Source organism: Centroberyx affinis, unplaced genomic scaffold, assembly GCF_046629955.1.
Source record: "Centroberyx affinis isolate AG114_WGS23_722 - 3 ecotype Tasmania unplaced genomic scaffold, CSIRO-AGI_Caff_v1 ptg001340l_1, whole genome shotgun sequence".
NCBI classification, from domain to species: domain Eukaryota; kingdom Metazoa; phylum Chordata; class Actinopteri; order Beryciformes; family Berycidae; genus Centroberyx; species Centroberyx affinis.
The window spans coordinates 322278-465316 of record NW_027279837.1 but is presented as its reverse complement, the minus strand read 5'-3'; the positions used below and the strand labels follow the sequence as shown (position 1 = coordinate 465316).

Genomic DNA, 143039 nt, shown 5'->3' with positions numbered 1-143039 from the left:
TTGACCTTCATCCTAAGACTACACATGACCTGACAAGTGGGTAACTGACTGCTAGTTTGCTACCGGCACCTGACTGTGGGTCAGTTTTTCAGGGACCAGGGAGATTTGGGGCCAAACAAACACACACCACAAAGAAGAACTTCAGTGGCCCCTAGTCTACTGCCGGGAGTGTATTATGGGGTTATCCATCCTAAAACTGTGTGCACAGGGTTCAAGAACTGCACTCCACAAACCACATGTCCCTTTTCCTCCCTCTCTCTCCCTCTCTCTCTCTCTCTCTTTTTCACACACATACCTATATACACTTACCCACATACACACACATGCTCAGCATAGCCATCCACCCGATACCAAACAGCGAAGACACCATTAGATACACCCCCACCCCCTCGCCCCCCTCCTCCCTCCTGCTGGAGGTACATGGGGTGACTCTGAGCGGGCCATTAGTGTGCATGACTGATAACAGACTCTCAACCCCAATAATCAGAAAGGGGATATTTGCGGTTATTTTGAATCCGTCAGAAATAATAAACGCAAAACTATATCCACTTCGGCTATTTAAGCAATTTCCCTGTGATAACGTCCCGGGGGGATTTCATGTGGATTCCAAATGACGACATAATAAAACTACGACGCCTGCACCCCCTTATCAGGGTGGATTAAAAGGGAATAATGAAACAGAGAGGGTTTGGAGCCTTGTGTGGTATGAATATGATTATCTAATGGACTCCAATGGAAAGGCATGTTAATTCCACTTTAACGCGAGACCTTTCCCAGACTATCTCCTGCCCCTGGCTCCTCCTAAGCCCTCCTCCACCACCACCACCCCACCCCCCCTCTCGACCCGTTTCTCTCCCTCTTTCTTTCCTTTAAGTTTAAATAATCATTGTTCTGCTTTTCCACAGAAGTCATTATGCGCGCCGTCTATCTCTGTGTATGAACGTGAGCATGGGAGAGTGATTAATCCCTCTCGTTTTTCACCCTCTTCCGTTCTTGAGGTCTGATTGGAGTGTGTTGGCCTCTAACTTTCTGACAAAAGCACTCGAGGCAGTTATCAATATTCAGATTTTTTTTTTTTCATGCATGGAGATCATTGTTGCTTGGAAGAATGTGGGTCACTTTCATACAAACTCAAATCAAACTTTTTGAGCACCCATTTGAAATCATATTACATGGTCCATGATACTGGGCTTAACAAGGCCTTAGTATTTGAATACTGGGTCAAAAAGTGTCGTTATCGCCTCGCTGTGAAGAATTCAATCACTTTAACCCTGCACAGCAAAATTTCCAATGTTAATGAGTGTTGATTTTTAAGTAACAGTTATTTTGAGTTGACAAGTGCTGATTGGAGACTTGTTTGTCTACTCATAGAGCTGATATGCCTCTGCTCAAAACTATCAAAAGTGTTCAATTAACAATGGGTGTTGACTGTATAAACACTAGCATAGTGTTTATTTTTACACTCTCAGAGGTAAATTAACACTGACGAATTTTCTGTGTGGGATTGTCTTGAATTAAATGTTCAAGTTAAAGCACACAACACGCATTTAATCCATTCTGATCACTTAGCTGCACCCTCGCATCAAGGGCGAATAATTATCTATCCAACACCAAATAAAGATTTAAGTCATGTGCTGGCTTTGCTGTCAAGATTCTGCTGTGATGTTGTCAAACTCACATCACTCATGCGTGTATTTAGTGATGGGTGTTGATTGAGTAAAAGTACCTCAAGCTGGCCTCTCTCCTTTTGATCGCGAAAAAAAAAATGGCTGACCAATTTTGGCCCGAAGTGGGGGGCCATCCAGCATCATTAGGACCATTACGGCCAATAAGACTCCTTGAGCCGGATAGTCAAGTCCATTCTCATCTAGTGAGGCACCAGCAGGATTGTGGATCAGCGCACACATCCTGAAAGCAGACTGAGCTCCCACAGGACACAGTTAAAAAAAAAAGCATCAATATTTCATCAAACTACTCTCTCTTTCTGGTCCAGATCAAAGCGTCGACTCCCACAGTCCTACAGGTAGAGATGGCTCTTTTGTTTTTGCTCCTCAGGTAGGGCAGCAGTCAGACTCTGTTCTCTTTTGGAAACCTTGCACCGCTCAGCTCATCCATCTCACGGCTCACTGCCTCACTTTTGGAAGAGGAGCTAAAAGGAAGAGTAGAGACTGTAAGGGTGAAAACATGATCTAGAGATGTCCAGAGATTGAACTTCTTGGCCTTGTAGTGCCGTATTATTTCCTATTTTTTCCTGGTTTGTCCTCAGTGAGAATAATGGTGGTGAAATGGTGAAAGAAAACTCAGTATGTCTGTAATTGGTGTTTGTACTATAAAGTTAGCTGAACTACAGAAGTTATCATCATCATCAACATCATCATCATCACCACCACCAGTATTTTTTTAATATCATCTCCTCCCATTGATTGGGCTTATTTGAGGGTCCTGCCATGGCTGTGTATGCTGATTAGCAGAGTTAAATATGACTACAGACATGACATTGGACACCGAGGAAATGTAATCCAAGAAAACAACCTCAGTTACTGTAACATAGTCATCTTTTCCATCGTTTGACTGTTCCTCAATAGACCTAAACAGGTTTTTGGATAATCTCTGCTCTCTTGCTTCATGTTCAAAATCAAAGAACACCAACAACAGCATATTTAAGTGGTGAAATTCAGTGCTATTCCCTTTTAAAGATTTTAAAACAAACACTATTTTCCATACATTGACCCCTCTGTCATTTTAATATATCACTAAATAAATATAGTAATTGTTCAGTATTAAACTACTGACCACCAGTAGTTTAATACTGAACAATTACTATATTTATTTAATATAATGGTGATATTGAACAAAGGGAGCAAAAATAGGGCCCAAGTGCCATTATTTCATCATAGTGCTGAGCAGTAACATATTGCTAATTGCATTGTATTGAAATTCTACACCACTAAAAGCATTCATATGATATTTAAGATGAATAAAATAGGACGCAGTAAATGGAGAGGCATGTGTTCCCTTATGTCCCTTTATTCTTTCTCTATAAAGAGCCTTTATAAAAATGATACAGTGTGTGTAGGGTGTTCAGGATGTTTGTGTAGGTATGCGTATATTGGTGTCTTTGTGTGTGCATGTGTGTGTTTGTGGGTGCACATGCGTGTAAATGTGCACATGTGTTTCCTTCCCCTGCATTAACCCCGTCTGCGTGTTGTGGCTGGCTGTTTGGAACGCGGCGCCTGTGCCTGAACACACCAGGCCTCCTCCTCTCCTCCTCCTCCTCCTCCTCCTCCTCCTCCTCTCATCATCAGCGTCAATCTGCGGCTGTCACTCCGAGCCGGACAGTGACTAACGACACTCCCAGTCAGTCAAACACTTATCACCACACAGGTAACACACAGGCCTGGAAATGACTGACATGAAATGGAAACGTCTCTCATTCTGTGGGCCGGGGAGCTGAAGTGAAATATTAGCTGTGGGAGAGATGGCGGATGATAAGAGGCTCCCTGTTTGGGCTGTGATTGTGGAGGTCCAAGTTCTATTACATTTCTTTTTACACGGAGGAGCGGTATGAAGATCCTGTTTGCTTGGATAAAGGATGATCTTCCCTTTCCATTTTGTTTCCTATATGCATCGTTTTAGCGTGTTCTACACAATGCGCTGCAACTTCACCAAAGGTCCAGGCCCCTAACTTTCATGATGAGCTATTTTGTGACAGCAAACTTTACTTGTTATAATAATAAATGGTGTTCAAAGCCAGCGGGTCATTGTTGATACATGAGCCATTGTCCCCCAGTCTCTCTCTGGTCCACAGAACCAGATCCGGCCCGTTGTAACCAGAATGCAGCCCGGTCAATGTCAATGGGTCACATATGCCTCCTCTGTCTCTCCTATTAGTCATAGACTCTCCCATGCTCTCCCTCTCTCTCTCTCTCTTTCTCTCTCTCTCATGTCTCCTCCATGCTCACACACACACACACCCACACACTCATGTACACACACACCCAAATCCCCTTGTGCGGAAAGATGGATGGGATGTTCCCAAACCACAGGTGCTGCTCTACTTGTGAGTCTTTCACATTCTTCACTATACAGTCGACCTGCTCAGTTTTTACTTTTTACTATTTTCCCCAGTGGCAATTACCACAGTACTTCTGAGTCGGGGAATAATAAAATAACAACATGGAATATTAGGAACGCTATATACGATCAATCTGCCTGTCAATTAGCAGGTCTTTTGAAAAGAGATTCTCTTTGCATTAATGTAGAACAAGACAAACCTCATGAACTTGAAACTTGATGTGTGGATCTGCTCCCACAGACCTGGCCTCCCCTCCAGGCTGCCACTAGATGGGGTTAGTTTCATTTCCAACTTGTGTGTTTACCAGTCACTCGCACTGATGGCTAAACTACAGGCTTACTCTGCTATGCTAGCTACGCCATCTTGTGGTAGACATTACCATTAACCTATACTAAAATAAAGGGTATTAAGACCCTGTACATCCACATTCAGATTTTATCCAAAGTGTCTTACAGTGCCATGAGTGTATATGTTATGTAGCATGGGAATGCATGAAACAAGCCTTTAACTCTGGTAATGCTGCACTGATTTAGATATATAGGACACACAGTCTTCTGATGATGCTTTTGACCTGGTTTACTCACACGTGGCAGATGCCCATATTGTCATACAAGCACCTGTAGACCACAGCTAAACTCGCTACATGTGGACTCGACTGGTTCGTGTGTTTCAGAGCAGAAGACAAATTGCATTTTGCAACAGGAAATGATTGCATTTTTTGCAATTTCTCCCTTTTAAAATCGGTCACACTCTTTTATGTGTGGTGCGCTTATGATGAATTGTGAAATATCATTGCAAGCCGTGTGACAGATTCACAAACGTCTGTTTTGTATTGTGTTGATAGCGACACTGTGGAGGGAATATCAATTCGAGGTCGGTAGATTAAATAACTTGGAATAATCAAAGTAATTCAGATTAAGATGATAGATGAGTAGTAATATTGACCTTAATAGTTGCCAGAAAAGACAAATTTGAGTCATCTGCCAGGGTCTCCATGGACACCCAGAGTGAGAGTCTTGGAAAGGCCTCGGCTCTACAGTTTAGAGGGAGCATGCTGTTGTTGACTTGACTGATGGTTTCCTGTCGTGAGAGAGGGAGAACCAGCGCAAAGGAGGAAAAAGAAAGCATGTGTCTGTGGTCTCACCTGAATTCAGCAGGTATTCTGCAGTTGTGTCGGCCCAACCTCAACAACCTCAATAACACCCCAGGGCTTGTTTTTACTATTGCTGTGGGATACAGCATGTCTTTCTCTCTGTCTATCTTTGTGTAAATAGATAGACAGGCAGATGCTTGAACCCCAGACGTAATCATTATGCCCTTAATATGCCATAGATAGAGGTGGTTATGAGCCTTTAATAGATATGCCAACTTAAACCAACTTTTCTATCAAATCAAATGCCTTCTGCAGTACTGAACCATATCAAATGAGCACAGAATCACACTCTGTTAAATGTGTATCACTGATCTTTTGAAGTGTAAATATGGAGCTGCATTTGTTTGTTTTGCTTCATGGATGGAACACAAGCAGAGCAAGCCATGATGCCAACCTCAGTCTCAGTCTATTTTGTCCAATTTCAGAATTAACACGTCGATACCAGCAGTTTCTGCATGTTTGGGGGTGTCATGAAACTGGGATTATGCGACACAGAGCTCACCGCCCACAGCTCGCTCTACCGTTCAGCGTATCGGGGCTGTATTGGAGAGAGGAATGATAAGCAGGCCTTTCCAGGATAACAGCCCACCATTTACAGTTAGATACCTTTGATGTTTTTCGGTGGCATGGGCCAAACAAGTAAAAAAAACAATTCAGATGGATTCTGCACTGCCTCTTGAGCAGATTTGTGTGGCTTTGAGTAAAAAAAAATTCCAATAATTCAATGTGCTGGTTTTGAATGTGTTGAAAATGAAATCGTGTGCTTTCGTCATCTTCAAAGTGATGTGGAGTTGTGGTCTGAACATTGAGCAAAGAGCTGACATGCAACTTGCCTGCCTGGTCTGAATTCTTTTACACTGAGTCACAGCCGTTGCGAGGTCATTGCACGTACGTCTTTCATGCCAGTTTGAATGGGCATCCCACAGCCTTCACTTGAAACTGCCAACTCATACCCAGACTGAGACGAGGTGCAACAGTTGAGAGCGTCTGCGGTAGACGAGGCACAGACAGAATGGCAAGTCATAGACAGTCAGAGTGAAAACATTGTGGACTGGACTAGCCACATTCACAACTGCGTTTCCCACCACAAAATGTACGTTACACCAGCAAAAGCACTTTCTTATATAAAGAAAGCCTATACCAGCATAATCATTCGTGTGCACAAACTGGTATTCTCCTTTTTATACCTTCTCCCTTCCTCTGTTTTGTTGAGTGAGACACTTTCTCTTGACAGACGCATGTTAGCAGCGACAAATAATTACAGAATCCTTCGGATTTCATCATTTTTTTAATCATTTTAATAGTTTTTTACCTGATAATCAAAAAATAAACAAACTACAGCAGCACACTGTAAGTACATAATGGAAAACAGTTACAGTCACAGTTATAAAAAAAAAACAAAAAAAAAAAACATTAGTACAATTCAGAATATTTACACGAATATACAGTTTATACAAGCGATTTAAGAATTAGGAATATTTGACCTTTGTTGACTGTTATGATATGGTGAATGTAAGCCTTGAAGAAGTTTTGCTTTAACAGTTGAAAATCCTATCTTTGATCTCCCAGCTACCTACTGTATATGGCATGGGGTGATATATGATGTTTGATAAGGTCTTTAGAGTGAGTTAGTTAATACATGATGAATATGTCGAAACATATAGGCTCAGGTCCCCAGTTTAGGAAAGGGGTTATTTATATGGAAAGGGCAGGGGTAGTCTCAGTGTCAGACATGACAGAGGGACGTTTGGGAACCGCCTGTATTTTAGTGAGACCTCCCTTGCCCAGACACATCTTGGCAATCCTCATGAGATCTTGTCGGAAGCGAACGCCAATGAAGACGTAGAGGAATGGGTTCAGGCAGGCGTGAGTGTACGCCAGACTCTTGGCTATCTGTCCGGCTACATCAAAGCGCATCACAATGTCACAGTCGGTGATGGTGGTGTTAGCTGCCTGCGAGGCCTCCATTACCAGCAGACTGTTGTACGGCAGCTGAGAGAGGACAAACACAGTCACCACAGCAAAGATGACCCGTAGGGCCTTATGTTTCTCAAAGCTCTTGGCCTGCAGCAGAGTGCGAATGATGACAGCGTAACACAGCACCATCACCAGTAAGGGCAGGCAGAAGCCCATGCAGATCTGCAGGGACAGCACCAGGATCTTGGTCCGGTTGTTCCAGTTGTTCCAGTAGACCATAACACAGGAGGACTGATCCTGTTGGTCAGTCTTGACCTGGGAAAAGATCAACTCGGGGAGGGCCAGGAGAGCGGAGATGAGCCACACGCCCAGGCAGGCCAGTTTGCTGTAGAAAAGCCTTTTCTTCTTCAGGTTCTGGGCTTTGGTGACCTGTACAATAGCAATGTAGCGGTCCACGCTAATGCAGGTGAGCAAGAGCATGCTGCTGAAGAAGTTGATCTTGTAGACTGCTGACACCATTTTGCAGAGGCTGAGGCCGAACTGCCAGCCCTGAGTGGCGTCAACAGACCAGAAGGGCAGCGTGCCCAGGAAGAGCAGGTCAGCCACAGCCAGATTTAGCAGGTACACATCGGTCATTGTTTTCAGGCGGTTGCGCACAGTGGTGTAGATCCAAACCACCATCAGGTTACCCAGGGCCCCCAGGATGAAGATGATCCAGAAGAGTGGCGGTTCATACTGCCCACGAAACTGCCTGACCCAGCTCTTGTCACACATGCCGTTTTCAATACTGTCACCATTATAGTCGTCCGTGAAACCAGAAGTATAAGTATAGTCCTGCAATCATAAAAGAAAAGGATCATCTCATGTGATATTTAAGAGTAGGTTTCATGCAACAGATACCACCGCCTGATTATTTTTCTCATCCTCTCTTGGTAACTACCTAAGACATTGTGACACAGTTTGCCATCATTTCCTGTCTGGCATGTTTTTTTCTGCTGTCAGGGTTTCATAACAGTGTTGCATCTCGAGGGGATAAAATGATATGACATCAAACGTTGCTGGTGACGTTCAGGCTAACCAGAGTGTACAAGAACTGCTGTCAGGTGCAGGTGTTGTGTCTGTGAGGGAGAAACCACACTACTGCACAACTTCCTGCTGCTATCCCGGGCTGAGGGGGGTAAACGATCCTGAGGGGCTCCAGAAAGGGGCCCGCAGCACAAGGCAGTAACCCAGCACCGTCGACTTTAACACAGATGTAGGACAGAGATAAACAGGGGGGCGAAGCGAGGGGCTCGGTTTTTCACAAACAATGGAAATTTTGATGCTGATACTGCTGCGACTTTGACTGCTGTATGTAATCATCCTATAGATGCATGCTTTAGATAAACATCTACCTGGCGCATCAAATGTATTGTGTAACATATTAAATAAAGACACATAACAGCAAATGAGGAATACAAAATATATCACATTTCGTAATGAGCATGTGTTGTTTTGCACACACTAATTTGGGCTTGTTGACGCAGTGCCATCAAACCATATGACATTCTTTAAGGTCATATGTACTGCACGATAAACAAACCTCAAGAACAGAGAAGAATGTGTAACAGACTAGTTGTGAAAGTTGTTACTCTGATTACATGATGAGTAGTCAGCACCCACACTGCCACCCTCTCTGCTCAGCCCCAGTTTCTTTTTTTTAACCTCCTCCTATTTATGTAAACAATCATACAGTATATCAGCAATGCTCAGGATAGACAGTCTTTCTTCAGGAGCATATAAATACATTGTTGTTGGTTCATTGTCTCTCTCTGGTGTCACAGATAAAGGTTATTATTTACAAATAATACTTACACTATCACCAAATGGATCATCAGTGGTCATATCAGTCATAAATTCATAGTCCATTTTATCTGCAAGGAAGCAGAAAAAGTAACAAAATAAGATATAAGAAGTTGCTTGTCTCTTATTCTTTGTATTATTTGTATTTTACAATAAAAAAAAAACAGACAGTGTGACAGGGATTAAATATGACATATGGTGCTAATATTATTCTTAAAGTCAAACAGCAAGTGCACTGTGGATTTTGTGCAATTTTCTAGCAATCCAACAAATCACTTACCCAGTCAGTAATGAGATGTCAGTAGTGAGGTGTTGAGAGCAATCTATTCGTCACTGTTCTGTTCCTCTGTCTGAGAAGCCTGCTGAATTTTTACAACCAGCCTCATCTCCACTTGCTTATATGGTTTCCCTTTAACCACAGCATCACGTGTTGACATATCTCTCTATCTGTCTAGCTGTTTCTTTTTTTTTTTTTTCAGTGTGGAAAGATATGACACTTTGTACACACTGCAGTAAATGACTATCTCCAATTATAAGATAGGCCAGTTGCAAACTATGTATCATCTTGAAAGACAACTGAACATACCTTTGAGGAACTGTTGGACAGCGACTGTATGAAAGTTGTAAGACTGTAAGGCGTTGTAAGGCTGTATCAGACTAAACCCAGTGAACCATGACCATCAGGCTGGAACCAAAACAATACTCTCACATCCCCTCCACAGTGTATTAAGTTTCTTCAAGTCATAGCCCATTTTTAGTACACTGTATACACAGGTGGAGCACTTAAGACCACGGATGACTGATACTTGAAACTGAAAACCGAGGCATGAGGTGTGATAAAACACCAAAACATGAGGAGGTAGTGGATGACGGGATGTTGTAGCCTCCACTGCGCATTTTCACACGTTTGGGCCAGCAGTGTTTCCAGGTGTCTGAGGTTCAGGATGGCCTAATGACTCTGGATGAGTGTCAGCTAAATGCCTAAAGTGTAAATGAAATGGTGAGTATGTCCACCAATTACAGGACATTATCAATGGTGTGAGGGAGGCCTGTTTTTGAGAGGCGTTATTTTCTTCTTGTTAAGTTAGGAATTCAGCTATTAAACAATGAGATAATCTAAGAGGGAAAAATGTAGCGTCTGTCAATTATAAATTAAGTGGAGTCATTAGGAAAGACCAAACATATTTCAAATTTGTTGGAAAAGCATCCTTGTTTATAAAAAGAGTGATATTGTTAAACTTAATTTAATGGGAGTCCCATTCATAGCATAAACATTGATTATTTATCTATATTTACATGATGATAACCAGGCCACCAAACCATACATTCTACTTTATTTGGCTCATTTTCCATGACCAAACAATTTCATGTGATATCAATATCACATGAAAAAAACAGGAACTTTCCTTTAAAGACAGGGAAGTGCAAGATTCATTGGTATTGCCAAGGATAAAATGGCAAAAGGTCACAAAGCTGACCACACTAATACAAAGAATCTCAAAGTAAAAAGTCCCTGTTATTCCACCTGTTTTGCTGAAACGCAAACAAAAACACTGATATCAAAAAATGAGCGCACTCATTTCCTAAACCTCGAAACCAGGGAAAGATTTAATTTCATGAGATATTTAACATTGTTACATTAGGACATAACCTACAAATGAAGTATACATTATCACCAACAAATCTGAGTTTACAAAGCCAAGTAAGGTGTGAAATCATAATCAAGAAAGTGTTTATGTCAGTTTTGTGTGTGCGTGTGTGTGTGTACGTGTGAGTGTTTCCTGTGAGTGGGTGTAAGAAAGAGTCCTGTCTCTCTCTTGTGTGGCTGTTTTGGCTCCTTTGAACGCTTTCTGTACGACAGAGAGTGAGGTGCCATCCTCTTTACAGTTTCAGTACCCAGCCTGATTTAACATTTGCAGTCTTGGCATACATGAGCGTCAGACACAGGAGAGTGGCTCTTCAACACCTCCGTTTTCACCAGTTGCTGGTTGCGTTTCTCGGTTTGGACCACAACGAGGCACAAGGAAACGGCTAAATCATGCTGGGCACTTTCAACGCACTGTTGAAAGTGACAGATTGAGAGGTTTCACTACAAACAGCACTACTAACTGACAAGGAAGTGTTTGTGTTGCTCTAATCTCCACACAATCTATATAAAACATGTGTAATGTGTGCAGACAAGAAAGTGGACCATACTCAGAGTCTCTCAAAATTAAACCTTATTCATCACTAGACAGAGACAGAAGGGAAGGCGTTGCATTGGGTTCTTAGTATAGAATGGACAGGTAATCTTTGGTCAGAATAGGCCGATGCATGGGAAGTTTTCGTAAATATACATTAAGATCCAGTCAAAAACAGTAGTCCCCAGCAAAAAAGAAATGTCCAAGACTCATTACAAAAATCAAAATGGCTTTATTTCACAGGGCAAGAATGTATCTTAATATATATTTACAAAGACTTTCCATGCATTGGCCTGTTCTGACTAAACCTCATTCATTGTTTACAGACACATTTCACATGATGTAGAGTCTAAAGGTGATTTCCTTTGCATCTTGTGGTGATGCACATTTTTGCTCTGACAGACAAAAGAAAAAAAAGAGAAACTACAGTGCCCTTAGTTTCATTCATTCATTTTCTTTACCTAATTATCCCAGCATGCATTAGTGGAAGGCAGGGAAACACCCTGGACAGGTCCCCAGTCCATCCCAGAGACAGATAGACAGACACTGACACTTGCATACCTTTGGACTGTGGGGGGAAACCCAGGCTAGCACAGAGCCAACCACTGAGCCACTGTGCTGACTGACGCAAATGAATAAGCATCGATAACCTCACTCTGAAAAATGCAGAAGGCTTTATTACAGTCAGCGGTTATGAACGGTCACACTGGGTTTTGACCAGACATATATGGAAGTGAAGCCTCAGATTTTGCATCAGACGTCACTGCGGGGCAAAAGTCCGGGGAACATAAATAGTCTATCAAACGGTTCATCTGGAATGACATTCAGGCGGATTAGTCACTAGTTTTGGATGACATAGGCTGTATGATGTTAGTTCATACGACATAACAGGCTGTAATGAGGTTCCACAGTCACGACAGGGGAAGCCCTTGCAGTTAGGTCTGATTGTTCTCATGTGAAAGGTGTATCAGTCAGTTGGCCACCAAACATCCAATAATATGCTTCATTCAATCAAATGATGCAGTTACAGTGACTCATCTGTAACCACTCAGTCACTGCTTGAGTCAGAGAAAAACTGCCAAACATGAAACTAATTTTATTCATATTGATCAGTGACTTACAAGGAATACAGTGATTCGCTGTAAAACAGGACATACAGTGAGTGGCATTGCAAAAGCTAGAGTATTTAAATTTTTTCATCAACACACTTTGCATATGAACTGTTGGCTCTAAGGTAAGATTATGCTGACTCATGCTCGAAACCAGTGAGGGTAACGTCATCTAAAGTGCTTATGTGAACTACTAGTACTTGAATGAGGCCGTTGATGGTGGTGATATTTTTGGTAAAATAGATAATAGTTGTGCCTTGTCCCACAACTCATTTAGTAGTGGTTTATCGGAACGGTAGGAGGTCTTGTTGTAGGACAGATTTGCAGATTTTCTGAAATGGTATTTATACAATATATATAGAGAGAGTATAGGCAACATTTATCTGAGACATATAGAAAGGGTATATCTGATGTTTTTCATGTATTGTTAACAGAAAAGAGAGTCGATAAAGCAATATGTAATAATGAAAAGTTCAAGATAAGCCAAAATTCAAGTTTGATCCAGGCCATATCTATATGTGAATCATATATCAGTACATAACTTCAGGTGGATTCTGGGGAGCAGATTTGTCCTCTGCCTTGACTTTGCCTCTGAAGAGTGAAGACGAGTCGTAGCTGGGAAGCAGAAGCGGCAGAGGTGCCAGCTCGCTTTCTGCTTCATCAGCTGTACTTACCATAGACGGTGCAGTTTCAAGGAAATAATTCTACATTGTCATATCAACAAGGTGAAAATGATGGTGTGAAACAATGAACAGACATTCTCAAAACTGGAAATGACTTGTGTTGGTCAGGTATCTGCTCCTCTCTAATCTTGATCTGTTTTGTAAATGGCAGATGGCAGATTACAGAGGCAGTTTGATGTTGAGCTGCTGGTGTATAGCTGAGATCTGCTTATACAGGTTATCTGTGGCAACCTCAGTCTCTGCCTCCAGGTCAGTGTACTGGCCTGGTGCTTGGCCATGCCCCCTGTGGAGAAAGTTGGGGAGTCAAACGGGGAGACGGAGAGAAGGGTGCTGAAAGAAAGATTTGTAGGAGAAAGGTGATCAGCAGAGATGATATCCAATGATGATAAACAGATGCACAGATGATAAACACTGGTAACTGGCAATACTGGGGTCACTCAAAAGTAACATTAACTTTGTGCTATGCACCTTTAGTTAACAACTGTTTATTTATAAATCACAACAAACAGTGTTTTTAAAAAAAATCAGACTCTGGACATTACCTAAAACCTCCCTGGAAATGCGCGCAAATTCTCACAAGCAAAACCTCACTCAATGATTCGGAAGAAAAACCAAACAACAGACACTTTTGCTTTGTGAGTGAAGTGGAGAAACCCCCTCTGATACCTTGACAGTGCTGCTGTGAATGCTTACACACCGCTCTGATGTATTAACAGTTGCCCCAACACATTCTGGGAAAGTTCTGTCGCTCTCGTTCTCTCAGCAGCAGTAGGGGAGTTTGAGTCTGCTGCTGCTGTGAGACACTAGTCACCACTTCCTGTGTACCCGCTTGCTGTGATTTATTTCATGCACTGATTGTCATTGTCTTGCCATCTGCATCCTATTTGAATTAATCGGCAGTTTTTACCCGTCAGTTACCGTTAATTGCTGCCCTGATACTGTAAAACAGACAGATGCACACACAATATTTGACGCATGCGTATTAAGACACAAACACCCCACACTTGTAGCTCCAGATGGTGCAGCTATAGTTCCTTTTTTTCCTTATATCTGCCCTGTTATCTGAGATCAGTGATGCTTCTTTTAGATCAAGCTAATTTAGAAGACAGCAGATCAAAGAGTTTTGGTGTTTTTCTATAGGTCCCTCGACGCCCCCCCCCCCCCCCCCCCCCCCCCCCTTCCTCTGCACCTATAGGAAGTTAGGTAGACCATGCATACAGTCACATGACGCAGAGCGCGCAGCACAAGTTTAAGTCAGGACAGACTGTGGCTTGAAGAGTTTCACTAAAAACAAGAGGCAGTGACGGTTGACTGGTGACAACTTTGTCTCTTACTCTGCTCAATCTTCTTTGGTTAACAACACACAGAAGTTGGTGTTAACAGCAGCTATTTTCTTAACATGAAATAGAAAAGGAGGTTGCGCTTCAACAATGGGATGTACATACACACATATATTGTCTTCTGAAACATCTACTGAATGCACCAAAGTACTTATTGAAATTGTATCCAGATTATTGCCAGATTGCCCAGACTATATCTGTTTTGACTTGCATAAATCAAACTTTACCTTGAGTTTGTAACAGGCATCTGCCTCTGTGTCTCTGTGTTGCTGGAATGACCTTTCATACTCCATTCTCATAATAAGGGTTAAAATAAGATGAATAAAATTAGAGACCCAAGTTTAAAGGGAAGGCACATATGAATCAGGACCCTAGAGGAAAGCAGAGAGGAACAGGTGAGTCTTAAGATTTGATTTAAAAACAGCAAGTGAGTCTGAGGCCCTAATCGTTCCTGGGAGCTGATTCCACAAGCGTGGCCCCAGCGACGAAAAGGCACGATCTCATGTTGTTCAGAGCTGCTGGAAGGTCGAAGGGTTTGTCTGTGTTGTCATAGTGATTGAGGTATTGGAGGCATCCCAGTGGCTCGGTTGGCTACCATGTAACTGCAATGTTCTGGGTTTGAATCTGGCCTGGGACCACTGTTGCATGTCACCCCCTTTCCTGTCTCTCTCTACTGTACTCTGTCCAATGAGGCAGAAATGCCATAAAAATATTAGACTATGAGCAGATCATCATAGCCTCCTCCCAAGACTTGGTGATATAGTCCAGATCCTCTTCAACACTGGTGAAATATTTTGCATCCAGTTCAGTATGTGCCAGAGTGTGATTATACATTTTTGTAATTAGTATTTTATTGAATTTTTGTATAAACATTGTCACATTCTGGTCAAAAAATCAAATGACTCCTATACATCTATAACATAATAATACAAATAATAATAATCATAATAATAATCATAATAATCATAATAAATACAAAAATAAATAAATGAAGAAAAAAAAAAAAAAACAACACACACAGATCAAATGTATATTCCTACATTAATATGCACCATAATCTCATCTAATTTACAAGCAACAGATTAATTCTCAGACATATAAAGAATGTGTAGTTGTGCTGTGTATGTGAGTATTATGTACATGGTATGTGCTTTACTTCAAGATCTGTCCACATTAACAATGTATTTAAGTAGTCTCCCCACTTCGCCACATATTTCTCAGTCCTGTCCTTAGACCTGAAAGAAATTTGTTCATATGATGCCACTTTTGCCAACTCCGAGAGTGTGATTATTCATTATATGTCATGTAGGTGCAGAGTTTCATGGTTTTTGAAGAAAGAGAGACATTGTATTTCATTAATTGGTGCATGCCCAATCCATAACTGCAGTGGCGCCCCCTTGTTGAAACACTGTCAGTTCTAGACAATGTGATTTTTTTCCAGTCTTTCATTCATTCATTCTCTCTACCTGTTTATTCTTTATCAGGGGTACAGCAGGCTGGAGTCTATCCCAGCATACATTGGATGAAAAAAGGAAGATCGCCAGTCCAACGCAGGGAACATTTATTGTCTGATATTTTGATAAGGCCAGACCATAGTAACAGCTAACACACTGGAGTAAAACAGGCCTGTATTTGAGTTATGATAGGTTTAAAAGTTCCAAAATATTCCCATTTACAAGAACTTAGGTTTAGATGATCAAATATATCCTGGACTTATGTGAAAAATGACATGATATGAGGATGACCAAATGTACTGTTTAAACTCAATAAAAAAGGACAACACATTTGTTTTGGTAACAGCTTTTATTACCCCAGACTTTGCACAATACAAACAAATTCACATCTAGTAATATACTGTAGATGTATCATACTCTACAAGAGCATTACATCATGAACAGAATCATATATAGTTTTTCTCTTACACTCCATCACCCAATGCAATAAGAAAAGTACGCAGTTAAAGATTTTAGACAAAAATATTCTATGCACACTGTGTAGGGAAATAGGGAAATATAATATATTTCTGGATCACAATTTTTTTCCACGTCATTCAATATGCAAGAGCAGAAAATATAAATGTAAGAAATTAGAGTAAACATGGAATATTTCCAATCATTATACTTCCATTCCTATTGCCCCAAATTTTCCTCCAAAATGCTATGAAATGTTTAGGTAAACAAGTTATAGTGAGAGTGACATCTGAAGGGTCAAGTACAATTATTTTGAATCTATTCGCCATCAACAAACACAATGACTTGGGGTTGGCTTGGAACTCTGAGTTCGTCTAACTGAATTTTGACTAAAGGGCAGTTTAAAGTAACACTGATGAATAGAATAGCCACAAGTAGAGGCAATAACTAATGACTGGGTGCCATAAAACTATGCATAACCTATACCTATCAGACAGATAAAACTGCAGAGCTTCAGGCAGAGTATCTGTCCAGTTCAACAAATGGACAAGGCCTCTTTAAACAGGGACATGATAGTACTTGCATAGAGCACTGAGGGAGGCCTGAAAATGAGCTCCGAATTGAGATGCAGAAAAAAAGCACAGCTGAAGAAGGCTACAATTTGTCACTACTTCAGTTGTGTGTCCATCTACCTCCAACCCCCCTCTCCTCCCCCCGGCCCTCTCTACTAAAGCCAATGACTACTTAAGATGCTGGATAAAGCATGAAACAACCAGATCTTCATGGAAGCGCCTCTTTCTGTCTCTCTAATGCTAGAGCAGTAGAACTGATGGTTTCTCGAAACCTCTTCCAAACCACAGGTATCAATTTTGGTCCCTTCTTACCCCCCTGGTCATCTGGGTGAGGCTCATTCATCGGACTCATATCTGCAAGAGACAGCACAGATATCATATTAAGAAAGCCAGTTATACTATTTCACAAAGGATTGGGCATTACATACAGAGTGTGAACAAAGTATTGTGGCCCCTACCAGTACAGAGCCACAAAAACTGTTTGATTCAATTCAAATTCAAACTTTACAGTCCCATAAGGGAAATTTGGGTTGCAGGCGGGGTTTAAAGAAAAAAACACACACAATAAAAATAAAAAAAACATTACATAAAAGCATGATAAAACATGTAAGTCCAGCCACGAAGTCAATAGCTCAATATAGTGCAGTAAAAGATGGCTGAAATTCAGCTAAAAAAATGTAAATTAAAAGAAAAAAATCTAAATCTAATAGCAACGGTGAAAAATTAGTTCCTGGTTCCTTAACTCTAAAGCGTCACCCAGAGGCCATCAGCTCAAACTGCAATCTAAGGGCTTGACAAGCCAGTGGAGAATGGCATACTATGGAACGACCTGATGCCTTTTCCATTGTTTTTGCTAAAATCTATAGTTACAGATTCCTTCACTCACCTCTGCAGTCGTTTTCTGATCTCTTTGATCTGCTCATTCTTCTTGGTCAGGATCTCCTTCATGTTGCGGTAGGCAGCAGTTTGCTGGAACTTCTTCTCCAACTCCTGCACACATATACACACATGCACATAAGCGCATGCAAGCTGAATGCAATAAGAGGACCAGATTGGTACAGAGTATGGAGGGTTGCTGGCGGTGTCCAAAATTCACTTTTCGGCTCACCTGTCAAGAGCTTGTAAACCAAAGGAATTTACCTGCTATTTTACTTTTTACCAGCCAAAATTATTAATATACCTTTTTCAAAGAAATATCTCACTCTAACTGTTTTCAATACTATTTAATGTATAGAATCGTGTCCTGTGTGACACATTCAATAAAGAGACAAGAGCAGATTTAGAGTTTTTATTTAAAACTTGCTCATTCACTTATGCAATGAATCAAGTTTGTAAGTCATCATGAAGTGACTCGCCACACGGGAATAATGTTAAGTTTCAATTAATGTCAGGCGAGTTAACCATCCAGGCAGCGGAGAAACAGATGGAAAAGCTTGCAGAAGTTTAGACGCTACCACTTTGTGTAAAGCCAGCACAGCAGGCAGCCAATCAGGATCCTGTTTGATACAGAGCCATTGTTTTGTTTTGATTGGCTCATGGTCAGAGCGTGTTAGTAGGGACAAAGTTTGACAACAGGCAAAGGCCAAAGACTACAGTATATCCAAGGCATTCAAATGTTATTGTCTCAATAAATTACTGGCCAGTGTGGTTTATTGAAGACAAATTGGTAGCATTTGGCTTGGCAGGTGTTTCAGACACTGGTTTGCTGGTCAGTTGGAGGCAAGGAAAACAGTGACATACCTTCTCTGCCAGGGCCAGCTGCTCCTGCACTCGCAGCAGGTCATGTTTGGCAGAAACCAGGTTCTCCTGCAGATCCTTCTGGGAGGCGGCGTTGGCGGTGAGAGACCTTTCATAGTCTGACTTCAGACATGCCACCGTGTCCTCTAGACTGTTGATCTCCTGGGAATGAGCAGCCAGCTTAAAGGAAAAGAAACATCACATCAGTTCAGATGGAAAGCATGGCGTTTATTTGACACTACCTATATCTTTATGTGACAGAATCTATATCTTCTATTTCTATTCACAATCACTGAAAAAGCAACACTTTGGTCAGTTGCATACATACCATCGCAGGTCCAAGTTAGCAGATAAAATTAAATGACAGCAATTGTTCAGACACAATGAAATGAAAAACAAAGGAGCAAAACATGAGAGCAGCACGATAAAGGAGCAAAATGTAGTTATAAACAAAGATTTAACTGATACTACTTGCAAGACAAACTCTAAACAGTACCTGCTGTTCACCTTGCACCTTCTGAAGGTCTTTCAGAGCACGCTCTGCCTTGGTTTTCTCATCTAGCGCACTCATGGCCTGAAAAGGGAAATCAAAACATAGAGTTAAGAGCAATATAAAGTAGCGGGCCGATTGTAAGGACAATGCTATCCACATCAAAAATGTGTGACTGAATTTTTATACCTGGGATTCTAAAGTCCGAAGCCTGGTTTTCAATTTATCATTTTCCTCCTGTAGTCTCGATATCTCCTGAAGAAGAAATGAGGAATAAAGTGTATATGGTTGTATGAATGTGATAATGAGGGTCCAATTTTTCACAGTCAACCTGTACATCTAACCCAGGTAACATATTTCTTTACCTTGTTTAGAAGCTCTGACACCCCGCCTTCATTCAGTGGTGCTAACTTGGGTTTGCCAGTTTCCTGGTTTACCTGAGAATAAAGTAAAAACATTGCAATTGAAATGAGAGAATATTTTCAAAACCTACTGAAATCATAAAACAAACAGAATACAGCATTTGCTATGTACATACAGAGAACGTATCAGTGAATACACAACCGTTCTTGATTTCTTAGTCAAAACATGTAGGCTATGCCCTGTTGCTGCACGCAGGTAAAAGCAAAGAAAGAATATATTTTGATATCCATGTAATCTTGCTTGTCTTAGAAATGTGACTGATGATGTTGTTGTTGTTGTTCAGCCATGTGGTGGTAAAACCACACGGCAACCTCTGTGATGTGTGACTTCTGAAATGTGTGAATAGGTGTGAAGGGCTGATGGCCTGAAATGAGAAGCTACTTCAAATGCCTTGGAACGCTGCGCTGCTGTCTAGTTACTGATTTCTATGTATGTGTGAAAACCCTTTGTGCACGATGAATGACTACTAGGGCTGCAACTAACGATTATTTTCATTGTCGATTAATCTGTCGATTATTTTCTCGATTAATCGATTAGTTGTTTGGTCTATAAAATGGCAGAAAATGGTGAAAAATGTGGATCAGTGTTTCCCAAAGCCCAAGATGACGTCCTCAAATGTCTTGTTTTGTCCACAACCCAAAGATATTCAGTTTACTGTCATAGAGGAGTAAATAAACCAGAAAATATTCACATTTAAGAAGCTGGAATCAGAGAATTTTGACTTCTTTTTCTTAAAAAATGACTCAAACCGATTAATCGATTATCAAAATAGTTGGCGATTAATTTAATAGTTGACAACTAATCGATTAATTGATTAATCGTTGCAGCTCTAATGACTACTCCTACGTTAATGGGGATGTTTCATGCTCTAAATGGGGTACAGCTGCACAAGATACTCACCTTATCAGTGGTTTTAAAGTCAGTCTTCTCAAACTCAGCCACTTGCTCTAACAGCTCCCTATAATGATAGAGGTATAAGCAAAGGATTGGACAAGGGAATGGTGAAGGAAATAGCAGAGAAAGGAAGATAGATAAGCTTAAAATCTTACAAATAGTGTAATGTGAACAACAACAACAACACTGAGTAGACAGTGAAATTAATCTGATAATCTATACTCATGGCCAACGCATTTAGCAACTGCAGCCATTTCTTTACCACAGTCTCTAAGGAGCACAGTCACACCTTGGCCTACACATTATTTTACGGAGATGTTTGGCAACATTCTAGTAGATGACTTATGTGAAGTGGAGAAATCCTCTATTTGGCAGTTACGCATCTTTCAAAAGGAAAATATGACGCCCATCACGTTCCTGATGACAGTTTAACACTAAAAGTATAAGCTATCTGCTTGTGGTGAACAAAGCAGCACTATGCAAGGCTTAAATGTGGTTTGAAAAAGCTGCTGAACGCACGTAGATCTGTAGCAAGGGGCGTATTCCCTGCTTCTGACACCATAACAGCTTAGGGCTGAGGCCTGCAAAACAAGCTTCAGGGGCTTGTTTATCCACCTACTGTTCGCTTATTACAAACAAAAGAACTTTTCCAAAACAAGTACATCGCTTGTAACATCAGTAAAGGTCTTTGAGTTCTGTAAAGGTTACAGGAGGTCAGAAGTTACATGAAGTTCACCTGAACGCCATAGAAGATAACGACTACATTCAAAACTGTGTGCATGTACTGTAGTGCTTTGCAGTGATCATTGCAGTAAACACATTATTGTGTTATTTTGCCCTTGTAGCAAAGTTCCTCAGAGATGTGAAGTGAGTGAATATGGAAAAGCCTTCACCTCGTCCATCTCACTGGCAAAAATAGGAACAGGTAGAACTCAAACACCTGGTAGCATGTTAAACAAGTGCTCAGGATTTTTTTTATGCCTGTTGCTATGGTTTGACAAAGAAATTTGTCTAGTAAGTCTGTTTTTGAAACAATTGCCATTGACATTTTTGCATTTCATAACCCAATTCCTCTCACTTGTGCTGCTGTAAATTGATGTTAATGTAATAACCATCTCTCTTGTTCCAAGGCCTGACGATGAATGCTTGTGCCAAAAAGCCCTAATACATTTCTTGGCACAATGTCAAGAGTGCAAAGTAAGTTCTGACAACAGATTAAATGAGATTTATCTTTTTTTTTTTAATGGCAGCACTCATGCCCGCATTGCTCTATGTACAGGCTTGTAATATAGAAACATTTTTTTGAAGACACTCTTGGCAGCAAGAGGGATTCTTTGGTTGCTCTGTTTTATAAATTTCCTTTCATCACAACTAGCTTCAAGCCCAACACTTCCCTTGTCATCACAAACTTCATCACTACAAAAGTACACACTGAGAAAATCTGAGCTACCAACAACCATTAATAGAAAAAAAATCAGACAGTGAATTGTTGCTTTTATACCAAATGAAACAGTCCTGTAACAATTTCTATAATAGACAGAGTTAATTTCATTCTGCGCGTTATGGTGAAATTTTCTTAAAAGGTAGCAGAAGCTGTGGCTTTGAGGTTGGCTGAATGTAACTGAGAAAAGGAAACCTCTGCAGATTAAAAGAGGGGAAGAATTCACACAAGAACGTGTGGCTTGGCAATGACCTTTTTGCCTGGTTTATACACTAGATCTAAATCTAAAGAGTACTGAAGGAAGTGGCCTCTTCTTGAAATTGGAGGAGTTTGTTTCAGTGAACACGAAGGCGTATTGTGTGTCAGTCAGTGGCCTGGTTCAGCTCTCACTTTGGTGTGGCACTCGGTTTGCCTTCGAACTACCATGTCACATCATTTTTAAAAAGGTTTGATGATGTGCCTCCATCAAACTTTAACGATGAATAGATGTTGACTATATAGTATATAAAATATAGCGCCAAAATGAGTTGAGACGATGCCTGTAGTCGTCCATGGCTGCTACTTGTATCATTTCGGCAAATCAGGACTAAAACAGTTTCAACAGCTGCTTTAATATGAATTTTTAGTTTTACCAAGCCATAAGAATTTTGTGCTTGTTCAGATTGACACTGAACTTGGCCACCTCCTGTTCATCACTGTCCATCAAATGCTTGCTGGGTAGTTTCAGTTTCTAATTAAACAGCGAGATCAAACCTGTTCTCCAGCTCTGAGATGTCCGTCTGCAGTCGGAGGTAAAACTTCTCGGCCTGGGAGAAGAGCTGCCGGAGCAGCAGCACGTTGGTGTGGGCTGTGTTGATGAGCTCCGTCTCCACCTCCCCCCGCACCACCGCCTGCAGCCCATCCAGCATCTCCCTCACCTCGTCCACTGTGAAGGTTTCCTCCACCAGCCTGCAGACACACACACACACACACACACACACACAAACCATAGTAAAGATCAATCAGACATTTGAACTGATAACCACTTTTACATGATAAACAATGACACCAAAAAAGTTAAGAATATATGAACAATCACCTGCTCTCTTTGAGTTCCTCAAAGCATGAGTCAATGGTCTTGAGTCTCAGGACCCTCTTTGAACGTGCAAATCGCATGTAATTGATGACTTCATTCTGATGGTGTTCATTAAAACCAAATTCAGCCTACATGGAGAGAGGGAAGTGGGAGGTTAGAAACACCCCTGGCACCACATGTGAAGCGAGCAGATGCTCAATGAGGTTAGAGTTGTTTCAAGTACAAAAAAGAGCTTGTATTTACAACCACAACTAGCTGACCAGCTAACCTGAAGAAGATTTTCCCTAGTGACAGGGCCTGTTCAAATGAGCTTCACAGATAACGTTACATGTGTGGGGATGCTAACTGTTTATTCCTATTTGGATCCAGGTCGAGCTGGCGAGCGAGACAGCAACATGTTTAGAAAACAGAGACAGCCGTTTATCATGCTAATTTGTCAAAGCGAACAGGTGGCCTGGTTAGCCACAAACAGCATATTATGGATAGCAGCTACTTACCATTGTGGCTAAGAAGCTAACGTTACTAGCTAGCTTGTGGGCTGAGCTAATCCAAAAGACTAAAATGGGTGTTTCTGCCTCTGTCTTAGGGCACGCGGCTAACAGACTAGGAGCTAAATGTTATATGCTGGAAAGACTTTCGGATAAAAGCTTTTGTACTTAAAATTCAACTCGATCAAGAGGATTAATGTAGGTTATCTTATAAGATTATCTGGCAGATTTGCTAGCCTAGCTATCTAGTGTTTGCCTTGAGAATGCCCTGGTAACGGGGAATAGCGTCATTGCCTTGGTTACCAGGGGCGCGTTCAGCGGAGCTACGTTCTGTAGCACAACCGGAAGTAAAAGCGCGGTGGTCGAACGCGAACGTCATTCTCAAGGAGGTTCTATATAGGGTCTCGGGAATAAATAAATAAATAAATAAATAAATAAATACATACATACATACATACATACATACATACATACATACATACATACATAAACAAACAAACAAACATCAACGGACAAACATAACTTTTCCCACACACGTACTTGATTTGAAACAGCAGAGACTTTTTATTTAAAACATACATCTTTATTTCTAGAATTTTGGTTTTGTTTTTTTTTTTCAACTTTTTAATTCAAATTCTCTTTTACTTATTGAGGAGTTTCTATCACTTTACAACCTTCCAGTGACACCTTAAGACTTTGCTATAATTTTTGATGCTATCTCTGCAGGTGTGTGTATGTTGTTTAAAACCTATACTAGACCTGACCCTCAGTAGCCTATCCATGCTCTCACTGGTTGACTCACCAATAGGGAAGGTGTGTTTTTCATCTCATCCCCATAATAACAAAGCTGTACATGCGCTATTCCATATTATATTGTTAACTAATCCATATGTTACAACCATAGATGCATTGCCATACATAGCTCACACCTTTCTGGAACTGAGGTGGACCTTTCCCACCTCAAGAAGGGCCTGGATAGTGTTCTGTATCCCCACACCTTTCAGAAGACTATAAGTACTGGTTGGTGCTACGCTAACTGAACTGCCTGAACTTCCTTTGGACTGTTAATGTTAGGATGGAGTAAAAGTATGTGTAAATAAACATTGGGAATAGCAAGGGGCCCAGATGGCAAAAACACAATCACCAGTCTTGCCGCCTTAATTACGCAGCAGAAAGGTCTTTAGCTGATGCTAAAAGATGAGATCATATGTCCCCAATTTTACTATCTCCACTCATTACCAGTTCAATTTAGAGCTGATTTTATGATTGTGCTGACGTTTAGCCTGAGATCCTCAGACAAGGCCCTTCTGAATATTTACAGACAAGACTCAAGACTAAAGGTGACTGGGTTTTTGCCATCAGGGCCCCTTGATTGTAGACCTATGCAGGACCAACTTCAGCAGCATCTTTGTCAAATGCATCTAATGCCACTGTTGAAAGTGCTGCAATTGCAGGGTTAGGCCTAACCTTGGCTACCGCTTGACAGTAAGCCAGAACTCATGTGGCTCCACCTGGTGTCTTCAAGGTGTTAAAGTGTCACTGGCAAATGGGGAAAAAAAGCCAAATAGAAATATGAATATAAAATATATCAAAATAAATAAATTAAATAAAATGTAACTTTTGGATTCAACATTTTATCTTTACTGTTTGAATTTTCCATTTTCAGGTTTTAGAGTGAACTTTTAATTTTCAAATTGCTTTTTCATCTTTTCTATTTCTCTTTTGAATTTAAATTTTGCTATTTATACCCTAATGTTCACATTTACATTTTATTGTGGCTGTATTATTCCAAGAAGAACAGTAAATAATAAAGCATTTAACAATTCCATTATAATTTTGAGTCTTTGATCCACTGATGCTATTTTGATGAAATTTGGGTAAATTATGCATCTTACAACATTTTCCAAGTTACACTAATTGGCCGAAGGGGGGCGCTACAATTACAGATCAAAACAAGATGACATCACATATTGATTGGCCCAGAGAGGGAGTGAATCTTTCATGGGGCATGACATGTTTACTGTCGCCTTGTTAACTGGTTGGCAAGACGGGGCACATTACTTTGATTACAGATTAATGATTAGCTGCTTAAAATTGTAATTGTTTATGTAGTCCAGTAGATTCTGCATGGTCAGTAACATAATCTGATTGCAAGATGTGTAATGTGATGGAACAATTTGAGATCCCACAGTGAAAACTATTTTGCCCTCAAGCATGCCACAGAGTAATTCAACAAGACATCTTTAGTTTTTTTCAGAAGTATAAGCCTAGGCATTCTGATAACTGTGTTTTTTCAGTACCTGTTTACATTTTTGGTCACGTAACATCCATCTCTCCCAACTTGCTAATGGTAGATATACTCTAAATGTGCAAAGAAACACAGACTGGTATACGCTGTATACACTACAATACTTGTTATATGCACATTTAACCTCCCATTGATCTTTCTATTAGTATTCTTTCAATACATGTTTCAACTGAACTATTGATCGGACACAACATGGGAGCTTCTCCATCAGCTAAACGTATTTGACTCCCATGTGAACCAAATAAAGAGTTCATAGAAGTTCAGTTACTCTGTCTCCTCACCTCGTTTCACTGAAGCCCAAAGGAAATCACTGTCTATTTTGTTAAAGAGGATCCTAAAAAAACAGAAGGCAGCCTCTTTTCCTCTGGTCCCTCCATCTATAATTCAATTAGACTAACGGGCAGCGCATGGTAGGCAACTTAATCAGATGCTTCATAGCGTGACCACTCTGTGCTACCCCACTCAGGTTTACTCTGCCACATCAGACAGTCACAGAGGCCAAGATGTTTCCCCTCTACCTTCAATCACGGTGAGTCACTCACTCTTTGAGACAGAGGCTAGGCGTCACTAAGTTAAAACATTATTCTACAGGGTGACAAGGCATAGATGAGCCTACTGTGCTCAGTTTTTATGTTAGTGCTGCTATTCCAGAGCAGTCAACCAGACTGCAGCAGTGGCTCTTCACTGTTCTCATGCTTTTTAGCTGCTTCATGTTGGGCTAGTCATGCTGTTGACATGTTTGGTGGCATTAAATAACCATTAAATAATCTTTTATGACAGGAGGAACCATACAAAATCAGTGAATTTTGAAATATAGTCAGATCTGCAGGTTTTCTCACAGCAACTACTTGAAGAAGTAGGGACAAAGATATTCCTGTTCAGAGATGAGAAGATGATAAAATGAAACTTTATTGATCCCTATGAGGAATTTGGGTCACTGCAGCAGAAAAAGTAATAGGATATTCCAGGAAAAAAAGAAAAATAGAATATCAACAATTCTAAATTATATAAAGATGCAGCTGGCTTGTTAGGTAGACTGTATTAGTGGGAAGTATGGAAAAATGCATTACATTAGTGTGTTACATATATGGTTTTACTTACAGTTGTTACTTACAGTTATTTACTGGTGTTACGAACAGTCTCATGCTTACTTGAATCATATAAAGAGTTTAATTCCAAAATAAGTGACACTTACTCTAACAAAATGATTGATAGCATAAAATGAAAACAAATTGTAGTACTTTTTGCAGGATATTAGAAAGCAAAACTTATTGATTGACAAAATGATAACACTTTTACAAACTCAACCTTTTATATTTTAGAGATACTGAATGATGAACCTCAGGTAGTGATTTTTTCCCAAAATGGATGTAAAACATTTTGGAATAGAAATCTTTATATTGTGTCTTTCTGGCTTCATATCTAGTCTTTGGCTGCTCATTTGCAAACATTAATTAACACTAACCGCCATCGTGGGCTATATCAAAATGGTCAGCTTGGTACTTTTTTTTTATGTGAGTCTATGAAACATTATCATGCATCTGTCAGAGTGAAAATAGATTAGGAGTGCTAAAGCATTGCTAGATGGGGAGTAGATGGTCTGCAGTGACCAAGGCAATAACAAAACCTTAGACATTTACAGTGTTTTCAAAATCTTTGTGTTAATAGTTGGTGTAGCCTATATGTGAAATTCTTTCATTATCAAAATGTTTGTAATATTGTTTGGATGAAATATGGCAGAAGAGAGGACCTGTTTAGTACTGTGGTCATATCCAGAAGCCACATTTTAATCACTTGTTGCCCAGTCTGATATGCATGAGTTGCAGTTCTGACAGGATTTGTCTGTCTAACAGTCTAACAGGAGGCGTGAAATGTAATTTTGATTCTGATTCTAATTTTGATAATTTCCCATCATCTGTCTGAGACGAGGGTGGATAAACATGACACCAGCATTCCTATTTGTGTGTGTGTGTGTGTGTGTGTGTGTGTGTGTGTGTGTGTGTGTGTGTGTGTGTGTGTGGTCAGTGTATTTTAGTATCTCTCAGTGTCCATGTTCGTTGGTAGATTGACTGAAGTTGAAGTATTGCTGCAGTGGTGGGAAAGTGTCCCTAGAGGGCGCAATAGTCCTGTATTCCAGGTGGTACTTTACATTTTACCTGCTGATGATGCTCTGGAACCTGCACAAAAGAGAATGAACAGGGTGGTATTTAGGAGCAATGATTAGCCCTTAACTTGAGTACTCTTACGGTCCAAAAAGGCAAAACACGCGCGCGCGCGCGCGCGCACACACACACACACACACACACACACACACACACAGATATGATATATCTATGTCTATTATATCTCTCAGTGTAATCATGGGTTACAGGTTAAATTATATTCATCATCAATTTGAATTCACACATAAAGAAATAACATGAGGCAGCCCATTTCAATAGACTGAAAGCCAAAGTGAGGGGTTTGCTATTGTTTAACTATACTAGATGAGCGAGGTTGTTTTTATTCAACGTTTGTCCATTTTGCATATTGTCTGGCCTACAGACTCAACATTTCCAATATCTGACATCCTCAGACCAAATGGCAGAGCAGGGGTGCACCGAGTAGGGTATAGCTGCAGTCTGATACTTGGGTGCACCCACCATGTGAGATGTTCTCATTTATTTTCCGCTATTTTAACCCAATCCTGAATAGACTATCAATCTAAACTGTTTCGAGGTCAGTTGCGGCAGTACCAATCAATACAAACACTAAGAAATCTGAGGAAAACCTGTTCCCAGATCAGCTATCTCGTCAGCTGTACTTCCTGACAGACCAATCAGCTGACAGACTCATGACAGGCAGGCCCTGCGCTTGCGCAGTAGTACACTTTTGCTATCAGGAATATGGCAGCGTCCTGAGCCCTGTTGGGGAAGACGGCGTAATTGAGCTCCTTCAGCATCGGACTGGGAAAACTGAGACGTACCGGCCGCACTCAGAGGAGGGTGGGGGCCGAGGGACGGCTACAAATTACATTTGTTAGCGACTTTACAGGTAAATGCACTTGTGATTGCCTGCCATTCTCCTCAAGCCATCTCCTCCATGTTTGCGCTTGCTTGATTGAACCCCGTTGCTAATACGACTAGCTCTTGTCTGGCAATGGAAACCTGTCTAGTTTGCTAGTTAGCTACTAGCTCGCGTTAGCTTCCAACGGCCCCTTCGTTTGGCGAACAAACGGTAGTAACGAAAGTATCGGGGCCTTCTGTGACTCTCTCAAGCTGTAGCGGTAGTGTCCACATATGACTGCGTCGCAAAAATGGTGCTGTCGTTCTTGTTTTTAGCCAGTCAGTGACTGTGTGGGCCTGCTGCAGTGAAGCAGAGTTGGTTGACGCTAGCTGCTTGAGAGCCAGGTAGCGCTGCCTGTCTTGGGTACTTGACAGGTCGACACCAGCAGCATCAGACGGACTGTGTACAATCATTGTGACAGCAGCGTTTACATCAAACTGCAGACATACAGAGTTAGCTATTTAACTTTTTTCTTGTATGCACGTTTCCGCTATTTTTTTTTTTTATATCTGTAGTAGTCACGTGCAAAGAATTAGCAAGCTCTTTTAAATTTGCAAGCAAGTGTTCCTGTAATCCAAATAGAACCATGCAAGTTAAAGAAGCGTGAGATTGCGACCTTAAAGTTCCTGTTTTAGTATAGGAACGTGATTTTTTTGTTGTTGTTAATTGGCAAAGAACGGAAGGATATTACAGCAAGTAACGTTATTCAGTGCAGGAAACGCTTTCAGGAAGGCACCCACTTTTTTGTTGTGGGTGACAGTGAAGGGAGCACAGAGACCATTGTGGCATTCGGGTTATCTGGATATGACTTGGTTCTGTATTTGACCAAAATCATAAAGATGGTCTGGTTCAAGATATTCCCCTGTAGATCTTTTTTTTTATTGCAACTCATCTGTCTATTCAATAACAGTACATTTAAGTTTGGCTTGATGTTGAATAACAGCTTGCTCAAAAGATAAGATTAGGGGCATACACTGATCTAAAAACCCATGACAGTTTTTGTCCCAGGCTCTTGTACTCTCACTGATGCTGAAAACTGTTTTCCTATTCTTACTCGTCATACTTTTCAAAAGAATACTATTGATTCAATTTTTCAACAGCTGTGAGCAATATTTATGTTGAAACGAGGCACAAGACAGGCTAAAGTCAAACAAAACAGAATGAGGAGGCGGTTTGTTTACACAGGGCTAATTTGGCAGTATACTATTCAACAACAGTTAGCTGACCCATGATTGCCATGACATGCATTGTAGAAAGTGGTTGCACCATGATATTCAGTCTAGTTAAGTCAAGGTTCACAGTCAGCACTCTGCATGTTACACAGTCTGTCTTCAGAGGTTCAAATAGCCTCCTGCTGGGTCCCCTTTGGAGGTCTGCTACAATCCTCTTAGCAGTGCTACCTGGTTGAAAGCAAGGGCCAGTAGATACCATGGCACTGCACTTACTGTCACAGCTACCCACATAACAAGATCTCACTACGCACTCTTTGATAGCACTGATCGAAGCCTGTATTCCTTTCAGTTCATGAAAAGTTGTGAGACTTGTCTGAGACAGGTTGTCATCTCGCCGCTGTGTACTATGCTTTGGGCCAGGTCCCATTTGTGTATGCCTCATTGTCTTCCTACTCTGTCAAGAATGGCCCGTGAAAATGTTACTATTGATCTACATGCAGTCAGAAAGAGCTGGGAGGGGCAATCACATGACCCGGTCCTGGAATCTGCCTTGGTCTTTTTATACACTCATCACAGTAATAGAATTAAAACTGCACTGCCCTCCACTGTGCCGAGGAGCACGTGGTCCTACGCCTGTTGCTAACATCTCCTATTGTGCATTCCATCAGCCAGCCCCCACTTTGGATTAGATTCATTATACAGATCCATGAACGCTTGTCTGGAAAAAATAACTGTTGATGCAAAACTTGGCTCTACAGTGTTCCTTTGAGCTTTGTCTCTCCAGCACAGACTTCTTACAGTGGGGGATTAATGAGATACTGCGACTGACTAATTTTTGAATTCCTCATCCAGTGCTGAGGCGCTTGGAAGCAGTCTGTATTTTTGCGTACTGCCCTCTTTGACTGCCAGACACTCGTCCCCTTGATGAACGGTGGATTCCATCATTTGGACTTATTTTGCTGCTCCCTGCTTCATTTGCACGCTGACATGGAGAGGAAGGAAAACTGGAGTCAGTTATTTCCAGGATCCTGGCAGAGTGCTGACACAGGTTCCCCTTGTCACAGTGCAGCGGCCAGCAAAGAGAGGTTATTACTGCGCTTAGGACAGGAGAGGCAATTACTCCCTCCCTATTATGCACTTACTCTGCTGTGTTTTATTTTGTCTCTTTAGCCTTCATGTATTATTTGTTTGAAACTGTCTTTATCATAAAGTATCACAGCTGTATTAATGTTACAAGCAAAAAAAAAAAAAACCCTAAACTTTGTGTGTAGGCTTGGCCAGGCTTTATTGTACTTTATTTTACAGTGATCATAAGTTGAAGCATGTAGTTGGAAAAGCACAGTCTTTGGACGTGGTAGAGAGAAATACGATCTTAGTTAATCTATTGTCCAGATTTGAGAATGGCTAGTAGGCTAGCTAAATTGTGATTTTGCACACAAATTTGCCCAGATACTAAGACATAGCCTAACCTTTTTTATCTAAAGATGATCAATATATGATCAATAGGCCACGTTGGCTTTACACCAGACTGTATTGACATTTTGAACTGGTGCTCTGTTGTGCTGTTGTTGGTGTTAATGATATCGGCACTGAATAGAGGTCCTTCATTTCCTCTCTGTTTTTGCTGAGCAGGTCATATCCCTGTGATGGCTTGCTGGCAAGTATTCCTCTTTTCTCATTCTGCCTGTGAAAATGCATTCATGAGGGAGAGAGTGGATGTCAGAGGAGAGACGATTATGTAAACTGCATCAAGTGGAAGTCATATACCGCCCGCGGCATTGGTTCTAGGACTAGTAGCCGAGGCCATGGCTATGCAGAATCAGTCAGTTAGTCATGGAGCGATGGAGTGCCCGCTGTTGAATAGATAATCAGTCTGTTTACTCAGTGTAATAGAGAAGTTCTGATTGAGCTGAGGCAGCAGCGGGACTCTTCAAGCCCAGGGAGTGTCTGTTGGGAGGCTCTCCCTTTGAGCTGTAGAATGTTTAATGGCTTTGTGAAGTGTGTGTGGCAGTATATTGGAATGTGTGTTACATAAATGATGGACAAAGGTCGGGGTGCAGGTTTTTTGGTAACTTCTCCAACAGTTAACTGAGACATGGCCTCGCTCATGTGACTACCTCAGATCACGGTGCAAAGATCCCTCCCCTTCTTTTGTGCTCTATAATTAAATCAATTTTTCACGTAAGCAATTCCCAAATGAAAGTCACCCACCCATTTATTTTATGAACTCTTGTCTTTGTTGAATATGCACAAACGCTTACCTTACTTACTTCACTTACTTTTTGACCCTGATTATAACCACTGCTCTCCTGTGTTGTAGGTCCTGTGAGAAGATGAATGTCGTCAAAGACAACAAAGACTTGGCCTGTTTCTACACCACCAAACACTCCTGGAGGGGAAAGTAAGACCCACAATTTGTTTGTTCCTTTTCCCTGAACACCTATAGGATTTCAGGGGTGACAGCACAATCTATTTCATATGTGTTCTTTATGTTGGTTTAAAAGGCAAAATTAGCCCTAACTATTCTCTTCATCACCACTAAGGCTACTACATAAGGTTTGGGAAAATCCTGAAATCCTGACTCAGTGCTTCCATTGTGTTGACTTCCTTATCTTGACTGAGGAAAATAGGTCTGCAGACCACTGTCAGCAGTCACTGATCAGTACTAGTGTGACCTGTGTGTTTTGTAGAACTGAAATGTAACCCAAAGAACCAGTGCAAATAGCACAGAATTGGACTCAGGCAAGATGACGTCCATGTATTGATGCCCATTTATTGATGCCCATTTATTGTCTGCAGACAGAAGCACAAAAAGCTGCTTTGCCCAAGGGTACCAATATTATCCCTTCTCTAACTTCTTTCTCTAATACTGTGAGAGAGAGAGAAAGAGAGAGACCAGCTAACTGGTTAGTTAAAATCAACAATACCAGTTACTGTAAGCCCACTGCATTATAAAATGCCATATTGTATCTGCAGCAGCATTGTCCCCGCTCAGGCTCAAACCACAAATGCATGAGATGGGATAATTTTATTAGCATGATGTAGGCTATAATGCTGTACATTGTATATGTTGGTAGCTAGGTGTCACAAAATGCACAATATACAATTGTACATGTATATGAAACTTTCTTGGTAACATTGTAGGGACAGATGCATTTATTATATGTATTCAGTAATGCAGAATGATGTGAGATTTGATATTTTGGGATCAATGTTTCCTTAACAGACCTCTTTCCTCAGTTTTCTTACCATAGGAAGGAAACATGAGGAAAGAGGGGCACAGTAGGAGGAGCTGTTATTGTACTTAGCCATTTTCTCATACCAGGTATTGTGATTATTGTGATTAAAGGAGATTGTGAGTAACTATATGAATGAATCCCTTTACAATAGAATGAATACATCATTTTGTAGTAGGTAGGCTTGTACTTGCCTTACAAGGTACATGTATTCTCTCAGGGCACAGGCTACCTATTTTTACTTTACACAGCAATATGTTTATGTAAACTGTTTCTAGATTGTCTTAAAGTAACTTAAAATTAGCTGGGACTTAACAAACTAGACCTAGCTGTTTGGTAGCCCTCAGAGCTAAAGAATCTGTTTCTATGCAAGCTGCATTTGGGACAGTGGGATCACATTACCAATACCTGCTTTCTAAATGGCTTTGTCCCATTAAGGCCTGCCATTGACTTAGGTAACTTAAGCAGTGCTGCAGAGCATTAGCTATCATCAGAGTTTCATCCAGCTAATGCCTCCTGAAGTGTCCGCCAGAGACGGGCGTTGATATGTGTGGAGAGGACAGTGGACACTGAGTCAGACAGGACTTTGATAGATAGGTCAACAGAAAAAGAAAGAAAGAGAAGGGGGTTATGTCAGGATGGCCTCTTTTATCTAGCTTCAGACAACCAAAAGGCCTCAGACATGGTGGGAAATATTTTTGTCTACAGGCCACAGTGGTTAGTAAATACTAAAAGTAATTATCCACTCTGACTACCCCAGCCAACAGTTTTTAGAACAGTATAGGACATCCAATCAGTGGTTACTTATCTGCCAAAGTGCCAGACAGAGTAGACATACTTGCTAGCCAAAGCAAAATATACCAGCTTTTGCCTGGTAGCTAGTATTATTTTCCCACCCTGGCCTTAGATAGAGGAAACTGTATTGCACGTTTTATGTAGCCGCTGGATCATCTCAGACTTGCACAGTTACTGTGTCAGGGATGAGAGGGAGCACAGCTCTTCACTGTGAATACAGAACATATTCCCAAAAGCCAACTTTAATTATACTCATCCTTGATTAGCTTGCCCTCGTTGGCCATGTATAAAAAGTACTTCTGTCATGTGAATTGTAGACATGCAGCATGGAAGAGAGTATTTGGCATCACTTGATGTTCCAGCACCTCTAACAGCTACAGCTGGGCGCAGGACACTTGGTGTCAATCTTCAATGAAGACTTAGAAAGTGACTCTCATTTCCGGATGCTGCTCATGCCGAGCGCAAACTGTGCGACTGTGAAAAAGTGAAGATCTCAGTCCTGCTCACATAAAACAACCTTATTTCCTGTAGTTTCTTGTCTTGCTGATGTAGCGGTGCGCACATTAAACGAAACATCCAGTAAACATGTTTTTATTATATGCAATTCTATGTATAGGAAATTGGGTTGCAGCCTCTTGCAATGTGGAAATTGAAGTCTTTTTTTTTTTTTTTATTATTATTAATTGTGCAGCCCTAGTGACACATTCACATTTTCACTTGTATTTAGTCTCGACGGACCTCGACCCTGCTGTCTCGTCAAAACAAAAGTGAAACATGACTTTGTTTTTCACCTGATTGTGCAAAAATGGAGCTTGAGAAAGAAGAGCAGCTTGCAGCACTTAATGTGTGTGTGTGTCGAAAAAGAAAAACATGAAGAAGGGCTAGATGCCGAATTTGGAGGAGAGAACGGTTGGGGAGACGGGGGCAGCATGGGTCGTCTGTTCTGCAGAGAGGTGGACGTAAATTATAAAGCCATGATGATGTGTAGTTTACACTTCTTCTGCCTGGTTTCCTCTAGGACTCTCATTGGTTATTTCTGCTCGACAAAATCAAACATGTTGTAAAATCTCTGGATGTCTGAGACGGGTCAGACTGTTGCTCTGACATGCTCAGACACGCTTGGACTGAAGGATGAACTGATTAGAATTTGGTGGTCAAAGGTCAAGGTCACTGTGACCTCACAAAAGACGTTTTCGGCCATAACTCAAGAATTCATACGCTAGTTATGACAAAATTTCACGCAAATGTCTAATAGGATAAAATGATGAAGTGATGACATTTTATATCCAAAAGTTCAAAGGTCAACTTCACTGTGACATCATAATGTTTTGCTTACCACTGTAGCTGAGAAAACGATCTTGGGTCATTCTACAAAAACGGTGGAAGTGCTGTCACTTACTTTTGCAGACACCAAAATCCTTTTAGTTGACCTAATAATCACATTAATTATATATGTTCAATAAATTTTACTGGACAACTATTTATGCTGTAGCCTAATTGAGATTGTTAGAAAAAGAGAGTTGTGTTGGGGTTGCTGTTTTGACAGCTTTTATTTCGTTTCTTTGGAAAAATTAGATGTGATTTTTAAAAATATAGACTATATTGTTTGAAAAAATTGTAACATTTATTGAGCACAAGCAGTCTGTCTTTCTATAGTTCAACCCTCCATCCGTTTTTTGTTATTTTTTGCATGGTTCTCAGCTGCTTGATCTCAACTTGTAAATATGTCTCAGTGATCAGCGGCCAAATTGAACACACATGTATGTCTTTTAACATGTTCAGGTACATGACTGTACAGTTTTCTAATTTAATTTGCAAATAAAAAAATGACAAAACTGTATTGGCTGGCAAATTAGCTTTGCCAAGATGGCAAGATCCAGGCAGACAAACATACCATATGGCTTGAGCATAGACTGGTCCAGCGCAATCTAGATAACAACAACTAACAGCAATTGACATGATACATCTTACATAGTCTACACGTATTAACATAGTATTTTGCGCAAACATCCGTTAAGAACAACCATTAGATTCCAGTCCAGTTTTTTATTGATTTGGACCCCAAGATACTTGTGTCCACCCTCTTCACTCCCTCTCCCTGGATGACAACCAGGACAGGGGGCCTCCTGTTCCTCTGGTAGTACACCACAAGCTCATTGGTTTTGCTGATATTGAGCTTCAGGTGATTGCTTGTCGTTGCACCATGTGACGAAGCTCTCTATCAGTCCTCTGTACTCCTCTGTAAAAATAGTCTCTAAGTGAAGACAGCATGTTTCTCACTGGAAATATAGTGATAACTTCCATTTCGCCAAAAAATACACTTAATACCTTTTATTAAATTCCTTCAAAGTCTTCACTACATATATTTTATGAGTCTGGACAGACATGGATGTAAACTGCAACTTGACTTGCTGGCAGAGGCATACAACCGCAAGTTTTTTTTAAGTCCTGTGGCCCTAGCTTGTAGGTTTATATTCAATTTTACTACTACTAACGGATGGTTCCATGTCTTCTATACAGATGGATTCTCTCAGAGCAGAGAGGATTTTCTGCCTTCTGCATACAGTACTTCTCTAAGCTCTTTCAGTCCACATAAGATACAAATCACCATCTTTTTTGAATGCCTTGATAGCTCACCATGTAATTGTTTAAACAATAAGGGAGCTTAGCTGCAACAGATGCTCAAGTCATATTTATCTGTATTGTTAGGCTTAGTACTTTAATGAGTTTTATTACCGATACACAGGATCTGATCCAACTACCCCGCTTTGTACTTTGTGTTTGTGATATATTAAGGCACAACTTTATTTTCAAGTCATGATGAAGTCTTTTCATTTATTGTTTCCCTTCAATTTTCTGACTGAGTTTGTGGTAGGTCTGCACTAGGGCTGAACAATTAATCGAAATTTTATCGAAATCGCAATATGGCCTACTGCAATTTTCAAATTGCAGGAGGCGCAATATTTGTTAAAGGCGAAATGTGTGTCAAAATACCATTTTAAATTAAATATTGTTGTGCTGCAGAGATGTCCTGTTTGGTACAGATCCCCGCAAAAATCACACCATAATCATTTTAATCAGTTTTTCAATGAAAATGAGAATAATGATGTAAAAATTCTCATTCCCTCTAATATCGCAAATCATATCGCAATTGCAATATCAGTCAAAATAATCACAATTAGATATTTTTTCAAAATCGTTCAGCCCTAGTCTGCACACATTCAACTCTCCTTTCTCCATTCTCTCCATCATAGTTGAGCTACTCAGTGGACACTGAAACACTGAAGTTAAGAGTCCATTTGCTCAGTAATCTGATTGAATGACTGATTCAGTTGTCTGATAATCCAATTTAGGCTTGGACTACAAAGCATATCCTCTAAGGTACATATAAGAAAACAAAGTTCTTATAAACTCTTGTTTTGTCAAAGGCTGTCCCGAATGTTTGTTCAGACTTTGATTGGATTTGTTTGGATTTTGATAGATGGAACAGTACATTGCTGCATCTGTGCATTCCTATGTAATTTATTGTGTCTTGTATAGTGGATTCTGTAGCCTAGCTTTTTATGTCTTCAGCTCTGTCATCTTTGTGGGAAACTGCATATTGTGTGTGAAGAGGAGAGGCAGTTGTTCAGAGGGTTTGCTCATATTGCCTACAGGAAGTTGCGAAATTTGATATATTGTGAAATCTTAGAAAGTGGAAGGCAAAACTCTAAAGCTGTGTTGTGCAGCATGAATGAATGAAGAAGAGTAATCTGTTAATTTTCACAATCTGTATCTGTGGTGTGACTGACTGTACTGTAAACTGCCATTGTAAAGCTTGTTTTATAATGTGCCTTTTTCCTCATAAACATCCTTTATGGAAGGGTTAATTTCCCTTGGACTCTTTTACATACTCTTAACATAAGTTTTCCTTTCCCCTCCCAACTCAACTTTAACCCCCACTCACCCCACCACACGTATAGCCTAACTGTATCCTACCAGCTGACATTGGTTTCTCCAGCTAGACAGTGTCCCAGCTGCTCCTCTGTACTTATCACTGCATCACTTTGTAATGCAGTCAGCTGCAGATGTTCAGTATGTACACTTAGCACATTGCTTTTTATAGTGTAATTAGTGCGCTTTAGTCAGAAAATCTCTCTTCTAACAGACTCCTTTTAGCTACCTTTCAAACTTCATGATCACTTATGCTGTGATGACTTCTTAAGACACACTTGACCTCTTTAAAATGAAACCAGAGTTTAAAACCAGAGTATCAAGTATGGTAAAATAAAGAGAAATAGGCTGTTACCCAATGACTAAAGCAAACATCTTCAGAGCAAGCAGTTGTGAAATGTGGCCTTCTCTGAATGAGATTCCACGTCTTCATGCACATCACACTATTGTTTTAAGCTATCATGATTATTTCAAACTTCCGAAACGCATATGAAATCTGATAGCAGCTGGGTCTGATGTCAAGCGTTTGGTGTTGTCATGAAGGAATGACCTAATTCTTCTTTATGGATGTATCTGTCCATGACTTCACCGTCTGTGCAGCCCTATGCACTCACTGTCCACGGGTGGGCAGAGATCGCCTGTCTGTCCAGATAGTATTAAAAAAAAAAAAACTATCCGCCCACAGAGAATGAATAATTAACCAGCCGTGTGTTGAGACCCAGCTTAGCCAGCCAATTAGCTCCAAGGTCAAGGCTTCTTGTAAGGAAGCAGCACCCTCAGACCGGGGCAGAGTCATGGCCGTAGCAGGGAATAGTGGAGAGAAAAACTGTGTGTGGGGAGCGGTGGAGAAAATAGAGAATGAGTATACTTGAGCGGGCTGTCTCTTGGGAAGATGCATGAAAATGACGTGATATTTGTGTAATTGCGGAGAGGGATGGAGATGGTGCTCTGGGATGAGTCTGGACCCATAATATTCTACTTGAGCCTTGCCCCAGGCCTCTGTCTGTCTTGTCTGTTTGTGTTCGTCATTTACTCCACACACAAGTAAGAATGCGTTAGGCCAAAGTAATCTCTCAATTTGACTTTCTTATACTTTTCTTTTTCATGGTGGGACTAAATGGTATCTGCGCCTCCACTTTCTATCCAGGCCTAATGAGGATGTGCAAACAGGAGAGGAGGCATGTCAGCATGTTCAGTGTACAGGGCAACAGGGACACACACACACACACACACGCATGTATTGGATAAATTCAATCCTAAACTTGACACACTTTAATACCTGCATAACGTTACCTCTTTCCCAAATCTTAACCAAACCCTATTTCTCACCCTAAGCCTAACCCCAAAATGACCCATTATGAAATCAAAGACTAACCAAAATCTTGTCAGTTGACCAAAAATTCCTTGTCTTATGTCGAAAACGCAAGCTTTTCAAAAGTACAGTGATCAAACCCACACCCACAGGAGAACGTGCAGAGGGGAAGATTGACAAAGCAGCATTTTGCGCTTCCTTCCTAATATTTCAAATAGTCCCATGCTCTTAACAGTTCCACTGAATTTGTGTGGGCTGATTCATAACAGAATTGCTAACACAATAAATCGTAACCCTTCCTTTTACAGTCACCCAAAGTACTAGGCAATTACCAGCTAAATATGTGGTAAGAATAGCATGTTGCCAAGTAATTACAGCGGTACCTAAGTACGTAAATACTTAGAAATCACAGCAGAGTTACTTAGCGCTGGTATTACTCATCAGTTCAAGTGTCTACACTGTAGTTTTCACTGGTTTAGGGTGGTAAACCCCTTCTCTATTACGCATCAGTTCAAGGAGCAATCTTGTAGATATGAAGGTTTATATTATCAGTAGCCCAAGTGTGATGTATACTTTAACACTTTCTTATAAATTAGCTTTTCTTGCATAGTAATTGTCCGCTTTATTCACTTGGAATGTATTTATTAAACTTACCATAAAGACTGGGGAATTTGGGGAATTTGGGATTTGAGATTTGGGAATTCTGTCAAAAAGACACTGGCATAAACTCTATTAAGTTTGGTATTCTGCAATTCACCTCTGCTGAATGGCTACCATGTATGCTTTTGTGTATTACTATGAAATAGCCGACCCTGTAATTATCTCAGAAATTATGGTAAAACCTGACAGTAAAAAGCATTGTTTGTTCTCTAGGTTCTTACCATACCCTTTATAATTTGTTATTTATTTGTTTTTCAGTTAAATTAAGGCTAACATACATGTTCTTCAAAGGTACTTGGTAAAACATTCCAATTGAATCAGTAAGTAAGCTGCAACTGGACTGTAAAGATAGGCAACACTTAATTCTGTGGTATGACCTGGTTCTTACCACATCCTTTCCAATGCAGCCTGGTTTCACCATACTTATTCTGCACACTGTAAAGTAAGTATTGCAGAACGTGTATGGTTCATTTGTCAATATTGCATTTGGGAAGGGTGTGGGAAGAACCTGGTCAGACCATAGAAATAAGTGTTGCTTCCATTTCCAGTCCAGTTTCAGCTGTCTCACCGAAAAATTAGAATGTTTTCCTTAGTACCTTTGAATAACATGTACAGCACAAGTTGTCTAATTGCATGGAAAAGGAAATAAACTGCTGTGAAGGATATGATAAGAACCATGGAGACAACTTTCTTTTACAGAGGTTTCACTCTGACTGTGAAAGTAAGGGGTCCCCATAATTTGTGGAGATAAAGTTCTTAGTTTATGGGTTAGTGTTACTTTTCTTAGTGGTCATTTGTCTCAAGATCAGATTCATTTTCACACTATCCGACATACATTTCATTTTAGATCTGTTATTTAGTTGCTTCATAATTGTAGTATACATTTGTTTTTTTTCCTTTATAAACAGGAGTTACAACTGGGCTTATAGGTAGAGTTTATTTATTTGCACATATGAAAGAAGAAAAAATACAGATTGTGTAAGTTGGTAAATACAATGGGCTTATGAATTCACCTCAAGAAACAAAAACATAAAAGAACTGGAGAGCAGACATGAACTGACATGAACTGAAAGTGGTGAAACAAAACCAAAATGCACAAATGATGAGTAAGGGAAAGGAAACCTAATGCAGAAAATGAAAGCGCAAGTTGATCAGCGTGCTGGTAAGGTTTTAGCTTCCACTTGGTGCGTCCCCCTTTGTTTTGCCGCTGTACTCGGCCAGCCGCGGCCTCGCTTTGTCTGCGGCTGTGTGAGGCAGTTTGATGTGTAGAAAAGGGATCAGAGATGCAGTCTAGCGGAAACTCTTCTGCCACTCTGAGTGGGGTGCACTGGCTTACACTTCTGATTGGCCTCCTCTCTATTGACTCACACGCACGTACACACACACACACACACACACACCACGTACAACACTATTATAGATAGATAGACACTTTATAGATCCGCAAGGGAAATTACAGCCTCACAGCAGCTCGCAGTGTAAAGGAAGCAAAAGCAGATGACAAAGAGCTAACTATAAATACATACATCAAATGCACATGCGCACATAGACACACACATTACACATATGCTACACACGCACATCTTTATGCATACAGTGTTAACCCGCTTCACTTCAGCTCATTGGCTGCCTGCTGTGAACGTAGCTCTGAAAGTGTCAGGTTGTAATCCTCTCTCATTATCTTTCCTCGGGTCTTTGCGCCTTATCTCAACCGTTGTCTCATAAAAGTGTCTGAAAACGTACATGACAAACCTGTATGTGGATGACATCTTCTGGTAATTGAGTCTCAGTGACGTAATGGACGTGTGCATTTCAGCCCTTGACTCATCATTGGTTGAGAGAGGACTTCAATGGGGGGGCTCTTGTCGACCCAACCTGCCCTCTGTCTGATGTAATGGAGCTTCATTGGCGCGATGAGCTATATTCGGCACATCGGGTACCTTGGGATTGTGAATTGATAGGGATGGATTTTGGCTATTCTGAGGGCAAATTGGATCCACTAACCTCCACATGTTTGAAATACAGTGGGGGAAATAAGTATTTGGCAGCTTAAAAATTTGCAAGTTCACCCATTTAAAAAAATGAGAGAGGTTTGTAATTTTCATCATAGGTACACATCAAGTGTGAGAGACAGAATGTGAAAAAAAATACCAGGAAATCACATTGTATGATTTTTAAACAATTTATTTGTGAAAATGGGGGGGAAAGAAGTATTTGGCAGCTAGAAAACAAACAACTCTTTTGTCCTTCACAGACCAGTCACTTGCTCTTTAAGAAGTTATTCTGGCCTCCGCTCGTTAACAGTATGAATGGCACCTGTCTGAACTGATTAGAGGCATAAGAGACACCTGACACACCTTTAAACAGCCAGGCTCCAGTCTTCACCATGACCAAGACCAGAGAGCTTCCCAAAGACACCAGGGACAAAATTGTACAACTTCACAAAGCTGGGATGAGTCAAACTGACATTAGTAAACAACTTTGTGAAAAAAGATCAACAGTTGGATGCATTATTCGAAAATGGAAGAGGTATAACATCACTGAAAATCTCCCTCGGAGTGGAGCTCCATCCAATATCTCACCTCGTGGGGTTCAAATGATCCTGAGAACAGTGAGTAATCAGCCCAGAACTACACGGCAGGAACTGGTAAATGATTTGAAGACAGCTGGGACCACCGTCACAAAGAGGACAATAACTAACACACTACGTCGTCATCAGGTGAAATCCTGCATTGCCCGCAAGGTTCCCCTACTAAACAAAAATCATGTTAAGGCCCGTCTGAAATTTGCTAAAACACATTTGGATGATACAGAGGAGGATTGGGAGAATGTGATGTGGTCAGATGAGACCAAAATTGAACTTTTTGGCTTAAACACCACTCGCCGGGTGTGGAGGAAGAAGAATGCTGAGTTGCATCCCAAGAACACCATACCTACTGTGAAACATGGGGGTGGAAACATCTTGTTTTGGGGATGCTTTTCTGCAAAAGGGACAGGCAGACTGGTCCGTATCAATGGCAAGATGAATGGGGCCATGTATTGTGACATTTTGGACAAAAACCTCCTTCCCTCAGTCAGAGAATTAAAGATGAGACGTGGCTGGGTCTTCCAGCATGATAACGATCCAAAGCACACAGCCAAGAAAACCAAAGAGTGGCTCCGTAAAAGGCATATCAAGGTTCTGGAGTGGCCTAGCCAGTCTCTAGACCTCAACCCAATAGAAAACCTATGGAGAGAGTTGAAACTCCGTGTTGCCAAGCGACAGGCCTCAAACATTAGAGCTCTAGAGAAGATCTGTGTAGAGGAGTGGGCCAAAATACCAACTAAACTGTGTGTAGACCTCGTCAAGAGCTACAGGAACCGTTTGACCTCTGTCATTGCAAGCAAAGGCTACATTACAAAGTATTAAAATTAACTTTTGCTGGCTGCCAAATACTTCTTTCCCCCCCATTTTCACAAATAAATTGTTTAAAAATCATACAATGTGATTTCCTGGTATTTTTTTTCACATTCTGTCTCTCACACTTGATGTGTACCTATGATGAAAATTACAAACCTCTCTCATTTTTTTAAATGGGTGAACTTGCAAATTTTTAAGCTGCCAAATACTTATTTCCCCCACTGTACCTTCACTTACTCCAAGGGCAGTGTGCATTCACCCCGTTTTCACTGCTTCACAATGAATGTCCCAGCTAACGTTACGTGACTCGCTGCCCATGCTGTTGAGCTGGTTAAATGTAGCGGTCTCTGTCTTTGTGTGGTTGGTGATGGGTAGGTGTTCATCTGACTCATCCCATCTCTCTGTTCCAGGTACAAGCGAGTCTTCTCAGTGGGCACACATGGCATTACCACTTATAACCCTACCACGCTAGAAGTAACAAACCAGGTCAGTATGCAGCCTGTTATAAAGCAATCTTAGCTCCTGTGTCCTTCAAGCACCTGTTATACTGTAGCTATCGGTGCTTAACAGATGCTTGTGGGAAGTGCTGATCTTGGCTCCTGCTGTTGCCATGTGGCTATTGAAAATCCATCGGAAGCACGATGCTGTCTTGCTAAAAGCTGAAATATTTTTAACTTCTGGTGTTCTGAGTGCTCAAAAATACGCTAAGCTCTCAGCGCTGTCGGGAACATGCAGCAGCATGTCATTCCATTGACAGTAACAAGAAAAAGAAGCCATAGCCAAAGAGGTTCCCAGTGGACATGAAACCTTGCTCATTATCCCTCTAAATCCAGAACATGGCTAAGCACTGAAAAAAGCAGCATGGTTAGTTTAATGCAATTACAATAGTAGTGTAATGTGGTGTCCTTATGTTTGAACTGTTATGAATCACCAAAACGGTACATTGTATGCAGGACATTATGCCGTCATCATGATAGTGTCTGTGTGTCTGTAATAAATAAATCAAGAACAATGCATGATAGAAACTTCATACTTAAACCACATGTTCCCCTTATAGAGTAGCTGATCTGGTTAGATTTTGGAGCACTTTGCTGCATAAATTTGCATATTGAGGAAAACAGATTTTCTTCAAACTGCTATAACTCCTTAATGCTTTAAGATACAGAGTTGTTGACATAGGCATATTTGCTAATTAATGCATTAATTACCCAAATGAATGACCTCATTAGCATAACAGGTTATGTTTACTATATCATGGTGATTATGGTGGGACATTAGGCAGCTTAAGTGCCTCTTGTTTGATTGTGTGTGAATTTAACAATGTGTGTTTCTGTCTTGCTGCTGCCTGTGTTGCCAGTGGCCTTATGGAGACATCTGTGGCATCGGCCCAGTAGGAAAGGGCCAGGGCACAGAGTTCAACCTCACATTCCGCAAGGGCAGTGGCAAGAAGTCGGAAACGCTCAAGTTCTCCACAGAGCACCGGACAGAGCTGCTCACAGAAGCACTGGTGAGGAGCAACACTCAGACCTGCATCACTTTAGTACCACCGTTTACAACAAGCCTATAGACGTCATGGACACAAATATTAACAGAGAAGTTGAGAAGAAACTGAGAAGAGAGTCTTTGTGGCTTATTCATGCTTTCTAGTCAGCAGATTGTGCTGTGTGCAAAAAAATTGCAGCAAAAACACAATGTACAGTGTACTGTTTAGGACTGCAGTGCTTGCAAATCACAGGCACTTTGACTTAGCTGTTTTTCACACATGTGAATCAACAGAGAATTTGTTAGCGTAAAGAAATTAACTCATTATGTTGAGTTATAAAACTGTAATGAGGCTGGTGTTTCCCCACGGGCTCCCTAATGGAGGTTCCTCTCCATGAGTGCGAACAAGTGAAATGTCTTTGTAATTTTGTAATTAAGACCGTGCATCCGGGATGATATAAAAGCTAACTGTGTAAATTGACACAATTATATAATATCTTTGTTTTATTTTTTTCTTTTCCACAGAGATTCAGAACAGACTTCTCAGAGGGAAAAATAACTGGCAGGGTAAGTGCTGAGATACATCAAGAAGAGAATGGGGGAAAAAAATGTAATAAGTTATCCATTTCAGTGTATGTTAGCCAGCATGGTGCCACAGCATGCATTGTATGTCACATAACACATTATGTCCCCGACCCTCACAGCGCTACAACTGCTACAAGCACCACTGGAGTGACACGAGGAAGTCTGTGAATTTAGAGGTGACTCCGGGCGGCATCGACCAGATCGACCCCCACACCAACCGGGTGGTATGTTCCTATGACTACCGCAACATAGAGGGCTTCGCCGAGGTCTCCGACTACCAGGGGGGCTTCTGCATCCTCTATGGCGGCTTCAGCAGGCTGGTACGCATTCATGACTGTCTGTGGTGTATGTGTGCAATCTGTCTCTCTTCACATTAAAGCGTCCTAATAAGAAAATTGTTCATTAACCTTTTTCTCTCTCAGCATCTGTTTGCCTCAGAGCAACGGGATGATATCATCCGCAGCGCCATAGAGCATGCTGGGAACTTCATCGGCATCATGCTGCGATTGAGGAAGGAGGCCCTGACCTTCGAGGGTTTTGTGACGGACAGGCTTGGGAAGTACAGCTCAGACGAGAGCATCACTTCGCTAGCCGAGTTCGTGGTGCAGAAGATCTCCCCGCGTCACCCGGTTAGAGCACTAAGCTTTTCCTCAGTACCCTATGTTGTGTATGTTTTTTTATTATTATTATTATGACCAATTTCTGTGTGTGTGTGTTCTGTTTGTCCCTTGTAGGAGCCTGTTAAGCGTATCCTGGCCCTGACTGAGACATGTCTAGTGGAGAGAGACCCAGCTTCCTACAACATAGTCACCATCAAACCCTTCGGAGAGGTGGGCTTTCATTGGCTAGTGACACCAAATCAAAGAATTTGTAGACTGAAACTTTTGTAGTCAAGGCAACTTTGTTCTCTCTGGTTATACTCCTGTGAAGACCAGTGCTAATTGCATTGACTTTGTTCATTTCAATATGTATGAATTGCAACGCTGCAAGTTAAGAGCAGTTGAGTCTATGTGATATGAGTAAACAGTCTCCTCCCCCTCTCTCTCTCTCTCTATCTTCCTCTCTCTCACCTCTTCTTGTCCTCCACCCTCTGTCCCTCCAGGTATTTGCTCTCATCTGTGATGTAGACAACCCGCAGGTGTTTACAGTAGAATTCATCAGAGGCCAGATCAGAAAGTTCTCCTCCACAGAAAGGTACACAGACATGACGCATACATCTTTCTTTATGTACATAGTACAGGCCCTGTGGGTTGGTTAAATGTTGGGTAGTATTTTTGCCTCATTTGTATTTCTTTCTAGTATTTACCTTTTTTCACAAGATGAGTAATTTGTGTATGTGCATGCATGCATGCATGTCTGTACTGCGTAGCCTTACCACTTGTTTTCCATATTTTTTTTGTGCTCAGTGTTCAGGCTCCATAACAACACTGATCATCTGTGATGCATTAAGCAGAGTGTGTTTGTTTGTATGTGTGTGTGTGTGTGTAGGGACTCGCTGTTAGCCAGCCTACTGGATGGAGTTAGAGCATCAGGCAACAGGGACGTGTGTGTCAAAATGGCTCCCACACAACGAGGGCAAAGATGGGGCTTACTGAGCATGCCCGTGGACGAGGAAGTGGAGAGTCTGCATCTCAAATTCCTGGCAGCTCCACCTAGTGAGTCAAAGCCCTGGATCTCCTAATGGAGATTCATCAAGTTGTATTGGTTTTAATATCATATGTTCAAGTGGTTTTAGATTTAGATTTTCATTACTTTTGATGGTTTTGATATTGATATCATCTTCTGTAGTATTTTTTAAAGAAAATGCTGAGGTTAAACTGTTTTTTTGTTTACCATTCCATCCCTTCCTCCTTTGTGCAGATGGAAACTTTGCTGACGCGGTGTTCAGATTCAACGCCAACATATCCTACAGCGGAGTGCTACATGCAGTAACACAAGACGTGAGTGTGTGTTCAAACGCTGTGTGATTTGTGTCTGTCCGTCCAGCAGATGTCACACTCCTTTCCTCCTTCTGTCTCTCTCTCTCTCTTCTTCTCAGGGTCTTTTTTCAGAGAACAAAGAGAAGCTGATCAACAACGCCATCCTGGCCCTTCTGTCCCAGGAGGCCGAGCTGCCGGGTCCGAACGCGGAGCTGGAGAGCCATTTCCAGGCCATCCGACGCTTGGTGGCCTCCAAGGCCGGCTTCCAGGCCTTCACCCAGCTGCCCAAGTAAGGGTGCAGTAGATATGCCCCCTCCCCCGTTCACTTCCTGGTTGTATTTCATTTAAAGTATGCTTTTGGTGAGCTGCGGGTAACAGGCATGCTCTGTCATTCCAAGGTCTGGTCAAGGGTCTGGACTCACAGATGGAACGTAAATATGAATCCATACATCTCAGTCTGCCCTCTGTCTGTTTCTGTTTCTTATCCTTCTCCATGAGTCTGACTTATCTGTCTGTCCATCAAGCCGCTCTCCTCCCTTTCATCTGTGTTCTGCTTTCATCTCAGGCTTTCAGACAGACACATCAGAAGGGAGGTTATGTCACCTCACTTCACTAGAGCTGTCTGCCTCGATTTATCTTGCCCGTCCACTCTCACCGTCTCACCCTCTTTTTCCTGTGTCTCCGTCTCTCTCCCTCTTACCCACTTATGCCCCTTCTATTCTTTACATTTCTGTATATCTTGTATATCCAGGAGACGATTGTTCTGGGTCACTGAGATGTATGGGAGGAACTGTATTTATATTCTTTGTTCCTGTGGAGTTATGAATGAGCCAGAATTGGGTTTCCCGAAATATTCATTGCCAAAGCAGTTTGGTGTTTCCCTCCCACGACCACAAGACAGAGATGATGATAAAAACAGGCTTGATGGTTTCTTTTGTTTTAAGGAACAAATTGTTGTATAAAGTGACACTCAGTAGTTCAACAAAAGATGTAAAAGTGGGTTAGCAAGAGGAACAGCAAGCAACTTTGAAGCTATGAATGTTTTTGGGTAACCAACCCCAGACCTCATTAAATGATATTTGTATACTTTACATTCAATGCAAATATGAGGCCAACCTTTTCAGTACATGGTCCATTTAGTAGCGTTGGTAAGTTAGTGAGTGTATGTTTGTGTGTTCCAGGTTCAGAGAGAAGTTGGGAGTAAAGACGGTAAAAGCTTTAAAAAGGAACAACAACGGTGTGACACATGCTGCTATAGACATGCTCTGCGCCCTTATGTGTGTAAGTGTCATCTAAATCTGACATCTGCATTCATTCTGTTGCTAAATATCAACCATTCAGCATGGGGCAGGTGTGTTGCTGCTATTGCTGCTGATACTGAATGGTTCTTCAATTTCAAGTATGTTTGAAGAAAAAACAGACTTTGAGTTCCATTGATTGATAACTTTGTTGTTGTTTGCCTGAGACCTTTTCTTTTGTCTTTTCCCACAGCCAATGCACGATGACTATGACCTGAGGCAGGAGCAGCTGAACAAGGCCTCGCTGCTCTCCTCCAAAAAGTTCCTGGAAAACCTCCTTGAAAAATTCATCAGTAACGTGGTACGCTTCTCTTCACTGTCAGACCGCAGGCTACATTCTCTCGCTATCATTATCCACTGGAAAACTGACAGAGAGCTGGTTGCAATAGTTGCAATCAGAGTTCAGGTTACTTTAAACATTTATAACCTGTAGGGTCAAAAGGTTTCTTCATATAGTTTCACCAACCGCTTGTCTTTTTCCAGTTCCCCATTTCTCATTTGTTTTTCATTCTCCTGTTTCTCCAGGACCATGGAACAGGAGCTCTGGTCATCAGCTCCTTGCTGGACTTCCTGACCTTTGCCCTCTGCGCCCCCTACAGTGAGACCACTGAGGGCCAGCAGTTTGACATGCTGCTGGAGATGGTTGCTTCCAACGGACGCACGCTGTTCAAACTCTTCCAGGTGGGGCAGTGAAGGAGCATAAGGCTGAAGAGTAGAAGTTGGGTAGATGCTTTGTAATTAGACTTGGACGGACAGTTATGAGTTGGGAAATGCTGCTATCATGATTAGAGTTGCAACAAATGATTATTTTGATAATTGATAAATGATTAGATGAAGATTCTCATCTGTGTTGAGAGATTAATCAATTTATCCGCTCAAGAAGAAACCCGAACAATGCCTTTACATTGTCGTCATCGTGCCAGGGGATAAAAACTGTAACTAACATTATCTGTACTTCTACTGCACTTTAGCCAACATTAGCTTGGACTAGCATTGTGCTATGAGTTGTTAAGAGCTCTGCAGTGCGCAACATTGATTTTTGGTTTTCTTAACTTGTCAGAAATAAAAAATATTGCATCTAAAGTTATGTCATGCTACTAGCACCACTGTGCTAGCAGATTTACGCTTACTGTGAAGATGCTCTGCCATCTTCTACACCTGGATGTTTTCTTTTCAGATGTTCAGGCATGCTTGTTGTGCTGTTATCGTGAGCCAAGTCAATCACAGTATGCATGTTGCCGCATTATCATTATCTTTTCCTTGAAATGCTCCCATACTTTGCTGTACTTTAGTCTGTGTTTTGAAGACTTGTTTGACGACTCATCGTCCGCAGAGCTGCTGCATGCATCAGCCATTTTCAAAATGAAAACGAAAAATGGGAGAGGAAGTAGACTTGAGAATCTTTTTATGACAAATAGACAACAAAAATACTACTTGCTATATACTGTATATATTTTTATTGGCGTACTGTTGAATAAACTTTTCAGCCCTCATGATAGTAAGATGACTGATTTATTCAGTAGATGCTTGTGTATTGAATTGTGTTGTGTTGTGTTACCTCCAGCATCCGTCTATGGCGATAGTGAAAGGAGCAGGTCTGGTGATGAAGGCCATCATTGAGGTAAGACTTGCCGTGGGTTAAGTGCTCTACAATATTTGTCTATTGTGAGGATTTTAATGATGACTGGATGGTCTTAGGTGGGTGGAGTTGGACAACAGTGATAACGAACACACACCTTTGTTTATTAGGAGGGAGATAAGGAAATAGCCACTAAGATGCAGGAGCTGGCTTTGAGTGAAGGGGCTCTGCCAAGGCATCTGCACACCTCCATGTTCACCATCAGCGCTGACCAGAGGATGCTTACCAACAGGTCAGAGCTACACACACACACACACACACACACACACAAACACACACATATACACACACACACAAAACAGTCCATTGGATTTGATGATGACTGCTGCTGCTGCTGCTGGTGGATCTCTGGTGGTTTTAAAGACTGATTTACTTTTGCATTTTGGCACTTAGCTGACACTCTTATCCAGAGCAACTTTCAATGCATGCAACAGTACAAAAAGCTTCAATTCCTAGATCAGTAAGATTACAAGGCAAAATGGCTAAACTGTTGATGTGTGATGTTCCTCTGACAGGCAGCTGAGTCGTCACCTGGTGGGACTGTGGACAGCGGAGAACCCCATTGCCCTGAACCTGCTCAAAAGGATACTGGTAGGGCTCCAAATCAACCCAGTTCAGACTTCCAGACAAATATTTGATCACTGTCCAATATTCATAGCAGAAGCAATGATGGTGGTAGAGGCAAAGTACTTCAGGATGTAATGAGGCAGCCTGTTTTAAGTCCTTGCTCCTTACCTATTGCACTTTGCTTGTCTTGTTCCTGTCCTATGCTCTCCTAGCCGACAGGACTGCTGGCCTACCTAGACAGTCCTGACCCTGTCCCAGAGAAGGATGTGGACAGAATGCACATCCGTGACAACCTGAAGATCGCCACGGTACCTGGACAAACACATCACAGCTGTGAATTTGTCAGAACGAGCAAAAAGCTCATTTGTATTTTGGGAATATTTTCAAATTTTTAAATACTTGTTGTCACTGTATCTTTGTTTGCTATAGGACCAGCTGGGCCGCAACAAGGTGCCTGAGTGGCAGCGGATGGCAGGCAAAGCAGCCAAAGAGGTGGAGAAGTTTGCCAAGGAGAAGGCAGATATAGTGCTGATGCACTGGAGAGATAAGATGGGCATTGCCCAGAAGGAGGTGAGGATTTTCTCCTTCCTTTTCCTCCACAAAGGGGCTTAGAGGTCAGGGGTGATTTACTTGTTATCCACCAGCCAGCTACTGCTACTGCTGCTGACTCTGCCTGCTCAGCCGTTTCTGACTCTTGCTCCTCCTGCTGGTGCTGAACAGTATTGCAGTATACAGAAGCACACTTAATAGCACATGCCTTTGAAATGCTGCTGTTATTTAACATGGAGAGTGGTGCCAGCTTGTGACAGCGCTGATGCTACCTTACTTTTGGGAAACAATTTATGTCAAGATAAAATCCCTTTTGATATTTTTTTTTATCCCTTTTGAAGATTCATGCCTCTTGCTCAATGCATTCTTTGCCCTGTGAATTGTTTGTGCACTTGTTCATGTATGTTTCACATATACGATTATGTTTGTCTTCCTGACACATATTTCCCTCACAGGTGTATTTTTTGTGCACCAGAGACAGTTGTGGTGAGGTGTTGAACATGGGCATAGTATAGTTCCACTCTAAGGGTCACCTCTTTCTCTTAGAGGATAACTTTGCTAGGATGCTCTCTTCATGCAATGACATGTTTGACTTTAATGTCAACATTGATAGCATATAGCTGATGGAGCACAGTGAGGATTGAAACTGCGTGGGGCATTCTTGTAGAAAGTGTGTGTGGGTTGTCAGCTGACAGGTCACTCATTAACAAAACACTGTTTCTTTGGCCACGGCTGTCTGCTCTCTGGCTTTCCTTCAAATCTGAAATCAAATCTACTTAAAGCAGGGTATAACCTCAAATCTTATTTCACCTGAGTTTCACCAGGCTTCCCTCTCTCTATTACTCGACTTTAATGTGTTGACTTGGCTCATAATGCTTAAGCTGATCAACAATATATTTTGGACTGATTTTTCACTCTATATCCCTGAATCACAGCAAGCATTTTACTTTTGCTACCACATGCTGTATGAATATTTGTTAGCGATTAATTAGTTAGAAGTTAGTGTTGGGAAAACAATACATCAATCTATGGGATAGTCAGCTGATGATTCTGGAGGATTTAATGATAGTTTTGGATGTCAACAGTTTTGTATCAGTATTTGAGTGACCTGTGACCCTTTTGTTGCGATCCATCTCTGTTTGATCCAAGGAACAATAATCTCTGTGTTGTCTCTGCCCCACCCTCCCTTTGTCTTGTGTGGTTTTCTCTGCTGTCAATCAATGCAGCAGGACAGAAATAACCTGGTAAGTAGGACTGACCAATGGGATCCATGTTCTCTCTCTTGACCAAACGCTCTTGCCATATTAGAACTCATGTGACGCATCGGGTGCGTTCTTTAACTCGACCGGGCGATGACCTAACAGGACCTGTAAGGATGGAGTCAACCAAATGAGATGAAAAAACATTTGCAACATATGCAAAAACAACAAAACATGACTAGGAATATGTTGTAAAGTAGAATAAAAAAGCAAAGACAGCTTCTTGTCCTGCTGAAGATAATAGAGATGCTGGCACACAGTCTAATCTGGCATAAGTCCTACATTATTTGTGGTTGTCATGGCTCATGTTTTGAGCCATGGCAACCTGATGATTAAATGTGCTACATTCAGCATTTTTGCATCAACAAATTATTACCACATTCATTTTGAGACAGTATAATTACTGTAAACAAGGGGAACATTGCAGAGAAGATTGGCAGCCTCTACTGGCCTCTACAACTGCATTTTATATTATTTGGGATGCGGGAATTGCGGTCTTAATTTTGAGAAACACAAAATTCTTCATGTAGCTCCTTAAAGTACACAACTGACAATGAACCAGGTCGCCCAGCAAGGATTACAGATCGCACCCAATGTTGGGATCTCATTTGGGTATTTGTGTTTCATAAGATTATTTTATGTGTTGTGATGATGACGCTCTTGTTTTTTGGTGTTATGTCGCCTGTCCCTTTGTTCTAACATTCTGCATAAGTATTTCATTGTCAAAAACATGCTTTGTTGTGTTATTAAACAATCACAATACACACTGGTGCAGGTAATTACATTTCTGGTGCTCTACTCTATAAAATGTTGGTCATGTCGTCATCATTTCAGCTTTAGTTCTCAACCCTAATTATACCATTGACTGGAAAATGATAATCAGTATAGGCCATGGATAATAATAGCATGACCACAAACAGTTCCTCAAGTGGTTTGTGTCTTTTGGTTGATTTCAGAACCCCAACCAAAAGCCTGTCATCCTGAGGAAGAGAAGGCAGAGAATCAAGATTGAAGCCAACTGGGAGCTTTTCTACTACAGGTACCACATGGCCTGCTTAGAGAGATTACACCTTACTCTAGCTGTGTAAATCCATTATCTGGTAATTGTGTGGTGCTGAATTGTTTCTTTGTTATAGTTGTTGATGGACACACAATGGCTGTTGCAGGGATAAAACCTGTGACCTGTTAGTTATGGGACAGTCTCTTCAACCACTGTTTCACCATGCCGTCCTGTCCTGCCCTGCCTTGCCCTTCATTCTTCTCCAGATTCCAGCTGGATCACGCACGGTCAAACCTCATCTGGAACCTGAAGACGAGGGAGGAGCTGCGGGACGCTCTGGAGGGGGAGATGCGCGCCTTCGGTGTGGACCGGGAGCTCGGCAGTGCCAACGTCATCTCGTGGAACCACCAGGAGTTTGAGGCGAGTGCCATCTGGGTCTCGTGAGCTGTGATTTAATTCCGACAAACAAGATGTGTCATGGATCTTGGAAAAAAAATTGCAACATTCAGAAGGCTTGCAAGGCTACAGGGGAGAGTTAGGACTGACCAGTATATCCTAATACCACTATGAAACTCAGAGAAGAATACAGCATTAAGCCTTTAATTGATACAGACAGCTCAAATCTATGCATGTTTATGTTCTTCTTTGCAGGTGAAATACGAGTGCCTTTCAGATGAGATAAAGATTGGGGATTATTACCTGCGTCTGCTGCTGGAGGAAGACGAAAGTGAGGAATCGAGTGCCATCAAAAGATCGTAAGACTACAATATAACAACCCAACCAATTACGTTACTGTTATTATTGTTCAGTGCAGGTTCCCAAAAGAGTACTTATGCTTCTCCCTTTCTGTCTCTTAGATATGAGTTCTTCAATGAGCTCTATCACCGCTTTCTGCTCACACCCAAAGTTTCGATGAAGTGCCTGTGCCTGCAGGCCCTTGCAATAGTCTATGGGAAGTGCTGCGACGAGATTGGCCCCTTCACAGACACAAAATACATTGTGGGCATGCTGGACCGGGTGAGTACACACATACTGTCAGTGCAAGGTTTTTTTAAGGGTAAGACATTGCCATTATTTGTTTTGTTTTTCTTTGTAATGCCTTTTTGCTAACAGACGTCTGTGTTTACAGTGTACAGACAAACTGGAAAGAGACAGACTCATCCTCTTCCTCAACAAACTCATTCTCAACAAGGTAGGCTAATGTCTTTGTCATTGCAGAGATTTATCCTATTCTTCCTTTCTCTTTGTTTTAATGCTTAATCAATTAATTTGTTATCTGCAGAAAAATGTGAAGGAAGTGATGGACTCTAATGGAGTGCGTATCTTGGTGGACCTGCTGACCCTGGCCCATCTGCACACCAGCAGAGCTACTGTGCCACTACAGGTAAACATATGACTGTAGTTTTTGTGTTGTGCTGTATTAAAAGAATGTTAATAGAGCATGATACTAGAGATTTTTATTCAACTTTGACCTCTCTGCTAAAATCTCAAATCAGTGACTGTATTTAACTAGTCTAGTCTGTCTGGAGTGTCAGTGCTGTTCTTAATTCCCACAGAGCAACGTGTTGGAGGCAGCTCCAGACATGAAGAGGGAGAGTGAGAAGGAGTGGTACTTTGGTAACGCAGACAAGGAAAGGAGAGGACCCTTCAGTTTTGAGGAGGTATGTGCTCTTCTTATTAGATCCAGCACTAAGGTCGCCTTTCACTGTAAAATAAGATTTGTCAGTGTTAAATATGTGTATATATAAAATAGTAAAACTGCAGCAATTGATAATGTAATAACTGCCTGATAATGTAATAACTTGTCAAATTGTAATACAAATTTCCCTCTAAATGAGTTGAAAATGTAATAAAACCTTAATGTAGTTTGCACCTCACTGGCTTTTTTTCTTTCATTTCTTTCTTTTTTTCGAGTCAAGCATCTCTAGCTTCTTTCAGTTTTGTCTTTTGACATGTTTGTTTGGTTTTTTTTCCCAGATGCAGGAGTTTTGGAACACGGGCGTCCTGACAGCGAAGACACGGTGCTGGGCTCAGGGCATGGACGGCTGGCGCCCCCTGCAGGCCATCCCCCAGCTGAAGTGGTGCCTCCTGGCCACGGGGCAGGCAGTGATGAACGAGACCGACCTGGCCACGCTCATCCTCAACATGCTCATCACCATGTGCTCCTACTACCCCAGCAGGTGGGGGGCACAGATCATGTCTTTCTGTGGCTGTGTGTGTGGCAGTTCCCCAAAAAGTACAACCTTTCTTTACAACTTTCTTTGCTCCTAGGTAAAGAATGTTTTATAAAGTGGACAGTTCCAGCCCTCATTTCTGATTGGCTGAGTCAGTTTGGAAGCCATTGTGAAATACCCAATAAACACACACCTTTGCCTGCGGAACACAATCACCATTCATACAATTAATACCAGCACTTATGTCACTTAGTAACCACATTGTTTAGCTATGATACAAGAAAAGTATAGCTAGGCAGGAAAAAATATGTATTATTGATTAAATTATGGTACACTGTTTCTATTACACTGGTCTGCTACCACTGCTTTATTAAAGCTTAGTGCCTGTTAGCTGTTCTAAAATAACCACAGCCTTTCATGGCTTATTGCTTAAATTTCAATAATAAGCCACGAGAGGCTGTACTTTGAAGTGAGTTTAGAACAGCTAAGAGGCGGTGTGAGGCACACAAAATGGAGCATAGGCTTTGATGGCTTATTGCTTTTATTAAATGGCCATAACATACCAGTATAATGCGAAAAGAATAAACATTTTCAATAAATCTTTTATTTTTAATCAACAACAATAGTAATGATTAAATGCTATTCTTCCATCAAACAATATAGTTCTCGTATCTGTATGAGTGGTGATTTTTGGTTGACGCATTAATATTCAGACTAACAGGTCACAGATGTGCTTTGAATGTGACTCAGATCAGAAGAGAGGACCAGAACTATTTGCTTTCTAAACAGTTGGAAATCTCTATTGCCTGTTAACCCCTTACCTCTGCTCCCTAAAAGTAGACCATAAATATAACATACCTCTTTATTTACTGTTACCCAGGGACCAGGACAATGCCATTATTCGTCCTTTGCCTAAGATCAAGAGGTTGATCAGTGACAACACTTGCCTTCCTCACATTGTCCAGGTGATTACACAATTTGTATCTGCTTTGTGTGTTGCTCAAATTATGCCATGTCTATATTCGGTGAATTGCTTAGTTAAAGAAAATGACGCATGTTGGTGGTTTCGCTCCCTTCTCCTTCCCAGCTGCTGTTGACCTTTGACCCCATCCTGGTGGAAAAGGTGGCCAACGTTCTGTACCTGGTGATGCAGGACAACCCCAACCTGCAGCGCCTTTATCTAACTGGGATCTTCTTCTTCATCATGATGTACACAGGCTCCAACGTGCTGCCTGTTGCCAGGTGATAACTCGCAGACGTAGACACACACACACACACATATGCAAATACACATTCTGTACCAACATCCTCATACATGCATTTTTTTGATGTGCTGTTATTGATATTGGCCTCTGAGACATTCCTGCTGTTTCCTCTAGGTTCCTGAAGTACACTCACCTGAAGCAAGCCTTCAAATCAGAGGAGGTAAACTGGGAGTTGATTTATTTCAGATACAGATATTTTTTTCCTTCTAGATTAAAACAGATTTGATCTTCCTCCCTCCATTTCAAAATGGCATGTGCCTGTCGTTCCTCCTCCCCAGGCCAAAGGTCAGGACATCGTGCAGCGTAGTGTTCTGGGACCGGTGCTGCCGGAGGCCATGGTGTGTTATCTGGAGAACTACGAGGCTGAGCGCTTCTCTGAGATTTTCCTGGGAGAGTTTGACACACCTGAGGCCATTTGGAGTAGCGAGATGAGGTAGAAATGTGTTTCTGTCATGTATAAGTAGTACACTGTATAAAACATATTATTGTCTATCTCAATAGTACCTCTTTCATACAGAAAACCCAGCAACAAAGAGATATTTGGAAATGCAGCAATGCGAGTCGGCATGTGGTTTATGGAAGTTCTGTTTGATAGTTTATGATTGTATTGTCTCCTTCAGGCGCATGATGATTGAGAAGATAGCTGCCCATCTAGCTGACTTCAGCCCCAGGCTGCAAAGCAACACGCGGGCGCTCTACCAGTACTGTCCCATCCCCGTGGTCAGCTTCCCACAGCTGGACTACGAGCTCTTCTGCAACATCTACTACCTCAGACATCTGTGTGACACCAACCGTTTCCCCAACTGGCCCGTTCGAGACCCTGTATGTCTGCCTTTTTTGTATTTTTTACCCTGCTTGCATTTCTGAAATGCCTCTCAACCATAGTTCTATGTGTCTATATTTTCAGAGTTTTAGATAGAAAGGTGAATAGAAGAATAGCCCAAGCAATGGAACAGGACAGTTTTGTAAGAAATGGTTCCTCTTAATATTCTGATCCACCATTACCCCTTCAGGTAAAGCTGCTAAAGGACACCCTTGAAGCCTGGAAGAGGGAGGTAGAGAAGAAGCCTCCCTCCATGTCTGTAGACGACGCCTACGAAGTCCTCAACCTGCCCAAAGGACAAGGACAGTATGTGGCCTTTGATTTGTTACCACTGCTCTGGAATTATGAATGAGTCCCTCTCATTATATGTTTGCTGTTCAATTAATCATTATTCATTAATAGCAATGAACATACAGTATGTGACCTAGCATGGATAAGGCAGGCATGATGTGATGTTTTGTTTTTTTTCCCCCATAGATTATTGAACTTTAAAATGTTGTATTACATAATAGGGGTCAATAAATTATTTTGTTTTTAAATTAATTATTGAATCTAAAAAGTGAATTTTGATCAAACTTTTTTCTCACATAAAATGGGTCTCCTGTCAAGTTAAATGTCAGGTTCTTGGTTCTTGGCATTAAGTGTGTCTTTATGTTTGTCGTTTTGTCTTCAGGCATGAGGAGAGTAAGATCAGGAAAGCCTACTTCAGACTGGCACAGAAGTACCATCCTGACAAGAACCCAGAGGGCAGGGTATGTATTATGATCATTACTGACATAATGTGTACCTTGTGGCTTAGAGTGTCCACAGGTTTGATTTTTGTCGTGTTTTTTTTTTTTGTTTAGGACATGTTTGAGAAAGTCAACAAAGCCTATGAGTTCCTCTGCACAAAGTCGGCCCGAATCATAGACGGCCCAGACCCAGAAAACATCATCCTCATCCTCAAAACCCAGAGCATCCTCTTCAACCGGCATAAAGAAGGTATGGCTCTGACTGTTAAAGGAAACATCCAGCCTAAGACACTTTAAATTGTTAAAAAAAAACAACTGTTGCCAATGTTTCTTGCATTTATGGGCCCATTTTGTTGTTGGTAGTGTGTACTACTGTCCAAACGTAGAGGACGTAATGTCATGTTGAGATATTTCCAGCACAACTACAATAGAGTTGAATAGCAGAAAAATGTTCAGCCACCTAAAACATCAACAGTAAACATCAGGTTTTGGTGTCAGTCCCTCAGAATCAAAGAGCAAGGGCTTCTTTCTAGAGCCGCCATTTTGCAAAGTGAATTTGGGTGAAGGTGAGTTGCTCTGTGGTGGAGATGTGCAGCTAATACTCTCAATCCTGTGGCCTCTTCATTGTCTATAAACAGAACTGGAACCTTACAAATACGCCGGTTACCCCATGCTCATCAAGACCATCACCATGGAGACAGGGGATGAGCAGCTCTTCTCCAAGACCTCCCCTCTCCTCCCAGCTGCTGCGGAGCTGGCCTTCCACACAGTCAACTGCTCCGCCCTCAACGCCGAGGAGCTGCGCCGTGAGAACGGCATTGAGGTACAAACACATTAGCAATTCCTGAAATATCAGCCAGGGTTAATTAATCTGGATGCAATGTTCTGGGTTTGGTTCCGGTCCAGGACCTTTGTCGCATGTCATCCCTGTCCCTCTCTCTCCCAGTCTTTCCTGTCTCTCTAAACTTTGAACTGTCTAATAAAGGCAAAAATGCCCCAAAAATAATCTTTAAAAAGTACAAAAATTTAAAACATTCCAGCTGTCCACCTACATATACAGTCAGGGTGGGAAGTTACTTGGAAGTCCCACTCTGTTCTAAAAGCCTGTAGAGTGAAAGAGGCTTATGAAAACATGGAAAACATTGAATGAATGAATGATTCACTGTTGTCTGTATTTAGATGTTGTTGGAGGCCCTTTCTCGGTGTGTTGCTGTATTAACCGCCTCCAGCAAGGCTGAGGACATGGCTGTCCAGGTAGGATGATCACAGTATACTAATTAACACAATATTCAGACCATTTTTTGTCTCTCTGGAGGTGACAACTGTACTGCCTGTGGTGATGTACAATTTTGTTTGCCACAGGTGTGCGGGCACATCTGTAAGTGCTACAGCGTAGCAGCTCAGTTTGAGGAATGCAGGGAAAAGATCATTGAACTGCCCAACATCATCAGGGACCTCTGTCACATCCTCTACTATGGAAAGGTGAGGATATTGCACTTAATAGTTTTTTGCTCATTCTTCACAGTATTCTCTCTGTATCAAGATATAAGGAATGATAGAGGAATGGGGACAATTGTAAATTTCAATGCAGTTTCTTAACTATGTCATCATCTCTGGGAACACTTATTAAAAGTGCTGCCTGGTGAAACACAATGTAAAATGCAGTGTAGAGGCTGCCAATCTTCTTGCCAATTGTCTTTTTTGTTTACGGTAATTATACTAATGTCTCATAATGTGGTAATGATTTATTAATGTTAAAATGCTACACATAGCACCTTTGTAATGTTAGCCTTATCCTTGTTCTGCAACCAGACTCCTGCTTACAGGTTTTCAAGTCTTTACTCAGATGTATTTTGTCTGAACAGTGATTCATGTTCTGTCCCCTCGCCTCCTCTCAGGGTCTCCCGAAGACAGCAGCCCTGGCAGTACAGTGCGTCAGCTCCTTTGCAGTGGACTTCTTCCTACAGACCCATCTGTACCACGCCGGTGTGCTTTGGCACCTGCTGGTCCATCTCTTTAACTATGACTACACTCTGGAGGAGAGCGGTGTGCAGGCTAGCCAGGACACCAACCAGCAGGAGGTTGCAAACAGTCTGGCCAAGCTTAGCCTGGTAGCCCTCAGCCGTCTGGGGGGCTACGCCCAGACACCAAACACCCCGGAGGGGGGAAATCCTGTGCCAGAGACTAACGGAGTGGACGGAGCACCTCCAGAGAACCCCACCATCCGCAAGAGCCTGGCAGCCATGCTGACGCCGTACATCGCTAGGAAGCTGGGAACAGGATCTCCTGCTGAGGTTAGTTGAACAGGTGGATAGGTGGAGTTAAAGTCACATATTTGGGTAGACATCTCACAAAGTTTTGCATGCATAAACACAAACAGCAGCTTGTGTTAAACGTTCCCTGCTGTGTGTTTAGGTTTTGAAGCTACTGAATAGTAACTCAGAAAACCCCTACCTGATCTGGAACAATGGAACACGAGCCGAGCTGCTGGAGTTCCTGGAGGGACAGCAGGAGGGCAACATCAAGAGGGTAAGACTGACTGAATGACTGTCTGAGTATTCATTATCTACAGGGTTCCTACTGGTTCCTCAGGTCTGAAAGTATTGAAAATTAATTTGATAATTTCCAGGTCTTGAAAAGTTTGGGAATTGAACAGTCTGGTAAAGCATGGGAAAATGTTGTCTGATTGTAAAGGAACATCTTCAGCTATATAGTGATATGACCTAGTTGACACATGATCCAGCCACTATATTGAACGCTGACCAAATTCTTCAAAATTAGTCAAGAAATGAAGGTCTGCAAAAGTATGGAATTTTGAAATGACACGTATAGGAACTCTGTATCTAGATGGTTGTGGTAATTTAGTTATTCTGTTTCATATAGTTACTCATGCATCATCACTGTGGTCTCTTTCTAGGGAGAGAATGACAAAAGCTTTGGTGCAGAGTTTGTGTTCGGTGATCACAGCAAAGAGCTGATAGTGGGAGAGATCTTTGTCCGGGTCTACAACGAGCAGCCCTCTTTTCCACTTGAGGTGAGTAAAGAACATTGTAGTATTATGAATCCTTTCAATCTGCTTATTTTTATTGTTTCCCTCTCTTCACCACTAAGATGCATAATTAACCAGTCTTCTGTAGTCTGTCAGAAGGTTTTTTTGTTGGGAATCAAGCCAGGGAAATTACACTTTGGACAAAAAAAAGCACAAAGCTGATCACAACAGATGGCATCTTTAAACTCCGTTCTGTAACAAACATATTCATCATACATTCTATGAATATTGAACTTGGCATGAAGTAATGGCGGATTTCATCTTCAATATTTGTTCCCATTTAACAGCTTTAGTTTCAGTATAAAATAAACCATAGCCTCTTGTAATGCTGTAACAATGTCTTCTACCCTCTCTGTGTTAAGTATCCCAAGGCATTTGCGGCCAGTCTTCTGGACTATGTAGGCTCCCAGGCCCAGTATCTCCACACTCTACTGGCCATGAGCCAGAGTAACAAGGTTGAGTCCCAGCAACATGCAGAGAGGCTCCGCTTCGCTGAGATGGCCCTGGAGGCTCTCCGCAACGTCATCAAGAACAACCCTGGTGAGACACGACAATTGTCCTGGTCCTACTTTATCTCAAGAAGAACACAAATAACCTATTGTTGAATTCAAGTGTACAGTTTATGTGTTACTTGAAATTCTCTATTTTGGAGCACCTGTTCTAAGCACTGTTCTCTGTCTGATTACAGGTTCCGAGTCGGAGTGCATCGGCCATTTCAAGCTGCTCTTCTCCTTGTTGCGGGTTCATGGAGCTGGCAGAGTGCAGCAGCTGGCTTTGGAGGTACAGCCAAACTCTTCTTAATCCTTATTGTCTCTGAAAGAAACACATTGTCTAACTCTAAATATCCCTGTTTTTTTAAAGTCCTTACCTTTTAGTTGTATTGGGTTCCCCTGCAGGTTGTGAATACAGTGACGTCCAACCAAGAATGTGTGAGCAACATTGCTGAGTCCCTGGTGTTGTCCAACCTTCTAGTGCTGCTGCACTCTCTCCCTTCCAGTAAGAAGACATACTCGCTCTAAGACAGAAAACAACTCATTGTCTTACTTTTGAGTCCCAATGTTGTCTCTTTGAAGTAACACATCTTATTCTTTTTGCTACTTTTAGGCAGGCAACTTGTGCTGGAAACCCTGTATGCCTTGACCTCCAACACAAAGATAGTCAAAGAGGCTATGGCCAAAGGTAGGCATAATTCTAAATTTTTTTTGTGTGAAAAGTATTCCCTATTTATCTGAATGCAGAGTTCTAGGCTGCTGATGGTAACCTGTCTGTTCTCTGTTGTTTTCCAGGTGCTCTGATCTACTTGCTGGACCTCTTCTGTAACTCCACACACCCGCAGGTTCGCTCGCAGACTGCAGAGCTCTTCTCCAAGATGACCTCAGACAAGCTGGTTGGGCCAAAGGTGAGTCTGGAAAGAATCAGAGAGTGACTTGTCGTCATGTGTTAGGTCCACAGAACACTGGAAACGTAATTACTGGCCTTGCCCAGTCACGATGTAGTGTTATTACTAGGGATATAAAACGATTATCCAGTTCAAATTGGAGAGACCTAACAAATCTTATGAGCCGTCTTTTGACCAGGAAAACCGTCAAACTCAGTCAAAATTGAGAATTTAGATTTCTTTAAGTGTTTATTTCTTCTGCATCTTTGATTCTCCTTTTCTAAATGTGGCTGTAGCTTATGCTGGTTTACATGATTTGGGAATATTTGTTGGAACGACTTAAAGCAACGACTTGGAAGTGTTCATGCATTCAAGCTCATTTGAAGCTATCAAATGTGATGACTGAAGTTTTTATAGACTGTTGTCGCTCTCTAATCCTTTTCATCACTTGCTCTCTGCCAGGTGCGGCTGACGCTGATTCGTTTCCTTCCCGGTGTGTTTATGGATGCCATGCGAGACAACGCAGAGGCAGCGGTGCACATATTCGAGGGAACACATGAAAACCCTGAGCTCATCTGGAATGACGGCTCCAGGGAGACTGTCTCCACCACTGTCCGAGAGATGATGCTTGAGTATGACTCCCTATTTAACCAGTAGCCAAAGTTGTAAAGTACAGTAGCCAAAAGGATGACAGGTGTGATATAATATCCTAGCATAAGTTGAGTATTGCCACCATAGCCTAAAATGATGCTCTTAATATCATGTACTTTGCTTTCTGTAATCTTTTCCAGGCACTTTAAACAGCAAAAGGATAATCCTGATGTGAACTGGAGAGTAAGTGCAATAATGCGTAGATGCCATACAGTAGCCACATGTTTTATATGCTTGAATGTCACATTAAACTATTTGATTGTGTGTTCAGTTGCCAGAGGACTTCACTGTGGCGTATGGAGCAGGACAGGGCGAGCTGGAAGTGGGCGGAGTCTTCCTGCGTATCTTTATCGCTCAGCCAGGCTGGGTGCTGCGCAAGCCGCGAGAGTTCCTAGTGTCGCTCTTGGAGACGGTGACTGAGCTGCTGGAGAAAAACAACCCCAATGTGAGAAACAGAAACACACAGATCAGTTGGTTGTGCCAAAACAAAGTAATGATGTATATGTGATGCTCCCGCTAACTCGGTTTTCTCGCATCAGCATTATCACTTCTTACCATCACCTCTGGTCTCATGCAGGGTGAGGCCCTGGAGACGGTTACCACGGCAGCAGTGTGTCTGTTCAGCGCGCAGAGCCAGCTGGCCGACCAGGTTCCTCCTCTGGGTCACCTGCCCCGCATCCTGGCAGCACTCAACCACAAGAACAACGCCGTGCCCAAGAGCTCCATCCGCCTCATCCACGTGCTCTCTGACAACGAGGTGAGGTAGCAGAGCAAAGAGGTCACTCAAGCAGAAAGTTTAGTTTGGCAACCAGCTGTTCCACAGTATGTCACAACATTCAAATGACTCCTATGTAGGTGTGGAAAAGTACAGAAATGAATTCAATCATTTGTGGGTCTTGTAGATTGTTAATAGCACAAAAATCCTAAAAACAGTCAGGTGAAAAAGCTTTTAATTTCCGGTACAGATATCAACACACATTCAATGCATTTGTAGACCCGCTGCCGCATCACACATAATGATACTGGTTGTGAAGAATTAGAGTGATATAGACCAGCTTCTATCAACATACATCATATTGAATGCCAACCAAAATCTTGGACAAATTCAGTCAAGAAATTAAGGTTTGGAATTAAAAAATGACTTTGGTTTAAAAAAAAAAAAAAAATGTGCATGAGCTTGTTGTACACAGAACAAGCCCATGAGTTTGTCTCCTCGCTGCATTGTGATACATGTTAAAATAATGTTGTCCTGTTTTGTGTGAGCAGCTGTGTGTACGCTCCATGGCCTCTCTGGAGACTATTGGCCCTCTGATGAGTGGGATGAAAGTTAGGGCGGACATGGCCGGATTGGCCTGTGAAGCTCTCAACCGCATGTTCCAGAAGGAGCAGACAGACCTAGTGGCCCAGGTAAACTGTCTCCATTGTTTTTATTTTCTTACACCATGTTTTCATTGTCACTAAGTGTTATTTCATTGATAATGGATGCATGTTGTTATGAACTCAACAGGCTCTGAGAGTGGAGCTGGTTCCGTACCTCCTGAAGCTACTGGAAGGAATTGGACTGGAAACATTAGACAACCCTTCAGCCACTAAGGCCCAGATAGTAAAGGCTCTCAAGTCCATGACACGCAGTCTGCAGTATGGAGAACAGGTATAGTAGGACACCATGACCAGCAGCATTATTGATCACTACTGTTGGATGGATAGTAGCACTGTTGTTTTAATCTTGTTGATCTTGTTGATTGTTGAACGTTGATCAAAATTCCACTGTCCTGGCTATTTATCTAATTTGAAACCACTTCACCAACCTCTGCTTTGCAGGTGAATGAGATTCTAGCCAGGTCCACAGTGTGGAGTGCCTTCAAAGACCAGAAACATGACCTTTTCATCTCAGAGTCTCAGACCGCAGGCTACCTGACAGGTACAGTATTGCTGTAAACCCACAATTACATACTCCACATCACAAAACCTGACATTTTCTTGACAAGCAAAGCTTTGTTGTGACAGCCAATGTGCTTAAAAGGTAAGTCTTGAGTGCCTTTCTCTGAGCTGACATTGAATCTTAACGCTTGCCTTTTCCTTAAAACCTCCTTGTGGCTGACTCCTCACTCTTGCTTAGTGCCTCTCTTACACCCTGCAACCTCTGCCCTTCCCTTCCTCTTTCTCCTCCTCCACATTTCCTCCTCAGGGGTTTCCACTCCTTCTCTCCTGGCCGCCAGTAGCCCACTGCGAGGTGGACTCTAGACACCCGAGCTGGGCCCTCACAGCCCTCCTCTCTCTTGCTCTGACGCAGGTAGACTTGGACCTCGCTCCTACTGCCATCCCTCGCCTCTTTACCTCCATTTTTGTCCCACACTCCATTTTCCATTCCCACCTCTCCATCTTCGCAAGTCTGATTGTGAGAAAATAACATCTCTGGCATCCGTATAACACACCATCTACATCCTCCTTCACCGACTCTGCACCATATTGCCAATATTGTGATTGTCCTAGACACACTAGGGCTGGGCGATATGGCCTGAGATTAATATCACTATATACTGTCACATTTATCTCGATAACGATAAATGAAGCGATAAGTTGTTTATTTTTCTAACCCCGGTACAAAAATACTGCATTCACCATTAGCGTCATAAATAGAAAAGGTGTGCTTTTATTTTGAAGGTAAACTCACCTTACTTCCAGTCTTATTCTGCCTGTCTCTGGCTTACTTGACGCAGGTGATTATACACTAGCTATGCTACTTTGAAGCATGACTCTCAGTCTAACTGAAGCAACACAAATTAAGCTGTTTATGTAAAGTTGGCTACTTGGCAAATGTATTTACCGAACATACGAACATGTAGAAATTTTGGTTGGTGAGAGAGTGTCGGTTTTGGTAAATTTGCCGTATATTGCCCAGCCCTAACACTAGTTTATATGTTTTAATTTAGGACCTCCTAGTAGCTAACCACCAGTACTCCAAATTACTCCCGCCCAGTCACACCTCTCTGTGTGTCTTATCCACTCTTATCTTCCTGCCCGCCTCTAGGTCCAGGAGTAGCAGGCTACCTTACAGCAGGAACTGGCACCACGGTAATGTCCAGCGTCCCTCCCCCTGTGGACAACGACATTGGAGACCTGGGCTGATGGACGCACGGACAGTCAACGGCTCCGGCGCCCAGACTGCCCTGCAGCTTCACAGCCGCAGCTCCCAGAGACTGTTCAGCTCCCAGACGAGGGGATGGAGAGAGAGAGACGGAGGAGAGCGGGCCGTCACTGACTTGTCACCAAAATGTCCGCAACACCTCCTTTAGTAACACTCTCCACCCCCCCCCCCAGCACCCTCCCACCCTCCAAACGGCACTCAAGTCTTCATAAACACTTTCTAATTGTTTTAAACGATGACCACATTTGTTTTTGTTTTTGTGCTTCTTTCTTGTTTCTTCCAATGACACAAAATAGTTTACTTTTTGTATGAATATATTTTTTACTCTTGATTTTTTTTTTTTGTGGGATAAAGACATTGGAAGACTGAGGGTTATTATATATAAATGAAACCCGTCTCTCCTCCGTTGTCACCTTCTTCCTCTCCATCACATCCTGATTGGCTACACTTACCCTTAAATCCAGTCTAATTGGGGGAACTCGGCCTGGTTTGAGATCGCAGGACGAAGACGCCTGTTCCCTAGCAGAACATTCATGACACTTCAGTGCACAGGACCTATCCGCCTCTTACATTAATAACATTTCACTTACTAGCTCATAATGTTGGATTATTGTATGGAAAAGGAAAAAAAAATGTTAAAACTGGAGAAAATTGTTGTGTATTATTTCTCTGCCCCATTTCTCCACAAGGAAACCTCGCTTGAACCCCAAGACTGATGCTGAGCTGATCTGTTCTAGTTTGGTCTGGCCCCATGAAGCTGCCCAGTCTCTGCTCCCCACTATAATGATCTTGATTCATACTTCATTCTGATCTCTATTTGAAGGCTACCCTTTCTGCCTCAACTTCTTTTCTATGTAATTTTCCTTCCCCCAGAATGCAAAAAGCACTAGAATATTTATAGGTGAATAATAACCTTTTGCCACCGGAAAAGAGCTTCTGCTAAGACATGAGGAATGATACTGACTGATTATGAATCTATGTGAAAGACTAGTGCAATTGTGAAATGTTCAATGTAATATTACGTATATAAACTTTCTATATTGAATGTACATTAAAAAAATAAATAAATCAGTCGCACTTGTACATAAAATTTTAAGAATAAAAGGGAACCCACAGTGTTGTTCTTTTGTATTTGCATTTGTGTTTGTCAAAGTAACAGATTTCAGCAGAGTGAGCGGTGTTTATTGTCAGTCTTCCAAGAACAAACACTCACATTTGAAGGCGAAAACGGAGAAAATGAATGGGGAAATTTGCAGGGAGTAAAGTGACCACTAAAGGCATTGTGCAGCATTGTAAATTCATCATGTCACCATCTGGTGTTTTTCTTCAAATCACAGCAAGAAAAGTCTTCTTGAATTTGATGTAAATTACAGATTACATTGAATTAAACATGACAGTGAGTAAATTGCCATATAACACAGGCAATTACCATATAACACAGTAACACAGTTAACTGCAGGCTATTAAAGACCCAATTTAGTTTTTGGAGGATTTTATTGTAATAAACTTGTAGATAAGTTTATAACCTGTAAGATAAACTATTGTAAGATGTATTTTAGAAGCTTATCTACTCAAAAACAACTGTTCTGTTTAACTTTTCACAGCTAATTATGCATGACAAAATATCTTGTGTTTGTCAGTGGGAAAACAAGAACATTTTCCCAGATGAATGCCTCCTGCAGGAGTGCTTGTTTAGAGACAGAGATTTAGGTTCCTTCCCTGGAGGAAGATGGGAATAAAAGTTTATTGGATGAAGCGAAACCTGAAAAATGTTATCCTAAATCAGCTCTTACAAAATGATGTGGTCTCAGTGAGATGCTCTTTTGCTGCTGAGAGACTTCCAGTAAAATTTGCCAACTCATAAATAATTCATAAACAGGCCCAATGCCTTGCACCCTCTTGTTAAAACAACTCTTCTCACAGTTGCTTTTTTGTAATAATATATATACAATCCTGTGTCAGTGGGTGGATAAAAGCATTTTGGCAGTAAATCAGTTGCTTAATAACTAACCATGCATATTTTATATAAATACAATGCTCTTCACTCCTGTCACAAGTAAGGAGTATAGTATGGTAACCACAATGCCTTGTGGTATTATCTCTTTATCACAACACATCTGCCTTAGTTCTGACAGTACTTCACAGATAATTACTTTCTCAATTATCAGTGTAACTATTTAGAATTTTAAAAGTAATACTTAATCTATTGCTACACCTGTTGATAAATATTGAATGAAACATTTTCTAGGCCTATACTTCCCAAAAAGAGTTTTGTTTCAAATTTGGACATTAATATTATGTAAATTCCATCATTTGCAAACCCCTTCTGAAAATACACAATAGTTTTTCCTTCTGTGGATTTATGGAAGAAACATTTGAACATGTAGCCTACTGATTTCATATTTCCAGCAATGAAAGATAAATAATGTGATTATTATTTTAGCCATATTTTATATGTATGAGATGAGATGATTCACAGATTTGAGAAATTAGGGTTTGAGAAATTAGTTGGAAACGGTATGAAAACATAAAAACGAGCATAAAGAACTCCTAAAAACCTCAAAACTGCCCAGATTATTTATATTCATGTAACATTTACCATTACACAGGATCCGATTTGATGTAGTCTGCATCAGATGCATACACCTAAATGTTAATGATACATAAGCTTAAATACCGTAGGCCTACGTTGTTTTGACATTGTTGTTTGTTATTCGGCTCTTTATGTTGCCAGACTAGTGCAATTTTTAAAAATAACAGTGTACTTGTGCTGCTTCTTTAGTTTTGCATTCTGTTAGTTCTGCTGGAAACTTGCGTCCGGACGGACGGAATAATAGGTAACACCGGAAGTTACGCCGTTGGCGCGAATAACAACAATATAACTGCTGTTGCAATTTTGCCAAGCTATTGTAATTAACGTATTATTATATATTGTTTTAATTGTTTACCGAAAGGGTATAACATTCCGGTTATGATAGTATTAGTGTTTACGGTCTTCGAAAATGTTTTTGTCTGTGCTTGTTGTTTGAAAGCTAACCGGTGCCGAAGCACTCTCTTCTGACAAGCTAACAGATGAACTCAACGTTAGCGTATTTGTTCGTTTCCAAGGCATATTGCCCGTGACTATGTGTAGTGACTGGAGCTCTTATTGACAGTCGTAAAAATACATATTGCTTCTGTATTTACTGACGCTTTGAGACCACAAAGGAGGAGGTAAGTAGCCTAACACATCTAACGTCAACACTTGGACACTAACTGTACCAGCACATAGCCAGTAGTTTGGCATTTGCTTGCTAAAAATCAATGACAAAATGTCTAGACGACTAGATACAATCAAAGACGTACAATATGCTGTGTTAGCGGTAATTCATGTCCACTTGGAGCTTATTGCCAAGGCTAACTAGCGTCCTGTTTCCCACTCACCCTAATACAGGTTCATCATGTCTAAAGGAGACAAGGAAGCCTTCATTGTGAAGTTTGTAGAAACTAAAGGACAAAAGACAGAGTCTGCTCTCAAGGCTTATGAGGTGAGCTCCACTAGCTGACTTCAAACCCAAGTATGTTAATGTTTACATTGTCTTTTCTCTTTGTTGATGATGTTTATATTTGTTTCATGTTCATACAGGCCATTTTGGAGCTGCAGTCTGAGAAGTACTTGAGGACCATTGATGAGGATGCTGTTTTACAGCTGGACCATAAAGACAAGTCCCTGTTTGTCTTCAGCAGCTTCACCACTCCAGCCTTCCTCCACTGCAAGAAGGTCAGTACTCCCATACATCGGATCCAGAATGTTGCAGAAAGTGGCGAATTGCTATCATGGAGGTTAATCATTACTTTCTGTCTCTCTCTCATTTTTCACACTGCATAGCTTGGCTGTAGAGTGGTGAGTCCGCTGGTGGTGTTGTACTGCCTGCAGCAGCAGCGCTGTGTCCCCAAAGCAGAGCAGCCTGTCTATAACATGGCCATGGCTGATGTCACCATCTCCTGCACCAGCCTGGACAAAGCAACACGGGTTAGTCCACTGCCTCTGATTCTACTTCTGATTAAAATGGATTCATGCCATTTTAATCAAGCAAAGTATAGTTGTGTGTGTGGTAGGGCTGGGCGATATATCAATATTATATCGATATCGTGATATGAGACTAGATATCGTCTGAGATTTTGGATATCGTAATATCGTGATATGGCATAAGTGTTGTCTTTTCCTGGTTTTAAAGGCTGCATTACAATAAAGTGATGTAATTTTCTGAACTTACCAGACTGTTCTAAAACAGGGAAGGAAACCCTGTCTTTGCATTTTATTTTGATCACAGTCTTGTTTTAATGAAAGTGCTTGTGACATCTCACATGTGGCTTTGACTTACAACTGAACATTTAGCCTACTTCGTAGAAAATACCGAGATATATATCGCCATTCAGCCTAAAAATACCGAGATATGATTTTTGGTCCATATCGCCCAGCCCTAGTGTGTGGTAGCTTGTGAGGATCATTTTCTGGACCTCTCTAGGAAAAATATTAAGGTTGGAGTTGAATTAGTTATATTAATGTTAGGCATAAGGGATTGGGAATAAAATAAATCAGCAGAATGTCTTCACAAGCATAAATCATGTGTATGTTTCTGCAGGCAGAGGTGATGGACTTGGTACAACTAATGGGCGGAAAGGTCTATCTTGACCTGAATGTGTCTGTCACACACTTGATAGCAGGGGAGGTGGGCAGCAAGAAATACCTGGTAGCTGCAAGCCTTGGAAAACCCATCCTGCTGCCTACATGGGTCAAAGCCTGCTGGGAGAAATCTCAGGACAGGTATTTACACTCAACACATTTCTGTTTTGATATCTGCATTTTACTGTTTGTAAACCTGGCTGCATCACAGCAGGTTTGTTTGTTTGGGTCTGCCATTTGATGTACATTTCATTATCATTATAATCTAGTTTAATTCTAGAAATAGACATACAGATTTTTGTGATTTTTTTTCTTAGACAAATTTACTCTATTCTTAAACACTATGAATTCATTTTTGAAAAAAGAATCATTACCTGAGGTTCATCATTTAATATCACTAAAATATAGAGAATCCAGTATGTAAAAGTATTAACATTTTTTCAATGCAAAACTTGAGTTACCCACTATTCTTTAAATTGTTACCTTTAAATTGTACCATGATTTTGTTTGAGAAAATGAGTGACAGCACAAAATTAACAGTGTAGTTGGTACTTTTTTCAAATGGCAGGTATCTCATTTTGGAATGGAGCTCTTCAAATGTAGATACTAACCCGTCTCCCATCTGGGAAACTGTCTCTTTCTCTCAGTCTTTTCAGGTACACAGACTTGCCCATGGAGGATCACATGTGCCCTGTGCTGCGTGGCTGTACTGTTTGTGTAACAGGCCTCTCCAGCACCGAGCGCAAAGAAGTGCAGCGGCTCTGCCAGCAGCACGGAGCCAACTACACTGGTCAGCTCAAAATGAATGAGTGTACACACCTCATCGTCAGTGAGCCAACAGGTAAGTCACCAACAGTTCCAGACCATTGGCCTTCATTCTTAAGAAATCATTTCTGTAAGGCTCATGTATAATCGTATGTTGGAATTTTAGTTTTATATTTTTCTACAATTCTGCATTATGGAAATATTTAATTTTCATTTAGAGCACTCGCTGAAGTTGAAAATAGTCTAGATGTTGACATAAAATGCAAAACGTCCAAAAAGCAATTCTGTTTCCCAAAGTACTGATCCCAAAGTAGATCAGTAATCCTAACTAATCATCGTGATCACAATATCTAGCAAAATAATCAGAATAATCATAGCCAGAGTTGTTTTTTAATGATTAAGCCTTTATTAGACAGTTCAAGTTGAGAGAGACAGGAAAGATTGGGAGAGAAAGAGGGATGTCATGTGTTTACAGAGTACACGTCTTCACGCCCACTGAGCCACCAGGACACCCCCATATTATGAGTATTTGTGTTTGTTTGCAGGTCAGAAGTACGAGTGTGCGCGGAAGTGGAATGTGTATTGCGTGTCTCTGCACTGGCTGTTTGACAGCATAGAGAAGGGCTTCTGTCAGGACGAGAGCCGGTACACTGTGAAGCGTGACGCACCAAAGGCCAGCCGACCGCACACCTCCACCCCTACTGGCACCAGCAAGAAGGAGGGTGAGCTACAGATCTATTGTACATTTTTTTTATTGTTTATATTAATGTTGCCCTTTCGTCTTAGTAGTGTGATTGGGGTTGAGCACAAGAGTTTTCTCTTGAGTGTTTCAGAGTTGGAGATTTAGCCCTATATATTGTAATAATGAAGAATATTTTTTGTGTTTTTGGACTCCAGAGGGTCCATCTCTGTTGGGCTTGAGCCACATCTCTGTCAATGCCAGTATGACGATAAATGACACAGCGCTCACCAACGGCACCCTCAGCCGTTTGGAAGCTCCAGACCCCATAGATAGCCTGGACCTCACCGTCTGCCCTGCCGATGATATACTGGATGGCTGTAAGGTAAATAGATGGCCTCCATTTTCTTTGGAAAGTCAGTAGCAGTATTTAGCAGGGTTTACTTAATATTCCTTATCATATAGAATGGAGAGTTTGCTTTTTTTTTTAAGACTGATGTTTTGTTTCCTATTTTGTGATCTGATCACTTCCTGATTTGAAACTGTGAAACAAAGACAAATTTGAGGCTTTATTTCACACTTGTTGTTTTCTGTGCAGCTGTATTTGTGCGGCCTGCCAGGGAAGAAACTGGAGAAGCTGCGGCGCCTGGTGAACGCTGCAGGCGGCCTGCGCTTCAACCAGCCCAGTGAAGACCTCACACATGTGGTCATGGGCGAGCCAGACCAGGACCTCAAGAACTTCCTGTCCAAAGCCAACCACAGGTCTGAACTACTGAGATGTTAGATCCAACACCATTTGTATATGCTACCTCCTCACTTATACCTTCATGATCTGGTCTGTTTTAAGCTTATTAGTTTAGGCTACATCCAATTAAGTTTGGTTAAAGTTCAAGACTTTGTTATCCCTAATGGGAAATTTGATTTGCAGCAAGGCATGCAACACAATACAGTACAAAATAAAGATAATATACAGAAACAACACAACTCATTAAAATGAACAGCGGAAAGAGAAGAAAATGTAATACACAAGGAAATGAGGACATGAGGAGGAGAGTGTGTCTGTGCAGTTTAACAAGTTTGCAGCACATGAGATAATTGAGATCTTTCTGATGTGACATGTAGGTGCTAAAAGCCTTATGTCTCTGCATGTAATTTCCCAGGCCCCATGTAGTGACGGTGCAGTGGCTGCTGGACAGCTTCTCCAGAGGCAGCCTGCTCGCAGAGGCGGGCTACCTCCACCCTGACTGTCTGCCCCCGGCCGCGGCTGCTGTAGCCATGCCTGCTCCTCACACCCCGACTTCCCGGCCCAGCCTCACCTCAGCCGCTCCCCCTGTCGCCAGCCCCAGCACTCCCAGGCACAAGAGAGCAGAGGAGGATCTGCTGTCTCAGTACTTGGATGATGACCGTACAGTAGGTAAGAATCTCCAGTGTTGTTGAGGGAATTACTGAAGAAATCAAGTATTGTCATGCATATTTTTAAGCATACATATCCCTGTGATCACACTTAATGTGTCAAATGTGTTGCTTTCCAATGGAAGTTCATTAATTTCAAATGAGAGAATCTGTTGCCACTGCTTCATTCCTATACTGGAGCATTCTGTTGCCATGGAAGTGTTACACGTATTGGATTTATTCTACATATGCATTGGTTATACATGTATAAACTTGTATAACCAACCCATTTTACCCTCTTTTTGCTAGCTCTCTGTGATGTATTCATGATGAAGAAGTTTCATCAATTAGTCAGAGTTTGATTCAATAACCATGCCTGCTCTTTGCATAGAACTCATAGTTTGCACAACATAAATGCATTACAGATTAAGTGTGATTGCGTTTTAAGTAATTATACACCATTTAGAAATCATACAAGATTTTTGAAGCCTGTGTAGAAGATTTGAAGATGTCCTGTAGTTCACCATTATTTGACAAGACCCTTTTTTAGATTATAGTTTTATATATTGCAACAGATGAAATCTCATTCCCCTTTTATCCTCTTTTGTCCTCTAGTTGAAATGCTCCAACCAGCAGAGGGCAGCAGCAGGAGGTCCAGCAGTACAGTTGCAGAGCTGCAGCCTGAGCCCTGGGCCCCAGACCAGACCAATGGACCAGAGCCAGACTCCACCTTGCAGGAGGCCAGCGAGGCAGGCCTGTTTGCTGGGAAACGTTTCCTCTTGGTGGGCTTAGGTACCGAGGCTGAGGCCCAGCTCTCTATGCTGGTGATGGAGAATGCAGGCAAGGTGTTGGTGGGCCGCACACGAGCTGTGGCAGACTATGCCGTGGTCCCGCTCTTAGGCTGTGAGGTGGAGGCCACAGTGGATGAGGTGGTCACTGATACCTGGCTGGTAAGATAACAGACATGTATGTTTTATTCTTTTGATCTGTATAGGGAGGACAGGATTGTACAAGGGGGCATATACAGCATTTTTAGTTTTTGTTAATTATCTTTTATTAAAGCATTTTGTTGTGTTGTCTCAAGTGTGTTGTTGCTGTGACAATTTAATTCCCATCGGTTTTGTGGTGTGTTTCATACCCACTGGACATGTTTTTCTCATGTATATGTTCTCTTTCAGGCCATGTGTGTGGAAAAGGAGTGTGTTCTGCAACTTTCCTCCAACCCTTTGTTCACCCCTGTTCCTGTGATGGAGGGCCGCTCTCCTCTCAAAGACTGTGTTCTCTCCGTCAGTCAGTTCACTGGAGCGGAGAGGGAGTCCCTAGTGGAGCTGGCCAAGCACCTCGGAGCAAAGTACACCTACCTTGCAGTCTGATCACACACACATTTACATTTTTCTCACCTTGGGGGGGCAGTTTTACAGCTGTGTATGGGGGTGGGGTGTCACCACAGATACTGTAAATTAATGTGAAGGAAACACTTGGCTGGGGAAGTCATTCTAACACAAATTAACTCGCTCTACCGCACACTTCTACCCTCTGTTGCCTGACCATTGTGAGTGACCTCTTTCTATCTACATCTTTCCTCCCCTCCCTCCTGCAGTGTCCAGGATTACTTTGTGCGCATGGCCAACCAGAAGAAAGGCATGCTGGCCAGTACTCACCTGGTGCTGCAGAGCCCAGAAGGCACCAAGTACCAGGCAGCAAAGAAATGGGGGCTGCCAGCTGTCACCATGCGCTGGATACTAGAGTCTGCTAGGACAGGCCAGAGGGCAGAGGAGGAGCGTTTTCTAGTTGACCTTCCACCATCACCAGGTGAGAGAGACGTCCTGGTTGAAGCCTCTGGTAGATGCGTATTTGTAAAAGCATGTGACTGGTTTGATTTACATGGTATAGATGTAGAACATAATGGATGACATTAGTAAATAGACAATGAGTTTGTATTTTTAAGTTTTTATAATTTGTATTTTTAAGTTTTTATAATTTGTATTTTTGTACTATTTTGTCTTTTTGGTTTGTATCATTTGTAGGTGCAAATAAAGTAAACTTTATTCATATAATAAAATATGAATACATTTAATTGAAAATGGAAATATGGTTAATTTCCTAGGCAATTCAGAGAGCCATTACGAGTCAGCTGATTGAATTACAAATATATAATTTGGCAAAAGCTTTGTTAAAAGTTATAAGACCAAACGTTTTGCCAGAAAATAAACTGCATAGGGTTCTATACAGTATATGGCTAATGGCCAGCTAGGTGTGACTCTGCAGTGCATTGCAGTTGCAGAACAAATGCAAATCTCTTGCTTGCTTGGTGTGTGTAGTTATAGGCCCAATTTTGTCAGGTATGTCATGGCTTCCTGCACTGTGAGAATGACTTTATTTCCCTGTTCCACAGAGAGGGACGATGAGAGTTTTGTCGGTGGTTCCCAGAAACCAACCATGCCTCCTCCAGCGCGTTCCTCCCCAGAGATCCCCTTGCTTGGTCCCCAGAGTGGCAAGGCAGTCACCCCTCTCGATGTAGGTCGCTTCCAGAGCAAAGTGTTCCGCTCTGTGTTGGACCAGATGAAGCCCAAAGACGATCCCAGTACCCCCCGACAAGGCCAGGAGGGCAGCAGGAGGAACGCCCCTCAGAAGGAGCCCCTGCTGCAGCTGGACACTCCCTCTCGCTTCCTCAGCAGAGACCAGCTTTTCAGACCCTCCTTCAACGTCAAGGTTGGACTCACTGAGCTCTGGGTTTGAACAAACAAATAGCAGGGGTTGATCCACAAACTAGTGCTGGTTTTTCACCTCTTTCAACTCTAGATTTAGATTCTGTTATGTGTTCTACACTAGTAGCAATAAATTGTGACATTTCAGAGGTGTCTGATGAGAGTTACTGTTTGACATGAATTTACTGTAAATAGATTGTCTGTCCTTTTGTTTAGGATGCACTAGGAGCGTTGGAGACTCCAGGGGGAAGGTCCAAGCCAGGAGAGAAGGTGGAGACCCCGCTGACTGATGTCATCAACAGGAACCTGAAAGTGGCTCTGGCCAACAGCACCCGCAGCCACACCTCAGACATGCAGGCACTCAGCGCTAGCCCCCAGTTCAGCAGGACGACTGAGCAGGAGGTGAACACACACACACAAACATACAAAGGGGCAGCAGGGTGGCCTAGTGGTTAGAGAAGCTGTCCCATATCCAAAAGGTTAGTTTCAATCCGTGCAGCAGCCAAGTGTGTCTGATGGAAGTGTCTTTGAGCAAGACACTGAACTTGCTCACGCACTGATAGTTGTTCACGATAAGAGCATCAGCTAGATGCCTTAAATATTCATATAAAATTGCAAAACTGCCCCCAAACAGCAAGTTCACAGAGCAAAGACTCACTCGGAACATATGCACCATAAAGCATGTCACATCTCATACTCTCCAGGCTGCTTGCATACCCTACATTGGTGGTTTATTCTCAGAATCTGAATCTCTTTATTTGCCATGTGCAATGTACAGGAGCCTGTCTTGGTGACATTATAGGGTGGAGGAACCCGTATAATTATATAAATATATACTGGCACACAGGGTACAAGACAAGAGGACTCCATATTTAGTGCAAGGAAAAAGTGGACATATGATAGGGTCGACTATATATATCACTTGACATGTATACAAACAAAATGATTCCCAATTTTGTGTGTATAGGTCCCAGAAAAGGAACCCAGTCCTCTGAGTGGTGTTGTGATCTGTGTGGGAAAGAAGCTGAGCAAGATGCAGAGTGAACTGAACGCCATTGCCGCCTCACTCGGAGCAGACTTCAGGTATTCAACACATTTTTGCAGTCAAAGTCAAATAAAGTTGGCTGTAAATGACTATGGATGCAAGTTAATAAAAGATGATATGAAGCTTAGCTGTCATTAGTTTAATAAGTATATCTCTCTCAACTTTGTTCAGGTGGACTTGTGACGACACAGTGACCCACTACATCTACCAGGGCCGTGTGGGAGACAACACACGCGAGTACAGAGGAGTGAAGGAGAGAGGGCTGCATGTGGTGTCCCAATACTGGCTACAAGCTGTAGGTTTCCCAGTATCAAATATAAACTGAACCCAAGCTCTAGCTATACTGTTACTCTGTAGAGCTCTGCACAGGGAGACGTGGAACATTTTAGGGTTGGATACTGCTCACAGTAGTAGTAGTATGATGAGTAGTTTGATGGAAGATCAGATTTGATATTGTGCATTTTTCTGTTCCCACTACTGACACTGCCTCAGAAACACTTACACAATTAAAGTGCTGGGCTTGATGCACGTTATCCTGCCTGTATGATATGTATCTAAGGGAATCTAAATCTGAGTGATTATTTCATTTTCAGTGATGCACATAGAGATGTTGTAGTAAATGCAATGAATGAAAACCCATTGCTCTCTAGCAATGCTGCTTTTGTTCAACTTTAAATCAGAGCGCATTATCAACAAAGAAGCCTGTCTCTTGAAATTGGGTAGAATATTTTGTTGATATTGCTTACACTGCTTGTAAAGCAGTTTTGTTTTCAAGAAGATTTTGATCTACAACCTACGCTTTTGATTTAATCTGGGACTGGGACCTCACTTTCATGGTAGTAGGTACTGTGTTGTGCATCTTATTAGCATTCAGTATTCACATAGCACGCATCACCTGGGGGACAAAATGAGCGTCCTATAAACAATGGCAGAATAGTTAATCACACACAGCTTTGATGTGCTAATTTTAGACACAGATGGGAGTTTCAATTATGAGTTCCCCCTTTATAGTTGTTTAATTCCCTTAATTCTTGTGACAGCTCTAATGCACATTGATGTATGGGTATGTAGTGTGCGCACTAACAACCTATCGGTGCCGTCTTGTGCAGTGTGCTGAGGAGCAGAGGCATGTCTCCGAGTCTCTGTATCCTTTCACCTACAACCCAAAGATGAGCCTAACCCTCAGCCAGGTGCCAGACAGCTCCCAGAAGTCACCACCTTTCTCACGCACCCAACTCAAAGAGGCTCAGGACAACAAGGTGGGTCTGAACAAGTAATTCACCTCTGTGTATACTGTGTGCACAAGGGACAAGATCAGGTCCTTTGAGGCAGCAGATTGGCAAGACACTGAAACCTTGAAACCTCTGACCTTTCTAATAATGTACCACATTAATTATTACATTACTTGGCAGAAAACGAAGAGGTCATAGGCTACATCCACTGAAAACGACATGTTGACCGGTTCAGCATGTGCTGAGAGCTTAATCTGTTTTTAGTTGTCCAACTTTTACCGAAACGACATCAACAGTGTTTCAGTAGTGGATTAGCAACAGCAGGAGCCACAACCAATGCTTTCAACGTGCATCCGTTTACTACTGTTAGCTAATAAATAAGTGCCTGGTGGACATAGGGACATCCCTTTTAATTTTCTGTCTTTCCTTCAGTCTGAGCACAATGCCATGGAAGAAGCCACAACCTCCCATCATGTAAGTGATGGAGAGGTAGATCATGAAGAACTACAGGACACTACAGAAAGGAGAGGTGGGTCTCATTTACCTCAGTTACCTTATTTAATAGGAATGATAGCTTGTGATACAAATACAGTGATTAATTTTTTATCTTTTGTTTTAGATTTGTCAGAAACTTTGGAAATGAGAGAGAACCTGCAAAGACAACTACAGGAGATCATGTCTGCCACCAAGCTGACCACAGGGAGGCGTGCCTCAGCCAGACTCACCAGACTGGGCTCAGGAGCGGCCGACTCGGGCCCCAACACACCTGATTTGTCACGGGTTGGACGCAGTGGGAGCAGACGCACTCTAGAAGCTCTGAGGTAGGGACGGCATGCAATGAGAAGACAGTTAGTTCATGGTCAAACTATAACAACCCCAAACACAGAGTATCTCAAAGGAAACTGGCAGCTCTCCCACTGTTATGTTATGACTGTCAAAGTAAGTAATAGGAAACCTGCACAGTAGGAGTTTTTTTATGCCAGATGTAAGGCTATTTTATTCCAAAGTTCACACAATGCAAGCGCAATATAGCAAATGTTTGAGTCAGGCAACCATCATCAGTGCATGTTAGGACTGTACACCTTCACACAATTTAACTCTGGGGTGGCGGTAGTTTAGAGGTTAGAGAAGCCGACATGCGACCGAAATGTCGCTGCTTCAAATCCAGGGAAGAGCTGGGAAAATCTTTACATTATGTCACTTAGCAGACACTGTTGTCCAGAGCGACTTACAATAAGTACATAAGTACATTTTGTCAACAAAATATTGGTTGGGAAAGTGAATAGGAAGCTGTGTGTATGTGTGGCAGGGCATTGCTGAAAAAACAAAGGGTGCTCAACTTTCCATGGTTAAAATAAAGGTTAAAATTTGAAATATTTAAATAAGACTGGCACTAATTAGAGAGAATTTGTTTTATAGGCTTCCTATACTCCCAGTTCAAATTGAATCTACCAGGCCATTCTCTCCTAACTCCAGGGTGTCCAGAGAAGCAGCCATGGACCTCAACACAGAGCCATCCCAGAGCGAACAGATCGTTTGGGATGACCCTACAGCCAGGGAAGAGCGGGCCAAGCTGGCTGACAATTTACAGTGGCCTGGCAGTCCATCACAACACTCAGAGCCCTTCCTAATACCTCCTCCTCCCACCACACTGTCAGAAAGCGGCGCTCAGCTCAGGGACTCCATGACCGACTCTGAGCTGGTGGAGATGGGTAAGAGATCAAGAATCCGCAGTGAACTGTCAGTCTTGTCAGAGTTACTTTAGAGGGTTAGGAAAGTCAAGACAAAAGTCTGATCTTTTTGTTAAAAACCTAATACATTTGACTTTGATGTCAACATTTCCCTCTAAACCTTCCATCTACTTCCAACCCCCAGCTGCTTGTGATGTCATCGACCAGCATATGGGCCAGAGGGTCATGACCCCTCCAGCAGAGGAGCCAGAGAATGACATCCTCACTCCTAAAGCCCCCAGCATAGCTTTCCCCCTCGCCAACCCTCCGGTACCTCCAGAGCCACAGGTGAACATGCACATTCACTTGAATAACAAGGAGTTGCTGCACTCTCATAGCCTTGATGTAAATAATCTTTGTCAGGGGCACTGCTGAAGACGCCATTTTGTCACAACATTGTTTTTTAAATTTCCATTGAATGTCTGATTATTTGAGGACATAAGTGTGCATTCATCTTCGTTTATCAATTTCTGTTCTTTTCTGGCTAGTACCTCAACAGTCCAAGAGTGTGTTCTCTCTACTTCTCTTAACATGCTATATTTGCAATACACACCCTATAACCTCTCTTTCACTGCTTCAGTTCTTGTTTCAAAGAAGCTAGTGATGCTTAAAGGTTGTTTCTTTCCCTCAGGAGGAGAGTGAGGAAGAAAAGGAGCCACCGAGATTCCAGCTGTCCTCCCTCAGCCCTCAGGAACGCATTGATTACAGTCACCTCATAGAGGAGCTTGGTGAGTCTCCCCCCTAATTAGTGCTGCAACAGTACAGGGTTTCATCACAATGCAGTAAAAAGGCAATATATCTAAAACTAGAAGTAAGAGGGTCTAATCCCTAATGATTGAAGAAGAGTCTGCCCCTGGGGTCTGGGAAGGTTTCCTCTTGCAAAATGTTTCCTCTGCTGTTGCATGTTCAGTGTCAGCAATGATTCAGGTATTGCACTACACACTGCGAGCTGAATACCTGTGATATAATTTACCTACAAAAGATATACTTAACTGTGGCAGGAATATGTTACTCCAAGAATAGCACAAAAATGGCACAAATGTCAAGAATAGCACAAAATTGTCCTGGCCTTGTTTCCATCATGGTCCTTGTTGTTCCTTCAGCCTAATAAGTAAGGCGATGAGAGGCGTCAAGCACAACAGCATTTAAGTGAAATCATTATTTAAACTCATACAGTATATTCTACCAAATACATAATTTACAAACAATACAAACATCTAGGAGGTAGATGGGTTACATAAGCCGGCCCCTTACAAGCAGATGCTTTCCAGCAATTTCTCTTTAATTATACCCTGAAAGATAAAAGGATTATGTCTTACCCAGAGCAACTTATTGCTTTAAGACACTTTGAGAGGACATATGGCTGCTAGGGTAAATCTAAACTATAACTCTTCAGTTAGGGAGCAGTCTTAAATCATTTTCTCATCAGGTCTTTACTCTGTAGTCTATGCAATCTTCTCTTTCCAGAACAGTTAATGGTATATTTTCGGTATAGTTTTCAATCTCTGAAAGAGTTTCTGTCTCTGTTCCTCTTTGGGGCTTCAGGGGGCGTTGTCCTGGACAAGCAGTCTTTTGACCCCAGCTGCTCCCACATCATCGTGGGGAACCCGCTGCGTAATGAGAAGTACCTGGCAGCAATGGCCGCCGGCAAGTGGATCCTGCACCGCTCCTACTTGGAGGCTTGTCGCTCTGTGGGTCACTTCATCCAGGTCAGGATCCTAGTGCCTCTAGCAGACAACTCATAAAACATAAGCACGGGATATATCAACGGGCCCTTAAAAGTCTGAAAAAGTCTGCAAATATCTCATTTAAGGCCTTAAAAGTATTAAAATATCTTAAATAGTTATTAGCATCCAAATGATGGCTGCCTACCTACCAAAGTGGCTAGGAGGGTAGACAAACTTACCAACCAAAGCAAAGTTCCCAGTTTATGGCTGTTGTCAGGTGAAAACCTCATATCTCCAAAATGTCAATTTTCCAGGAACTAAGAAAAACAGCCTTGTTTTTAGCTTGTCAACCGTGCATTTTTCAGTTTATCCAATGGGCTTGGAAAGGTTTTCATAAGCCCAGGGGTGGACTGAAACCTACAAAGGACTATGTAATCCTTCAGTTTAAGTTAAAACATAAAAAATCACCAAAATTAGAGCTATGAGGTTTTCACCCGACAATAACGATATGGTTAGTGGCTTGTGATACAAGTACTGATACAAGTGTGTGTTTGTGTGTGTTGCAGGAGGATGAGTATGAGTGGGGCAGCAGCTCCATCCTGGATGCCTTGCCTTCCATCACCTCGCAGCAGAAGAGGCTGGCGTTGGCTGCCATGCGCTGGAGAAAGGACCTGCAAGGCCGTTCAGAACAGGAGGTACATAACAGGCTCACACACACACACACACACACACACAGTACTCAACTGTTCTCAATCTCAATTACTGTCGTATTGATATTGTACAGCATTCTCTGCTTCCTTTTTATATTGATTTGTTGCGAGTATCTAACATTTCTTCTGTCTAAGCAAACCTTTGTTTCATCGTCCTCAGGGAGCCTTCAGCGGATGGACAGTCATGCTGAACATCGACCAGAACAGAGAAGCAGGATTCAGGCGGTTACTGCAGTCTGGGGGAGCGAAGGTTGCTACCTTTTTATTTGTTGTTCCCTATCCAACACCATCTATCCATTTCTAAATGCAAGGAATGTTGTAGAAATCACTGTGCCAGTGCTTGTCCTAATTGTCAGTTATGCCTTGTTAGTGTATGCTGTTGTTCTCACTGGGGCTGCACAATTAGTTTAGAAAACAATTGAAATAGCAATATTGACTACAGCAGTTTTCAAATCAGTTACTGTTATCAGAGGGAAAATGGTTTAGACAGCATTTTAAGCAATGTTCTCTGCTTGTTGTACAGACTCCCTGTGCAACAAAGCAAGCTGCATCTTGGAGAATATCTTTCATAAAGTACAAACTGAGTAAATCTCAAGTATTCACATCATTTTTCACTGCCAAATAGTATTTTCTCCAGAGGTGAAAAACAAAATGATGTAGAAAAGGTCTTCCAAAAGTGTTCGCAATATGAGTGCAACAGTAGAATAAGGTTAAATTCCCTGATCACAAACATTACAAGCAACCAATAGTAAAGAGTGCAAAGGTTGGTGTCTTATTGCCCTGACAATACTTCTGTGACCATAGAACAGTCATGTAAGGGGTAAGGAAAAGAAAACGAGCTAAGCGGAAAGACAATAGGGATTTTTAGGGAAAGGGTGCCATGATGTACTACAATATTCAGCAAACATTTGACCATATGTTTATTTTTCTGTCAACATAGTGGAGCCCTAGTTCTCATCTCATCTCTAACTTACGTGTCTCCAGGTGCTGCCCAGTCCCTCTCCATCCCTGTACAAGGAGGCCACTCACCTGTTTGCAGACTTCAGTCGGCTGAAGCCTGAAGACTTCCGGGTCGACGTATCACAGGCCGCCTCCCAGGGAGTCACATGCTTGAAGCCAGAGTACATTGCCGACTACCTCATGCAGGTTAGTGGGGGTCTTCATGGGGCTTATATCATTTCTTAGTAATGTTTCTGTAACTGTAACAGGACATTGCTACAATTCTACTACGGCTGCAACTAACAATTCTTTCCATTATTGATTAATTAAATATTTAGTCTATGAAATGTCAAAAATAATAACAAATGCCAATCACAAGTTACGAGAGCAAAAAGTGATGTCTTAGTCTGACCAGCAGCCAACAAAAAAAGGTATTAATTTTATAATGATATGAAACAGAGAAAAGCAAGCAAATCTTAGCATTTGTGAAGCTGTAACCAGAAAATGTTTGGTGTTTTTACTTGATAAATGACTAAAAGGACTAAATTCTACTATAACTGCATGTTGAAAGTGAACTGAAATGGCAAAAAAAAAAAAGTCTGCCTTCAGTCTGCCTATGATGGAGTGAGATAATTTCAGTTATTTTCAATGCAGTTTCAAGAATTTCAAGTGCCAATATCTTGAAGGAAGTTAGGTCACTCCAGTAGCATGAAGAGCGCCACTTGATTCAAGGAAGTTCTTGAAACACGTTTATTTGAAGGAAGTTGAATTATGTCACCCCATTGGCAGATTTCCTTTGTTTTGTTTTGTTTTTTGTACTGAGAATGCTCTGTTTGTCTTTCCTGCAGGAGCCAACACCACCTATAGAACTGTACTACCTGACTGAGGCTGCCTCTGAGGAGAACCAAGGCACTCCCTCACGCAAACGCAAAGCAGCAGCCGACACCTCCAAGCTGAAGAAGAGCCGTCTGAAATGAAACACGCTCGTAACTCTACTCTACTAAAACATTGCCATCGTACTTCCCATGTCATAATAATTCTGTGAAAATGCTTGTAAATAGATATATATTTTATTTCGTGTATGAAAATAAAATGAATGTAATGCATTCCTTGTGGCATTCTGGTATTTTTATACAAGAGCCTTGCAGTAGCTGCTGCCTGCACTGTGAAACTGTAGCTGTGACTGGGCACTAAATGAACGTCTGCAGAGAGGAGAGTCAAAATGTTGAGTCACTTTTTGTAAATGGCTGCATTGATACACTCTGGGCTGTAGAGGGCAGCACATGTGTGTTGTATGACCCAGGCATGTGCTTGATGTGACTCCTCCCAGCATCATACAATGACAAACTGATACTGACCTTTAGAGACTACATATCGCAAAACATGGAGTATAGCAGGTTTAATTAAACAACACTCCTTAAGACTCTGGGTTTACTGCAAATCTGTTTACAGCATATTCATGTCACAGCTAACCCTAATCCTGCTGTTTTCTATCTGCCTTTCTCAAAGAAACATGATTATATTATCAGTCTGATATATGCCATCTCATATCTTCTTTCATTAGAGTGGGAACTCAGCCATACTGCTGTTTTCCTGCATTTATCTCACGTTATGCCTCCCTGCAGCCCCTCCCTCTCCGAGTGAACATGATGATGATTAATCACTATCATTATGGCATCGTTGTGTTGCATATTATGTGAGTTTTATAAATCCATCCTGCCTGCCTCTGCATTCATTATGACAATTTCTACGCTGCTGGAGACTTATTTACCAGCAGCTCTATGTCCCTACTGGATCTTTCTTTAACATGTTCATCTAGTAACCAGTAGTCATCCAGTGGCTGAAATCTATTTGATAAAATCCAGTGAAACATTTAAAACCAGAGTCAGCCGGGTGTGTTCCTTCCTGCTGGGTGATTATGAGCCACTAGTATCAGCTGTTTGTCTCCCTGTACTGTAAACACCAGATTTTGTTTACCCCGGTGTTGGTTTAGGCCTCTGGTACAGCGCGGTGCTGCATGCCAGGGTGCCAGCTGAGGTTACAGGTCGCTGTACCCACCCATATGGAGGGGTAAGTGGTTTAGCCTCATAAGAGCTGAACCAGCCGGCAGCCTCCCTGCAGACTCAGGGTTGAACTGCTGTTTGAATAGAGAGGGATTAGGGGAGAAGGATCTATCCTTGCAGAGGAATGGAGGAAAGGGTGATTTAGACCATTGGTTTAGATACTAAGTCATAACAACAAACATCTTCTCAAATAGTGGTCCATATGTGCATCTATTTGGGGGTCCTTGATATGAAAAAGTTGTGGAACCAAAACATGACTTGGGCAGGATTAGATATGTCTTACAATGGGAATCTCAACTCTCACAAATCTCACTATCTTCAGCCACTATTTCTGGAGAGAAGTAGGCCTAATTTAAAAAAATCCATCTTCCTCCAACGCATAAACCAAGACATATGCTGGAGCTTTAATCTAGCCTACTATTTCCACAGCAGTATGTGGTGCTGAGACGAATAGCAACAGAGGGGTTTGTGGAAATTAAGTTGTCCATCACAAGTCCCATTGCACAGTTGGCTTATAGATGTCAATATAGGCTGGACTAGGTTTGTGCACTTAGTCAGCAAGTGTGAATTAGTTGTTTTCAATCAACAGGTGTCTCATAGAGGTGGGATAATCCCTTAGTTTGTTGGCTGGCCATTGCCCAAGAATTGAGTCTTAACTTGTCGCCTACACGGTAATTTCGCCAACCTCCTCTCCAGCTGTAAGCTTTTCCTAACAGGACAATGAATGTTATTCCTCCACAGCTCAGAGAGACCACGAATCTCCGACCAGGATAGAAACTCTGCAGCAGCGTCCTCATTAAAATTCCCTGACCGTACACTCACCACGAAACCCTCCTGTCGTGGGTGGCACCGGCGTCCTGCGCGCCTCTTAATTGCGCACCACGCATTAACTAGGGGTGATCACGGATAACATTTGCACCACCGTGGCCGTGCATCGCGTTGCCATAAAGCGGACAGTTGGTGGCTATTTACAGCACCAAGACAGAGAGGAAAGGTGGGCACAGAGTCCCAGAGGTCCAGCGAGGGGTGGCGCCCGGCGCAGCTCATCCAGCGCTTGGACGCACTGTGCCGCTTCCTAGGGGGACCCGCACAGACTCAGTCCAGTCCGGCAGTCCGGTACTGGGGCTTCAGCGGCTCGTGCTCAGAGCTCATGTGACATTTCTTGGTGGGGACTGGCAACATGTGCGCCTGGCTGGTGTGAAGTGTGACACAGCGGCTTTGGGGATTCATTTCTCTCGGATACGCAAAGTACCCGACGTTACGGCGCACCTTGTGTAATAGGTAAGTAGATCAGTTTATTTCACTACTTTACATTAGACATCTCGGTCTCTCCATCCAGCTGTTATTAACACTGAAAATAGCGCATCGGGCGTCCCGCTGTGTTTTATTATAGGACGTGCGGCTCTTTGAATAACCTCTGCGTATTGATTATTTCTGTGCGCCTGATTTGTTGTAAGCCTGGCTGAAGCTTTTCAGGCTATTATCAGCGGCAGTGACTGTGACAGACATAAAGGTTCACGCATGATATCAGTGTCAGCAATGAAGCCAAACTAATAGGTCACTGGAACAATTTCATCATGCCTCATTCATAAGCCAACAACTCGCAGCATAATTAAAATACATGATGGATATCGATAAACCATAAACTAGCCAATCAATAGAATCACACCATCAACATAGGGTGAGCTGCTGTGTGTCACTTATCTGGAGGATTCCTGGAGAAAACAAACCTGAAATCACAATTTAATTCTAATTAATTTTGGATTAACTTCTATGACAGGTTAAGGTGGGAAAATTCCTCTAACCCTAAACGCATGAAACTGTGAATATTATGACAATCATGTTTTGTTAGGAATTTTAGGGATCACATGTTTCATATCCAGGGGATCCAACATGATCTCCAACCCCCCCCCAAAGTTTGACAATATCCTGCAATAAGAGGATCATGGATTATTAACAGAATGTGCTCTCAAGTGTTTCATTATACTGTGTGTTTGGGCCACACTTGATTCATGGAGTGAGATTAATGGAAGAGATTCATTACAGTGACTGGCTGTAGTCCAAGTAAATTAGCAGCAGTGTAAGGCTATAGTTTGCTTTTAAAATGGGAAGTTGGGCTTTTTTTTAAGCTATAGGGAAAGCCATCAAACTTGCCACATGAAGATCTTTGCTCTAAGTACCGTTCAAGTGTTCTGTTTTTTTTCAGGCAACATGGCAGGAACAAAGCAGATAATAGGGGAAAGTCTCTTAAAAAGTAAGACCACCAAGAACCAGACTGGCATCACCAAATACCCCTTTTTCAGCTTTGTTTTGAAGAACAGTGGGATAGTAAAGTGCATAGTAAAGTGCATACTAATTGAACCTGCTGGCCACTCTCTCCATTGTGATAGGAATGTTTGGTTGCCTGTTCTCCACAGAAACCCCCACTCCTTTGTTCTGGGGGACAATCCTCCAGTGCCATGTGTGCGGTGGTGGGGGAGGGAGAGGGAGGGGGGGGGGGGTCAGCGGGGGTATTGACATCTGTATCTGACAGCTTCCTTCAGGGCGAGCTGACATGCTGTGATACCATGAATGGGTATTAGAGAACATATGAGCAAGGCACTTAAAAACTAATGATCTATTCAGGATGTCTGTGCTTGGAACACAATGCTCGGGGAACCAGTCATGTTCTGAGGAAAAGCATTGAGTCATGCAACGCTGCAGAATCTGTCAACATCTAAGACTTGGTTGAATGTAAGAAGCTGGTACATAAAGATAACGTCTGTGTTGTAGCTCGTTATTCAGATGACAGCCTATTGCCAACATTTTAGATTTTTGAAAATGCTTGGTAAAACAAAATTACCTCAGTTTGCATCATTGGTTTCAAATCCTTTCATTGCTCAGAATCACATAGCATTGGATTGACACAGTTTTGACTGAGTTACTTTGAACTCAACCTTATTGAGACCTGAGTGGAGGAGTGACAGAAAGGACAGGGACTGCTCCATCTGCCCATCCGTTCTGATGTGGTTGTGTAGAGTGATGGAGGGCAGACTGTCTGTCATTCGCTACAACAGTTTCCTACTCGGGAGAGCTACCTATTGTCAAAAGCGGGGAGAATTTTCAGAGGGCAGCCGCTCGACAATCCAGACAGCTGCTCTCTTATCACCAGTGTCAGGAAAAGTCTGCATAACACCCGGAAAATATCAACTTTCCCATCCAACGCAGCAGACCTCCCTTAAACAAACTTATCTGGGATGTTCCAGGAAAAGGGAAAATCTGGTTTCTGAGTCTTGAGGCCGAGCAGCGAAAAAGTCCAAACTGATGTGGCTGCTGCATCATGGGAAAGTGCTGGAATGTTTCTATGACAGTCCTAGCCTCATAAGAGTCCCTCATGACTGGTAGAGAATGGTACACCATGAGGAGGAATGCGACCCCCCCCCACCACCCGGGTAAATATGGCCCCCTCACTCTATACAGTATGTGCTCAGGCTGGACTTGGCACCTTCCTCAAGCCTGACAAAACAGCAAGTGGCCAAAACAGGATTTCACCTAAGCAAAGGGAGGAAAGCCAGCCTCTGCTGTTTCTTTTCCTGTGTTTTCCAAATGCCAGACAGTATTAGCAAAGGCCCTCAGCTGCTTTTGAAATGAGTTTCATTTAAGCTGAGAGGGGGTTCATACGCAGGAACCGCGGGGGTAGGTGCCGCGCTGAAAAGCAGCGAAAGCCGCTCTATTCAACCAGGAAGAAAAATACATTTCCCCCTCAGCCACTTATGATCCTATCAGCTAAAGAGCACTCCCATAGGAAGTGAGGGAGCCTGGGCTAGTCAAGCAGAACCGCTCTGCTTAGAAGAAAAAAAAAGAAAAAGACCTGTCTCTCTTTCAATGGTGTTGACATTTGGAAAGCCATTATATTGTATACAGGAGTATCAGCACAGGCTCTGTCTGCCCATTGGGGGGTATCAGAGTGAATAGTAATATAGCATTCGGTGCCTCAGGTGCACAAAAGACTGAGCCGATGAGAGCGGCAACCTCAGCCGCCCGGGCCCAACAGCGGCCGCAGGAGGAGCAGCCAGGGACAAGGGGCGTTGGTAATGGATAACTAACCATTATAATGATTAAAGAGGTCGACGGGCACGGGGTGATAAGAGCGCGGTGACCGGCCGAGCATGAGGACAACGTGTTTACAGGGGGAATTCCTCACATTCCTCAGCTGCAGCCATGCCACTCCGATCTCCACCTCTGCCCACTGATGGTCACCCTCTGTGCCAGTGGAGACCCCGGGGGCAAAAGGGCCCAATCAGCTCCCTTTACAGTAAATGGCCACTGTAACTGGTGTTATGTAAGGTGATTTTTGGAGAGTTGCTTTAGAGATTTTGTTTTGTCTCAGCTGGATTATTGAGCAGCGAGCATTTGATGGAGCTAATAAATGCAGGGCGAAGAACACACATGCATGCCGGGAATGACAAAATCCCCCCAAAAGAGCTTATTTTCAAAATGTCATTCCAACTTTGAAAGTAAAATGGAGCTTTTCATTGAATTTGGAAGAAACAAAGGGCAGCTCTGTGGTCAGATATTTAACCTGCTTATGTCAAACTACAGGATGATCCCCAGGCCCTCAGTGGTGGCCCAGTAATTCCCAGTGGATTTCCACCCACACAAGCCTATAAACCTATGAGGTGAGCCAGAGCAGCTAGAGGATGTAAGAGCCTGTTGTAATCAAGTCATAAGTATCCCTAACTATGTGGATGTATTTAAACTGGTTCATCATTTCAAATGGACTTGCCAAGGGGAATCCATCTTGATTTTTCTGAGTAATAATTTAAAACAATTTCACTCTGTTTTCTTAGTTAATAAGAGAGAACTATGATTTTCATGCTAAATGCTCTGAAGTACAAAGGCTGCAGAAATCTCTGGTACGCTTTGTACAAGGAAGTCATATGGCCGGGCTTAACCCAAGTCTTTATCCCAAGTCTTTAGACCCTCAGTCTATAAAACTATTTTCTGTTTTTTTTCACAAGTCGTTTCAGCTTGACAGTTACTAGTTATACCGCAGTAATTCTCTTCCTCCGCAGTGTTTGAAGAGTGTTTGTGTTGTTAACATCTGAGCGCCCCCTTTAATCCACAAGTGAGCCGTGGAGCTGTCTTGTCACACGAAAGGTTTAAAATCGGCCCTGGCAAGAGGGATCAAATTCGTCTTATTTTTTAGAGAGCTATTTCAGAGAGCTGTGTAATCTCCATGTGTGAAAAGTGAAACACGGATGGGAGATGAAGAGTCGTCTGTACGCAAACGGTGGCACACGGAGGGGTTTGTGCTGTATAGGATCAATCAGCACTTTTTTTATGCCGTGCAGATGACTGAGTCTAATAGGATTATGAGGAGGCCTGTTGGGTGGAGAAGAGGTGCTGGGGGCACACGTTCCCCCCGCAGCCCGGGCCCGTCCAGCCTGCGGGGTCATGTGATGGAGGGGAACAATACTGGCAGGTGTCAGCCCGCTGATTACTGAGGTCTGAGGCTGGGTTCGCGCAGGAGGATTACTCAGAGCCTCTAATGGATGGCAGGTTGTGACCCCGACTAACAAGGAAGCAAATCACCACCCTCTCACCCCGCAAAGTGCTACTCTCTCCAAAGAGATTCTCTGTGGAGGTGAATTGGTGCTCTCTGGTTTCCTTGGCAACTTCTTTCGCCGATATTTATTATATCAGCCCTGGACTTCTTTGCAAGACTGTGCCGGCAGAAGCATAAAGAATCTTGCATTTTTCTTTTGTGATTCCTCGTCAGTCTTACTTTTTGCTTGCAGAATTTCTTCCACTCTTGCTTTGAGTGAGAGATGTTTCCAATACATCAGTCAAACACTACCAGTCAAAAGTTTGGACACACCTGATTGAATGTTTTTCATTATCTTAAAGCCATTCTCATCTAAAGGCTTATGCTTAAATGCTTGAAATTTGTTTCTTAGATAAATATAAATAGTGAAGTTGATGCCTATGTACGAATTTCTTTCCAAAGCCTTCGCCTTTCCATCAAGGCAAAGGGCGGCTACTTTAAAGACTCTAAAATATAAGATAGTTTTGATTTGTTTAACAGTTTTTTGGTCACTGCACAATTACATTTGTGTTATTTCATAGTTTTGATGTCTATCATTCTAAAATGCAGAAAATAGTAAAAACAAAGAAAAATGTCATGTGTCCCAACGTTTGACTGGTAGTGTATAGTATCGATAGTCTGTTCCTTTTGTTTTATTCCCCATTTCAACCTGTCATCAGTTAAACTTGAACCTTCACCCCCTGTCTACTGGCCAGACTGCAGATTAAAGCTGGTACCATATGCTGGAGACGGAGGAGTCCGCCCTGCAGGAGCGCTTATTATTGGACTCCTGTGTCACTGTCACCAGCTAATCGTTCTGGGGGATTGAAGTGATGGGACCACTCCCCTGTCTTGGCTTGAATGCTTGCTCATCTCTGCTTTACCCTGGCTTCCTCCCTGCCCCCTAAATCCAAGCGTTTTCATCTTCAAACACACACACACACACGCACACACTGACACACACCCTCTACATTCGTAATTACCTCGCCAAACCCTAGCATTGGATTTTGTGACTTATACTATCCTTGCGCTCACTAGAAGTGAAACCCTGCTGCAAGTTCTTGGGGTCCAAGTCGTGGCAGCTTGACTGCTGTAGCACAGTTCATAGAGTTAGCCAGCTGCCCTGTCTATTCATTAGAAGTGAACTCTGAGCTGTTGGTTTATAAAGCCATTGTTTTCCACTGAGGGCAACTCTCTCCCTGCCCTCTCCATGTCGCATATGGCTCATTTCATGGCTGCTGGATCATCTGATTGATAGGCTGAAGAGCGGCGGGGCTGATGTTCCTCATGCACAGTATTTGGCCAGGAGGACCGAGTCCTCAGCGAGGTCACTTGAGGTAAATGGAAATATATAAGTGGATGAAAGCGCTGAGAGGAGGATTCATCAGTTCAGCGCCCTGCGACAGACTGCGCTCTGTGCCAAAAAGCTCTTCATAAGGGAAGCACATAACGCAAGGGGAAAAAATGTAGGCTTGGAAAGGTGATTTACCCAGTAACTCATGTGGGGCAGCTATGCAGCTAGTTGTGCAAATAAGAATGAAGATATGTTTCTGATGTCTTCCCTCCCTAAGGTGTCATGGGAACTGACATTTCATTGTAATCACTGCATTAACCACCTCTGGGAGAACTTTGACTCTTCAAATATGAGACTATTGGCGCTTGTCACCCCCAATTAGAGAGCACTTTACATGGTTTTGCTCTCATTCTCTCTCTGTCTCTGTCTCTCTCCCTATCTTTCTCTCTCTCCAATCTAAGAGATTCCTGGCCCCAGGGGGTTGGAGCGCTGTCTAGTAATCTGAGACAGCATTAATATTGAATGAGATGGAGCGAGGCGTCAGCCCCACAAATTAATTTCCATACACAGAGCTGCTGATGATAATGAATAAAACAGAGTAGAAAAAGTGTGTGTGTGTTTTGTGTATGCCTACTGTATGTGGTGGTGGTAATGGCGGTGGCGGGGGTCTGTGGCAGCCACATCACCATGGAGACAGTGCCATTATTGAAGGGGTGTAGGGAGGACGCCGATGCGATGCTGGAGTGAATGCAGCGTTGGCAGCAGAAAGCACCGACATGACAACAACACAAGCTGACTGGAGAGCGACCGGACAGCCGTCTGGCTTCGCATCAACAGAGAGTCTTGGAAACGCTCCCTCTATAAGCCGTCCTTCACCCTCTCCCGCTGCTGCCTTTGCCGTTTTCACAGAAAAGGCTTATACGTGAGTTATAGCCCACATGGTTCTGGCCCAGCTCCATTCACCCATATGATCTATGTTCACACCCAGATTATCTAATGTGTCCTGGAAATGATAGTGCTGTGAATGACAGGCAGCGTGAGCCAAAATGAGACCTGCTGCTGGGATGAGTAGCCCCCCCTCCCCGAAGAGGAGAGTTTCCTTCTGGGGAGAAGAGATGACTTGGCATTTTGGGTTTGTCAGAAGCTGCAAATAAATTGGACACAGTGGTCGTCGTGCAGACTGTTTGTGCCAGTAAAAACACTGCAGTTCGCTGCGGTATACTATATGTCAAACATGCTGTAGAGACTGCAATGATTTATGCTCCCTCTCCCTCTCAACTCTGTGCAATAATGGGAGTTTATGCATCTGGTGCTATTGGAATCATTCCATATCTTTTCCCCTGTTTTCAGTGCTTATACACACACACACATTCTTGTGGACATGCAACACACACACACACACACACACACCGCCCTGTTGTCTGTGGTGCTGCAGTCATCTCGAGAAACTGTCACCACAGCAACTCTTAAAATAATGTCAGTGAGGTTCGGCTCCCTCTTCTGCCTTCCCTTGGGCACTCGCTCCATTCTTCACTCTTCCGCTAATAATAGATCTTGCTGCTCATCCCTCCTTATTGTCCCGTGCACAACACCACACAGAAGAGAAAAGCAGTAGGAAGATAGAGAGAGGAGAGAGAGAGAGACACCTGCAAGTTCCCTCCCAGACTGTTTCTCCGGCAGCCAGATCTCTCCCCGGGGCCAAGCGCTTGACATTTAACTACGGTAGCCATAAACAGGCCAGTGGAATGCCATTGACATTCATTTTGTCTGGCACAGTTTCTCGCTGGGTGCGTTTTGTCTTTTCTGCCACTTCTGCTCCACCGCGATTTCAACCCAACAGCGCTGGACTCTTCCTGCAGCCCACAGTGCAGCGAGGAGGCTTGTAACTCAGCAGCCAAAAAACAAAGTGTGAAGAAAGTGAATTTACACCTTACAGGAAAACATGTCGCCCCCCCACGAATGATGTAGGCACTCCGTGGGCCAATCAGTAACAAGATGCATCATTCTTCCGTGAGTTTCATCAAAATCAGACCAGATGGTGGTTTTCGCAGTTATGGCCTTTCAAAAGTTAAACATTTTGACCTTTAATTTTTGGTGGGAGCTCTTCCTTGTCCTCAGTTGAGTGTCTAAGGTTGGGTGTTTTCATTTATTGTTTTCATAATGTGGGCATTGTGAAGCCCTTTGAGACTGTAGCAGTGATTAAGGGATATACAACCTGACTTCACGTCACTTGACTTAATTGCAGCGCCCCCATTAGGCCAATTAGTGTAATGTTTTTATACGCTGCAACACAGTGCCAAAATGCGTCATCCCTAGGGTTCAACCAAAATGCGTCATCCCTAGGGTTCATCAAAATCACACCAGTGCTGTCTGAGATAACACATTTGAGTTTAAAATTTTGACCTTTAATTATAGCGCTCCCATTAGGCCAATCAGTGTATGCCGGTATGCAGGATGGCTGCATTTGTGTAGCAAGTTTGAAGCCAATCAGACTTACACTGGAAGAGTTAGGGCCTTTCAAAGTTTGGCATTATGACCTTTTATTACAGCACCTCCATGAGGCCAATCAGTGTAATTTTTTTAAACACCAGAACACAGTGTGAAGATGCGTTATTCTTTCAAGTTAAAATCAGACCAGTGGAGCGTGAGATATCACCTGAGATATCATGTCCTCCACCATTGCGTGGGGGGACAGTAATTAGTGGAAGATTGATGACAACCCCATGAACACAGTAATCATGTTGTTCAAATTGTCCATGCACTAACGTGTTAGTAAGTAAGAACAAAAGAGCATGTATCAGCCTTAGTGCAGTGTGTGTTATCACTTCATCAAACACCAAAGACTGTGAAGCTTACCACACAAATCACCTACAAGCTCAGCTCTTCTGCTGAGCTCCATCTCCAGCCTACCGTTGAACCACCACTTCATCCATAATATTAAACATTGCTGACTCTGTGTGTGTGTGTGTGTGTGTGTGTGTGTGTGTGTGTGTGTGTGTGTGTGTGTGTCGCAGATCTCATCCACACCAGCAGGCACGCTGAGTCTGGCCTGTTCCTCAGCTGTTTACCTATTCATTAATTCAGCCATGAGTGATGGCACAGGCAAACCACAGCTCTCCATCCTCTGGTAATTAAACGTCTGTTGGTGGACATTTTTCTCCTGGAAAGCATTTTAAAAACTGACGTGCACGCACATACACACGCACACTCTCCGAGACGCTGCCGGTGGGCGTCCCAGGCGGCCGGGCTAGCGTTAGTAATTAGCGTGCTGAGTGGCTGCGCTGATTGCTTCATTATTTCTCCGATAGGCATCTGTGAGAGACATTTGATGGATGTTGCGCATTTGACAGTAATCCATACTAAAGCTCCTTATGATAGTGTTGTGTTCGTCAAACCATGGGCTTGGCTCACACCTATAGGAACAATGTTATTCACTAAGTGCAGGTTTCAAAGTTAAGTTCCTCAGAACAGCTTATATCCTGATCTATCCTGATCCTGTTGCATCAGGTTTGCTCAATGCAACACCTTTGCTCAATGCATGTGTGCTGCTGTTGCATAATTACTCCACATTCATATGTTAACATCAACATTAAAGCATGAATCCCATTAGTTTTGTGTGATCCATAGTCTGGAATATTAGAGGTGTGAAAACGAGGCTCAGATCCTCCTCAGATTCACTGGAAGACTTCAAAACGATTCAGAATAATTGGCTTGTTTTGCTCACAGCGGTTAAGCCTGATGGTGTGAGGCGGCAATTATCAACTGTATGGCCCAGTTTCACAGACATGGATTATTGTCGTGTGCTACAACAAGATTTTAGTGGATGTTTCTCATTCAAAGCTGTAGTCAACAACAAGGTTTAATCCGTCTTTAAAACTGTCATTGTTTCCAAGGTGGTAGGTGTTTCTGAAGGACTTGTCATCATCTCAAGGAGAAAGTAAACATCACAGACAGCTCAGGGCATTGTGCTTTAAATAAATCCTTCAGCATCCATCATGCTTAGCTGACAATGAGTAGACAATACTAAGTTTGAGAAAACCTTCAACTTCTAAAATTTAATTAAATTGGATTTTTTTTCATCAAGTTCAACTGTTATTTAAAGTGTTTTTATTTGTGCCTCTTCATAGTTGTTTCCTCACAAATAGTGCTTGTCTGCTTAGGATGTTTTCCCATTCCCTGAGCATTTCTTAAGTGTGATACAGGTATTGCGTGATTGTTTACGTTCTGCCACTTCTTAACACACCCTACTTTGTGATTTGCTGCTCTTCTGAAGGCTGTATCCTCACCCCAGGGTGCTGTCTGGCCTGCGATATTTCTCCTAATAATGTCTCACAACTGGGCCGGTCTAACACCTCCTCCACTGTAACATGAACTCCCACTGGACCGGCCTCAGTAGGATCTCCCTTTTAAAATGTCAACCCTGTCAGGCCCCCATGCCATCATATCTCCTGTCATCGGCAGGTAAACATCGGTCCCAGATCCGCGGGGAATGGCAGCTCAACTCCATTACGGCCGTAGCTGCCACTACTTCTTTTTCATCAAGTTTTACACTCGGGGTTCTCCACCAAAAACCACTACTTTAATCATTGCTCTCCAGTAGTGACTGCGAGGGAAAGGTCACCCTGTCCAGGCAGGGAGTGGGGGATAAGGCCAGATAGAAGACTGCTGGCTCCATCACTCTGAAACTGAATTACCCCCAGAGTGTGCCAATCACAAGCACACACGCACAGTTGGGTATGTGTGTGTGTGTGTGTGTGTGTGTGTATGTGTGTGCTTGCATCCACATGCAATTTAGTCTCAGTGTGATTGGTTTATTAGGCCTTCAGTCTATATGGAGAATTGAGCAACCGGACTGCTCGTCCATGAGTAAATTCTCCGGTTTTCAGGCCAATTGTCCCTGTCATGTTGTTGTAGAGTGCATCTGCCTTCGTCTGTCAGTCTGGATCACGAAGTAGGCCTAACTATCCAAGCAGTGTGTGTGTGTGTGTGTGTGTGTGTGTGTGTGTCCGCATACAGTGAGCCAGACACGCTCTCAGGACTAGCAGCTCTTGGAGTTAATCCGTCTCACTAATAGTGGGGGATGGAGCCGAAGGGGAGGAGCAGGGGGGAAGAGAACAATACAACGTCTCTCGCTCCGTCCCTCTACCTCCCTCCCTCTCTCTCTCTCTCTCTCTCTCTCTCTCTCTCTCTCTCTCTCTCTCTCTGGCTCGGGACACGTGGTCATCCCCGGCGGGAAATCTCTTGGACCTTGGACACTCTCTACGGATGCTGGTTCTCTCGTTCACTCATCCCAGCTGGGTCTCAGCGGTCCCTGCTTCACCACTCAAGGAAGCGAGGTACAATGCTCCCCCCCTCCCACCAAAACATCCTTCCTCACTGCCCTCCATTCCTGCCATTGTCACCAGACGAGGGGCTGCGTCAAGAGGTAAAATTAGGAATGTGCGTGTAGAGTAAGGAACTTCCTGGACTTTTTTCGTTCCTGCCTTACTTGGTTACTGAAGTGTGTGTGCATGTGTGTGCACATATATGTGTGTGGGGTTGTTTGTGGCCAAAGAAAAGAGGCAGGAAGAGTAGAGACAGAGTGAAAAGTAGGTACTTCCTCGCAATGCAAATTCTTACGTTATGTAGACATCACAGGCTTGCTGTGCCTGCCTCATGGACATTCCTGTACGTTCCAAAGGGCCTCGTTTCCTGTCCTGGACCGGACATAGCACTTGTGTGGCTCATAGATACACTCAGTGGGAGAGAACAGAGAAGATCGACCAGATCATAGCTCTACAGGAAAATGTGATTACCATAGCCTCCTGTTTTCATGTTTGTACTCCCATATATCTTGGAATCCAGATGATATATTCCAAGTATTGTTTCGAAACGGGGGGATTTCCTCAGTTAGTTATTTCCTTATACGGTTACGTTTGTTTCCTTAGGCTCCTTAGTAAATCCCAACCACATCTGCAGGGGCTGCTGTGAAAGAAACTCAGCGTATGCTTTGGTGTTAGTCCATAAAATGTGCGGAGGAAGTTCGCACGTCATTAGCAGTGGTGATCACTTGAGCCCCATCAGACATCAGACAGCTCCTGTAGGACACCACAGCTCCCCTGAGTTTGTTTTTGCCCTAATCCCTTCAGCGTGTTGAAATGAGTAGAGTGGCCCGCCCTGTTACATCTGTTATGTTGATTTGAAGGGATTAAGCTTGTTTGTGGTATAATGCCCTCTATGCTGGTGGCAACCCCTCCGCTTCTTATTTTGAATTAAGGAAAAACCTAGAAGAGGCGGTCTGGGCTCGTACCCAGCGGGTGCAGCCGTTGGTTTGTCGTATTACGCCACTACATTATTAAACGCTTACACAGAAACCCTCAAGGCAACTAAAATTGCTTTCATGTTAATGCATGATACTTTGTCAGACGACATTAATCATTTAGTCAAGCAGCTAGAGACCTTGTCCCTCTTCCATAGGTGAATTCTCTCTGACCGTATCCATCTTCTACTTAGGGCTCCTCTGGATATAAGGGCAGTTCAGTTAACCTTGTCAGTCCTGTATCGACGTATGAGTCACCATTTCCTCTGTCCAGTAAGTCTTGAGAATTTACTGGACAGACATGGAAGTACTCAGTTCATCTTATTTTGGTCGTGTACTGCTAAACAAACAAACAAATATAGAACAAAAACTTGAATGTAAAATGAAATATACAAGACTGTAAATTTATGGTGTGACAAGGAATAGGTAGAAGTACACACTTATCCATTCCTTCCCCCCTTTTTTCTGACTTATATAGCCTAATTGCCAGGATAACCTCTTGTTTGTTTGTTTGTTTGTTTGTTTGTTTGTTTTGGTACTGACCTCAGAAACAGCTTCACATAGGGGATCTCTCGAGGGATGCAGCAGACAAACACCTTGACAAATTTTCCCTCTCAGTTAAATGTTGCAGCCGTTGTGCTGCAGTGCATTAATGCTGCTTCTCCTCTCGCTGGACTCCAAAAGTTTTGACTCGGTGTATCAGAGCCTGCGGCTGTGATGCTGCTCCCTGTGACAGAGTGTAGTTGGCTTTCTCTAACAATTTACCTGCTTGGCATAACAGGGGAAGGTGCGCAAAGGGAGGCCTTGATGTGTTAACTGTGATGCCCGCTGGGATGCTGCAGGATAGATGGTGGCTGACAGCACCCTTGGCGTTGCAGCGCTACTGCTGTGTCATGCTATTTCGCTGTGGTGTTGGCTTGGTTGTTTGTCTCAATTTAACATCTCTGCAGAAGTGTCTGGTTTTATTGTATATCTGGGGCTAAAAATACCTTGTACCTTACCAATCGAGGCAGAGAGTAGGCTGGACAGTGAGGTCTGGTTGGATGGGATAAGGTCCCTCATGCGGGACCATCATTACAAACCCGTTTCATGGCCAAGCTTTGTTCAAACCCACAGAACTTTATTTTAAATTCTAGCTAAGATCCTAAGGTTTCCAAAGATACCAAATATGTCATGCTTAATTAACAGGGAAATGTGTATAAAATGGCTCACAAACATCTAGATTTTTTCCATTTGTTGTAATGGTGCAGCCATAAAAAATGCCATCTTGGGTTTGAATATTTCACTCAATATAAGCAGCTATAGCTTCAATGAAGCGTTGGAACAAGCAGACACAGAATATGTGACATTGTTGTACAGCATGGAAAAATGTTTTTTCTAACTTTGAAGCTACTTAAGAGGAAAACTCAGGGCGCAAGGGGTTAAAGAATATAGGAGAGGAATCTAACTATATCTATATCACAGATGCTTCAAAAATCAGTATTTAAAGTTGCACCAGGCAACTTCGCACTTATCTCCCGCTAGGATTTCATTACGCAGAAATCGTGTAATGTTGCGTCAGTAAACTGCGCACTTCTCAGACCTAGATTTCTTCTTCTTAGTGGCTAGTATGGACGGAGCGCTCACTGCTGTTTAGGAGGCAGTTTTGTATTTTGCTCATGAACGGTTTGTCCCTTCCTGTAGCGCTGAAAAGATTTCCCACCAGTGACCATACCTGACACCTGAGTCTCAATTAGTGGGGATGGAACACTCTTCTCTGTGGCAGCCCCTAATTTGCCATTTTAAATACTGGATGTATTTTCACATGAAAATCTTTCTAGTGCAGCTTTAATTCATTAATATTAATATTCCATTCGTAGTTTAGTTCAAAAACAACAAAAATTAGTCATTCCACTTAAAAAAATAAAGAAATAAAGAAATCTAGCTTGACTCATCCTCAGCATTTTGAGCGGCACTGCTCCTCCAGTTGAGTCATTCTAGTTCTGCCGGCGGCTACTGCCTGAGTCGGTCAGCTTGCCACGAGGGCCTGCGTGGCCACCGGCGGGTCGGCCGTCACCTGCACAGACAGACAGCGAGGAGTGACAGGTGTTAGACCTGCTGCAGGCTGACCGACACCCACGTCACCGGCTTTACAAGAAACCCTCCCCCACTCAGACACACATAAACCCGTGCACACTGAGAGATACATGCACATACACATACAGGCACATGCTCACACACACATATAGACACAAAGACACACACACAAGCACTAGCGCTTGTAATGAAGGCTGATATTTCCTGTTTATGTGTTGGTTGGAAGTCTTAAATTATTTCTCATAAATTTGTTTAATTTCCCATATGCCAGCTTCCAGACTCGGCCCGTACAAATCGCACTCTTCAGTTCAAGAGACTCGGAGCATGAAGACCAAGCCTTGCTAAAGATGAGAGAAGGGAAAGAGGAAGATAGCAAAAGAGCAGCAATTGGGATCAAAGCATGACATGGTTAAAGAAGTGGAGAGCAAAGAGACATGGGAGATGAAGGGGGGGGTAAACATGGGCGCCCGCGGCCCGGTGCCTTTCTACAACATCAAGCCCTGTTTCAGAGCCACTGTTGGAGATCACAGCACAGAGCCGTAGCAGCCTCTCCTTCTGACATGTCCCACTACAGGGAATCAGACAGTCACGCACTTGCACTTATGCATAGTTAGTCTATCATCAGCAGCCTGCCAAGGATCGGTGCCTGGAGAACACACAGCGATGAACATTAAGACCCGACAGACAGTGAACAAACAGACACTCAACAAACCGGTTGTCACAGCCTCCGGTGCGCTGAGCTGCTCAATCCCGGCTAAGCACACTGTGTGCTGATCAAACCTTATGAGTGCAGAAGCCACAGCTGTAGTCAAGAGCACTTTAGTCGAGTCAAAGTCAACTCTAAGACAAGGTCTAGTCGAGACCAAGTCTCGAATATTCAAGACTAAGATCAAAATAGGCAAGAAACAGCATCTTTCTAAATGTAAACATGACGCTTTAGGATTTTCTTAAGAATCAACAGAGATGTAGATCTATCTGCACCAGCTCTATACTAAATCATTGAGGGTTTTGGCTAATCAATAGAAGTTTGAGGATCATTACATACTATACACAGGAAGGGCTGGGTGATATTGATAAAATCAAATATCACAATATTTTAGACTGAATACCTGGATATCGATAATGTGACGATATTTTGGGGATGAGTATTTGTGCTTTCATAAGATATTTACACACAAAAATGTGTCTGAAATGTGTTAATGTGAAAATTAGTAATGATCATTAGTAATCAGTAATGTGTAATCAGTAATAAGTAATGTGGATATGATGAGCAGGTAAAGCCAATCATTGTTCATTTTAACAGCCTTTAAGACCAGGAAGAAGTAACATTTAAGTTATTTCTCAATATTACGATAGTCTACTAACTAATCACAATATCGATATTATACTATATCACCCAGCCCTATGCACAGGTGTAATCCCTTAAATTGTTTCTAGTGCTAGGAAGAAAATAAACAAAGGTGGAGAAAAAAAAACGTATCTTTGAAAATGTTAAGACAGGCAGGAACAAGTCGAGTCAACACCCAATAGTCTGAGCCAAAATAGGTGCTAGACTGAGATAAGACACGAGAAACATGGTCTCAAGACCTACATCAGACTGAAACCAGACTCATGTACTACAGCCATGGCCATAGTTCATCAAAGGTCTCCCAGCCTATTAGTCTCTGGTGTGAATGTAGATGTCGGACAGCCATTCCATTACCTCCAGGATTGTGTGAGTGGCTACATGCTTGCTCGTTATCCGCTACTAGGGTCGCATTGAGCGGCCGCAGTCCGATAATCAATGTGCCCGAGCCGGAGAGGCAGACTTGACATGTCTATCTGTCTGCCGGCCTGACAGCTCCAGCCGTACTGTAAGAAGTAACGATCTGGAGATCTGGCTGTAAGACAGAGGCCCGAGATGAAGCTTTGATCAGATGTTTTCCCCGGGTGTCTGACGTCTGAAAGAGAAAAAAGGGCAAAGAAAAGTTTGCTCTCATTTTACCCCCAAATGTTTTTTAGTTGGATAGAGCAAGTTAGCTCAGGACACGATCCAATTGTTCACTTATTCACGAGGCTCTTGATCAAAAACCTCCTATAAGTCGATAATTTTTTACATTATGCATCCCCTCTTTTGACACTGCCTGTCTTCCACCTCTCTCTGGTGACATGAGGATGAATGATAGGAAAGGAGATAGAGACGAAGATGATGATCAATAAGCAGCGCTTTGTTAATAAAGAGCCTCAATTCACTTCATTAGTGCAGATCCACACTGGGAGAGAGAGAAACATGTAGACAGACTGAATAACTTGTAACGATGAGAACAGCACATTCTGCAACAGGGGGAATCTCATGCCAACCAGACATCACTACAAAACACTTGTACCGTTGGATTAAAGCAGATGTCTATTTTTTTATGTTTTCTATTGAAATTGTTGACTTCTTAATGTGCTTTCGCATCCATGGGAGCTCGATAAATGAAAGACTTGTGTGATAAAAGATTAATATAAGAGACAGTGAGGCAGCAGTAAACCCAAGGTTATTACCGATGGGGAAATTCTGTAGCATTGCTCTACTGTGACCTTTGCAGAGCTAGGATGTATTTAAACACACAATCCCAGTGAGTGTGTTTGTAGAAGATTAGACCTATCATGTGTAAATGCTCCACTTGTCATAGTCTTCAGGATGGCTGGATCGCCTTGTCTTGCGTTCAGACTGATTGTGACAAGCGTCATCGTACGTTCAGGAAAGTGTGGTGAATTCAAGTGTCATCCGAAGCCCCCTTCACCTGTTTTGCGGCGGTATTATTTTTTTATTGTGTTACCGGTTGTGACAAGCGTAGCGGGACGTGATACGCTGTAGTTTCACATTACTCTTCATCATAAGCGAGCCACTCGCAGCAGCAGTCAATCACTGAAGGGTCACACAAGGACAGACAAGAGAGAGAGAGAGAGAGAGAGAAAGAGAGGGAGAGAGGCAGAGACAGAGGATATTTACGACTGAGACAGTGGTGAAGATGAGCAGCATCCCAATTTGTGTTCCTTTACTGCCTGGCTCAATAACTCTGCCAGGAGAGGAGGCATGCGCCTGCGCCGGGCGTTTGCAGGTATCACTGGTCTCGATGGGAGGCAGCTTTGTTTTGACAGGATCTTATTTCGGATTGATTGCCATCCCACGGCCTCAGCGGTTGATGCATCAGATCGATAAAACACTAGTTCAGAATGTGAGTGTTTACTCTTTGTGTGCCCCTTGTCCGCATCCATGTGTGTGTGTGTGTGTGTGCGCACACTGTCAACAACTAAAATGCCAAATACTTTTATCACCTTCTGGGGAGGTCTTAAAGGAGAAATCCACCCTCGGATACGCTGGTAGATATCATCAATCCGTGATGTTCACTGTATTCCAGGAGTTATTTTGTGATGAAGTGTTGTAATTTACTTTTGTGTTGCATTCACTTTTCCTCAATCTGCCTCGTCTGCTTCTAATTCAACAGAGGCAGAGGAGCGATTCCCCTCGCCCCCCCCACTTAAAACGCAACATGTCTTCTGTGGCTGCTGCATTGCATTATGGTCCATTGAAGCTGCTTTCAGTGGGGAAATTGGTCTCTCTGCCTCTTCTGCGATGGTTTTCTCCCTGTATGATTGTTGAACTTGACAATCATATATGGAAACTAGTGCGTCTAGAAAGAAGCCCTTGCTCTTTGAGTCTGACATTTAGCGTTGATGTTTTAGATAGCTGAAAAACGCCCTGCTGTCAAGCTCCATTGTAGCTGCGTTGCAAATATACAACCAGCAAAAAAGACCCATAAAAGCAAGGTGCTGGGTTTTTTTTACCAGTGTTAAAGTGTTTTAGGGTGGGTTTTATCAGTCTGTAAGCTATCAGTCGCCCAGTCAGAACTGTCTTCAACTCCACCATCAAATGCATCCAGCCTCTTATTTCCACTGACAGCATTTGTCTGTCACTCATCCTAAGTGCTTGCTATTCTCTATCAGTCTGTGGTCTCCTCCTCCCACTCTCAGCCAAGCAAATGGACCAGTGATGTAACAAGTCTCTCACAGGTTCTCCCCCGGGACTCTGTTACCTGCCTCACCCCGTGTCCCCAACCTGGCCTAAGGTGTGGGTTATACTCAATACCCCCCCCCGCTGATTTGACCCCCTGCTGAATCTGTGAGTCAGTTTGTTCTTCCCTTACCTTTTCTGACTGCCCAGTGTGAAACAGTGGAGCAAGGTGAGCGTGACACCTTCCTCACAGAGAAGAAGTGCATAGAAAGCTCATCCAGCTTTTCTCTAGTAAATTGACTCTATGGGAGCACTACAATAGGCAGAAATCCTTGGAGGCTGCTATCTATCTTTCTGACTGTGGCTCCCATGCGTTCACACACACACATAGACACACTGATAGGGCCTTGGCCACAATCCCTCTGATGAATGGCCTTCCTCAGTGGGCCAGCCTGTGTGTGTGTGTGTGTGTGTGTGTGTGTGTGTGTGTGTTGAGTAATGAAGAGGCCGGTGATGCTCTTCCTCTTCCACTCCCCCTCAGTTGCCCCCCTCATCACAGGTGCTCCGGTTTTACAGAGTGGGAGCTCTCCACTGAATGAGTAAGAGATTCATTCATCCTGTGAGAGCTAGCTGCGTTTATCGTCAGTGTGTACTATGAGTGTGAATGTGTCCGGATCAAGATCCTAGTGACGCACACCTCACTCACACACTCATACACTCACACACACACACACACACAGACAAATAAGTGCCCACTCCTTCGCTATGCTCCATGCCTCTCCTACATAAATGACTATTGACAGGTGTATCCTCTTTAATGCTACACTGTCCTGCTATTTCAGTACTGACATATTTAGTATGTTCACCTGGAGCTTCTAACTGAGTCGGTGGAAACATGGATGTGAACTGACAGCCGCTGCACGCCAAGCAGATAAAGTATAGCCGTATGAGCATGATGCTGGCATGTGAGACATACGAGCGAGAAGCTGCCGGCATTTAGTCGGATTAACGATTTCATAGCTGGGGATAAATTTGTAGATTCTCTGTGCATAGCAGTGCTTTTCCTCAGCGTGTTGGCTATAGTGCAGGAGTAATTATCCATACAATAATGTAAGTATTCTCCTGCACACTAAAAAGGCTTCATTCCCATTCCACTACTTTTATAACTAATGTTTTAGAGCAACAATATATTGAAGCAAACAACACGTTTCACCTCCAGACTTTGCTGTTTCATACGTCTGTTCATACACAGCATATGAACAGTGTGCATACCGGTGTTTATGTCCCCGCGGTTATGTAACCAAGTGAGGTATGCCAGTGATTGGTCGGGACAGGATGATGTGTCCCCACTCCCCACCACGGTCGCAGTGAACGGCATGCTGAGAGCCTAATGTTCTTTTAATGGCTGATGTGTTGCTGTACCACAGGGAGGGCCTGGGGGTGGGGGGGGGCGCTGATTGATGACCCGCGCAGCCTCCGCCAGCCTTCATGACACAGCACCAGCAACTCATCCTGCCAGGTTAGCCAGCCGGGGCCACGGCTGACAGCGCTCGCTCGTACAGCGCAGCACAGTGACTCAGCAATATGGCCGACCTCAGCTGAACAGTTGGCTCCATGGAGAGATGGAGGATTAGAAAGCTACTTGGAAACCTGGTCCTGCTTTCTACCTCGCCCTGCTGGCATTCGATTTAGGCCTGTTGTTGTATCGAATCAATACTTGTAATCATGCAATTGTTTTGTGTAGCCTGGCTGGACAATTAAGTTATCAAAGCACCACAGGTCAGCAGCAGTCTCCTGTGTGCTTGAGTCACCGGCCTAACAGTTCTGTGACCCTCATACTGACGAAATATGGTTTCATAACAGAATTGTTCTTAGTAATCAGCTTGCCTATTGCGCAATAAGCCATGGTCTTATGCGATTGGTGCCAAGCACTTGGTGTTTTGCAAGGTCACCAAGACGGTGTTAACACCCCCAGAGGTAAGGGCTTGATCTCTCCTGAGTCACGGACACACTCTCAGCCGTGCTGCGGCCTCAAAAACAAGAGTGCAGGAAACAAATGGGGAGGGTGAGAGGAGAGCGAGAGCCTCTGCCTTATCAGGGTCTGTTAGCTGATTCCCATCAAAGGGGGTGAAACATCAAAGGGAAAATGGACGCCCTCTCCGTTGTGGGCATTTCCCCTGGGTCGCCTCAAAAAGTGCGAGGCTGGGAGGAGGTGGGCTTCACACAACTTGAAATGGAACTAAACACCCTGAGATCACATCAGCCATGGACCCACCGCTTTGATGTGATGCACTGCCCACTGATGTAACCGGCTTTTCTTATGCCACGGTTTCCAGCATGGCCATATGGATCCATTGTGCTCATTATCTGTTGTAAATGATAAACAAAAGAATAGGTTTCGGAATAGGGTTTTTACCAACAAATGTTTTTTTATTTGTGACTTGCAGCATGAAGAATGAAATTCATGTCATGTCAAAAAATGTAGGATCTCAATAATTGAGAGGCAGTGTCACAGCCTCATCTCTCATCTTTATTCCTCACTTGATTTTACTGCATGTATCTGTCCAATTACCTCAGAGCCACAGCTTTCACACTTCACTTCTGAACCTCCCTCCTCAGACAGAAGCTGACAGGAAGCTCCCTCCAGTTTGTAACATCGAGATAAACCAGAGTGTGAGAACATAGTATCAAACTGGAGTGAGAGAAGTATCAGTTTGAACAAAGCTTGCGATTAGAGGTCCGGTTATCAGTTGGCTGTGACAGCACGACGCTGTAGTTCACACCATCCTCTGACTCCCACACCTCCCTCCCTCCTCCTCCTCCTCCTCCTCCTCCTCTCTGGTTGTGGAAAAGCTCTCAGTCTGCAGCTCTCTGTGGGCAAGCAGCCAGCCTGTGGCCGTGGCCCCTATACAAAGCAGTAGAATAGCGGGAAGTCCAAAATTAAAAGCATTGTTATCCCTGCGGCAGTGCAGCCACAGAGAGACGGAGTGACAGGCTTATTTCATTGTGCCGTCTCGGGTGACCTTGGCTTTGGCCTCCAGTCTGCGCCCCCTCCAGGCACACTGTTCACAATTGCAGCCTGAGACATTCGGGGAGCAGAGCCTGTCAGCAGGACCGCAAACACAAAGACTGTACTTGGCCCCCAGAGACAAGCAGATTGTTACTAGATTTGTCACTCTCTCTATGGTGAGTGAGCATTTTTGTTATTCCATCTCTGCTTTTTTTTTTTACCGTTTTTTTTCCCCATTCTGTTTGAGCCCCAAAATGTCCTTGTGAATGAATTTGAATATAATGTACTATTAGGGTTGCCATGGTGATGGCCGCCGTGTGTGCATGTCAGTTGCCATGCAGCATTTATTTTTTGCTCTCCAGTAAAAGGCTGGGATGCTACGTGCAAAGTGCAAAGCTGACACTGTAAAAAATCAATAGAAGAAAAGCGTGTTCACCTGTTTCTTCCACGCTTTGAAGGGATATACTGCGAGTCTTGCTATTATTGGTCAAGGCGCTCTATAATTCACACCATTTCTGTCAGCAACTGCTGCCGTACCTCTGATCCTGTTTTTGAGGCTGTGACACCTCCTGTCACCCTGTGTTATCTGTTACCTGCATGTGTTTGTGCAGAGCTGAACTGTGATTCAGCTGCTGTCCCGGGTCCATCGCCGCATTCAGCTTCCCCTCGCCTCTCACCAAAAACCTTGCACCGCTCAAACATAACAGGTGTAAATGAAACACCATGTCACTCCGTCTCCTGCTGCTCTATCCCTCTTCCACCCTCACCCCCACGCCCACCCTCACCCCCTTTGCCCTATGAATTAAAGAGCGTGTCTATGAGCCTGGGCTGGTACTGTGGCAGTGCTGATGAGGTGTAATCACTGTGGAGAGGCTCAGCTGCTCTCTTCGCACCATGCCATTGAGCTCATTAGGCCAGGAACATGACGCTAGAGCACATTAAAGCACAGGGAGGGAGTGGGGCTGTAATGGCAGAGTTGTTATCACTGCGGTAACGTTACATTGCGGTGTCGTCACGGTGTTACCAGCAGTGGGCGAGGGGAAAGGTTTGGGGCAGTTGCAGACAGTGTCACAGCTTAAGGCAAAAACTTGTTTTCCACTGCGCTTACTGTATGCCTGCAGCCTCATCTCTTTGGCAATGTACTGAGCCTAAGCCCACACCATTACAGTCAAAACTGTGAGTTAAGAGGGGAGAAGGAGCAAGCCATTTTGTTTTTTCATTTTCACAGTACTTCGGAGAATGACAAAAACAAAATTGTGCACATATGTCATCTAGAGCTGTGTCATAATAGCCAATTTTGTTGCTCACATTTATTGTTTTCATTTAATTTATTCTGTTTTATAATCTGACATCAGAGGGAGGAGGAGGAATGGAGAACCATACTACTGGCAGTAGTTTTTCCCAGCTGTGTTAACTAGCCAAGATGTGATAAGATGCTGTGTCCAGTGTTTGGTGCTTTTGATTTTCACTTGTCTAAGACAAACACAACAAACATTCGTCTTTCTGCCAAAGAAAATGCAGTATAGTAACCCTACACCCTTCTGCGGTCACCTTCTATCAGAGGTGGAGAGAGTACGAAAATTGGAAATGGAAACAGTACTCAAGTGGATGTGGAAGTATTGTTACTTTACTGCAATATTGCTTAAGACGTAAAGACGTAAAATTACTGGTGTAAAAATCTAGTTAAGTAAAGTAAAAGTTTAAAATGTGTGTTTAAAAAAATATTAACATTAACAACACAAAAACAGACATTGTTTACATATTATGATCTTTCTCATGTAATGGAAAAAGGAGGGGACAGACTTCAATATGTGATATTTCATTGCAGACTATGTTAAGCACTTTAAAAATAATAAATAATTAAAATTAATAATAAATAAGATTCTGAAATTGTTTTTTTTTTTAATTCCCATCCCCATTTTTCAGTAGCATTATTTCATTGATGATCTAGCTAGACAACAACCAGGCAAACACAAACTAGTAATACCGTAACTGGATGGATATTTAACCAAGCCACTATCATGGAAAGATATGAACATTTAATGTTACAGTTTGGTAACTCAACATTTCCTCCATGTGCTTGCATGTTCAGCTGCAATTTACAGTTAGGCTGGTTTTTGATGCAATACTTATGAAGAGGCTCTGTAATAGATGTGATTTTAAAAGGTAGTAAAGTATAATACTTCAGTCACATAAGTAATACTTCAGTTAAATTAATACTTCAGTCAAATTAATTCAAATTAATGACTTATGAAAATACCCCAAAAAGTACAAGTACACAAAAAAGCCACTCAACTACAGTAACTTGTTACCTCCATCCTTGCTTACTAAACGCAGTTTTCAAAACATGAAACATTGTGTTAGTGCCTAGTGTTGATTTACAGAGCTGAGAAGAGCCTGTTCAGGCTGGTAACAATATCGTCAGGTCGGCTGAGATGCAGTGTGTTACCTCCTCTCCGTCCTCAGAGAGTGAAGGGCTCCATTTAGGAGGAGCACCGCCTTATGAAAGGATCAGCACCCTGCGCTTTTGTTGTCTCCCCCTCTCATCTCACACTTCTCCCAGAGAGACGCAGGTTGCCTGGAACCAGACCCCTCGTCCTAGGGGGGCGCGAATCCAATTTCACATCTCACACTCACAACAGATTATTCATGCAGTGGGTAGGGTGAGGGGTGCTCAGGTGTGTGTGTGTGTGTGTGTGCGTGTGTCTGTATGTTACGGTTTATGTGAATTGCGTGTGCGTGTGGTGTGGGTATGTGTGTATTACCCAAAGGCATGGCAACAAAAGAAGGCATACACACGCTCATGTTCACAAACATGCACACACACACTCCAGTGGTGAAAGAAAATGTGTGTGTGGCCTTCATTTAGCAGTGAGTGAGTCGCTCTCCTAAAGAGTTCCCTTGGGAATTTGTCTCACTGACACACTAGCAGCAGCTGTCTTAGTACAAGGCTTACTGGTCAATGTTTAATGCTCCATAATTGGTTTTACTGACCAGCCCAACCTGCAGGTTGCCAATTCTGATTTAAAGCCTAGCAGCTGAGGCCAGGTTACCACAGGCCATTACCTGATATTTTACGGTGTCATATTATTTAGGTCTTAATTTTATCCAGTGTGAGAGGTGTTACTGTTGGCTGCCAGTTATTGCAGGGGTTAAATTGTCAGCGTTAAAGGATAACGCTGGTGTTTTTTTATGCATTTCTTACCGTCAACAAATCCTATGAAACTAACAAAATCAGCAATTAATTTGTTTTGCTAACAAGTCTCGTCCATGTCGGTGCCTAATGAAGTCATGTCCCAGCAGCCATAGAACTCCATTGTATTAAAAAAACTGTTAAAAACACGTCAAAGAGCCATGCCGTTGCTCTGGCAGCATATTTCACTTGCCGACTTTTTCCACAAACTCAAACTTAATAAGCCGACCGTAAACACGTTTTCCATCTCAGGAAAGTAGTTACGTAGCACCGAAAATATCCCTGGCGTAATGAAGAATTTGTTCCCATTTGATTTGGTAATAACTACAATAGCCTGACTTTGCATGGTAACAGTTAGCGATTTTAAAAATTGAAACTATGTCTTTGTGAGCAGTATTTAAAGGTTTTTAGCTTACAATCGGAGCCAATGACTTCCGGTTTGAAGGCTAAAAACGGTTCGTGGGAAGTCAGAAAGTAATGGGAGTAGAGCAAACGCATTGTTGATTTTGTTATTTTCATAGGATTGACGATAAGAAATGTATTTACAATCCCCTCATGCTCTTCTTATTTTGTCTCTACACTACTTCAGCATGCTCAGACGCAATCACAGTATATCACAGTGATACTTGACCATGACTGGAATTTGATTGTGATACCTGAGTGCCAAGTTTCATCTTACCTCTCTCTCTCTCTCTCTCTCTCTCTCCCCCCCTCTCTCTCTCTCTCCCTCTCTACCAGAGAACCATGAGCACTGTGGAGGAGGAGCCGGACCACATGATACCATGAAGACAAGCCTGCAGGTCCTGCGCTGCCAGCTGCTGAGTGAGTGGACCAGAGCCGTCTGGAATATAGACCAGCACACACACACACAAATCATCATAGTTCAGTCTCTTTAGACCACAGAGCCCCATTTTATTTATTTTATTTCCAGTCTGAGAAGGTGTTTGCTGCCTGTCTGTACTGTAGAGGGAGATAGCAATGAGAGAGTGAAATCTCTTATCAGGCTAGTCATTCTTCATAATAATGAGAATGTGATAGTTTATTGATCCTGTAGGGAAATTCCTTTTTCATTTGCCCCCCTCCAGGTTAGAATGTTAGAATCATTACAGGATTAGAATCATTCTATCATATCATACACCTATTTGACTATTTATAAAAAAAATATATTTTATTGTATTTTTATGTCAAAATCTCATTACTTTTACCTCCTTAAAAAAAAACAGAAAATCCCTTAGTGGTGACTTCATTGTGTACCAGGAGGCTAAATATAAATGCAACAAATAAAGTCAGTCAACTGCATTTCTCTTCCTAACTGATATCCCATTGGTTTACACTTTTGAATGGTCCGTCCCCATGTTATATCCCACCACAGTATCCTTAGGACATACATTAAGGTAGCAAGATGCTCTCAAAATTTGGTTTCATTATGACTTTAAGGAGGCTCTATCTAACCACTAGTCCTGCCACATTCTCTCACTGGTCTAACTTCTAGATAATAAAGTGACAGAACTATTCCTCATTTTGCTGGGGACCCCCTGAACCCCAGTTTGGGAGCCACTGTCACAGACTGTAGACATCAGATAGAGGCTACACATACAGTACTGTATCCCCTCAGTTCTTGTTATATTTCCATACTCCTTTATGATGGAGTCTGGGCTGCTTTACATTCTGAAGCTGGAAGCGAGGCTGGGGGAGCGGAGGTACAAACCACTGGCAGCCTACCAGAGCAGAATGTCACATGAATATGGAAGATGGGGGCCAGGCTGCGCCCCGCCAGGCTCCTGGACGGTTAGCTAAACAGGCTGCTGATATCTGGTATGCACCCCAGACTCCGCTTCAGGGCAGCGGAGCTAAAGGCTGTCTCTGACAAATCTGCCTCAATCCCTCAGAAGTGATGAACTTGGACTGGACTGCTTATGGACAAAGTGCTTTAAGCTGTAGCAGAGGTGGAGCGAGGTCATATTGCAGTGGTTTAATCTAAAGTGGGAAAGGCTGAGTAGAAAGCGTAGACTAGCCTAGTATAGAGCAGTTTATGTTAAGACCAAGGCCAGATTTTAGCCTCATTTTGAGTTCTCTCCTGTTAAATCCAATCTTTGATAGCAGAGGGCTCACTGTCACGCTCCTATTTTCAGTTGGAGTTTCCTCAGGCATATTACAGTTCCATCAGGTTGCCTTTTGCCAGTGTGCGGAGCTGAGAGGCCCACCTGAGGTCTGTGTCTCTATGCGGGACAGAGACATTTCTCATTTCTCTCTCCGGACCAGCCATCTGCAGGAGACAGATGTGCCTTAACATACTCAGGCTGCAGGCAAGAGGAGAGATGTTGCAGATAGAAGAGAACTAAGATGGATGATGCCGCATCATGACAGCCGTCAGAGGGGGAAGTTTCTCTACTTCCTTCTCTCGTTTCCTCTGGTCACCCTCAGTACTGTTCTTCCTCTGTCATCTGCAGTCTCTGTCTTCCAAATCCCTGTGTGTGTTTGTGTGTTTGTGTGTGTGTGTATTGTACACCTGAAACCAAACGGAGGCCTCACCATGGGTTTGTAGCAAATTGAGTTTTGCCTGGCAGCTCAGTCTTCAAAGCGATGCCGTACAAGTAAGGCAATTGCTTCCAAATACCTCCTCTCCAGAAGTGCAAATTGCATTTTGAAGTCAGCTTCTAAAAACACCTTATCTGAGAGACCGTTTAGCGAGCAGCGGAAATGAGGATATGGCTTGAGAAATCTCCCTAATCTGAGTTCAGCTTGCCTCATATGATTATAGTGTGGCGGCAACAGATTGTGCCGTTTCTAAAGCCGCTAACACCGGTGAAAATGGTGAAATTTTCTGTGGGTGGTTAACATTGGCAGAGTCTGTGGCTTTATGTGGAGTTTTTTAACGGCGGGCCTGCAGCTCAGTGTTCTCCCCTGATTCCAGACAACTTCCTGTTTAGTGTTTCTCCTTCCTGTCGGATCTGGCTCCTGTGCGGCTCGCAGGCTGTCAAACCCCCAGTCACGGCTACTAAATCATTATCCCAGTAAACACAAGCGCTCTTAGTTGTTCTTGTTTTCTCATTCTCTCTCTCTCTGTCTCTCTCTCTCTGCCTGACTCTCAGATAAACATGTCCGTGTTCAAAGCCGCTGTAACCTGACAAACACTTTGCGGAGCATTCAAACAGGAAGCCATTATCCTGCTGTTGCGATAGCCTGTGCTCTTATCTCTGGGCTCACATCTGTAGCGGCCTCTCCCCCCCCTCCGCCTCTCCACCACTCCACCCCTCTGGTCCTCCTCCAGGCCGGTCCCAGCGGTCCACAGGATGTGCCCTATCTGTCCCCCCACCCCCACCCCCCACCCCATGGGACAGACACTCTGCCCAGATTGGCAGACGAACACGCCCAGGAGCAAACCAGAGGAATTTGTCTGTTTGCGCTACTGCAAAGATGGCGCTCTATTTATACACCTAGGACGCACATTTGTCTTCCCATGAGACTGAATATCAAAATGGTCTATCTTTGCGTTTGGGAATTTAGTTGTGCAAGCACTTTTGAATGAAGAATGTTGGGGTCTTCATTGGAGAAGGGTTACATGAAAGATGAGTGTGCTCCAACAAAGGCACTGATCAGGAAGGAAGAGCTGTTGTTTTCTTTTTGGGTGGGACGGACAGTGAGATGTATTAACAACTGACTCATCCATTTTTTTTTATAACTGGACACTGAGTTTAGCATATAGCATATTAGCATTTGTGTCACCTTTGTGTCACAACTGTTAATGTCACATACTGAGATGTTGTTATTGAGATATGTTGTAAAGTAACACAAATGTGTATCAGTCCAAACTAGACACACAGATGTATTGAGACACATCCTTTTTAATCATGAAAAGTTTCAAAAACAATCACATGACACTTAACACATGCTGTATTTTAGCAGTAGTAATAGTAGTGGTAGGAGTAGTAGTCATAGCAGCAGTAGCAGTGGTGGTAGTAGTTGTAGTTGTAGCAGTAGTAGTAACAGTGGTAGTGACAGTGGTAGTAGTAGTAGTGGAATTAATAGTAGTTGTAGTGGTGGTGGTAGTTGTAATGTTAGAGGTAGTAGTAGTGATAGTAGTAGTAGTGATAGCAGTAGTAGTAGTAGTAGTACCCAGCAAAGCCACTGCGGGGCCACTGTGGGGTTTTTGTGGGCAGTGTGGGCTGGGGCAAACACCACTCTAATCCCACAAGGGCCCACTGTGGCTTTGCCCATGCGGGGCCAACAGTCTTTTCCCACCTATGGGCCCCGTATGGGTTTTTTGTGGGAAAAAGCACCTAGTGGGCAGCCCACACCAAGCCGTGCAGCCGGCTTGGTGTGGGCTGCCCACTAGGACCCCAAACGTTGGGGCCCACAAGGGGCCCAATTTTCAGCCCACAGTGGCCCCACATTGGACTCAAAAGGGTTGTTTGCGGGTAGCAGTAGTAGTAATGGGTCCATTTGAGTCACCATGTGAAGAGCCTGGTCTTGCCATGTGTGATAATCCAATCTTGCTAGCAGTTAGTCAGACAGCAGCCAGTCGGCCTGCTGATAAAGGGTTTTGTGCGCCTGAAGCTGATGGATCTGATCTGTTGCAATCGGCCATTCTGATGGCACGTCAAAGCTTAAAATGAAAGGCTTGGACTACCTTCAACAAAGCTCTCCGTTTAAGCCTTATGATTTCTTTGATTTGGGTCTGTCAGGCTTTTATCCTCAAAAGTGAGATGTGGATTCATTTTGTATTACGGAGCAGAAGCCTGGTGTGTGTGCTGGTATAGTGTGATATGGGCTCATTGGTATGCTGATGGGCTCTGTAGATAAAGCCTTCTCCATTTGCCCTGGTGGATCTGGGGGGAATCCCATGGAGCAATGTCCGCTATAGAGTGGTCGGTGATTAGCATAAACAAGCCTAAATGTGCTCTGTGGAGGACTGGCTTAGTGGTGGTGAGGACGTACTTAATCGCCGGCTGTGGTTCAGTGCCCTAGCTTCCAAACTGTAGCAGCTATGCATGTTCAGCCTATCTGTTAATGATGTGGACATAATTCCCTTTACTTCTTTTCCATTTTCCATTTTAGGCATTTATTCGACATTTATTCTTACAATGAGTGAGCAGGCAGGGCTTCAGTGTCTTCTAGCATCTAAGCTCTTTTGTTTAAAGCGTATTCCTGACACCCATTGTTTACACTGAGGGGTTGATAAGTGGTTTAAGATTTGAAGAGTTACATTATAAATCCAATTTGGAAATACATAATTCTGAAGTTGATCATTCAGTCAATCTAATACCTCTAAAATACAGATGATACAGTCTGTAAACAAGTTATTTTGTCATCTAAAGGACTCAAGTTACCTACTATCCCTAAAAACTATTTACATATATATTTACAACATATTTACATCTTAGATTTGAATGCTTAGTAGGTGTCAGGTGTGATGTCTTTTTTTGCAAATGGTGGATTTCTTATTCTGGAATGCAACTTTTTTCATTTATGCCCGTGACCTTGGCCAGATTCTCATAGGATGTGTGCATTTGGTTCCCTATATACTGTACATGCTCCCTTTATTCCCCGTCATGCAGCCTGAGCAGGGAGCGGACGGAGCAGTAACAGTTCAGAGGTACAGCCTGAAGAACAGACACCAGGACTCAAGCGTTATTGATGGATGATTTCGCAGCCGCTATTTTTGGCTTTTTCAGAGCGTCCAATTCGAATGGTGTGACTGCCAACTGCCCATTGATGATGCAGCACAACCAGCCGGGCAGCGACACCCGCTTCATAGGCAGATTCTCGCCTCACATTCAAGCCCTAGTAGTTCTCCATTGTGCTCAGCGGGAGGTGACCCCTGGAGAAAAGATGAATCTCCTCTATCCCCTACCCTCCACAGTGAGGAGCCCCCCCCCCCCCCCCCCCCCCCTCAGGATTGATCATGCAGCCAGGCTGGTGGATAACCACTGATAGCCTGCCCACCGCACACTAAGTGGATTCTCCAGTATGATTGATTAGGCCGGTGGATTCATGATGTAGTGTGCCTCAACAATATTATTCCTCTTGAATGGAGTCTGTAGCTTATGAGTGGAGCCATGGCAATAACGGTGTTTCGTGCAGGATTTCATCAGCGGGATTAAATGTTATGTTGTTTACCATCTCGCCAGTGTAACTTTAGATTCAATGACAGGCTGTAGCGGCCGTTCTGGCCCTGGTCCCACTGACATTGAGTCTAATGGTGAGGTGATTGGTGGGACAAAGCCGGCATTGGATCAGTGTGCAGGATGCTGCTTTGCAACATGATTTATTGATGTCCCCGATGCCATCAATGGAGGACTTACACGAATGTCACTGGCTTCTTATGCATTCAAAAGAGTCCTAATTCAGCAGGTTTACTGCATAAATTGCCCATCCCTCAATACATCCTGGGCTTAGTTAATGGAAAACAGGTAGGCTCCATCAGTCACATAAATCAGGGTGTAATTTCACAGTAATTTTACCTGGACCTCGTTTTTCTCCATGCTATCAGCATGTGCTATTATGAGATGATCAGCTGGGTGACATAGATAGTGAGGGATGGCAACAGGTTGGTGTCAGTGATAACAGTGTTAGCTGCCTGTCCCCCTCCTATCCCACAAAGCATATAATAGAAAGACAAGGAGGAAGACCTTCAATTCAAAGTCACATGTCATCGGCCACCTTTGAAATCTAGTCACATCTTTTAAGCCCTTTCTTGTCCTTTGTGAGTAAAGATTGAGAAACATCCATGGCCATTTGTTGTTTGCGTCCTCAGCCATCTTCACCCTAACAGGCCTCTCAAGTCATCCATATTGAAAATGGACTGACTCTATTTGTGCCTTCGTGTCTGGGAGAAGATGTCATGTGCTAATTTATCTGTGCACACAGGCCGAAAGCAGCCGACATGCACAATGATGAAAAAAGGTTGCCCACATGGAGAGGGTTGTTTAGCAAGAATAATGTTGCAAAAACATATCCAGTGACTCATATATTCATCTCTCACACCTCATTTGCCCTCGAACGTCCTCGGCCCAAGCCTTTGCTCTCCTCCGTGGCCCGTCATTGACGAAGCGCCCACACTCCTTCCACACACCTACACTTCTTGCTTCCTCTACACATTTTCCTCACCCCGTCTGACCTCTCTGTTCTTTCCCTCTTCCGTCCCATTTTCTCATGTTCTCCCTGTGCTTCAACTCACTTAATAATGGATGTTCATAAAGCTCAGTTCACTTCTCCAGCCTTTTCAATCATTTCTCTTGTTAATTCACTCCCTGTGCCTGCTCCTCCACTGGATGTCTATGTGGAGGCAGGACCAGGCGCTCTGTCTGTGTTTGCCCTGCTTACACTCTCACTCCATCAGCAAGACGCACAACCACTGTGACAAATTACAGCCCTTTGCGTCCTCGTGCAACCCGGTGTGCATGGAAATACACACACACACACATATATATACACACACACACGCAGAGGGCAGACGGATGCGCTGCCCAAGTGCTTTTCTCTTTCAACTCTTTCCAATATGGCCTTACACTTATAACCTTTAATAATGAGAAACTCAGCCAAAGTTAAAGAAGGAGCCTCGCATACAAAACAAAGGCACATCAGCAGAATTCTTTGAAAAGCTCCTGTGTTGTTCTCTAAATTGATTAACCTAACAACCCGACACAATGTCTGGCACAGAATCTAAAGGCCAAGGTTATACCTACTGGGTATTCAGTGCTAATGAATATGCTGGCGACCAGATGTCTTGGCACAAACAAACTTAAAAAGCATTTTGCCCCTTTTAACATTTTAGATGAGATATTTAATAAAACATGATTTGACTAAACTGCAAAGCCACAGATGAATATTAATATGCGTGCTTGTTACAGATCAGGGGGAAGCCACGCACTTTATGCTACGTTTCAGATCAACCAGCCCAGACAAATCAGATGAATTTGTGCATGTGTGTGTGCGTGTGTGTGTGTGTGTGTGTGCCAGAGCATTTAGTTCACCCATCTCTAATGTTAACTTTGTTTGTGAAGGGAGTCGAGGCGTCATGTTTTATTCAGTAGCAGCAGAGTGTCGGGTTGCCAGGTTGTGACAGCGGGAGCTGGGTACTGATTGAAGGTATGATTGAAGCCAAACCGCAGCGTGGTAAACATCGGCACTCTCTATTGGCCCCCGTGCACAATAGTTCAAAGTGACTGTAAGTGTTTGTAGACAGGTCAGCAAACAGTAACCTCCACACTTTACAATGGACAACATACTGTAGTTAGTTACCAGCTCTGCCCTGCTTGCAGCTGTAGGACTCCACATTACACAGAGACATGTATGATGTATTTTTCCTGCCTGAAGTCAGCGTTTAATGCAACAATAACGGAGCCAGTGTCCATGTTGCCCACGCCAAATGCTTCAGCTGGTGTAGGTTGGTTAGGAGTGTGTTCGGTTTCCCTGCCTCAGGATCATCTCAGGAAAGAGGAGCAGTCATAAATCAAGGCTAGCCATGTGTGTTATCTCCTCAGCTATGGGCCTGGAGTGGGCTCCATGGATTAGGGACGTGACAGGCTTGGTTAATGGAAGACAGGGGCTGGATCCTCTGTAGTGGTAGTCTGTGATTGAGTATGGGGGAATATGATTAATGACTCAGAGGCTGAGTTTAAATAGTCGGTGCTTTAGGGTTCTAGCATGACGTGTTTGGTTTCCCACAATGGACGAGGAGGAAAGAGTTTACACACGTCATATGTGATGGAAAATGAGTTTTTCTACTGCAGAAAGAAATTTGAGATATTGGGTGTTGACTGTGGTCTGGTCTCAGTTAGTGTTTAAAAAAAATCCCTGTTTTCACCTTTCTCACTAATCCTGAGTTGTGTTTTCATTTTTTTTTTACGTTCTGTCCCTTTCTACCCTTTCTCTCTCTCTGTATGTATAACAGATTTCTCATCTCACCTCATCTCCCATCTCCTCCTTTCCTGTCCCCCTGGAAATGGAAACTTGGTTTCCATAGTTACAGAGGGAGCACCATGGTTAAATGACGGCCACAACATCTAGGTCACATGGGTGGCTTTTAGAATCTGCGTTTTGCCTGGTACTGTATTGTTCTGGGGTTATTATGAATACCATCCATGACCAAAACAATACAGTCTTAATTGCTATACTTAATTCTCTCCCTCCTACTCTCTCTAAGCGCTCCATTACACAGACGTTAAGCGTAGCCACCTCTTCACTTCCATACATATACTCTGCATATACTGTATCTTTAATTTTATTTTGTCTGTTTCACATCAGTCCTCTTTTCTATTCTGCCAGACCCTTGGAGGCATGTCTTTGAAAAAACAGTCTACATAATAATGCCCATTCTCCCTCTCATGCAGTACAGAAAGGAGCTTTGGTGCGGTGCTTTAGCGTTGCAATAGTTAATGTGCTGTTCGTCACTGGTCTGCATAGAACCACCCACTGGGAGCTTCACTAATGTGTTCACGTTAGCCGTGTTTAACAGTGTCAATAAGGGAAGGTGGGGAGGGAGCAAAGGGGAAATTAATAAGCTCTTGCACGTTCCTCCCTCTTTGACTTTCTTGCTGTCTGGGATAGCATAATAGGACCGATATTCCCCACAGGCAGCTGCTAATGGCTTGTCACTACATAGCCTCCTTATGGGATTGAGCTAGACAAAGTGAATCTGTCAGGCTCCCTCAAATGGTTTCAGCATGTTAAGTATTTTGAGGCTCTTACTGTCATGAATATATCCTTTGTGTTTGCTGTAAAAAAAAAAATATCTAAAAAAATATCTGATTAAGTCCTTTCGTCCAGTATTGAGACACATGAGAAAAAATCTGGGTGAGATCATTTCACTTGTTTCCAATGCAATCCAATTTGTGAAGTGACATGATCTCGATAACAGTGTATTGATCTATGTTATTTTGAAGAAAATGATCAAAACAAGTGAAACTGCATTGGAAAAAAGTGAGGTTATCTCAGCCCATTTTTCACTTGTTTAAAGGAAGTTAGACTAAATGACTCGTTAAGATTTCCCACAGCGTTTTCAGAGACGTCTCCCTGAATTAGCAGAGAATCAAATAATCACTGGTTATTTTATGCCCTCGGTGGAGAGTGAGCAGACTTTAATACTTCTGCATAGTAACGTTAGTTCTGCAGCCTTGTTTAACAAATCCTCCCAATCCCAGCTGCCACCTCACATACACTGGTACACACTGGAACTCATTGAGTGCATAATGCGGTTAATAAAGCAATCTAGTTAAACTAGGCGAGTGACAAACACAGCGGTGCAGTTGATTAAAGGCTGATGGTTGTAATGAATGCAAGACAAGTCTAGAGGCTCCTCCTGAACACCTGAGCAGTCAATTCTAGCTGCTGGGCTGCACACTTTGTGTCTATGCTAAGCAGGGAGCCTTGGGAGAAAGGATTTATAGGCAGACAGACATGCTGACTCAGACAGACAGACACATAGACACACAAACACACACACAGACACACACACACTTAGAGGGACTGATCTGATAATTCATAATACTGTGATACACTGTATGATAATGTTAACAGCTATTGAGTCTGTTTTTTTCTGATCATCTCTCTCTCATTCTCTCTAGGTGTTCTAGCATTCCTAGCACTGCCAGTAGGACTGGTGTCATCAGCACAGGAGCTGTACCTCAGCCAGACGTCCCAGGACTCTGTCTCCATGGCAGCCACCCAGAGCAGCCCCCTCTCTGCCCCCATCCTTTCCCACCTGGACTGGCATCAGGAAGGCTCCAGCAGCGGGGAATGGTCCTCCAAAGGAGCCGCTCAACCCTCAAACATCATCGTCCCCACTGTGGCACTCCCCTATCTGGGCTGGCTTCGCACCACCCAAACCCCCCTCACCCCCAGCCTGGCTCATGACGATCCTCCCCTTCACGGCCCAAACACTGTCAGTCCAAACACTGTGAGCACTGCGAGTACCAAGCCAGGTCATGTGACTGAAAGCCGTGTGAATCGGCCCCAGGAGCCAGGTTCTGATGTCGTCAACCAAGGCCACATGCACAAATTGGTCAGGGTGCCTCAAGCCCATAACCCAGATACTATCAGCACTAACCAGGCCAGCAACAGTCAGAAATCTCCCAGCCAAGCTGCCCCACATATAGAGGTTCAATCTGCTGCCAGGGGGGCTCCAAACTCCCCGGCTTCTGTGTCCGGCTCCGCCTCAAAAAGAGGAGACACACTGGGACCCGAGCTTTCAGCCGCACACCATGTAGAGCCTCAGAAGTTGAGTATGGAGGAACCCACCGACCCCAGTCAGCAGTATGTTACTGAGCTGCAGCCTTCCTCTCTTACCTCCTCCTCTTCCTCAGTGGACACTGACGCTGCACTAGGCCTGACACTCAGGGAGCAAGCCCCACCCCACACCATCACTGTGAGGGAAGTGCACCCAAACATCAACGAGCCCCCCACCATGGAGCTAGTGGCCGAGCCGGAGGGAGGGTCTGTCCCGCCAGTGGAAAGCCCACCGGAGAGTCTTACTTCCCCTGCGCCCACCCCTCCCTCCACACCAACCCTGGGCCTAGGTCCCGGCCCCAAGACACAGCCCAGTCCCACCGCCATCCCAAACAACCACACCGCAACCAACGACACTGCTGTTGAGGAAGGTCATGCGCGGGGTGTCCCTCTCCCGCCGCTTCCGCCTCAGGGTAACGCCACAGACAATGCCTCTCTAGGACACTGGTTGGGGAACGTTACCGCAGACGGAGGGCTGCTCTCTAACGGCAGCTCCGTCGAGAAGACTCCTCCTTCTCAGGGGAACGGCTCGTCCCCCACGGACCCTTCTCCCACAGGCAACGGGAGCTTCCAGAACAGGCTGGTGCCCGCCACCACCCGCGACCCCTGGGCGCCCGGTAACAGCTCGGGCCCCACTCTCGACTCCCCGCTGTCCCGCGCCACCATCTGCCTGAGCAAGATGGACATTGTGTGGATTGTGCTGGCCATCAGTGTGCCTGTGTCCTCATGTTGTAAGTAATTAGTCGGAGCAGCTTGAAAAAGATTACACTGTAGAAGCTGTCAAATTGCTTAAGGTTTTGGCTCACCGTGGTTTAAAGTCCATTAACTGCCATACATTATATTCACATTAAAGGAAAATTGGGTACTCATACACTGTTATATATTATCAATCGGTGATGTTCAATGCGTTCCAGGAGTTCTTTTCTGATGAAGTGTAGTGATTTAATTCTTTGGTGTACTCACTTTCCCTCAACCTGCCTGGTCTACTTCTACTTCAGTTAGTGATTTCCTACATTTCCCAGAATGCCTTACGACAACCCCCAGAAAACCCCCAGATCTTGCTGCATTCAGTACATGTAGGTGGAGAAAGCTAATAGCGATAGCATAGTTACAGCAAGCGAGAGTTTTCCCAGTCGAAATAAAGTGAGAGTCATGCCGTTTACACAAAATGCAACGTGTCTTATGGCTGCATTGCATTCTGGTCTATTGAGTCTACTGTCAGTGGAGAAATTGAAATTGATGTCTCTGCCTCTTCTACGATGGATTTCTCCCTGTATGATTGTTTAACGTCTGTGCAAAATGGCAGCTCTAGAAAGAAGCCCTCGCTCTTTGATTCTGAGGGACTGACACTAAAATCTGACATTTACCACTGATGTTTTAGATAGTTGAAAAAATTCTGCTATTAAACGCCATTATAGCTGCGCTGGAAATATCATGATGTGATGCCATGTTGTCTAGATTTGCGAGAATAAGAAAACAACAAAATGGGCCTTGAAATGCAAGATACATGGCCAATAGCTTAGTTTTTTTTTAACAGTGTTCAAGTGTTTTCGGGTGGATTTTTCCTTTAAAGCACAATTTGTTCTAACACGATGGCATAGCGCCCTGAAACATGTCAAGCTCTACCTGAGCAGTCGGTGTGGGTGGGTGCTTTCAGAGGCTATTTGAAGAAGCAGCTATTCTAACCACTATACTAACCTCATTTTCCCCCTGCCTCTCCCGTCTCTAGCTGTGCTGTTGACTGTGTGCTGTATGAGGAGGAAGAAGAAGTCGTCAAGTCAGGAGAACAACCTCAGCTACTGGAACAACGCCATCACCATGGACTACTTCAGCAGACACGCTGTGGAGCTGCCCAGAGAGATTCACACTCTGGAGAGTGAGGTACAAACTGCTGGGACACTGATTCTATTACTGTACAGCACTGCACACTGGAGGGGGGGAGCATTTATCTGACGTTTTAAGAAGTCTGCTTTCAGTGTTACTCAGCAGGATGGTGTAGTGAGTCAGGAAAACGGCCTTCAACCAGAGGACTCAGGTTCAAGCGCCCGTGTCAGCGAGCATCCACCCTGCTGAAGTGTCCTTGAGCAAGGCGCTGAATCCCTAGCAGCTCCAGGGGTGCTGATCTGAGCAGGGGAAAAAATGTAAAATTAGTCAAATTTGCACACCTAGTTAATGCATTTTTTATTATTATCTTGAATCAAAATTCAGGAAATTCTTGTATACTGTTTACTTTCTAAACACTTATTTCTCAGGGCTTATGAAATCCTGGCAAGGGCATCAATTTGCTAGATCCTGAGCTATGGCAAAGTAATCTAATATCATTTTATATCTTATGCCATCAAGACTTCCAAACCTGCCTCAACTAAATTTCTTGGCACAAGTGGAGCAGTGACTGAAAACACATTATTATTTGGTCAGTATGATAAATTACTAGACATAGGTCAACAAACTGTCTTGCTTAGAGGAGGAATTGGTCCTGCCTGAATACTCCCCATATGTGTTTTTCTTTTTTTTCTTCTTTTTTTTAGCTATAGCTGCTGTTGTAATGATAAAAATCACAAAATTAAATTTGGACTCACTTAGGCTAAAGTAAGCCGTAAGGCATGTGCAGTGGTGGAAGAAGTACTCTGATCCTTTACTTAAGTAAAAGTACCAAACAGCAATGTAAAAATACTCCATTACAAGTAAAAGTCCTGCATGAGTATTAGCAGCAAAATGTAGTTAAAGTATTAAAGTAAAAGTAGTGGTTTGGTCCCTCCGACTGATATTTTAATAATATATGACATCATTAGATTATTAATACTGAAGCATCAGTGTGTAAGCAGCATGTTACTGTTGTAGCTGCTGGAGGTGGAGCTAGTTTGAACTACTTTATATCCAGTTAGCTAGTTTAGTCCAGTGGTTCCCAACCAAGGGGTCGGACCCCTCCAAAGGGTCACCTTGGTGGAGCTGTTAACAACTCATAGACATCTGAAATGTGACCCCGACTACACACGTCAAAAGCCAAAAAGGTGTCAAATCTCTGTCAAATAAATGTAGTGGAGTAGAAAGTACAATATTTCCCTCTGAAATGTAGTGGAGTGGAAGTCTAAAGTGGCATCAAATGGAAATACTCAAGTAAAGTACAAGTATCTCAAAATTGTACTTAAGTACAGTACTTGAGTAAATGTACTTATTACTTACTGTTATTTTCCACCACTGGGCATGTGCCACACCTTGCCATAGTGGATGCCCATGAATCCTAGCTCAAGAACAGTGGCAGTGCAAAGGTGCGCAATTCCTTCACATTTATAGAAAACAGTGCATCAGCTTGTACATGGTACAGATGGTGCCTTACAGCGCCATCTGCTGTAAAATGTACAGTACAACAGTGGCATTTGTTGAACTTGGCATCGCGACAGGATTAAAGCTACATTCTCACTCTCCTTCCTCCCATATCATTTTGATTCATCGTTGCTTTGTTCTTTTTGTTTGTGGTATTTTTTTTTTCATCTTTTCCTTGGTGACCATTTCACTGACCATGCCACTGTGTCTCCTTTCTTTTATTCCCTCCATCGCTCAATTTCCGTTCCTTTGCCATGTGTGGGTGCGGCAGGAGAGGGATGCTGAGGTTGGATCATGTTTAGGATGCTCCTGGTGACACCCAGGTGTTGTTTCCCCGCTTTACCTGTCTCTGTAGAGCAGCTGCCCCATAGTTCCCTGGTGCTAGGTAAATGACAGTGCTCTAGGAGAAACGCAAATGACGCCATGATCATAAACCGATACGACAATATTACAGCTTGATTGGCTTGGATTTTGCTGATATTAATGAGCCCTGTTCCTTCTCGTGACTCCCTGCAGAACAAATCATTTTGGTTTTTTTGCACATTCACACCTCCCTCCAGCACTGTCTTACTGCTGACTCACCACCAACAACCATTTTTACATTACTTTCTCCGTCTCTCTCTCTCTCACTCTCTCTCTCAATTCCCTCTGTTGTGCTGTTTCTTCTGAGTCATCCCTCCCTATTGTCTCTCCTCTCGTGAAGCTTTTACATCTTCCCACTCCGTCTCCCTTTGTATCTCTGTTCATCTAGCTTCGTCAGACATCTTTGTTCACCGTCTCTCTAAAAGCCCAAGATTTACCAAAGCCATATTTTTTCTTTTGCTTCCACACTAAACCTGACCCCGCTCGCTGCCTGTAGAGTGACTTAGCTCTTAGATACAGCAGGCTGCTGTGTGTGCCTAATGGTGAGGCTTGAAGCGTGAATTATGAATCATGAATCATGGCCATTGTTAGAACTGTTTGGCACCTATATTAATTTTGTGTGTGTGTGCTTGCAGGAGCATGAGACCTGCCTACCCCCTAATGGAGACTACAGTGGCAGCAGTGTGGTCCTGGTTAATCCTTTCTGCCAGGAGACGCTCTTCATCAACAGAGACAAAGCCTCTGACATCTAGAGAGAGACACACTGGTGGACTGGACTGTCAAAATAAAAGTCTCCCCCGATTGCTTTCTCCTCTTTTCCCTGCTGTTGTTGTCTATTTTATATATGTGGTAAATATTCAGAGACTTGACTTTATACTGTATATTAAAAACACAAAGAGCAGACTGAAAGAAGAGCGATGTAAACAGACACTATTTACTATGAGGATGCGCCCGCATATTTTTCTGATGTACATTTTCTACAAAGGCTTAATTGTGATAAAGGTTTTTATGTCTTTATAAAATACAGAGTATATGTGGTTTCATTTCATTACAGTGGCTTGGTGGTGAGTGCACTGTGGATGTTGCCACTTGAATTCTGCTTTAGAGAGAAATGTGCTATAAAAACATTAAAGCGGTTCTCGTTCTTTTTTTCTTTTTTTTTCTTTCAAATCAATCCCAAAATACTTAGCCTGTTGAACTTGAATTCTGCACCTATGTACTTGGGGGGAGGGGGGTACAGAGGTTTCTGACAAAATATGTTAGACCAGATCTTAGTAGAAAGGAAAAGGTTATGGTGATGGTAATGGTTAATTTGAACAGACTTCATGGTTGTTTTGGGGCATGCATCCAGCAGGGGAACAGTTTGGAGGCGTGGTGCATCTGTCGATCAAATGGAACCGACCTAAAATGGCTTTCCCCCTCATGTGTCACCAGCTTCTCTTAAGAGGGACCACATAGATGTCTTAATTCCTTATGTCAAGTTGTTGTTGGCTCTTTATATATCGGTATGTGTGTATGAATGGCCTGTTTGTGCATGCATGCATATGTGTGTGTATGTGTGTGTGTGCAAGTGTGAGTGTGCAAATGGCAAAAGTGAGTTGAGATATGTTGTATGTTGAGATGTGCTGCCCCTCAACCAGATAGATATTACTGTTGCGTTTAATCAAATAAGACTTTGTATCACTTTCAGCTGAATTGCATCTATTTCATTTTATGTATGTCTCCGTGTGTGTGTGTGTGTGTGTGTGTGTGTGTGTGTGTGTGCTTGTCTGTCTGCCATCTGTCTCTTGGTCTCTGTTTGTATAATGGAGTGACTACTGGTTGTGGCCCAATTTGAGAAAGAGTGTCTCGGCCCTGTAGAAAACAATTAGACCGACCCTCCGTCTCCCTCCATAAGTAAAATTTTTGTCCGTCAGTGCAAACTGTGTTCATTGAAGTACAGATGTCAAATGATCTAGAATTAACTGCTGGACCAGGTATATGTAAAAGGCCATAAGAAATCTTGACCAATGAAAATACTGAGATAAATAATGTACGCTGAATATTTACTGTGAGCACATACAGAGGCAGTTCAATGAAAAAAACGCATTTGAATATTTTGTTGAATTATTGAATCTGTGGTCCTTCTTCTATCATGGTTTTACTTTGCATTGTTGCAGTTTTATTCAGTAATCAATGCTGCCTGCCTCTATCGTTGCTAAAAAAAAAATTCTGCGTTGTGAGGTGTTGTTCTTAAATCACTGGTTTGGAAGTCAATGTTGAATAATGGTTTTGTTCAACATATTGATATCTACTGCATCGGATGTTCACAGCTGGGCTTGTAGTTTTGCACGCTCAAAGTGGATGTTTCACAAGATGTTCAATGGCACGGTGGAGCAGTGTTCAACATTATGTATTTTTTGTACTGTAGTATACACTGTACTTTTTACTGCTGAGCAATAAAACAAAAAAAAACTTTGGCCATGTTCTTTTTTTCTGACTTATCTTATCATTCGGCCACACAGATCTCAAAATATCTGGAGGTCTGGGAATTAAAGATACATGTCTTTATTTTGTTTTTTAATAAATGAAAGACCAAAACAATGATGTCAAGCAATAGACCTATGTGTGAATTAGATTAGGGGGCTACAGGTTAACTATATAACAAAGCTGTCAGGAATCCAGCCGAGGTCCATTGATTTTCTCATTATGCATATTCAGTTCATTTTGTGTTTGCTTTTGCCTGTCTTGTTTTCTGCTCTGTGTGTCTGTGTCCAGTTCCCATACATCCAGCCCCTCCTGCTTCAGCTCCAATGATTGGTTTACCTGTTTTCCGCTCTTACCTGCTCCACCTTGTCTCCGCCTCCTCTGCATCATCTTCCAGCCAATCTTCTGCCAGCCCATCAAAGCACACCATGTCTCCACTTATCGTTAGCTAGATGATGTATAAATACCTTGTGTTGTCAGTCAGTCTTTGCCAGTTCGTCCCAGTGTTTTCTCCTGTGTGTCGTTCCAGTGTCGTTTCCTGGTTTTCTGTAGCCCATAACTTGTTATGACCTTTTGCCTGCCTACTGGATTCTGTCTCAGCTCACTGTTTTTGTACTGTTGCCTGGATTGTTTGGATTATCTGGTTCTGACTTGGATTTGGACTTTGGTTTTCAGCTCAGTAAAGACCCTTGAACTTTTACCCCTGCCTCTGCCTGGTTCCGCTTTTGGGTCCTAACTACAAACCTGACATTACGAACTGGCAAAGACTGACTGACAACACAAGGTATTTATACATCATCTAGCTAACGATAAGTGGAGACTTTGTGTGCTTTGATGGGCTGGCAGAAGATTGGCTGGTAGATGATGCAGAGGAGGCGGAGACAAGGTGGAACAGGTAAGGGCGGGAAACAGGTAAACCAATCATTGGAGCTAAAGCAGGAGGGGCTGGATGTATGGGAACTGGACACAGACACACAGAGCAGAAAACAAGACAGGTAAAAGGAAAAGGCAAACACAAAATTAACTGAATATGCATAAATCAATGGACCTCGGCTGGATTCCTGACAAAAGCAGTGTATACCTTTCTTGCCGACCACAGCACATCCATTGATTCAGAGGGCTGGAATTTTCTCTTTGTTTACTAATGCTGCACTAATGCATGGTATAGATCTGGATATCCAATGTCAGTTCAATGTTCCATTTTACAAGCCTACTTTACTGCTCAGGAGAGATATCATTTTGTTGGGGTTGTTGTTAAAATATAAATCTAGCCAATCACGACAATTCAAATTTTTATAGTGTCTTTCTTAAATCGTCCATGTTCAAATTTTTATAGTGTCTTTCTTAAATCGTCCATGTTCAAATTTTTATAGTGTCTTTCTTAAATCGTCCACGTTCAAATATCTTTAACAATACAAGACTACATAATCTGAATAAGAGATAATCTGAATTCTTGTGATGTAGTCTTTGTAAAATGACCAAAACTTGACTATGAGTTTCTGCAGAAAAAGATGCAAAAATGTTCACGTTTAGGTAGTTTGGTCCAAATATATTTTTAAAGAGGCAATATTGCAAGAATTCAAAAATTCCTGAATATAAAGGTATTTAATCAAGATTATACTCAAAATTAGATGTCTGAGTGACTGGATTTACGTTTTCAAAATCCATGCACCTAAACAGCTGCTTAAAAGCTTCTAGACAGTTAGGTTTCTAGTATTTCACTTGGCCAAGCTCCGGTGAGAATTTGTTTAAAATTCATTCAGGACAAACCCTTTTAAATTATCTATATCTGGCCAAAAAAAAACATGAAGCACAATGTTTTTACCTTGAGACATGGTATAGCTTATTTGAAAAGAAACTATAAAAATGTATAAACGTGACCACATTAAAAGCAGCAGTAATACATGTGCCGATCATTAAACCTATTGATGATACTACTACTGCTACTACTAATGATGATAACAATAATAATAGCATACAATAATATGACAGTTGATACATTTCAAATGTTACGTGTCACTTTTTACAAATTAGATTTATAGGTTACAAGATGCCTTTGACAAAGCCCACAAAGTACAATATCTACTAGAAAGCGACATTCCTGGAGAAAATGCGTGGGCTAGCTGTACAGTACGGGATAAGACACAGTACTTGATGGCTTCTAGGGCATAAAGCCGTTGCTAGATGGTTAGAAGTGGTTGGTAGGGTGATTTTATGTGGTTGGTTGCTAGGGTGTACTAGGTGGTTGCTAGGGTGGTTCAGAAAAGAGGAACTGTAAAAACCCACCCAGCAGGTGTCACTAGTAGTAGCAGGCCTAATGTTTACAATTGAATACACAAGCAATATAACTGTAATGCAAACTGATAACTTAAAAACAAGTTTGTCTAGTCTGCACAGTAGTGTGTACTGTTGTGTCACACTGACCACCATCTCACACACTTCACATCTGTCATGATTTTTCTCTAAGGAGCCTGATGTGCCAACTTTTCAGTCTCATAGTGTTTCCATAGATGTGAATGGTATGAAGAAAGACTGGCCTAACTCTTTGATGTGCCTTCCTGTCAGCCACCTTACCTTTAGCTAACTAGTATTGTTCTGCCTTAGTCTTCAAGATTAAAGTTTTAGCAATGCAATACTTGCACGCCAGGCAACTCACTTCACACTTATTTGGAAAATGGTTGGGCATTGTGTCACAGTGACCTGTATCACTTTTTCTCTTATAGAGCCGAAATGCTGCAGCTGTAACCAGTTAAGTTGCATCATTATTGCTGTTATTATTAAGAACATACTATATTACAATGTGTACATAATAAATACATTAGAATACTAATAAGAATGAATGACTGAATGAATGAACAATTTATTGTTATAAATGAAGAATATTTTATTAATTAGTGTTGATCCTGGTGTTTCTGGAGGAGCTCCCAGCCCAGCAGCTGTCTCCCTACCACTGAAGAGACGCAGCTACCTGAGCTGGCCCGAGGCCGGCCAGCACACTGGAGTCTTCTGGCAGAACGCAGGGCAAGCTCTGGAGACGGGACCGTCCCACCGACCGCACACGCCTCCTCACTGGACTGTGAAGGTGTTTTTTTACTGCCCCATAGCACAAACAGACCATAATATATCTTTGGGGGTTGATAGGGTTGTTGATCAATATCAATGACTCATCGATTACTTGGCCAGCTGCTGAGATTCTGGCTTTCAAAACTCACTTTCCGGTCCATACTTTGTTTTGCAACAGTAATCCCCTACCCACCTACTGGCATTTTCAACTGCCCATGGATGGAGGACGGTATTACGAGCGAGCGACCAGCGTCACAACACATTTCACCTCCAAAGACTAAAAAACCTTGTTCTCAAGCCAAAAAAGCAAATGCCAAAGCAGTATTAACCTCAATTATACCAGATTTTTTATTATACCACATCAGATGCTGTTTGGCAAAGGGGTTAAATGCCATAGAGTGCCCCTGCCCCAAATTGTACATTGGTAAAACCATACGCATCCTCCACAGTCATATAATAGAACACAAAATCACCATCAATAGACCAAACTTACCCCCTTGCTGCTCACAACATGGACACTCTGCCACAGACATCAGGTTCTGGGCCATAGAGTCCATCACACCTGCCAGAGGAGGTGCTGACTTTGATTGCTGCCTCTTGCACTCAGAGGCAAGATGGATCTTCAATCTGGGCACTGTCTCCCCTGATGGACTTAATGAGCAACTGGACCTTTCTTGTTTTATTTGACCTCTGCATTCATATTTATGTTTATATGTATGCATACTGTATAAACTGAAGTTCGCTTGATAAAACTTGTTCATTTATTGCTTTGAAGTGCTTGTATTTGTTAGCACTATTTACAACAAATAAACTACTTGTTTTGTGCCTTATACGGTTTCGCGATTTTTGTAAAGCATAACATAGCATATACCATTTGGTGGATGTATTTATCCAAATCACTTTACAGTACGATGTGTTCAAGTTCAATTTATTTATATAGCACAGTTTAAAAACAACACTTGTTGACCAAGGTGCTGCACAAATCTTGACAGAGCAGATCAAAGGAGTAAAAAAAAACCCCCAGCAACAACAAACATCCACATAGCACAGGGACACAAATGAAAATAAAATAAGAAAATAGATACATAATCAAAACACCTACAGCGAGTTTCATATAGAATCAAAGGTTAAGGAGTAAAGGTTTTCAGGCTAGATTTACTCTTACTAATAATAATTGATTACATTTATATAGCGCTTTTCTAGGTACTCAAAGCACTTCACAAATGGGGGGGGGGGGGGGACTCAACTCATCCACCACCGATGTGTAGCACCCACCTGGGTGATGCACGGCAGCCAGTTTGCGCCAGAACGCTCACCACACATCAGCTATCTCAGTGGAGAGTAGAGGACTGAAAGAGCCAATTAGGTAACAAGGGATGATTAGTTGGCCATGATGGAAGGAAGGCCTGTTTGGGAATTTTGCCAGGGCACCGGGGTTACACCCCTACTCTTGCCATGAGTGCCGATGGGATCTTTATTGACCATAGAGTCAGGACCTCGGTTTAACGTCTCATCCGAAGGACGGTGCTCACTCACAGGACAGAGTCCCTGTCTCTGCCCTGGGGCATTGGGGATATTATGCACGAGACCAGAGGGAAGAGCACCTCCTACTGGTCCTCCAACACCACTTCCAGCACCAGGTGGTCTGCCATCCAAGGACTAACCACAGCCAAACCTGCTTAGCTTCCCAGGCATGCTAGCGATGTGATGCAGGAGCTGATACTGATGCTATGGGGGAGGCTGTTCCAGAGTCTTGGGGTTGCAATCACAAAAGCACGATCACCCTTACACTTCAGCCTGGAACAGCCAGTAGCTTTTGGCCAGATGACCTGAGAGACCTGCAGGACACTTGGGGGTGCAGGAGATCAGAGATATATGAGGGGGCTAACCCATTTAGGGCCTTGAAAACAAACAGCAAACCCTTAAACTCAATTTGCTGTCGTACTGGAAGCCAGTGACGAGAGGCCAGGACAGGGGAAATACGTTCTCTCTTTCTGGTGCCAGTAAGAAGCCTTGCAGCAGCATTTTGGACCGGCTGCAGACGGGACAGAGAGGACTGACTGGTACCTGAATATAGGGAGTTGCAATAATTGAGGCAGCAGGAAATAAAAGCATGAATAACTTTCTCCAGGTCATGAAAGGAGAGGAAGGGCTTGATTTTGGCTATTGTTCTGAGATGGCAGACACTGGATCTAACTACTGAGTTCATTTGTTTTTCAAAGTTATGGTCTGAATCAAAAAATACCCCAAGATTCTTGGCGAAAGGTTTGATGGTTGTGATAGAGGCTGAAGGACCAAATATAACTAACTCTGACTTACTCTCGTTAAGTTGTAGGAAGTTACTCGCCATCCAACTTTTGATGTCATCCAGACAATCCCTGAGGTTGTTTAAGGAGCATTGATCATTGGGTTTTAGAGGGAGGTATACCTGGGTATCATCGGCATATCAATGGAAGGAAACATTGTACTTGTGAATGATTTGATCTAATAGTCAAAACTTTACTGGCAAAAAACCCCAGAAATTCTTCACAGGTTATAGGGGAGACATCCAACAAGGTAGGCCTACTGTGTGAAGGGCAGATGATTGAGTTAAGGGTAGCAAATAGGACCCTGGGGTTACAGCAGTGTTTCAGAAAAATATTGGGTTCTGGCAGCCTGATACTTAATAAGCTGTTCTTTTAATATTTTATAGAAAATTTGCAGTTTATTGCTTTTCCACTGTGTGAATAAATTTTTAGCATTGGTGACCCGAGTGGCAGTCAAACCAGCACCCCTGGCATTGTTAGTGCTACACTCAGCTCAGTGAGCTACAGCCCCATGCAAAGTACACTGTAACTTCTGCTTTTACATAAATAAGGTGTATCATTATTAGTAGTAATTTGAGAGAAAAAACACATTCAACATCAACATTAAAATATAAGAGAATAACATTTCATATATTTTCATGTCCACTGAGGCTGAGTTTCTGTACGCTGTCAGAGAGAAGCTGTGAAGCTCTGGCCTCAGTTCTCTGCTCCCAGTCCTCTAGTCTGAGAGAGCTGGACCTGAGTAACAACAAACTGCAGGATTCAGGAGTGAAGCTGCTCTCTGTTGGACTGGGGAGTCCACACTGTAGACTGGAAACTCTCAAGTAAGATCCATTTCCATTTTTGTCAATTGATTTGACACATTTCTCCAAACTAAGGTCCGTGCTCTCACAACAGCCTGTCTCAGGTCAGGATTCTTCAATCAGTTCAGCAGATGGCCATTTAAATCCTGCTTTACATGCAGGTTAATGTCAGTAAATAAACACCTGACCTGTGTAGCATTTTCTCTGCTTACATGATTTTTTGACCAACTGCGATACCAACATTTAACACTATTTTGTAGCCCTTGTGAATAATTTTCCATGAAGACATTTCACTATTTCCTCTCCTTGCAGCATCAGTTGCTGAAACCTAAAATACCAGAAAGGATTCTGTCACAAACTGAGTGGAGAACTGTCAAACTGACCCAAATGAAGCCACAGAGTCAATCACCCGGTCAACAGTTTGCATTTGAGACAGTTGCATTTTTTTCTAGAATTTGACTGCATTGTCACAACTATTTTCACAGCCGCATACTAAAAAATATCTAATGTAACTTGTTTTGTGTGTGTGTGTGTGTGTGTGTGCGTGCAGGCTGCCTGCTCACAGAGGAAGGCCGTGCTTCTCTGGCCTCAGCTCTGAGCTCCAACCCCTCCCATCTGAGAGAGCTGGACCTGAGCCTCAATCATCCAGGAGAAAGAAAGAAAGAATTCCAGCAAATACAATTGGGTTCCAGCACTATGTGTTTGGACCCCTAACAAATAATGGCAATTATTTAGTGGGCACTAAATATAAAATAAAAAATATGTACAATACAACACCTTTCTCTTGAACGGTAGTGTAGCCTACTTGTACCTGTATGTCCATTTTATTGCCTTCTTGTGTTTTGGCACACACTTTTATTTAAAGTTCCATCTGTTTTTAATTGTATCTCTGTTTGTTTGTTTGTTTATTTTTAGTTGCACCTGTTTATCTCTTGTATTACCTTTTATTCCTATTTTCTTTTATTGCTGCTTTTGGATTTTATTGTATGTAAAGCACTTTGTAAACATTGTTTTTAGAAAAGTGCTATACAAATAAAGTTATTATTATTATTATTATATATTTGTTTAAGTAATAATATAATTGATTTAAGTTTAGTTGGCTGGGTGGCTTCTGAAATTTCACAGTGAAGTTGATTGGTTGTTCAGCACGTCCATTCTACACCTTTCATTTCCGGGTCAGGATAGGAAGTACTTCCGGGTGATGGTACAGATTTGTCAAATAGCCCGTGCATCGCATGGTTGATAGCTAGCAACCCGGGCCAGGTAGCAAGTGTTACGTTGCAAACAGGGAAACAGGCGGGACACTTTTTATCCATCTTTGGATAAGTTAAACTGCTAGGATACGAAGCGACGCTCTATCTTCTAATCGTTTTGACAGCTGTCCGCACTCTGAATTCAGATTTGTCATTGCTAGGTTAGCTAACTAGCTACAGCGACGTTGCTCTTTGAAAATGGCGGATGTAACAGAGAAGAGCCTGGATGATTTCTTTGCCAAGAGGGATAAAAAGAAGAAGAAAGAAAAGGGAAAGACCAAGGAATCGGCCGCTGGACCCACGTCAGCTGCCATGAAAAAGAACAAGAAGGAAAAGGAAAAGTCGGCGAAAAATGAGAATCAGGATGCACAGATTGAGAAGGTAACGGTAGTCCGGTGACTTGCCTCAACGTATTTTCCAGAGACCGGCCTGCCTGGGCGGCCGGACTGAACTAAGTTAACTGCCGTCGAAATAGGCTAGCGTTAACATTAGCTCTTGCGACTTGTGCTTTTCTAAGTAACCCTATCTGGGGAAGCCACAGAGGCCGTTATGTTTCTTAACATAGGATGTGAAATAATCCGGTGGTGTATCTAAGGTCAGGGTGGTGTATCTACAAGCTACTGACGCTAGCCTTGTGCGTGTGTTTGCGTGGAGAAGCTGTCATTCTGCTTCAGTCGTGGTTTTCTGACCAGGCCGAGCCGCCATTGTCATCGGTTTCGATGGTTGACAGCGTTAGCGTACTACCGTACCGGCATGTGGCGAATGGGGACAGCGTAACGGATGCCTGTGAATTGGATGACATTCCTAAACCATCTAATATAATGTTACACAACTTGAAACACTGGGGACAACGCTGCCATGCCATGTAGAAAATGCAACCATGCAGACATTTCTGGTCCGTGTCACCTTTTCTTGAGAAAAAAAGGACTGGCCTGCAGCTGTTTTCCACGAAGAACCTCAATACAGAGTTTACCAATTAATCATAACCCATATTACTTTTCTGTGCAATGAGTTGTTTGAGATAATTCATGTAATTACAGTGTAATGGGCTAAGTGTGCATTCTGTTTGTTCAGGAGGATGAGGAATGGAAAGAGTTTGAGCAGAAGGAAGTGGACTACAGCGGGCTTCGACTCCAAGCTTTACAGATAAGGTGAAGGCAGAAGAAGTTAAACCTGTATACAGGAGGAGCTGTCGGCTGCTCGAGGTGTGTTCATCTCTGCTTGACTGTTTCTGGTTGTTTGCAGTGACGAGAGGGAGGAAGAAGAGTACGAGAAGGAGGAGGTTGGTGAAGATGGCGAGATCATCCTGGTCAGCGGAGACAAAGTGTCTGGGCCCTGGAACAAGTCTGGCGCTGCTCCTGCCCCACCCCCACCTGTGGGTGAGTAAACTGGCTCTAATCCTCCTTGTTTTTTTTTTTTCAAGCCTTTTCCAACTTATTAGTCTGCAGGGAAATCAGAAATTAATTAGGACTAGGGGCAAACATGCCCTTGAAAATTCAGAAAATGCCTGTGAAATGAAAAATGAGTGGGCAAATGCTCCTGATAATTAGGAGAAAACCTTTTCTGCATTGTACCTTGTTCACTACTGACTACTGTCCCTTGTGGGCCACCGTAGTTCATTAGTGGGAGCATATGACAAGGCAATTCTTCCAGTGCATTCTGGGTCACGAAAATTGAGTGTTTTTTGTATGCGTTTGTTTAATCAGAAAACAGCTGAGAACACAGCCTGAAGCAGTAAAAAATATCTGATTGTTACCGTTTGACGTGTTTCTTTGCCAGTATGAGATGCAAATGTATTACTATGTATTATGTTAAATAAAATCGCCCCTCAAAAGGAACAAATGGCCCCAAAAATTTAACTTCTTACCCTGGTTGGCAGCAGCATCATTTTTTCCTCCTCTAATTGGTTGGTTTGGTGACTACAGAGGAAGAGGAGGTACCTGAGGCCAAGCCCAGCGGTGTATATCGCCCCCCAGGGGCCCGGCTGACCACCACCAAACGAGGCCCCACCCAAGGCCCTCCTGAGATTTTCAGTGACACACAGTTCCCCTCTCTGCTGGCCACTGCCAAGCATGTGGAGACACGCAAGTAAGTGAAGCTTCAGTGACAACAGTTTGTTTTAAGGGGTACGCATTCCGAAAAGTAGGGTCATGTTTCAGAGTTAATCAAACGATATGTGTGTGTTTTTAGGGACAGAGAAATGGAGAAGACCTTTGAGGTGGTGAAGCACAAGAACCGTGGTAGAGAGGAGGGAGGCGGCGCTTCTATGCAGCATTTGCAGCTTGACAACCAGTACGCCATCTTGGGGGATAAGTAGAGCCGTTCCCCTCCGTCCCCCTGCCCCTCCAGCGCGGTCCTGCCCAGCCCCCTGAAGGAAGCTGAACCACAGCTGTGTGGACTGCAGTCCTGACAAAGCTCGTGCTGCCACCATCACCACACTGGTTATTTTTTTCTCTCTCACACACACGCACGCACACACACACACCCACACACACACTGCATCGCAGACACATAGACACTCAGATTCATACATAGAAATACCACTACAACACATACAGTGACACTCCCATCATATAGATGAATGACATACATTATATACACAAGCACTTGGTTGGCAAAACTGAGGGACTGCATCTGAAGGGGCTGTTGCAACAGGGAATAATTGAAAAAAGAATTAGCAAAATACACCCATACGTACGACACTGCAGCAACAACAAATGACAACATAGTTGTCCTTTGTGGATTGTACTCAGAGCAGCAGTTGTGTGATGCAACTTCTCTCTGGACTTCAACTTGCTTCGATAAAGCCACAGAGGATCGAAGATGACTTTAGGCAAGATGATTTTACGAACTTCTGTTAAAATATATATTTTTTGCAAGATCGTTATAACCCAATCGCACATGGTATTTTGGGGTGTGTTTGAGTTGCGGATTGGGTTACGGGAGGGGGAGACTACCTCAGCAGCAAAGCTGTGGTGACCATGTGGACTGAGCTTTTGGCTGTGGTGGTGAATGGGGCAAACATCAACCCCCCCACATACAAGCTGACCATCAGGCTCTTTCATTTAGAAACTTCAAGCTTTGTTTTTTTCCTTAATGATGATGACACTCTGCAAAGATCTGTGGACAAGGAGTAAAAGGTTGTGGTCCTCATTTAGAATTACTATTTAAAGTGGCCTTACTGTTAAAGAGAGAAACTGCTTTGTCATCTGGAGAGAACCTTGCTTGTCGTCTCATGGGGTGTTGCCTGCCTCTGGATCTCACCACTTTGTGAAGAAAAAAAAAAAACTTCTGTTCAAGAATGTAGTGCTGTTGTAGTTTGCCTGATAATTACAGCTACTAACTGTCCTTCATATCCACTGTTTGATTTTGCTACCCTCATTTTATTTTGGTTTCTTAGACATCGGCAAAAGCATAATTAAAGCTCATTTCTAATCTGAAATCATTCCTTTGGTAACTGACTTTATCAAATGTTGTTCAGTTAATTTCAGCCAACATTTCGACGATGTATTCGCTCTTATGTGTGTCCACTGTGAAGAAACAAGTGGTTTACTGTGGTTTGACACCAGATGGTCACAGATGTTACAATGTCAAGAAATGCACAATCTGCAGTACGCCACATAAAGACTGGTGTTTGTTACACCACTTTAAATTCATATTTGTTGAGCTGTTTCCCAGATGCATTGCATTAGTTTTAACTAAGACACACAATTTTATGTAAAGTGGAACTTTTCAGCCCCAGTGTTAACGATATATTTTTCATCAAGGCTTTTCCTCATAGGCAAACATATTGTCTCAGCCCTTATTGCAACTTTTTTAGAACAGGTAGGAATAATTTCAGTTCGTGAGAGTTAAAGCATCTACTCTTCTGTAATTACATATTGCCATCGAACCAACAGACCACTATCGACTCACGAGACAATGGTTTGGTTTACCCAGTTACAATCAAATGGGTTTTTACAACCATAGTTGTGTTTAGATAGGGGAAGAAGAACTGGATTTATGTTTCATGTTTCTGTCCTCGCCATAAAAGATGTCAGGGAACGCTGACCCTGCCAGAACACTGTGGGTGGAAGTAGTTAACATGTCTAATGAAAAGAGAACAGCCTAACACAAAGAAAATAAAGTGATCCTTGTGAATGATGTCTCGTCTGAATTTTTGTTGAAAGTGCATATTTTTTTAAGTGTCCATTTCCAAAACACCATATAGCTATTTTTTAGAAAGAAAGCATTATACACACTTCATCATTCAATATCTCCAAAATGAAGAGTACCCAGTCTGTAGAAGGGTTATCCTTTTGTCAAGCAAAAAAAAAAAGTACCATCACTTATATAAATGTTGTGATATCAATAATTTTGTTAGAGTAGGTGTTACTTTTTTTTCAAATAGAGGATAAATCAATTTGGAGCAACATTTAAATTGGCCATTACATGTGATAAATATTGTAATTGTCATGTTTGATACATTCAAAGTGAACTTCCTTATTTTTTGGGGGAAAATATAACAAAGGGGTTTCTCTCAGCAATTGGCCTCAAACCAAACAAACACATAAATGAGCAATTCAATGATGATTTTCTCACTCAATACATCAAATAATGCATTTATTTATTTGAAGGAGACAGATTTACATCAGGATGATTCATCTTATGTTTGGCTTTCATCCTGATGGCACTCCACTTGGTCCATTAGGAGTTGTCTGCATTATTAACAGTGGAGTTCAGATGCTCTGTTGTGTTTGTTCTCTGTGTCTCGTTTAGCATCACTGGAAAAGACAAGATGAGCAACATTGAGGGCATAAAGATACACAGCAAAATAAAAAATATTCATTAATAATTGCCACACCCTCTCTCACTCTGTCTCTTAAACACACACACACACACACATATTGCTGAGATTATTAGTAACACCAATCAGTTTTCTAGGTTATTATCCAGAGTAAAGGTTGTTGATCTTTCAAAATCGATGGGAGTGAACAACCATCCATTAAATTGCGGAGTGTGCTGAAAAATTTCTTACCCGCTGCTTCCGTTGGTTCAAACTCTCCATCATTTTCAAGACTGTGATAGTAACCGTGTTGCCACTGAGAGAAAAATAAATCAAGAATTTATTACACTAATGACTAGGTATTAATGAGAATTTGAAGAGTTTGCGTCCTAAAATCAATATATGCCTTTTGGAGAAAAAAAAAACATCTGAAGTTCATTCTTCAGTGCGTCTGAAATAGTTACACAAGAGCCTGTCTATAAAATTGTTATAATTTTGTCTCCAGTGATTTAAGTTACCTAATAGCCTTTAAAAAGTAGCATAATTTCACTCTCAAAAAGTTCAGGGACAACACATGAGTGTGTTACTTTCCAACACACCATAACAACACACACTGACACAACATGCTGATAGTAACGCATTGAAGAGTTAAATGTGTGTTGTCCTAAATTGTATTGAAAAAAGTCTTTTTTAAGAGTGCTGTTTTAGTTATGTGCCATCAATCATAGGTAGGTGTCATGTTGTATTCTGATATTTTTTGCAATTATTTGTTGAATTATCATCAATATCATGAATATACCTTCAATATTTGCTCTAATCCTATATATATATTCTGTTCTCTGCTGCTGCAGTGGTCCAATTTGCCCACAGAGGAATCATTTCAAGTTTCATCTGAACTAATCAAACTGTCCATAGGAGGTGAGACCATTAACAACAAGATTTGACTCCTGCCATGATTTGGCATCCAAACATCCAACTCTTAGTCGTTGGTAAATATAACATTATAGTAACATGCTTCAAGAAAGTCCACCTACTTCTGCTGTGGTTTTTGGTGGCACCTTGTCCTCTGCCATCTGAAAGTAAAATGCATAACACTCAGTAAGTAAGATTAATTTAAAAAATATTAAAGTATTAAACCTATAGAACTCCTGCTGATCAAAGGACATAATAGTGTATCATTGCCCAGTTCCCTTTTGGGAATGTGTTTACCCTGTTCCTAAAAGGACATTGACACACCACTTATCAAATAAAGCAGCAAAATGATCAATACATGAACTTGTTTCATAGAAACTGGAGCAGTATGATACATGCTGTAGGCCTTGCCTCTGGCTTGTTTATCCACCATTGGATAGAATTCAATAAAATGTGCTTTTAGTCCTTGGTTAAAGTCAGAGTTTATTGTACAAAACTGGAAATCAAAAGTCTGGTTCTTCTTATGTTTAACACTAATCAGAGCTGTTAGTCTTAACATGAGTCCTATTGAATATGTACCATCAGACATATGTTGTATTGGACTCTGATATTTTTTGCAATTGTTTGTTGAATTATCTTCAATATTACGAATATACCTTCAATATTTGCTCTAGTCCTATATACAGTATATATCCTATTCTCTACTGCTGCAATGGCCCAATTTGCCCACGGGGATCATTTCAAGTTTCATCTGAACTAATTAAACTGTCCATAGGAGGTGAGACCATTAACCAGAACATTTGACTCCTGCCATGGTTTGGCATCCAAACATCCAA

The 143039-nt window shown here is 42.6% G+C and overlaps 6 protein-coding genes across 11 annotated transcripts; 4 read left to right on the top strand and 2 right to left on the bottom strand.

Annotated features, from left to right (window-relative positions):
* Positions 1–6503: 6503 nt before the first annotated feature.
* On the bottom strand, positions 6504–9399 carry LOC139649420 (C-C chemokine receptor type 9-like). Its single transcript, XM_071525812.1, has 3 exons — positions 9268–9399; positions 9000–9058; positions 6504–7979 (listed from the first exon to the last, which is right to left on the bottom strand). The coding sequence occupies exons 2-3, from the start codon at positions 9051–9053 to the stop codon at positions 6924–6926; spliced, it is 1110 nt and encodes a 369-aa protein (XP_071381913.1). The 5' UTR covers positions 9054–9058; positions 9268–9399; the 3' UTR covers positions 6504–6923.
* Positions 9400–16999: 7600 nt separating this feature from the next.
* lztfl1 (leucine zipper transcription factor-like 1) lies at positions 17000–23572 on the bottom strand. Its single transcript, XM_071525853.1, has 10 exons — positions 23339–23572; positions 22845–22969; positions 22520–22714; positions 20332–20389; positions 19374–19445; positions 19198–19263; positions 19015–19092; positions 18522–18698; positions 17668–17771; positions 17000–17135 (listed from the first exon to the last, which is right to left on the bottom strand). The coding sequence occupies exons 1-10, from the start codon at positions 23339–23341 to the stop codon at positions 17117–17119; spliced, it is 897 nt and encodes a 298-aa protein (XP_071381954.1). The 5' UTR covers positions 23342–23572; the 3' UTR covers positions 17000–17116.
* A 4979-nt stretch (positions 23573–28551) lies between these two features.
* On the top strand, positions 28552–67827 carry LOC139649426 (dnaJ homolog subfamily C member 13). 4 transcript variants are annotated; one of them, XM_071525823.1, is made up of 57 exons: positions 28552–28670; positions 32175–32255; positions 43601–43676; positions 44548–44697; positions 45198–45239; positions 45377–45577; positions 45680–45886; positions 45992–46087; positions 46360–46451; positions 46746–46912; positions 47118–47197; positions 47296–47465; positions 47575–47607; positions 48358–48457; positions 48668–48775; positions 49000–49155; positions 50039–50095; positions 50224–50345; positions 50629–50704; positions 50893–50988; positions 51110–51250; positions 52456–52473; positions 53445–53527; positions 53755–53908; positions 54140–54243; positions 54346–54505; positions 54618–54680; positions 54771–54872; positions 55045–55149; positions 55466–55668; positions 56543–56627; positions 56750–56904; positions 57042–57087; positions 57206–57360; positions 57548–57749; positions 57941–58056; positions 58424–58502; positions 58596–58731; positions 59120–59304; positions 59661–59735; positions 59844–59963; positions 60380–60775; positions 60897–61010; positions 61399–61515; positions 61893–62070; positions 62219–62310; positions 62427–62526; positions 62635–62709; positions 62817–62929; positions 63371–63540; positions 63700–63742; positions 63831–64004; positions 64137–64316; positions 64826–64966; positions 65067–65210; positions 65381–65480; positions 66591–67827. In XM_071525823.1, the coding sequence occupies exons 2-57, from the start codon at positions 32188–32190 to the stop codon at positions 66686–66688; spliced, it is 6819 nt and encodes a 2272-aa protein (XP_071381924.1). In that variant the 5' UTR covers positions 28552–28670; positions 32175–32187; the 3' UTR covers positions 66689–67827. The 4 variants fall into 4 exon arrangements, with proteins under 4 accessions (XP_071381924.1, XP_071381926.1, XP_071381925.1 ...); XM_071525825.1 differs by lacking the exon at positions 47575–47607; XM_071525824.1 differs by lacking the exon at positions 52456–52473.
* Positions 67828–69593: 1766 nt separating this feature from the next.
* Positions 69594–85315, top strand: topbp1 (DNA topoisomerase II binding protein 1). Its single transcript, XM_071525838.1, has 28 exons — positions 69594–69920; positions 70141–70234; positions 70333–70467; positions 70576–70719; positions 71333–71514; positions 72021–72214; positions 72684–72860; positions 73036–73202; positions 73416–73579; positions 73978–74231; positions 74882–75159; positions 75388–75560; positions 75810–76021; positions 76605–76921; positions 77134–77319; positions 77885–78000; positions 78134–78257; positions 79072–79221; positions 79627–79723; positions 79814–80015; positions 80671–80906; positions 81070–81212; positions 81556–81652; positions 82470–82633; positions 83158–83286; positions 83462–83551; positions 84286–84447; positions 85089–85315. Exons 2-28 carry the CDS (start codon positions 70148–70150, stop codon positions 85215–85217), a joined length of 4509 nt encoding a protein of 1502 aa, XP_071381939.1. The 5' UTR covers positions 69594–69920; positions 70141–70147; the 3' UTR covers positions 85218–85315.
* A 1775-nt stretch (positions 85316–87090) lies between these two features.
* On the top strand, positions 87091–129094 carry tmem108 (transmembrane protein 108). Of its 2 annotated transcripts, XR_011695609.1 has the most exons (6): positions 87091–87584; positions 112458–112541; positions 122288–123679; positions 124678–124829; positions 126544–126657; positions 127271–127395. XR_011695609.1 is itself a non-coding variant. In XM_071525856.1 (5 exons), the coding sequence occupies exons 2-5, from the start codon at positions 112502–112504 to the stop codon at positions 127385–127387; spliced, it is 1701 nt and encodes a 566-aa protein (XP_071381957.1). In that variant the 5' UTR covers positions 87094–87584; positions 112458–112501; the 3' UTR covers positions 127388–129094. The 2 variants fall into 2 exon arrangements, 1 of the variants encoding a protein (XP_071381957.1); XM_071525856.1 differs by lacking the exon at positions 126544–126657 and having other exon boundaries at positions 87094–87584; positions 127271–129094.
* Positions 129095–136496: 7402 nt separating this feature from the next.
* On the top strand, positions 136497–140658 carry cdv3 (carnitine deficiency-associated gene expressed in ventricle 3). 2 transcript variants are annotated; one of them, XM_071525829.1, is made up of 5 exons: positions 136497–136907; positions 137604–137677; positions 137772–137905; positions 138452–138614; positions 138717–140658. In XM_071525829.1, exons 1-5 carry the CDS (start codon positions 136725–136727, stop codon positions 138841–138843), a joined length of 681 nt encoding a protein of 226 aa, XP_071381930.1. In that variant the 5' UTR covers positions 136497–136724; the 3' UTR covers positions 138844–140658. The 2 variants fall into 2 exon arrangements, with proteins under 2 accessions (XP_071381930.1, XP_071381929.1); XM_071525828.1 differs by having other exon boundaries at positions 137601–137677.
* The last annotated feature ends 2381 nt before the right edge of the window (positions 140659–143039 follow it).

Coding starts and splice junctions, on each gene's coding strand:
- LOC139649420 (XM_071525812.1), bottom strand. CDS start 9,053: ATGGACTATGAATTTATGACTGATATGACCACTGATGATCCATTTGGT. Junction 7,980..8,999: donor ATGATCCATTTGGTGATAGT/GTAAGTATTATT, acceptor TTATGATTGCAG/GACTATACTTATACTTCTGG.
- lztfl1 (XM_071525853.1), bottom strand. Junction 19,093..19,197: donor TTCGGACTTTAGAATCCCAG/GTATAAAAATTC, acceptor TTCCCTTTTCAG/GCCATGAGTGCGCTAGATGA. Junction 17,772..18,521: donor AGCTGGCCCTGGCAGAGAAG/GTATGTCACTGT, acceptor ATATGTGTGCAG/GAGTTGGAGAAGAAGTTCCA.
- LOC139649426 (XM_071525823.1), top strand. CDS start 32,188: ATGAATGTCGTCAAAGACAACAAAGACTTGGCCTGTTTCTACACCACC. Junction 57,088..57,205: donor AAGCCTTCAAATCAGAGGAG/GTAAACTGGGAG, acceptor CCTCCTCCCCAG/GCCAAAGGTCAGGACATCGT. Junction 60,776..60,896: donor GAACAGGATCTCCTGCTGAG/GTTAGTTGAACA, acceptor CTGTGTGTTTAG/GTTTTGAAGCTACTGAATAG.
- topbp1 (XM_071525838.1), top strand. CDS start 70,148: ATGTCTAAAGGAGACAAGGAAGCCTTCATTGTGAAGTTTGTAGAAACT. Junction 75,561..75,809: donor GCCAAGCACCTCGGAGCAAA/GTACACCTACCT, acceptor TCCCTCCTGCAG/TGTCCAGGATTACTTTGTGC. Junction 81,213..81,555: donor CGGTACCTCCAGAGCCACAG/GTGAACATGCAC, acceptor TCTTTCCCTCAG/GAGGAGAGTGAGGAAGAAAA.
- tmem108 (XM_071525856.1), top strand. CDS start 112,502: ATGAAGACAAGCCTGCAGGTCCTGCGCTGCCAGCTGCTGA. Junction 112,542..122,287: donor CCTGCGCTGCCAGCTGCTGA/GTGAGTGGACCA, acceptor CATTCTCTCTAG/GTGTTCTAGCATTCCTAGCA. Junction 124,830..127,270: donor TTCACACTCTGGAGAGTGAG/GTACAAACTGCT, acceptor GTGTGCTTGCAG/GAGCATGAGACCTGCCTACC.
- cdv3 (XM_071525828.1), top strand. CDS start 136,725: ATGGCGGATGTAACAGAGAAGAGCCTGGATGATTTCTTTGCCAAGAGG. Junction 136,908..137,600: donor AGGATGCACAGATTGAGAAG/GTAACGGTAGTC, acceptor CTGTTTGTTCAG/GAGGATGAGGAATGGAAAGA. Junction 137,678..137,771: donor CTCCAAGCTTTACAGATAAG/GTGAAGGCAGAA, acceptor GGTTGTTTGCAG/TGACGAGAGGGAGGAAGAAG.